The sequence below is a fragment of the Oncorhynchus masou genome, chromosome 27 (assembly GCF_036934945.1).
Source record: "Oncorhynchus masou masou isolate Uvic2021 chromosome 27, UVic_Omas_1.1, whole genome shotgun sequence".
In the NCBI taxonomy this organism is placed as follows: domain Eukaryota; kingdom Metazoa; phylum Chordata; class Actinopteri; order Salmoniformes; family Salmonidae; genus Oncorhynchus; species Oncorhynchus masou.
This window is the reverse complement of record NC_088238.1, coordinates 40,010,488-40,145,693: the sequence shown is the minus strand read 5'-3', so window position 1 is coordinate 40,145,693 and position 135,206 is coordinate 40,010,488. Positions and strand designations below refer to the sequence as shown.

The 135,206-nt window shown below is 42.0% G+C and overlaps 5 protein-coding genes and 2 non-coding genes across 12 annotated transcripts; 6 read left to right on the top strand and 1 right to left on the bottom strand.

Moving 5' to 3' along the window:
- Window positions 1–2,501: 2,501 nt before the first annotated feature.
- On the top strand, window positions 2,502–15,335 carry LOC135516136 (serine protease HTRA3-like). 3 transcript variants are annotated; one of them, XM_064940203.1, is made up of 9 exons: window positions 2,502–3,617; window positions 10,370–10,469; window positions 10,736–10,958; window positions 12,298–12,492; window positions 12,662–12,694; window positions 12,942–13,137; window positions 13,402–13,459; window positions 13,555–13,650; window positions 13,898–15,335. In XM_064940203.1, exons 1-9 carry the CDS (start codon window positions 3,197–3,199, stop codon window positions 14,064–14,066), a joined length of 1,491 nt encoding a protein of 496 aa, XP_064796275.1. In that variant the 5' UTR covers window positions 2,502–3,196; the 3' UTR covers window positions 14,067–15,335. The 3 variants fall into 3 exon arrangements, with proteins under 3 accessions (XP_064796275.1, XP_064796277.1, XP_064796276.1); XM_064940204.1 differs by having other exon boundaries at window positions 2,505–3,617; window positions 13,023–13,137; XM_064940205.1 differs by lacking the exon at window positions 12,662–12,694 and having other exon boundaries at window positions 2,504–3,617; window positions 13,023–13,137.
- Window positions 15,336–42,816: 27,481 nt separating this feature from the next.
- acox3 (acyl-CoA oxidase 3, pristanoyl) lies at window positions 42,817–75,604 on the bottom strand. Of its 4 annotated transcripts, none has more exons than XM_064940197.1 (18): window positions 75,371–75,604; window positions 74,723–74,885; window positions 74,316–74,549; window positions 73,574–73,648; window positions 73,140–73,229; window positions 72,737–72,880; window positions 72,473–72,561; window positions 71,961–72,057; window positions 68,930–69,112; window positions 68,213–68,335; window positions 67,974–68,094; window positions 67,579–67,701; window positions 67,160–67,273; window positions 60,566–60,681; window positions 53,100–53,274; window positions 52,759–52,826; window positions 52,234–52,320; window positions 42,817–43,755 (listed from the first exon to the last, which is right to left on the bottom strand). In XM_064940197.1, the coding sequence occupies exons 1-18, from the start codon at window positions 75,463–75,465 to the stop codon at window positions 43,636–43,638; spliced, it is 2,217 nt and encodes a 738-aa protein (XP_064796269.1). In that variant the 5' UTR covers window positions 75,466–75,604; the 3' UTR covers window positions 42,817–43,635. The 4 variants fall into 4 exon arrangements, with proteins under 4 accessions (XP_064796269.1, XP_064796270.1, XP_064796272.1 ...); XM_064940198.1 differs by having other exon boundaries at window positions 74,723–74,876; window positions 75,371–75,603; XM_064940200.1 differs by lacking the exon at window positions 75,371–75,604 and adding an exon at window positions 75,230–75,314 and having other exon boundaries at window positions 74,723–74,906.
- Window positions 75,605–75,634: 30 nt separating this feature from the next.
- On the top strand, window positions 75,635–90,030 carry LOC135516135 (sentrin-specific protease 3-like). Its single transcript, XM_064940202.1, has 11 exons — window positions 75,635–75,842; window positions 76,635–77,375; window positions 77,672–77,830; window positions 78,479–78,590; window positions 79,480–79,627; window positions 84,432–84,479; window positions 86,255–86,332; window positions 86,587–86,724; window positions 88,420–88,503; window positions 88,628–88,678; window positions 88,963–90,030. The coding sequence occupies exons 2-11, from the start codon at window positions 76,673–76,675 to the stop codon at window positions 89,071–89,073; spliced, it is 1,632 nt and encodes a 543-aa protein (XP_064796274.1). The 5' UTR covers window positions 75,635–75,842; window positions 76,635–76,672; the 3' UTR covers window positions 89,074–90,030.
- Window positions 90,031–91,238: 1,208 nt separating this feature from the next.
- On the top strand, window positions 91,239–102,184 carry LOC135516133 (eukaryotic initiation factor 4A-I). Its single transcript, XM_064940196.1, has 11 exons — window positions 91,239–91,307; window positions 92,665–92,716; window positions 92,888–93,020; window positions 93,583–93,722; window positions 94,263–94,431; window positions 94,920–95,029; window positions 95,645–95,788; window positions 96,704–96,841; window positions 99,173–99,262; window positions 99,827–99,906; window positions 100,450–102,184. The coding sequence occupies exons 1-11, from the start codon at window positions 91,285–91,287 to the stop codon at window positions 100,592–100,594; spliced, it is 1,224 nt and encodes a 407-aa protein (XP_064796268.1). The 5' UTR covers window positions 91,239–91,284; the 3' UTR covers window positions 100,595–102,184.
- Window positions 94,607–94,749, top strand: LOC135516626 (small nucleolar RNA SNORD10). Its single transcript, XR_010451972.1, has one exon. It is a non-coding gene; the product is annotated as a small nucleolar RNA SNORD10 (small nucleolar RNA).
- Window positions 100,051–100,193, top strand: LOC135516625 (small nucleolar RNA SNORD10). Its single transcript, XR_010451971.1, has one exon. It is a non-coding gene; the product is annotated as a small nucleolar RNA SNORD10 (small nucleolar RNA).
- Window positions 102,185–126,430: 24,246 nt separating the features above from the next.
- LOC135516132 (transcription factor Sox-19b-like) lies at window positions 126,431–132,259 on the top strand. The gene is made up of 2 exons (XM_064940195.1): window positions 126,431–127,542; window positions 129,588–132,259. Exons 1-2 carry the CDS (start codon window positions 126,920–126,922, stop codon window positions 129,832–129,834), a joined length of 870 nt encoding a protein of 289 aa, XP_064796267.1. The 5' UTR covers window positions 126,431–126,919; the 3' UTR covers window positions 129,835–132,259.
- The last annotated feature ends 2,947 nt before the right edge of the window (window positions 132,260–135,206 follow it).

Here is a 135,206-nt window from a genome sequence, read left to right as displayed (position 1 = left end):
CCCCTTTCGGCGAAATTCGCCGTTTTGAATCCAAAATAGGTGACCTATCAGCGCGTCCCCTGGCCTGAAGGGTATCGAAGAGTTAGGTGAGAAACCTGACAATGGAGACCGGGGTGAGAAGGTGATGAAGCATACTTCATGAGCAGTAACCGAAAAACAACTGGCATTTGGAAAGTTTGAGGTGAGGGAGAAAGTGTGGTGGAACAAGTATTGTTAGAATTGTTAAGTATCATGCTAGCGTTAGCTGGATCGAATGATCCTTTAGCAAGCCAGAGAAATGTTGAGCAACATTAGCCAATTTAACTGATCAAATAATTGATTTTATGGTGTGAAAATTAGCTGGCTAATAAAGTCAGACAACGTTACATCAGATGAGCTAACGTTAGTAACCTAACCAATTCGCTATAGTATGAACTGGTAACGTGATACGACTCCTTGCCGATCCCCAAGTTATCTTTGAGTTAGTTGCTTACTGGACCCTGGCAATCTGTGTGAAATGTTAACTAGATTACAAACTAACTACTATATGTGAACTAATGTTTTCCCTCTACAGTATGTGGTTAATTTTCAGAATGAGAGAATTGGGTGAAAATGAGGCGTTGCTTGTTAAACAGTTAAATGGGTCTGCAGCTGGGGCCTGGCTTAAACTGGATGCCACTATATAGAGGTGAAGGGAACACCACACACACTACCTCGTTCTCACTTGTTCAATACAGATACAAAGGGGGTATGCCAGGTGTACTCTCTGCCTGAAAGAGATCAATTATGCCAACAAATTGGATCATTCTCTGCTGACCCTCTGCTGGCACATTGCAGAACAGATGTCCTCAGGCAGAAAGTGTACAATGTAATAATGTGCAGTGTAGCCCAAAGATATTCCTTTTGTTGTGTTGAACTTGACAGTATCACTTGTGTGTGGGTGAGGGGGGATTATTCAATGTTTGACTCTGTGAATGTTCTTTTTGCACACCTGTAGCCTTGTGCACTTGATCTATGTCTACTCTGATTCAGAGGGGTTGGGTTAAATGCAGAAGACACATTTCAGTTGAATGCATTGAGTTGTACAACTGACTATTTATCCCCCTTTCCCTACTATAGTGGCCACTATAATAGAGCAAAAATTGAATGCCTGTTTGTTTCATTCTATTTCTACTTAAGCTAGCTCCCGAGTGGTGCAGCGGTCTAAGGCACTGCATTTCAGTGCTAGAGTCACTACAGACACCCTAGTTCAACTCCAGGCGTGTTTATCACAACCAGCCGTGTTTGGGTGGCGCACAATTAGCCCAGTGTCGTCCAAGGTTTGGCCGGTGTAGGTTGCCATTGTAAATAAGAATTTGTTCTGAGCACACTTGCCTAGTTAAATAAAAAATTATGTTTTTTTCCCCAAGTGTAATATTTAGATATGTGTGGTCACAAGCGTTCTATTATAAAGGCTGTCGTGGCTAACTGCAATATTAGTGTATTGTTTTTTTCTCAAGACTTGGGTGTCATTTGCAGGAAAGTCTAGGTAACAAATAACATCGGATTGCTTTCTTTACATTTTTTAGCTGTGAGTTGGGTTCACATTAACCACTTTTTATTTTACACACAGAGACTGATCATGTAGATCATATTATTTGTTGTTTAATTATTTAAAACCTGCATTTTACCCTGCAGGGATTTTTTTGCATGTTTCAGTGCAAAACAAAAGTGTCACCTTTTTGGGACCTCACCAGTTTGCATCCCTGCCCGTTAACGGCCAGCACAATGGATACATGTGACTGGAACAAGGGGTCCAGTGTTTCCGAAAAGTGCCAGGAGTGATTGACATTGAGTTTTTAAATAAACATACCCACTATAGGACGTGGTATAAAGTAGTGCACTATACAGGGGATAGGGTGCTATTTGGGATGCGTCCCATATGACTTGGTGGACACCCTCACTTATATACTATGACAAACATTTATTAGCTCTAACCATGTTATGCCCATTCCCCTTAGAGAGAGAACAAGAGAGAGAGAGGGAGAAAGAAAGAAGTATGTGCTAAAAACAGAACCACATCTGCCATTATGCCGGTTACTGGCTGGTCATTATAAATTGTCCTTAAAAGGGGTACTTATAAAAACATGGTACTATACAGCATGTGTCCTAAATGGCACATAGGGCCCATAAGGCTCAAAAGTAGTCTGCTATATGGGGAATAGGGTGCCATTTGGGACGCACTCATGCACCCATTCACATCCAGACTGAGGAATGGATTACTTAATGTTTTGAAAGGGGAAAAAATAGAATGTGTCAGATTAGTCACTAGCTGCATGGATGCCCATGTTGTTTGACAGAGACCCAATAATTTACATCAATATTTCGACACTTTTTTTGGGCCCCCATGTATAATATTGTCCAGGTTGTGTTGCTACTGACAACAACGTTAATTTCGAAGTCATGCCTCTCAAGGTATGATGACAACGTTCATGCTAGATATGATAAAGAGTAGACCGAAGAGTTATGCGTGGTCAAGAGGGTCCAACGCTCTGCCTCCTGGGGTCGCGTTTTTATTGTCAACGACCTCCTGCTTTGCGGGGCTACTTTGGCTTCGTTTATTAATTCGACGATTTTAAAAACAAGCACACATAAAACTTGAAAAATACAAATAAAACCATCGAAGATAACACACAATAAAGTCTGGGATTTATTTCCATTGTTGTCCTCTTGTGACATGGTGGTTGGTCAAGATCACTTGCGCTTTGGAGGGGCAGAGCCAGACCAGACGCAACGAACGATATTAGATCTTTAAAAAACTGAAAAAACAAAAGGCACCGCACTGCTGGGCTGAGACTCATTGGTGTTCATTGCAAATATAGCGCCAGCCAGTGCATCGGTTAGACGCATAATATCGGCATATTTGGGATCAGTTTCCACTCCTTTGGGATAATGTTTCCCATTTAATCTGGATCAACCACGGGCGGCTGCATATGAGTTGAGAACTTTTCAGTTTTAAGAAAATCCCGGATGTCTGCCCTGCAAGCGTAATTTTATCTCGACAGTCTTGTGAAAGAGATGCGTAAAAGTGTGGAGTGTTGCTCGTTGTTCAATCTTCCCAAATTACCGGAGACCGTTTTACAACGAACATGACCGTGTAAATACTTAGCCTAACATTATTTGTTATTATTTTATCGTTTTTATTTTCTCATATCTCCACTGCACTTGATCGCAAACGATGCAGGTCCTACTGTTTGCTACGGTTCTTTACTATATCGTGAACTTCGTCGGGGCTGAGCCCAAACCAAAATGCTCGGAGCGGTGCGACGTGAGCACTTGCCCCAGCCCTAGCTGCGCGATGGGGTACGTTCCAGACCGATGCAACTGCTGCCTGGTTTGCGCCCAGGGAGAAAGCGACCCATGCGGGCGCAAAGATGACCTACCCTGCGGTGATGGACTCGAATGCAAGCACCCGGCCGGAAAGCGGCTAGCCAAGGGCTTTTGTCAGTGCAAATTGGGTCACAAAGTTTGCGGCAGTGACGGCGTTACCTATGGGAACGTGTGTCAGCTGAAGGCGCAGAGTAGGAAGGCTCTGCAGCAGGGGCTGCCTGCCATCACCTCGGTCCAGAAGGGACCATGCGAAATCAACAATAACAAAGGTAAGTCATTTGTGTCTAAAAAGAAAACAACAACAATAACATCTGCAACATATAGGCATACTGTAGCTCAACATTAATCAGTAACAGCAGAAATGTATAGGCTGCAAACACAGTGACACGTCATACAATAGACATGGATGGATAATTGAATAGATGTTTACATATAGTGCACTACTTTTTGGGGGCTCAATGCACTATATAGGGAATAGGGTGCCCATTTGAGACATAAATATAGACTAGGCTGGAGGAATATAATTAGCAACCCCTAAACACCTCCTTTGTCAAAAGGGGAAGACAGCAGACTGTCTGGGTCATTAAAGTTAAACCCTACAACTTTGCCCCTAGACACTGACCTGAGGCCAGGTTTGTGTTTCTCCAAATAATTTAGTTTAAGATTGGGCGAGCGAAACTGATCACCGTAATTATTCTCAGCCAGACTCCCTATAGATTACAGTCTCACACGATGAAACTAATGACCAGCCACTGAATGACTGAGTTCACTTGTCAGAATGTAATGTTTGTTTTCCTGTCTATTTTTTTTATCAGCCTTTCCTGTGTTATTTTTTCCCAGCAAAAACAAACGCGTTTAGTGTGAAAAAACTGAAAAAATAACAACATTATTATTGTTATCGTATGTGCCTTGTAGTGGCCATTAGGTAAAATAAACATGACAGTAAATGGGGACAGTAGACAAAAAACATAGTTGGCACATCCTGATGTCCACTACAGAGGACATTTATTATTGTTATTTAGCTCTTACTGTTATTTAGCTTCTATATAATGTTAAAATTACAGCTAGCACATTTGGTTCCTTAGAAGTGGCTTCAATGTAAGTTTTTGGTTTCCCGTTGGTTCTGGGAACAAAGCCTGATTGGTAAAATGTAAAAAAAAAATGGAATGTTCTGAGAAGTGGAAATGTATCTCGCTCTGGGCATGTTAATTTTAGGTTGCAGGGAGGTTCTGAGAACGTTTTACTATGGTTCCCTGAATGTTTTCCTGGGAGGTTTTATTAACATTCTGAGAACTACAATTATGTTATTTGAATGTAATTAAATAACATTTTAAATGTAAAGGTTATTTGGAGGTTTTTGAATAACTTCCTTAAAACTTTCACTGAATGTTTCAATAAGACTTTTAATAAGACTGCTAGCTTAGGTTAACTGTTTTGAACTTCAAGCACAGATAGGACACATGGAAATTAATTTGCATTAATCATGCAAACACATTTATTTTTTTATTGTGGCATGGCATCAGTGAGATTCAAACACTATTATATTCTGTTCTCTATCCATGGAATTAGTCTACTGCACAACCAGGATGGAGCTAGCATGCCATGGTTTATTTTAAATTTATACAAAGCTTTTCATTTTAGTCTTTTCAAACAGAACCCATTTCAAAGGAAACGTTAAGATCAGGTGCGGCTAGTTAGTGGGTGTGGCCAACATACCTGAACACACTTAACAAGATAAGAGGTTAGAGAGAATTTTGTTGACGCTGAGAACGGAATGTATATGTTTTTAAATAACATTCTTAGAACGTTTTTTGAATGTTGCTAATGTTTTCTTGTGTTTTTTTTAATGGAAAGTTTTCTTAAATGTTCAGAGAACACGACTTTAAATATAACATTAAGGAAACCTGCAGAAAACGCTATGCTGAAGTACTGATATTCCCACAGAAGAACGTTGTTTCTTAATGTTCTCGGAAAAATTTGAGAATGTTGCTTTAAATAGAACCAAAAGGAAACCTGTAGGAAACGTTATGCTGAAGTATTGAAATTCACACAGAAGAACGTTGTTTCTTAACGTTCTCTGAACTATTTGAGAACATACCCAATGTCAAAGCAGTTTTGAAGACGTTCCTAGAACATTACCAAAAAATGTATATAATGTAACTATTTTTGAACTGAAATGAAGTGTTCCGTTAAAGTAATAAAATATCAAGAAAATAACGTTATTTTGTCAAGTTAAGAGACCATTCCCAGAATGACCATTCCCAGAATGTTGGGGGAAGTTTGAATGCAATTCAACGATAGGACAACAACGCTCTCACCAAGCCCTAAGAAACACATGGTTGTCAGAACGTTATGTGCTAGCTGGGACTGCTCAGTAACCTCACCAAACTATTCCTGAGATAGTTAAGTATAGAAAAAATCTGAATATCAAACTCACAAATAGGATAATTACACAATTACACACACTTACCATAAAATTGCTGGGTCTCAGGAGGTTATAGGCATTTCCTGGCCAAAGGTGGCAGTTGCCTTGGTTTCTATTCAGAACGTTTTCATAATGCCACTTCATAATGCCCAAGAAGCCAGTGTTTGGAGGATATATTGGCACGGATGTTGCAAACCGTATATGATATGATACACACTACTGTTCAAAAGTTTGGGCTCACTTAGAAATGTCCTTGTTTTTGAAAGAAACTCCGGGATGCTGGCCTTCTAGGCAAAGTTCCTTTGTCCAGTGTCTGTGTTCATTTTGCCCATCTTAATCTTTTATTTTTATTGGCCAGTCTGAGATATGGCTTTTTCTTTGCAACTCTGCCAAGAAGACCAGCATTCCGGAGTTGCCTCTTCACTGTTGACGTTGAAACTGGTGTTTTACCGGTACTATTTAATGAAGCTGCCAGTTGAGGACTTGTGAGGTGTCTGTTTCTCAAACTAGACACTCTAATGTACTTCTCTCTGTACTCTAATGTTCTCTTGCTCAGTTGTGCACCGGGGCTTCCCACTCCTCTTTCTATTCTGATTAGAGCCAGTTTGCGCTGTTCTGTGAAGAGAGTAGTACACAGCGTTGCATGAGATCTTCAGTTTCTTGACCATTTCTCGCATGGAATAGCCTTAATTTCTCAGAACAGGAATAGACTGACGAGTTTCAGAAGAAAGGTCTTTGTTTCTAGCCATTTTGAGCCTGTAACCGAACTCACTAATGCTGATGCTCCAGATACTCAACTAGTTTAAGAAAGCCAATTTTTATTTCTTCTTTAATCAGAACAACAGTTGTCAGCTGTGCTAACATAATTGCAAAAGGGTTTTCTAATGATCAATTAGCCTTTTAAAAGGATAAACTTGGATTAGCTAACACAACGTGCCATTGGAACCGAGAAGTGATGGATGCCGATAATGGGCCTTTTTACGCCTATGTAAATATTCCATAAAAAATCTGCCGTTTCCATCTACAATAGTCATTTTCAACATTAACAATGTCTACACCCAATTTCTAATCAATTTGATGTTATTTTAATGTGCTTTTCTTTCAACAACAAGGACATTTCTAAGTGACCCCAAACTTTTGAACAGTAGTGAATATGTGTATGACATTAGCATATGATGATATGGTATTATTCAGTCTAATAGTATACCAACATATGAACCCATTTAACTTACAACGTGTATTTGCACACAAGGCATTGAGTTATTCCAGCTGAAATGCAATTTTAACTCATCGGCATTCAGGATTAGACCCACCCTTTGTTTAAAAGAATGTACCAACATAGAGATTCTATTAAATTACTAGAGGGGATATGTCATCAACTCAAAGTTCCATAATGGGGCAAAAAATGGCAGCCATCTCGGTCAGAGAGAAATCCAAAACCAGTTTAATTGAAATTAATGGCAGTAGAGGCATACGTAATGCATTCCTTGCTTTTACTTTTGCAGGAAAATAAAAGTTAGGCATGTGATGTCTTAGAAATTGTGTAATGGAATTATAGTCAACCTAAAATATTGTCATATCATTATAAATAGAGTTTATACAGGTTGTATACCAATTTTCTGTATAAATAGCCTCAAAATATATATGTATTTGTAGGATGAAAATAATAAGATATAGTTTCTCGTACACCGAATTCATTGAAAGATAGGCCTTTCAAATTGGGCAATTATTTGACCTGACCCAAATAATACTTTCTCACTAATGAGGGAAACAGAATTGGATTGTAATGTGTGGCATAGACATCACTGTTTACCTAAGGATACTTTACAGGAAGCAGGAAGGCCTATGAAAAATTATGGCATATCCGATTTGTCTTGACTTTGATCACAAGAGGGCTTAATGGTGTGTGGTACTTTTAAAGCATGTAGCAGACTTGGGTTCAACTACTATTTGAAATCATTTTGACTGTGCAATTGGGATTGATTGAGCTTACCTGGTGCAATGGAACCAATAGATGTGTTTGAAAAATTGAAAGAGCCATGACCCAAGATTGAAAGACCAATGTCTGCTCATATGACTGAGTACATGGAGTTTGTAAGAAGAGGGATAAGGATGACTGACTGATGAGATTTCTGCACCTAATCTGATCTGCTCATTGGTCGAAATCATCCATGAGCCAATTAGAATGAAGGGCTTTGTAGAGAACTCACATAAAGATTTGTGATTGGTGGCATTTTATCTGAATTTCTCCAATAATTGGCCAATTACTTAAGTTTCCTTTAACTAAACGGATCATTGCCAGTGCTGCATTACAGTGTGGGATTGTTGAGTTAGGAGTAGAGATATCTATAAGTAGTACTAGGAGAGGAGTACTGTTTACATGTTGTTTTTACTTCTCAGATCTCACATACCTTTCACTTGCCTCTCATGTCTCGGTCTATATGGCTATGTTTAAACAGGCTGGCCAATTCTGATCTTTTTCCACTAATGGATCTTTTGATCAGCCATAATAATTGGGCAAAAGAATTACTCACTCTTACTTCAGTCAAATACTATATCATCATATGAACCCATTCAACGTACAACATGTATTTAAACACAAGTCATCCTTGAGTTATTTCAGATAGGCCTACTACCACTTTAGACTAAACCTAAAATTATCTTGTCATTATCATTAGGATGAGCTGGCCTTCAGGCTAATGACATGTTTAGTATCTTCAAACTGTTCTTCGATCAAAAAACACATTTTCCAGAGTCATCTCAAAGCTTTTTGGCCACCACTCAGGATAATAGTAGCCTGTAGTCCCACATTTGTTTGTAATGTTTTGCTACTCTCATATGGTTATTGTTGACAAAACAGCACAAACAAATCTGGGATCAGGCTAGAATAATGGCCGAGTTGAGTTTTTCCATGGTTACTGTCAATATTGTGCCATCCACTGGTTTGGTTTTCTAATGCTTGGTTAGCCAACTAAAGAGGGCCGATTTGTAGCCTAGTGCTGAAATATGCTCTTCTGAGATTCCCCTTTGCTTGCATGTTTAATTCTACACTCCCTTACCCAACAATTTACAATTGGTTAGGAGGATGACCATAGCCAAATATTTGATTAGCAAATGGATAGGATGTGTTGGGAATAGTCCTAAAATGTAGAGCCAGATGTAGAGCCATGTGGTCTAAAATGTAGAGCCATGTAGAGTCTAAAATGTAGAGCCATGTAGAGTCTAAAATGTAGAGCCAGATGTAGAGCCATGTAGAGTCTAAAATGTAGAGCCATGTAGAGTCTAAAATGTAGAGCCAGATGTAGAGCCATGTAGAGTCTAAAATGTAGAGCCATGTAGAGTCTAAAATGTAGAGCCATGTAGAGCCAGATGTAGAGCCATGTAGAGTCTAAAATGTAGAGACAGGAGTTTTTCCCTGACCATGTGTCCTGACTAAGAAAAACTCTGGACCGTAGTTATAGAAAGTTTTTCCTGAGCAGGTCATCTGTGCAGGAAAAACTCCTGGCCCTGCTAACACTGCATGAGATGAATAGGAGTAACTGAATGGACATCATGCTTTTAATATTTAGGTCACTAGTACACCGCCAGCTAGTTCCAGGACAGGGTGTGTTGTTTGTCTGCTCTCTAAAATCAGCTGTGTAACCTGATTGTTTATACGAGCCAAGGCGATCACACACACATACGCACGCACACATATACACACACACACACACACACACACACACACACACACACACACACACACACAAACACACATACGCACGCATGCATGCACATACACGCACACACACATAGCCAAGGCTGTCGAGTCACAGGAAACCACGGTCAGCTGAGGAGAACGAACACCAGCCAGCGGAGCAGACCGCCATGTGCTGGAAATAACCGACCGTAATTAACATTAGTTTACTGCAGCACGCCACACACACAAGCACACACACTCACGCACAGGCCACTAAGGCTTTTTCATGGCCCTGAAGGAGCGCAGCCCGGCGAAACTACCCAGCTGTTTTTATACCAAATTACTGAGGTTTCATGTAGGGAAGGGTGGAGTATAGAAAACAAATATTGAAGGGTATTGCAAAGGAAGTTCACCTAAGAACCTGTACTCGTCGGACTAAAAAAAAAAAGTGTTATTGCTATTTTAATGTTGTTGTTGTTGCTGTTCTTGTGGCTATTTTTAAAGTCAAGTTTTTACTGACCACTTGATCAAACCTGAAAACACTCCTGTACAAAGTCTGTCATTCTGCCCTTGAACAGGCAGTTAACCCACTGTTCCTAGACCGTCATTGAAAATAAGAATTTGTTCTTAACTGACTGGTAAAATAAAGGTAAAATAAAATACTTTGTGACCACTTTTAAGCAGTGCATTTAATAAAAGCGTTACGCAACATTATGAAGGCTCATACATGCTTATAACAAGTTATACATCATTATATGTGGATGGTTTAAGTAAAGCGTTTCCAATATATTCTTTTCCTGCACTTAAGGTGGCAGGTAACATGTTAAGAAGCGAACGTACGATTGCTGGAGAGGTGAGAGTGTAGAGGAGTGAATGTGTTATATTATTAACATGAGTAATTCTTCCCGCTAGTATAGGTACTTCACACCCCACCAGTCCCAGGTACAAGTTTAACTTCATAGCTGACGTGGTTGAGAAGATTGCACCGGCTGTTGTCCACATTGAACTTTTCCTCAGGTAAAGTGTGTTTGTGTAGGCAGCCTCAGATACAATCTTATGTTGTACAACAGTGTGTGTTGTGTCTGTAAAGTATGCGTAATGATGGTTGAACCAAAATAATCATTTTTATCACATATAACTTACTGGTAGTAACTTCACAACAGTGTAGATCTTATGTAATCTCTCATCATAAGCAATAAACACAAAACACATCACAGTAAACTCTTGTCTTGTTGTTCTATCTTGACCTCTTTTGAGCTCTATATTGACCTCTTGACCCCCAGGCACCCTCTGTTCGGCCGGAATGTCCCTCTGTCCAGTGGGTCAGGCTTTGTGATGTCAGACACAGGTTTGATAGTGACCAACGCCCATGTAGTCTCCAGCACCAGGCCTGTGTCGGGCCGTCAGCAGCTCAAGGTCCAGATGCACAATGGTGACGTCTACGAAGCGACCATCAAGGACATCGATAAGAAGTCAGACATCGCCACCATCAAAGTCAACCCACTGGTGAGAGGAGTGTGTCTCAGGATTGGGGTCAATTTCGTTTCAATTCCAGTCAATTCAGGAAGTACACAGAAATTCCTAATCCAGTTGGAATTGAAAGGTTGTTTACTTTCTGAATTAGATATTGCGTAAGAGTCCGACAAAAGACATGCTGCCTTTTTGTTTTAGGCATGTTCTTATGCATGGGCCTATTGTCAGATCTCTAGACCTATTGTTCATTGTAATGAGACATATGCAACAACAATGTTTGAGGTTAGAGGAAGACTGACACTGAATTATTTCAAATGGAACCGTCCAAATACCATGTTCTGGTTCACATAATAGCTGTATTGTATTCTACAATAAGAAGGTCTTACTGTTAAAAACAGGGGGAATAGGAACAAAGAAACAACAAAGAAAAGAGAAAACCCAGGGCAAATTCCTGTATGTTAATGAGATGAATAGCTATTTGATGGATGTCATGAATGTCTGAGGTCACAAATAGTTATGACTGATGTCATATCCTGTTTGTGATAGGATTAATCAGGCGTGGTGAAACACAGTTCAATTCAATTCACCCCTGGGTGTAGCTGAATGTTTTAGGCCCAGGTGCATAGATTATGACACGGACCCTACCACTTTAGGGATAATAAGTAGGGGGATTTTAAGATGGGCCAGTCAACCATATTACGTAGGTGTTCAATCAACGAAAGCCCCTAAAGTCTCCAAAACAATGGATCTGCCTACAGAGAGAAAGACAGGGAAACGAGTGAGCAGTGAGAAAGACCTCAAAGAATTCCTACACAGCCCGGTCACTCTCTCTTTTACTCTATTTCTGAATCTCACATCACGATATGAGTCAGAAACATGTATTCTCGTGTCAAAATGTACTGCAAAGTTTAAAAAGGATAATTAATATACAAATATTGAAAGCATTTAATGAGACAACTAAAAGATGTGCAACATAAAAATATTGTCTCAATTCCGTTGTGAAGTTTATTGACCGTCCCTAACTAGCCCCAGAGATAGGCTATCCATCCAATGTCAAACCAACTTTGCCAAGTTTGCACACCAGCCAGCTGAAGCCAATTGGCGAAAGAAGTTAGATAGCCTAGGCGACTTCAAGACACATATTATCTGGAAGGGTTAGTGACTGTAACTGTGTACTGAATGTACAAACGCTTACCACATGCAATCACACACACAAGAGGCACCCAATTTAACCCCCCCCCCCCCCCCCCAGTTATGGCCGCTGCTTTTCTTAATGGCCAGGCAGAGAAATTAGTAAAAATCAGGAAATTCAGCCCCCCTTTAATGCTTCTCTCAGTCACCCCTTTCTTTCTATCCCCTTCCTCCCTCTCAGAAAAAGCTCCCGGTGCTGTTGCTAGGCCACTCGGCCGACCTTAGACCTGGTGAGTTTGTGGTTGCCATTGGCAGCCCCTTCGCTCTCCAGAACACGGTTACCACAGGGATCGTGAGCACTGCACAGAGAGACGGGAAGGAGCTGGGCATCAGAGACTCTGACATGGACTATATACAGACAGACGCCATCATCAACGTGAGACAATCAATTCTATTCAATTTAACTTAACTCTATTTAAAGGGCAATTATAGCAGACTTCACTTATAACCAACTCAAAAGGCTGTCTAGCTGTCAGACAACTACATACACATCCCATTTATTGACTGAATAATTGATTGATTTATTGTTTTTGATATTTTCTCAGTATGGAAATTCAGGTGGACCTCTAGTTAACTTGGTAAGTGTTATGTCGGGCCCCCAACACTTTTTCACGATCTTCACTGTGATTGATATTGAGTAGAGGCAGTAGTGAGACAGCCATAGAGCTTTTTTAAATACACCAGTATGAAAGTATCCCAAGATGGCCATCTTTTTGGTCACGTTACCAGGATATTAATGTCTATTGTAGTGTTCTATTTAATTCAATGGAGCCAGCCCTGTTCTAAAACCCTAATAACCTGTCACCCTGTATTGTCTGCCATCAGGACGGGGAGGTGATCGGTATCAGTTGTGATCCAGTTCCTATTCGTAACACTCTGTTAAGTTGTTTGTCTGACTGCCACCAGGACGGGGAGGTGATTGGCATCAACACTCTGAAAGTGGCTGCTGGGATCTCCTTCGCCATCCCTTCTGATAGGATCACACGCTTTCTCAAGGAATCGTTGGACAAGCAGAGCAAAGGTAGGCCCGCACCTCCCCTCTGATAGGACAACACACTTCCTCAACGAATCAATGGACATGAAAAGTAAAGCCAGGCCCGCCCCTCGTATATGATAGGATAACACTCTTCCTCAACAAATCAATGGACAAGTTGAGCAAAGGTAACTATGTTTGAGATAGCCAGACAGCTATTAGCTACTGGTATGATCACATTATAATTCAACAAAGGCAAATAATGTATTATTATGTATGTTAAAGGCAAATTATAGTTTTTTTCTTTTAAAGAAGTGAGATCATTGAAGAAACGGTTCATTGGAATAAGGATGCTCACCATCAACCCAGCGTAAGTCTTATGCAAGAATGACACTGTGCAATACTACAGTTACCAATAATAGTGTGTTAAACCAAGACAGACGTTTCTAATTCGTCTTGGTGTAGGCTGGTTGAGGAGCTGAAGCAGCAGAACCCAGACTTCCCTGATGTCTCTAGTGGGATCTACGTCCATGAAGTGGTGCCTCACTCTCCTGCACAGAAGTAGGTGGCCTCAGTCAAAGCTACCATACACTGTGCAAATAGCATAGTTTCTCTGAGAAGGGTCAAGCTGACTTTGCGTGGAAATTTAGCATGGACTATTTCATTACATCTCTTGGTTTTCTTAAAGGAGTAATTTATCACTCTTTCATACTTTTAATATCTTTACCCACGTGTCTCTCTTTGCACTATAGCCTTCCTCATCTCAAAATAATGTTTTTTTTACCCTCATCCTCCTTTCTACACACAGAGGTGGTATCCGAGACGGTGACATCATTGTGAAGCTGAACGGCCGTCCTCTGCTGACCACAGTTGATCTACAAGGGGCGCTCACGGAGGAGACAGCCCTGCTGCTGGAGGTCAGGAGGGGCAACGACGACCTGCTCTTCAACATCCAGCCTGATGTCATTATGCAGTAACCCAGTAAACATGAAAACATTGACCAGGAATACTGTACTCAAGATATATTTCTATCGGACCATTCTGTAAACGTTAGAACGTCACTCATGAACATGCTCCCAGCTGTTCAACATCGAGCCAGATGACGTCTTTATGCAGTAGTCACAGCAACCGTGGTGTGGAACCCGTGAGACTGAAAAAGTATACTGACCAAACAAAAACAAAAACTCTGGTTGAGAGCCCTATACACTGATAAAGCTGCCCCTATAGTCACTGACGTAAGATCAGTTTGTATTTGTTTTGGGAGGGTAAAACTGATCCTAACTCGGTGCCTAAAGGGTGACTTTTAACTACTCCGAGCCAAGGGGAGAACGATCAACAAACAAGTCAAGAAACAGAAAACTGTGTTTGTTGGAACCTTGATCTGGAAACAACAGAGACTGACTGACCCTTGCTTGGTAAATCCAGCCAGAAAACTCTCTGGGGTCTGGATGCATTTAGGACTGAATGTTGGAACGCCCAGTGAAATGAAACACTTGATTTTTAGTGTTGTTGTATTTGTGTTTTGTATCATCTGTCTTTGTCAAAGCATACCAGCTGTTTTTTGAGACTCACTTACTCCCAATGCAACTGATCATTGGTAAGACAAGTTTAGCATGTAGTTTAATTCAAAGATTTGTCCATTGTTACACTGCTTTTATGGCTTTTTTAAAAATCTGTTGAACAGAACTTATTTCTGTACATGCGAGTACAGTAGCTATGTGTCCAATGCTTTCCGTTTGAACCAATTCTATAATCAACTGTGAATGTTGTTTTTTGGTCAGTTATACTTTGAAAGAAAGACCAGAATTTGGTCAGAAATGTTCAGTTAGAAGTTGAAAGAAAGACCACATTTTTATTCAACTGGTAAAATGTAAGCAAATGTCTGTTTGAATCTCTACTGTTACTGGATTCTTGATGTCTTCTACTATAACCGACCCATTGGGAACACTTTACATTAATGTCCTAAGGGTTTATAAATGGTTTGTAAAGTTGCTATAAGCAGTTTTATAAACACTTTACAACATTGACCTGTGCTTATAGCATGAATAAATAAATTCCCTTTACAGTCAGTTACTTATATTTTAATCATCATGACTTAAGAACAGATTGAATGTTTACAAATCTGGATTCCTTACCAACAGGCTATGTCAATGGGAGTGATTGTTTTAGTTTTTGCTACTTTTTATAATGTGTATAAAATCAAATAAATTGCTGTGTAGGATGTTCTTGCATTAGATCCAGTGAGACGTGTGTGTGTGCGTACATGCGTGTGTGGGTGGGATTCCTTTGACGACATTCTGCTGTACTTGGACATGGTTGACGAGGAAGTTAGGAATGTTTACTGCTGCAGGCTGTAAGGAGCTTAGCCTTGTTTAAGTACAATCAGGTTATTGTGGCTGCTATATATAATATATATATATATAGACAGACAGACAAGGGGGCATACTTTTCCATCCTCCACCAGCACAATCGGTCATGGGGTAAGGTGAAGATGTATTTATGTTAAGTTAAGGGTCCTAAAAATAGTCGTACACTTTTACTTGTCTTGTCACAGGTCATAAATGTATGTCTAATGTCCTAGGAGGATGTCTGGAAGGAAACTAGGAGAGTTTCATACACCATTCACTTCCATGGTCGACTTGAACCATATTCTATTCTGCCAGAGAGTCTGAGTATTGTTGGCTAATCTCCTTAACGTGACATGTTGCTATGACAGAAAGAAAGTTCAAACAAAGATTTAATTGCAACTCGTATCTAAGTGGGTGGTCGTGCTGGCTCCTTTTTTCCCCCCATTTCTGATATGATGGATCGTTCGCTCCAAGGACCCTTTGATTTATTTACCTTGAGTATGTTGGAAATCTTGCGACTAGCTCGGAAAGACAGTACCGTGCAGTATCGAAGAGTCCTCACTGCTGCTCGATCATCCTATTTTACCAACTTAATTGAGGGAAAAAGATCAATCCAAAATGTATTTTTGATACTGTCGCAATACTAACTAAAAAGCAGCACTCCCCAAGAGAGGATGGCTTTCACTTCAGCAGTGATAAATTCATCAATATCTTTGAGGAAAAGATCATGATCATTAGAAAGCAAATTACGGACTCCTATTTAAATCTGCATATTCCTCTAAAGCTCAGTTGTCCTCAGTCTGCACAACTCTGCCAGGACCTAGGATCAAGAGAGACACTCAAGTGTTTTAGTACTATATCTCTTGACATGATGATGTAAATAATCATGGCCTCTAAACCTTCAAGCTTCATACCTATCATACCCACCCTATTCCAACTAAACTACTGAAAGAGCTGCTTCCTGTGCTTGGCCCTCCTATGTTGAACATAATGAACGGCTCTCTATCCACCGGATGTGTACCAAACTCAATAAAAGTGGCAGTAATAAAGCCTCTCTTGAAAAAGCCAAACCTTGACCCAGAAAATGTAAAAAACTATCGGCCTATATCAAATGTCCCATTCCTCTCAAAAAAAAAATTAAAAGCTGTTGCACAGCAACTCACTACATACCTAAAGACAAACAATGTATGCGAAACGCTTCAGTCTGGTTTTAGACCCCATCATAGTACTGAGACTGCACTTGTGAAGGTGGTAAATGATCTTTTAATGGCGTCAGACTGAGGCTCTGCATCTGTCCTCGTGCTCCTAGACCTTAGTGCTGCTTTTGATACTATCGATCACATCATTATTTTGGAGAGATTGGAAACCCAAATTGAAAGAAAGATATCAGTTTGTCTCTGTGGATGGTTTGTCCTCTGACAAGTCAACTGTAAATGTCGGTGTTCCTCAAGGTTCAGTTTTAGGACCACTATTGTTTTCACAAAATATTTGACTTCTTGGTGATGTCATTCGGAAACATAATGTTAACTTTCACTGCTATGTGGATGACACACAGCTATACATTTCGATGAAACATGGTGAAGCCCAAAATTGCCCTAGCTAGAAGCCTGTGTTTCAGACATAAGGAAGTGGATGGCTGCAAATGTTCTACTTTTAAACTCAGACAAAACAGAGATGCTTGTTCTAGGTCCCAAAAAACAAAGACATTTCGATGAAACATGGTGAAGCCCAAAATTGCCCTAGCTAGAAGCCTGTGTTTCAGACATAAGGAAGTGGATGGCTGCAAATGTTCTACTTTTAAACTCAGACAAAACAGAGATGCTTGTTCTAGGTCCCAAGAAACAAAGAGATGTTCTGGTTGTTCAGTCGTCTCAAATAAAACTGTGAAGGACCTCGGCATTACTCTGGACCCTGATCTCTCTTTTGACGAACATATCAAGACTGTTTCAAGGCCAAAGCTTTTTTCCATCTAAGTAACATTGCAAAAATCAGAAACTTTCTGTCCAAAAATGATGCAGAAAAATTCATCCATGCTTTTGTCACTTCTAGGTTAGACCACTGCAATGCTCTACTTTCCAGCTACATGGATAAAGGACTAAATAAACTTCAGTTAGTGCTAAACATGGCTGCTAGAATCTTGACGAGAACCAAAAAAATTGATCATATTACTCCAGTGCTAGCCTCTCTACACTGGCTTCCTGTTAAGGCAAGGGCTGATTTCAAGGTTTTACTGCTAACATACAAAGCATTACATGGGCTTGCTCATACCTATATTTCCGATTTGTTCCTGCCACACATACCTACACGTACGCTACGGTCACAAGACGCAGGCCTCCCAACTGTCCCAGGAATTTCTCCCCTATAAGCTCCTGGAATTACAGGATGCAGCTCAGTTTCAACCTTTAAGTCTTTATTGAAGACTCATCTCTTCAGTAGGTCCTATGATTGAGTGTGGTATGGCCCTATTACAAGGCCCTTGCTGCTGGCCTCTAACCCTATTACAGGGGCTGAGTCACTGGCTTACTGGTGCTCTTCCATGCCGTCCCTAGGAGGGGTGTGTTACTTGAGTGGGTTGAGTCACTGACGTGATCTTCCTGTCTGGGTTTTGCCCGCCCCCCTAAGGTTGTGCCGTGGCGGAGATCTTTGTGGGATATACTCGGCCTTGTCTCAGGATGGTAAGTTGGTGGATGAAGATATCCCTCTAGTGATGTGGGGGCTGTGCTTTGGCAAAGCGGGTGGGGTTATATCCTGCCTGTTTGGCCTTGTCCGGGGGTATCGTCGAGATGGGGCCACAGTGTCTCCCAACACCTCCCGTCTCAGCCTCCAGTATTTATGCTGCAGTAGTTTATGTGTCGGGGGGCTAGGGTCAGTATGTTACATCTGGAGTATTTCTCCTGTCTTATCCAGTGTCCAGTGTGAATTTAAGTATGTATCTCTCTCTCTCTCTCTCTCTCTCTCTCTCTCTCTCTCTCTCTCTCTCTCTCTCTCTCTCTCTCTCTCTCTCTCTCTCTCTCTCTCTCTCTCTCTCTCTCTCTCTCTCTCTCTCTCTCTCTCTCTCTCTCTCTCTCTCTCTCTCTCTCTCTCTCTCTCTCTCTCTCTCTCTCTCTCTCTCTCTCTCTCTCTCTCTCTCTCTCTCTCTCTCTCTCTCTCTCTCTCTCTCTCTCTCTCTCTCTCTCTCTCTCTCTCTCTCTCTCTCTCTCTCTGGGGTTTTTCCTAGCCACCGTGCTTCTACACCTGCATTGCTTGCTGTTTGGGGTTTTAGGCTGGGTTTCTGTACAGCACTTTGTGATATCAGCTGATGTAAGAAGGGCTTTATAAATAAATACATTTGATTTGATTCTCTCCCTGTACCCGGTGAATAGGGCTATACATGTAACTGCAGATCTATTGTTTATGAAGTATAACAACCTTATTGGGTGTGCCTCGACTAATAGTCTTGCCAGCGTGAAATCTCTCTTGGATCACATAAAACAATAAAATTATTTTAGACTGGGTTCAGTTTTCCCCATCAATATTGACTATATGACTTAGGTCATGGTTTATCCATCTTGCTCAAGCATAACCCCCCCGAAACACTTTATGAATATTATCATCACAATAGGGTGTTGACTTTCCCCTCAACTTCACTCTTAACCCAATGAGTAACCAATCACCATTTGGAACTTGGAACAGATCCCCCAAGGAGTAAGGAACAGCCAAGGAACACATTTGGTTTAAAGCTTTGTGATTCCAGAAACGATTTCTAGGTAAAAGGTATTAAAAAGAAACTCAATCTATTCTCCATCCTGCTTTAGTTTGAGTCAATCAAACAAAGAGAAGAAACCAGGGGCCATATGTATCAAGCGTCTCAGAGTAGAGTAGCTAATATGGGATTAGTTCCCTCCTTTCCAAATAATCTAATTTATTAGGACCTAAAATGCAAAACTGATGCTACATTAGCACTCCTATGCTTTCTCAATACAGGTCCTTATTCCAGAGGTTGAAACATTGAAGAAAGTCTAGATAGAAATACATCATGTTGAACAGATAATATTCTTTGTCAGAGAGCATAATCCCATCATGTCTGCTCTATAAATTACATTTCTATCTGCAACACTAACGTTTCAGCCTTGTGAAAATGCACATTTCGGTTTAGCTGAGTGTGTACATTGGAAGATTTACTCAGACATACAGGAGATTTGTTGGTGGTTAAGACAACGAGATATGGGTGATTCTACAGAAGTGGTGCAAATTACAGTCCCTCCCCAAAAAACTATGGAAAAAAACAAACAGTTATGTCTCCAATCTTAAGACATTCACTTACATCATGACATGTTCTAATTCAGTCCAAGGTAATAACAAACATCTTGTTAAATTAATACAGTACGGGGCCTCCCGGGTGGCGCAGTGGGTTCTGGGTTCGCGCCCAGGCTCTGTCATAACCGGCCGCGACCGGGAGGTCTTTGGGGCGACGCACAATTGGCCTAGCGTCGTCCGGGATAGGGAGGGTTTGACCGGTAAGGGAAATCCTTGTCTCATCACGCACCAGCGACTCCTGTGGTGGGCCGGGCGCAGTGCGCGCTAACCAAGGTTGCCAGGTGCACGGTGTTTCCTCCAATACATAGGTGCGGCTGGCTTCCGGCGCTGTGATGGCACTGTGTTAAGAAACAATGCGGCTTGGTTGGGTTGTGTATCGGAGGATGCATGACCTTTAACCTTCGTCTCTCCCGAGCCCGTACGGGAGTTGTAGCGATGAGACAAGATAGTAGCTACTAAAACAATTAGATACCACAAAATTGGAGAGAAAAAGGGGTAAAATTCAAACAAAAAAAATAAAATAAAAATGAATACAGTACAAAGTCATTGTTTGTACAGTTATTTCTATTGAGAGGTGGCTGTCCCAAACCCTGACTCCTAAACTTCATGTTTGAAAATAAAGCAATTCATGATTTGTCATTTTTTAACACAATTGTAACATCTTGAGTCGTACTATTATTACATTATTATGTTTTTTTATTTATTTAACCTTCATTTAACTAGGCAAGTCAATTTACAATGACTGCCTACCGGGGAACAGTGGGTTAACTGCTTTGTTCAGGGGCAGAACGACACATGTTTTACCTTGTCAGCTCAGGGATTCAATCCAGCAACCTTTCGGTTTCTTGCCCAAAGCTCTAACCACTAGGCTACCTGCTGCTCCTACATAGAAAAATACTGATCTAATAAGTAGTTTTGTAAACATTTTTATATCTTTCTCTTAAAAATGCTGCCCCACCTTTTTATGTCACTACCGAAACACACACTTTAAAAGACTGTAGAATTAATGTGCCTTAACCTCTCTGGTACAAGTGGGACGCTAGCGTCCCATCTCGACAACAGCCAGTGAAATTGCAGGGCGCCAAATTCAAAACAACAGAAATCCCATAATTAAAATTCCTCAAACATAGAAGTATTATACACCATTTTAAAGACAAATTTCTTGTAAGTCCAACCACAGTGTCCGATTTCAAAAAGGCTTTACTGCGAAAGCACACCAAACGATTATGTTAGGTCAGCGCCTCGTCACAGAAAACCATACAGCCATTTTCCAGCCAAGGAGAGGGCTCACAAAAGTCAGAAATAGCGATTAAATTAATCACTAACCTGACGATCTTCATTAGATGGCACTCATAGGACTTCATGTTACACAATACATGTATGTTTTGTTCGATAAAGATCATATTTATATCCAAAAATCTCAGTTTACATTGCAGCGTTATGTTCAGAAATGCATTGTCTCAAACAAACATCCGGTGAAAGTGCAGAGAGCCACATCAAATTACAGAAATACTCATCATAAACATTGATCTAAGATACAAGTGTTTAACATACATTTAAAGATAAACGTCTCCTTAATGCAACCGCTGTGTCAGATTTCAAAAAGGCTTTACGGCGAAAGCACACTTTGCGATTATGTTAGGTCAGCACCTAGCCACAGAAAACCATACAGCCATTTTTCTACCAAGGAGAGGTGTTACAAAAGTCAGAAATAGAGTTCAAATTAATCACTTACCTTTGATGATCTTCATCTGATGGCACTCCCAGGTCTCCATGTTAGACATCAAATGTTTGTTTTGTTCGATAAAGTCCATCATTTATGTCCAAATACCTCCTTTTTGTTCGCGCGTTTAGCCCAGTAATCCAAAATGCACACGGCGCAAGCACAAAGACAAAAAGTCAAAAAAGTTCTATTACAGTTTCTAGAAACATGTCAAACGATGTATAGAATCAATCTTTAGGATGTTTTTATAATAAATCTTTAATAATATTCCAACCGGACAATTCCTTTATCTTTAGAAATGAAAAGGAACGGAGCTTGTGCTCACGTCCGTGCACGTGACAAAACTAAAGGCTTTCAACCAGACCACTGGTTCAAACAGCTCTTATTCGCTTCCCTTTCATAGTAGAAGCCTGAAACAACATTATAAAGACTGTTGACATCTAGCATCTAGTGGAATCCTTAGGAAGTGCAATCTGACCGCATAGACACTGTATATTCGATAGGCAATTACTTAAAAACTATAAACCTCAGATTTCCCACTTTCTGGTTGGATTTGTCTCAGGTTTCCACCTGCCATAAGAGTTCTGTTATACTCACAGACATCATTCAAACAGTTTTAGAAACTTCATAGTGTTTTCTATCCATATCTACTAATGATATGCATATCCTAGCCTCTGGGCCTGAGTAGTAGGTAGTTTACTCTGGGCATGCTTTTCATCCGGACGTGAAAATACTGCCCCCTACACCAGTGTGGTTAAGCTACAACCCTACAAATACCACCAGGTTGTAACGGTTTTCATGCGGTGAAAGAGAGTCGGACCAAAATGCAGCGTGTAGATTGAGATCCATGTTTAATGAACAAAACGTAACACGAATATAAATACAAACACAACAAAACAAAGAACGTAACGAAAACCGAAACAGCCTATACTAGTGTAAACAGAGACGGAAACAAGGACAATCACCCAAGAAACACACAAAGAATATGGCTGCCTAAATATGGTTCCCAATCAGAGACAACGATAATCACCTGACTCTGATTGAGAACCGCCTCAGGCAGCCATAGACTAACGCTAGACATCCCACAAAACCCCAAGACAAAAACACACCACAATAACCCATGTCACACCCTGGCCTGACCAAATAAATGAAGAATAAACATAATATATTTCGACCAGGGCGTGACAGAACCCCCCTAAGGTGCGGACTCCCGGACGCACATCAAAACAATAGGGAGGGTCCGGGTGGGCGTCTGTCCATGGTGGCGGCTTCGGCTCCGGCGCGGGACGTGGAACCCACTCTATAAATGTCTTAGTCCCCCCTCCTCGCGTCCTAGGATAGTCCACCTTCGCCGCCGACCATGGCCTAGTAGTCCTCACCCAGAACCCCACTGGACTGAGGGTCAGCTCGGGACTGAGGGGCAGCTCGGGACAGAGGGGCAGCTCGGGACAGAGGGGCAGCTCGGGACAGGGGCAGCTCAGCACTGAGGGGCAGCTCAGCACTGAGGGGAAGCTCGGGACTGAGAGGAAGCCCAGCACTGAGAGGAAGCCCAGCACTGAGAGAAAGCCCAGCACTGAGAGGAAGCCCAGCACTGAGAGGAAGCTCAGCCAGGTAGTTGGATCCGGCAGATCCTGGCTGGTTGACGGTTCTGGCAGATCCTGGCTGACTGGCAGATCTGGAAGAGTCTGGTTGACTGGCGGATCTGGAAGAGGCTGGCTGACTGGCGGATCTTGAAGAGTCTGGCTGACTGGCAGATCTTGAAGAGTCTGGCTGACTGGCGGATCTGGAAGAGTCTGGCTGACTGGCGGATCTGGAAGAGTCTGGCTGACTGGCGGATCTGGAAGAGTCTGGCTGACTGGCGGATCTGGAAGAGTCTGGCTGACTGGCGGATCTGGAAGAGTCTGGCTGACTGGCGGATCTGGCTGCTCCATGCTGACTGGCGGCTCTGGCTGCTCCATGTAGACTGACAGCTCTGGCGGCTTCTTGCAGACTGACAGCTCTGGCTGCTCCATGCAGACTGGCAGCTCCATGCAGACTGACAGCTCCTTGCAGACTGACAGCTCCTTACAGACTGACAGCTCCTTGCAGACTGACAGCTCCTTGCAGACTGACAGATCCTTGTAGACTGGCATCTCCGGCTGCTCCATGCAGACTGACAGCTCTGGCTGTTCCATGAAGACTGACAGCTCTGGCTGCTCCATGTAGACGGACAGCTCTGGCTGCTCCATGTAGACGGACAGCTCTGGCTGCTCCATGCAGACTGACAGCTCTGGCTGCTCCATGCAGACTGACAGCTCCTTGCAGACTGACAGCTCCGGCTGCGCTAAACAGGCGGGAGACTCCATCAGCGCTGGAGAGGAGAAAGGCTCCGATAGCGCTGAACAGGCGGGAGGCTCCGGGAGCGCAGGAGAGGAGGAAGGCTCTGGCTGCGCTAAACAGACGGGAGACTCCAGCAGCGCAGGAGAGGAGGAAGGCTCTGGTTGCGCTGAACAGGCGAGGCGCACAGTAGGTCTGATGCGTGGTGCTGGCACTGGTGGTACTGGGCCGAGGACACGCACAGGAAGCCTGGTGCGGGGAGCTGCCACCGGAGGGCTGGGTGTGGAGGTGGTACTGGGTAGACCGGACCGTGCAGGCGCACTGGAGCTCTTGAGCACCGAGCCTGCCCAACCTTACCTGGCTCGATGCCCACTCTAGCCCGGCCGATACGAGGAGCTGGAATATACCGCACCGGGCTATGCACCCGCACTGGGGACACCGTGCGCACCACTGCATAACACGGTGCCTGCCCAGTCTCTCTAGCCCCCAGTAAGCACAGGGAGTTTGCACAGGTCTCCTACCTGGCGTAGCCCTACTCCCTGTGAGCCCCCCCCAATAAATTTTTGGAGCTGACTCTCGGGCTTCCTTGCCAACCGTGTTCCCTCATATCACCGGCTCCTCTCTCCGGCTGCCTCTGCTCTCCTAAGTGCCTCCACCTGTTCCCATGGGAGGCGATCTCTTCCAGCCAGTATCTCCTCCCAAGTGTAACAACCTTTGCCATCCAAAACGTCTTCCCATATCCATTCCTCCTTTCGCTGCACCTGCCTGTTAACACGCTGCTTGGTCCGTTTGTGGTGGGTGATTCTGTAACGGTTTTCATGCGGTGAAAGAGAGTCGGACCAAAATGCAGCGTGTAGATTGCGATCCATGTTTAATGAACAAAATGAAACACGAATCTAAATACAAACACTACAAAACAAAGAACGTAACGAAAACTGAAACAGCCTATACTAGTGTAAACAGAGACAGGATCAAGGACACTAAGGACAATCACCCACGAAACACACAAAGAATATGGCTGCCTAAATATGGTTCCCAATCAGAGACAACGATAATCACCTGACTCTGATTGAGAACCGCCTCAGGCAGCCATAGACTAACGCTAGACATCCCACAATACCCCAAGACAAAAACACACCACAATAACCCATGTCACACCCTGGCCTGACCGAATAAATGAAGAATAAACATAATATATTTCGACCAGGGCGTGACACAGGTGATGGGATTGCACCCCTCTCCAGCATGGCCACATGATGAGTGGTCTGTCTGAAATCATTTTGGAGAAAATTAGGGAGCAAGTTGATAAATCTTCATCTTTTTCAGAAGTATCACTACTGACCGAACATATAATATATCAAGAAATATTGTAAAGTATGGTTTTGGGGGGGAAAAAGAAAGAAAAAAATAAAATAAAATTTGTTGTCCATTAAAATAACATCAATTGATCAGAAATACAGGGTAGACATTGTTAATGTTGTAAATTACTATTGTAGCTGGAAATTGAAGATTTTTTATGGAATATCTACATAGGCGTACAGAGGCCCATTATCAGCAACCATCACTCCTGTGTTCCAATGGCACGTTGTGTTAGCTAATCCAAGTTTATCATTTTAAAAAGCTAATTGATCATTTGAAAACCCTTTTGCAATTATGTTAGCACAGCTGAAAACTGTTGTCCTGATTAAAGAAGCAATAAAACTGTCCTTCTTTAGACTAGTTGAGTGTCTGGAGCATCAATCATTTGTGGGTTTGATTACAGGCTCGAAATGGCCAGAAACAAAGATCTTTCTTCTGAAACTCGTCAGTCTATTCTTGTTGTGAGAAATGAGGGCTATTCCATGCGAGAAATTGCCAATAAACTGAAGACCTCGTACAACCCTGTGTACTACTTCCTTCACAGAACAGCGCAAACAGGCTCTAAACAGAATAGAAAGAGGAGTGGGCTTTTCTTTCAAAAACAAGGACATTTCTAAATGACCCCAAACTTTTGAACGGTAGTATTTGCTGGGATGTACATGGCTATGGAGATCATTTAAAGTTAAAAATATGTCAAAATTGTACAAACCGAAATGGTCACAACCGGAGCAATTGACACAGTAGAGATATAGAGATCCATTTAAAAGTCACATGCTCCATGCTCTACTAACAGAGCTACAGAGGACCACCATATACAGTTGAAGTCGGAAGTTTACATACACCTTCGCCAAATACATTTAAACTCTGTTTTTCACAATTCCTGACAATTAATCATAGTAAAAATGCCCTGTCTTAGGTCAGATAGGATCACCAGTTTATTTTAAGAATGTGAAATGTCAGAATAAGACGAAAGAGAATGATTTATTTCAGATTTTATTTCATTCATCACATTCCCAGTGGGTCAGAGGTTTACATACACTCAATTACTATTTGGCATTGCCTTTAAATTGTTTAACTTGGTTCAAACGTTTCGGGTAGCCTTTCACAAGCTTCCCACAATAAGTTTGCCCATTCCTCCTGACAGAGCTGGTTTAACAGAGTCAGGTTTGTAGGCCTCCTTGCTCGCACAAGCTTTTTCAGTTCTGCCCACAAATTTCCGATAGGATTGAGGTCAGGGCTTTGTGATGGTCACTCCAATACCTTGACTTTGTTGTCCTAAGCCATTTTGCCACAACTTTGGAAGTATGCTTGGGGTGATTGTCCATTTGGAAGACCCATTTGCGACCAAGTTTTATTTGGGACCAATGTCCTGGTATAAATCTTGATCTTGGCTCCTGGATATTTCCTTAGTCTTTGGTTTACAAACCATAGACAACCCAATTTGAAGAAGACAATGCTCTCTGATCATTGGCTGATCACTCCCAACCCATAGGAATCCCCATCCAGTTGACTACTTTTAAATGGTGGAAGCCCTCAATTGCTATGTCCATGCTAAAACATGCTAAAATATCCATGATGAGTCCTCCATTTATCTCTTATTTTGCCTAAATAAAGATTAGTTAAGTGATCATCTAACAACATCATTCATTAAATGCATAAGTAATTCAATCAATCAGATTCATACAGCCAACATTAAACATTTTACAGAGAACAATAGAGATTATATTTCTCTAAATTCAATGTAACGGTTTTGAAAATCAGGTTAAAAATCATGTTTTTGCTATTTTGTTCATTTGGTATGCAAATATATATTTGTTAATGAATCTGTAGTAGAAGGTTAATCAAAATTATAACTACTGTGAATGGTTCTCTCTTTACTGCAACTCATTGATCAATTACATTAATTAAATTACATAAATTACAGTGGGGTGGTATGTAATCTGGTATGCAAATACAAACAAAGTGTGTGAGTAGTATATATATATCTACCTGACATATCCTGAAAGTTTGGGAAAAATAGGATACCCCCAACTTGCCCCACTTCTGTAAAATTACCCATATAGGCCATGGTAATACTAGCCTTTCAGCCCAGTTCCTATAAGTCTTGGCACAGAGCGAGGCCGCCGGACTCCAGTTTCCCAGCCCCAACCTCAAACCCCAGTCTGTGTGGGTAACTGATGAATGTTGGAGCGTTGGAGCCATGTGATTTAGTGTATTGCTCCATCATGGATATATAATAAAGTATTACAGAAGCATTCCTAAACCCCAGATATTAGATTTCCAGACTGTGTCGAAGGAAAGCTAGTTTTCAGATGGTTCGATCATGGTTTTTGCAACATCGACTTTGTATGTTTGAGTCTCGCATGGGAGTACCTTTCATGAACTTGAACTTAGTATAACTTATGGGCAATGCCAAGATAAGGAGGATGGTGTTATAACTTTATAGCATCAATGATTATATATACTGAATCTATGAACTTAGATACAATATACATAAACTACAACTTGAACCTAATATGAGTAACTACCATAATAGGAGTTTGACAGATTATTAAACACTGTTTTTCTCCATCCTGAGAATCTCCACGATGACAGAAACAAAATATAATCAGATAACAACCATACTGTTGACTTTGGCTCACCGAACCACAGATATATCTAATAAATGTATCACTTCGCCTCTCATTTCACAGTCCGCCCAATGAATGATAATCCTCTGCATTCTAAACTGCCATCTTTTATGACTCAGAAGGAAAATTGGCAGAAAACTTCATTTACATTTTAGTTAAAATGCAAGCTAGCTAATATGGGGTGGGAAAGTCAGTGAAGTCAGTGGAAAATGTCCAAAGGGGATCATAGAGCATGCATTTGGGAGAGGAGAGTTGAGGCCAAAGATCCTTCCCACATAAGAAGGCTTGCATCTCCTGTGCAATTGGTCTTGGTTTGGCTCTCTTTCTTGTAACCCTAAGTGTGTGTGTGTGTGTGTGTGCTTGCGTGCGTGCGTGTGTCTCATGGTCCTAACGCTAGAGATACAGATTGACTAATGTTTAGATTTCTCCTTAAACTGACCTATGAAAGTGTGAGTGTTTTGCAATTGTGGTTAAAGGGAAAATAGATATAAAAGTAATGTCAAAATCTAACTTAAATGCAACAGAGTTGAGAAACCAACATGCAAGGGGTGAAACTAACCGACAACAAACTCTCACTTCTCCTGCATATGTGATGAATATGTGCAACAGAGTGGCGCAGCGGTCTAAGGCACTGCATTGGAGTGCTAGAGGCGTTACTACAGACCCGGGTTCATTTCCGGGCTGTGCCACAACCGGGCGTGGCCGGGAGTCCCATAGGACGGCGCACAATTGGGCCTTAATTGGGCCTTACAATTGGGCTTTAATTGGCTCATCGCGCCCTAGCGACTCCTTCTGGCGGGCCGGGTGCCTGCAGGCTGACCCCGGTCGCTAGTTGAACTGTGTTTCCTCCGACACATTGGTGCGGCTGGCTTCCAGGTTAAGCTGGCGGGTGTTAAGGAGCGCGGTTAGGCAGGTCATGTTTCGGAGGACGCATGACTCCACCTTCGCCGAGCCTGTTGGGGAGTTGCAGTGATGAGACAAGATTGTAATTGAAATTGGGAGAAAGAAAAAAGGGGGTAAAAATGTTATAAAATATAAGAAATAGACGTGTCTTAATCTCAGGTCAATACAAACAGACATTGGCAGTTCATTGATCCAAGAGAGTTAAACAGGAACAGGAAATTGTGGGTGGAATGAGAGGAAGTATAACTTCTGTGATGCTGGAAGAGGTTCAAGACTTCAAGTGCTTTCAAGACAACTGGGAACTTGGGGGAAAAAGTAAGCCAAATCATGGTGTCATTGATCTTTAGGTCGGAAAGTCAGAACTTTAGAATGATGCCAGAGTTTTCGACTTGGAATTACAAACTTCTTTCCCCAGTCAGAGCCTGTATTTTTCCCCGTGTTCCCAGTTATTTTGAACACGGCAAACGTGGAGGTATGAGGCCACAAGGCCAGAAGATGATTGGAGATCTTCTGAGGGTGGTAGATGGTTGTTTATGTGTGTCTAGCTAGACAAAAGTGAATGGGGAAGGAGTCAAGCCTTTCCTGTTTGCATGCCAATTCAGTACTCAATTTGAGTAGTACACACACAGACGTCACCATAAAATGTATTCCCAAGTTCATATCCAAGACTTTCTTTAGTTCTATGGCTGTGTTTAGACAGGCAGCGCAAAGAGTTTTTCTTTTGACCAATCACATTAGATTTAGTCCACATCAGATCTTTTTTTCAGAGCTGATCTGATTGGTCAAAAGACATAGCTGAACGTAGCTCAAGTAGCCTCAATCAAGCTTTTCCGTTCAGATTGAATGTGAGATTGTGGATTTTGGCAATGCACGATGCTCTAAGTAATGTAAGTGGATGTATCATCAAGTAATGTAAGATACTTTCTGGCATACAAATATGGTTCAGTAGGACATGCATAAGAAATAAGGCCTTTTATGGGTAATGTCTAGTTCTCCGAAGTTGGATGACAGTTTTGTGTGGATCCCATGCAGTGAGTATCCTTTGTCTTCAGTCTCTCTCTCTTTCTCCCTCTCTCTAGACACAGCTGGTGCCTCCATTCCATCTCTGTTTCAGACCACGTGTTTGAAAAGGAGTGTCTCAAACCCAAACCACTGGTGCAGTCTCACAACAATATATAGCTCTACCTCAAAATTCACCTCTGCTCAGCACACCCCCTTTATTCTGACTAGAATTCACCTTTAGCTTTTGTAGCAATGAGCTTCAAACCCTGTGAAACAGTTCATAATGTTAGCTATAAGAAAATACATTCATATCTAGGCTAATGTATGCTCAGTATGCTCTAAGTTGAGTTGAAGCTTTAAATATTGCTGACAATACAGTAATAGACACAGCGAGACAGTTTGGATTGATGTAAGTCTTCTGTTCTAAATTAATTGCAATGAACTTGTCCTTCCAGAAAACAAACAGCTAGAATTTGACCTCCTAGAATCTCCTGGGGTTCTAGAATGAATGTCTGGAATGTAACGCATAGAGGCGCAGTCAGTGAACCTAGAGAAAGTTTGGGACAGAGAGGGAAGAAGAGAAAGATGGAGTGAAGGAAGAGCAGACATTGAAGGAAAGGGAGAGAGAGTGTAGGAGAGATGGTACAGATATAGAAAATGAGTGAGTAAAAGAGACAAATAAGAAAGGAGAGGAAAAGAAAGAGTGATGGCAGAACAGACAGACATTTAAGGGAGGGAGGGTGGGAGGGAGGAAAGGAGGGAGTTAAGGAAAGAATGAGCAAATGTACAGACAGAAAGGAGGGAGACAGGAGAAAAAACATAGCTGTCCTAGACAACCCAACCACATGTATCGCTGAAGATCTAATGCTGTGGTCAAGCCTGGAGAATTGTAGCAACAAGAACCCATCCAAACACACATTCACTATATATACAAAAGTATGTGGACACCCCTTCAAATTAGTGGATTCGACTATTTCAGGTCTGGGCGAGGCCCTTATTTCCAGTGAAGGGAAATTTTAACTCTACAGCATACAATGACAATCTAGGCAATTCTGTGCTTCCAACTTTGTGCCAAAATTTTGGGGAAAACCCTTTCCTGTTTCAGCATCACAATGCCCCCGTGCACAAAGCGAGGTCCATACAGAAATGGTTTGTGGAAGGACTTGACTGGCCTGCACAGAGTCCTGACCTTAACCCCATTGAACACCTTTGGGATGTATTGGAATGCCGACTGCGAGCCAAGCCTAATCGCCCAACATCAGTGCCCGACCTCACTAATGCTCTTGTGGCTGAATGGAAGCAAGTCCCCACAACAATGTACCTACGTCTAGCGGAAAGCCTTCCCAGAAGAGCTGCAAAGGGGGGGAGTCAACCCATATTAATGCCCATGATTTTAGAATGAAATGCTCAACGAGTACATACTTTGGTCATATAGTGTATTTAGGTGCCAATGGTCATCTACAGGGAAGACAAGTGTCTACACTGTTTGCACTGCCAATAACTTGAATTCATTGGTCCTGTCCATCCTTAAACAGGAAATAATGAATTTCAACAAGTCATCTATCTTGGATTCATCAGTTGTTGTTTGCAGGTCAGAAGTAGTTCAATTGGTCTCCAAGAAATGAATTACATAAGTCTACGTGCAATTCATGATGTTGACATTTTACTTTCGACATGAACAAGCTGCTCGCTAACATTGGGTGCAATCGTAAATTCACTCTGGCGATTTACTCCGATTTCAGTGTGCCAGAGTGCAGAACAACTGCTGAATTGATACTGAACAAAAATATGAACGCAACATGTTAAGCTTTGGTCCCATGTTTCATGAGCTGAAATAAAAGATCCCAGAAATGTTCCATAAGCACAAAAAGCGTATTTCTCTAACATTTTGGGCAGAAATTTGTTTACATCCCGTTGACCATTTCTATTTTGCCAAGATAATCCACCCATCTGACAGGTGTGGCATATCAAGAAGCTGATTAAACATCATGATCATTACACAGGTACACCTTGTACTGGGGACAATAAAAATGATCAAAGACTCCAGCCACCCTAGTCATAGACTGTTCTCTCTGCAACCACACGGCAAGCGGTACCGGAGCTCCAAGTCTAGGTCCAAGAGGCTTCTAAACAGCTTCTAACTCCAAGCCATAAGACTTCTGAACATCTAGTCAACTGGCTACCCAGACTATTTGTATTGCCCCCTCATCCCCTCTTTACACCACTGCTACACAGTGTTGTCATCTATGCATAGTCACTTTAATAACTCTACGTACATGTACAGTGCCTTGCGAAAGTATTCGGCCCCCTTGAACTTTGCGACCTTTTGCCACATTTCAGGCTTCAAACATAAAGATATAAAACTGTATTTTTTTGTGAAGAATCAACAACAAAGTGGGACACAATCATGAAGTGGAACGACATTTATTGGATATTTCAAACCTTTTTAACAAATCAAACTGAAAAATTGGGCGTGCAAAATTATTCAGCCCCTTTACTTTCAGTGCAGCAAACTCTCTCCAGAAGTTCAGTGAGGATCTCTGAATGATCCAATGTTGACCTAAATGACTAATGATGATAAATACAATCCACCTGTGTGTAATCAAGTCTCCGTATAAATGCACCTGCACTGTGATAGTCTCAGAGGTCAGTTAAAAGCGCAGAGAGCATCATGAAGAACAAGGAACACACCAGGCAGGTCCGAGATACTGTTGTGAAGAAGTTTAAAGCTGGATTTGGATACAAAAATATTTCCCAAGCTTTAAACATCCCAAGGAGCACTGTGCAAGCGGTAATATTGAAATGGAAGGAGTATCAGACCACTGCAAAACTACCAAGACCTGGCCGTCCCTCTAAACTTTCAGCTCATACAAGGAGAAGACTGATCAGAGATGCAGCCAAGAGGCCTATGATCACTCTGGATGAACTGCAGAGATCTACAGCTGAGGTGGGACACTCTGTCCATAGGACAACAATCAGTCATATATTGCACAAATCTGGCCTTTATGGAAGAGTGGCAAGAAGAAAGCCATTTCTTAAAGATATCCATAAAAAGTGTCATTTAAAGTTTGCCACAAGCCACCTAGGAGACACACCAAACATGTGGAAGAAGGTGCTCTGGTCAGATGAAACCAAAATGGAACTTTTTGGCAACAATACAAAACGTTATGTTTGGCGTAAAAGCAACACAGCTCATCACCCTGAACACACCATACCCACTGTCAAACATGGTGGTGGCAGCATCATGGTTTGGGCCTGCTTTTCTTCAGCAGGGACAGGGAAGATGGTTAAAATTGATGGGAAGATGGATGGAGCCAAATACAGGACCATTCTGGAAGAAAACCTGAAATATCCAATAAATGTTGTTCCACTTCATGATTGTGTCCCACTTGTTGTTGATTCTTCACAAAAAAATACAGTTTTATATCTTTATGTTTGAAGCCTGAAATGTGGCAAAAGGTCGCAAAGTTCAAGGGGGCCGAATACTTTCGCAAGGCACTGTACATACTGCCCTCGCACATTGACTCTGTATTGGTACCCCCCTGTATATACAGTGGCTTGCGAAAGTATTCACCCCTCTTGGATTTTTTTCTATTTTGTTGCCTTACATACCTTAAGGGAACATTTCGACATTTTCTGTATGGTTAGTGAGAAAGTCCATATTGCAAATGTACCGTCCCTTACTAGACGTCCAAAAACATTTGTAAAATTCGGGGACGGCGTCTGGCCGAGCGGCAGGGCCAGACCTACCGGGAAGTCATCAAATGAACTTTGTCGGACATTCGGTTTTCGTTTTATAAAATAATAAAATTTTGGTCATTTTTCCACTATCCCGGAAAATCCCACAAGAGGGCATAAGCAATCATACTGCAATTTGACAAAACATCACGAATCACGACGGGGCCTTATCTCGAAAACTGAAAATATTTCGAAGCCGAAACTTGGTGAGCATAGGTTTGGCATAATGGGCAGTTGGCCCCGAACAAGATGGCGTCTAGGCCTCAACGGTTTTTGAGTTATGGCCATTTTTCTGGGATTAAAGGTCCAAAATGAAAATAAAGAAATTATTTTTTCACTTCAAAGTCAAAGTCAAGGAGCCTCCGGTGTCAATAAAAAAAAATCAACCATTTATCTATCGTCAATTAAGAGAAATCGTACAATGACAGATTGGTGATGTTCAAATATAGGTGTTTTTTTTCAACAGTTACAGATCCAGTTGCAGGGTGTTCATACGAATATTTTTAAAGTGTGCTGCGGAGCTCTGCGAGATTTCTGTGATTTTCTATGATTTTCTGAAATAACACACACTCACTAAACCCTCCGTAAATGACTCAGTTCTTAACGTAAAGACTCAGGATTCTGTAAAGGCACACCCCAATCAGGATATGGGTTTATTTATAGCTTCCTGTGCCAACAGGAAGTGCCTTAAATGGTGTCATAGTGGCTGTTTCCAAGGGTTAAAAAGGTCAGATCTTTTCAAAACTTCATATGTGTGATTAGGCAACCCTCCTGTACTGTAAAATCAGTCATTTCTCCTAACAGATGTCAAAGAAAAGCTCTCACACACACACACAGCAAGGATGGAGTGACAAAGCGCGGTGCTTAAAGTCACAGAGAGCAGGCAATGGCATAAATATAATCACAAGGCCGTGCCGAGTTCAACGAGATATCCCACTTGACCGTAGCTCGCTCGGTCTAAGCGCAGCGACCATTAGAAAAGTAGGCCCAAAATGAAGCCTGCACCACAATGTCATTTGCTTTTGGGTGACAGTGAGAGAACCGTTAGGGTGAGAAACACAATTCGACCTCAGGTACGTCCCTAAGGTCCCCCCGATCCGTGCAAGCCTAACCTTGACCGTGTGGCATTAACCCTTCACAGTTAAAATAAGGTGTTTACATCAAACAGTTTGCATTGACTTCTCTCCCCATATGAATACATTGCCTGCTCCTCTAAATTCAACCTGAGGCCTATGTGGGTTATGAATGCCTTATGAACCTGTCTTTGATGACAGTCCATCAGGACACTATGAGGTCTACCTGTGTCGATTCTAAGCTTCCTGGACCAACCGGAAGTGCTTAAAATCACCCTAAAAGTGTATATCCATACCCTGCCTGCAATTTGATAGACATAGTGCATTGAACCCTGTGTAAATCAGTCAAATCTTAACGTAAAGACTTAAACTCATGATTCTGTAAAAGCATAGCCCAATGAGGATATGTGTTGGCTTATAGCTTCCTGTGTCAACCGGAAGTGCCATAATTGGTGTCTCAGGGGCTGTTTGGAAGGGTTAAAAAAATCAGATCTGTCCAAAACTTCATATGTGTGATTAGGCAACCACCATGAACTGTCAATCAGTCATTTTTCCCATAAAAATTCAAAGGAAAACTAAATCACACAGATACACAACTTGGAAGGAGGGACGTATTGGGGTGCGTAGAGACTGATAGTGCCTCCAATAGTTAGCTTTGTTCGAGCTAAAAAAGAACCGTCAGACCTAGAGTTCCGAAACTTTAGAAACTTGTTCTAGACCTCAGGTCGATAGTGCGTGGTGAGTTAGGTGGCTCTAGAAGGTTCTCGGACCGAGAAACAGCCTCGTACATTTGCAATGACTTCAATTCATTTTGACCATTATGAAAATGTCGACATTTAGAAATGTCCCAGAGTCACAAGACTAGGTGCATTGTGACCGTCTCGGCCCATAGAGACAGAACCCAACGTTTCTGTCCGATAGCTCATTCAAGGACCCCGTAGCAAGTAATTGAAAAAAGTGGATTTTCAGCACCAATTAGGGTTTTACTCGGACACCAAATCACCTATCGAGCCGAAACTTGGGATTCGGGGTCGCCTCAGCTAGGCCTACACATAACACAAGAAATGGACCCGCAGCTAGAACGTACCTACGTGTTTTATGTTTTTTTTTATGGTTTGAACCGAAGGCGTTGTGAATTTTGGGCCAGCTCTGAAGTATGTGATAGTTGGCTACTAAACGAGTTAGGAAAAGTGGGTTTGGTGTCAGTTTGTATCAGTTTGGTGTCAGAATGATATCAAATTGACTGATGGACGGTGACTTGCTGGTGACTCTTGTCCATTTGCAATATGTTTAAACAGTGAGGTACCATCACCAAAAGTGACATTCTGAAATCAACCCTAACGAGCGATGGAGAGGTACCAGAATCACTGCCCAGCCATCCCGAGTTCATCGGGCCAGTCAATTTGGCATTCCTGCACGATTTTTATAGCATGACAAATTTGTGATGGTGAATGCCCAGTTAACCATATTGCAAATGCACAGTGACTTTGCAAGAGTGGGAAAACATAAACAAATGGACATTCTGAAATCAACCCTAACGAGCGATGGAGAGGTACCAGAATCACTGCCCAGCCATCCTGAGTTCATCGGGCCAGTCAATTTTGCATTCCTGCACGATTTTTATAGCATGACAAATTCGTGATGGTGAATGTCCATTGAACCATATTGCAAATGCACAGTGACTTTGCAAAAGTCAGAAAATATTTGCAATATGTTTTAACAGTGAGGTACCATCACCAAAAGTGACATTCTGAAATCAACCCTAACGAGCGATGGAGAGGTACCAGAATCACTGCCCAGCCATCCCGAGTTCATCGGGCCAGTCAATTTTGCATTCCTGCACGATTTTTATAGCATGATAAATTCATGATGGTGAATGCCCATTGAACCATATTGCAAATGCACAGTGACTTTGCAAAAGTGAGAAAACATTTGCAATATGTTTTAACAGTGAGGTACCATCACCAAAAGTGACATTCTGAAATCAACCCTAACGAGCGATGGAGAGGTACCAGAATCACTGCCCAGCCATCCCGAGTTCATCGGGCCAGTCAATTTGGCATTCCTGCACGATTTTTATAGCATGACAAATTCGTGATGGTGAATGCCCAGTTAACCATATTGCAAATGCACAGTGACTTTGCAAGAGTGAGAAAACATAAACAAATGGACATTCTGAAATCAACCCTAACGAGCGATGGAGAGGTACCAGAATCACTGCCCAGCCATCCCGAGTTCATCGGGCCAGTCAATTTTGCATTCCTGCACGATTTTTATAGCATGACAAATTCGTGATGGTGAATGCCCATTGAACCATATTGCAAATGCACAGTGACTTTGCAAAAGTGAGAAAACATTTGCAATATGTTTTAACAGTGAGGTACCATCACCAAAAGTGACATTCTGAAATCAACCCTAACGAGCGATGGAGACGTACCAGAATCACTGCCCAGCCATCCCGAGTTCATCGGGCCAGTCAATTTGGCATTCCTGCACGATTTTTATAGCATGACAAATTCGTGATGGTGAATGCCCAGTTAACCATATTGCAAATGCACAGTGACTTTGCAAGAGTGAGAAAACATAAACAAATGGACATTCTGAAATCAACCCTAACGAGCGATGGAGTGGTACCAGAATCACTGCCCAGCCACCCCTAGTTCATCGGGCCAGTCAATTTGGCATTCCTGCACGATTTTTATAGCATGACAAATTCGTGATGGTGAATGCCCATTGAACCATATTGCAAATGCACAGTGACTTTGCAAAAGTGAGAAAACATAAACAAATGGACATGATGAAATCAACACCACGAGTGATGGAAAGGAACAACAATCACTGGCCGGCCATCCCGAGTTCATCAGGCCAGTCAATTTTGCATTTCTGCAGGATTTTTGAGCATGTCAAATTTCTTATGACATTTGGCCCCCACAAAACATATGACTTATGCACAAGTAAAAAAAAAATATGATAATAAAATATGACTAAAGTATGTTGATACAGTTCTTATATGTGTGTAATTGACATAAAATTCGAAAGAATTTCGAAAAACGGTCCAGAAAGCACTTTTTAAGGGTGTGTGAAGTTTTTTATAAAATGTAGCTATTTTTGACTTTTGACTTCCTATGAAATCATATTACAAATGGAGAAAACATATGCCTAATGTACAAGTAAAATAAAAATAAAAATTACGATAATAAAATATGACTAAAGTATGTTGATACAGTTCTTATACGTGTGTAATTGACACAAAATTCGAAACAATTTCGAAAAACGGTCCAGAAAGCACTTTTTTAGGGGTGTGTGAAGTTTTTTATGAAATTTTGCAATCTTTGACTTTTGACTTTTGACTTCCTATGAAATCATATTGCAAATGGACAAAACATGTGCCTTATGCGCAAGTAATAAAAAAAAAATATGATAATAAAATTGGACAAAAGTATATTCATACAGTTCTTACACATGTGTAATTGACAAAAAAAGCGAAAGAATTTCGAAAAACGGTCCAGAAAGCACTTTTTTAAGGGGTGATAAGTTTTTGACAAAAAATTCATTTTTTCTAAATTTGGCTTTTGGATGTTGACTTGGGGTCCATTTCCTATATGAAAAACCACGGTGGAGCGCACACGCCACCTGTTGGATTTTTGAAGTGTTACAACTGGCAATTGCCATATGGCATTTGCAAAACATTTTGCATGAATCAACGCCGATTTGGGTGGTATTGTCCATCGTGTACATGGTTTGTCCTATGCCAATGTTTTCCCATTCATTTTTGTCCATTTCAGGGGGGTATTCCCTTACAACCTGGAATTAAAATAGATTTTTTTTGGAGGTTTGTATCATTTGATTTACACAACATGCCTACCACTTTGATTTTTTTATTGTGAAATAAGCCACCTTTTGCAGCAATTACAGCTGCAAGTCTATTGGGTTATGTCTCTATAAGCTTGGCACAGCTAGCCACTGGGAATTTTGCCCATTCATCAAGGCAAAACTGCTCCAGCCCTTTCAAGTTGGATGGGTTCCGCTTCGGTACAGCAATCTTTTAGTCATAGCACAGATTCTCAAATGGATTGAGTTCTGGGCTTTGACAAGGCTATTCCAAGACATTTAAATATTTCCCCACCACTTGAGTGTTGCTTTAGCAGCATGCTCAGGGTCATTGTCCTGCTGTAAGGTGTCCGTCCCAGTCTCAAATCTCTGGAAGATTGAAACAGGTATCCCTCAAGAATTTCCCTGTATTTAGCGCTCATCCATTGTTCCTTCAATTCTGACCAGTTTCCCAGTCCCTGACGATTAAAAACATCCCACAGCATGATGCTGCCACCACCATGCTTCACTGTGTGGATGGTATTCTCGGGGTGATGGAGGTGTTGGGTTTGAGCCAGACATAGCGTTTTCCTTGATGGCTAAAAAGCTCAATTTTAGTCTCATCTGACCAGAGTACCTTCTTCCATATTTTTGGGGAGTCTCGCATAGGCCTTTTGGCGAACACCAAAATGTTTGCTTATTTTTTTCTTTAAGCAATGGCGTTTTTCTGGCCACTCTTCCGTAAAGCCCAGCTCTGTGGAGTGTACGGCTTAAAGTGGTCCTATGGACAGATACTCCAATCTCCACTGTGGAACATTGCAGCTCCTTCAGGGTTATCTTTGGTCTCTTTGTTGCCTCTCTGATTAATGCCCCCCTTGCCTTGGTCCCTGAGTTTTGGTTGGTGGCCCTCTCTTGGCAGGTTTGTTGTGCTGCCATATACTTTCAATGTTATAATAATGGATTTTAATGGTGCTCCGTGGGGTGTTCAAAGTTTCTGATGTTTTTTTAGAAGCCAACCCTGATCTGTACTTCTCCACACCTTTGTCTCTGACCTGTTTGGAGAGCTCCTTGATCTTCATGGTGCCACTTGCTTGGTGGTGCTCGAATCCCCGAGCTGACAAGATAAAAATCTGTAGTTTTGCCCCTGAACAAGGCAGTTAACCCACTGTTCCTAGGCCATCATTGAAAATAAGAATTTGTTCTTAACTGACTTGCCTAGTTAAATAAAGGTTAAAAAAGGTGACTATTTTGTGTATCTCCATTACATGAAATCCAAATATAAATCCATTAAAATTACATGTTGTAATGCAACAAAATAGGAAAAACACCAAGGGGGATCAATAAATTTGCAAGGCACTGTGACATGAAAACGTCCTAATCAGCTCTGCTGGGTTGAGTAAAATGGTCATAGTAAGGTGGTTTCTCATTTCTTTGGGAATTATCTAGCAAACTAGCCAACTTTAGCCAGTTAGCTTGGGTGCTTGACTCCCATTGTGAGTTCAGAACGCTTGGATCAACCGTACTCCTCGGCCAGAGCTTCCAGGGTGAGCTCTGAACACGCCAAGATCGAACATCAGATCAGCACATCTGACAACTATCTGAATTTCCGAACGCCCAGGGCGCACTCTGGCACTCCAGAATGAATTTACGAACACAACACACGCTAAGTAAGTAAGTAGGCTTGAGACGGAATGGCTCATAGGAGCAGAAGCCTATCTCCTCTTTCTTTAGCTTGAGGCAGCTTGATGTACAAGTACACCCCCTGGACAGGATGCTAGTACCTTACCCCAAGTCTATATTCCTTAATGCTGAGTGCCAAGCAGATGCATCTGGTACCATTTTTTGGTATTGGTATGACTGTTGCCGGTGACCTCTGGCAGTCTCTATGGGGGTGCCACAGGGTTCAATTCTCGGGCCGACTATTTTCTCTGTATACATCAATGATGTCGCTCTTGCTTCTGGTGTTTTTCTGATCCACCTCTACGCAGACGACACCATTCCGTATACTTCTGGCCCTTCTTTGGACACTGTTAACAAACCTCCAGACGAACTTCAATGCCATACAACTCTCCTTCCGTGGCCTCCAACTGTTCTGAAATGCAAGTAAAACTAAACGCATGCTCTTCAACCGATTGCTGCCCGCACCTGCCACCCGTCTAGCATCACTACTCTGGACGGTTCTGACTTAGAATATGTGGACAACTACAAATACCTAGGTGCCTGGTTAGACTGTAAACTCTCCTTCCAGACTCACATTAAGCATCTCCAATCCAAAGTTAAATCTAGAATCGGCTTCCTATTTTGCAACAAAGCATCCTTCACTCATGCTGCCAAACATACCCTCTATCCTACCGATCCTTGACTTCAGCGATGTCATTTACAAAATATCCTCCAACACTCTACTCAGCAAATTGGATGCAGTCTATCACAGTGCCATCCGTTTTGTCACCAAAGCCCCATATACTACCCACCACTGCAACCTGTATGCTCTCGTTGGCTGGCCCTCGCTTCATATTCGTCGCCAAACCCAATGGCTCCAGGTCATCTATAACTCTTTGCTAGGTAAAGTCCTGTCTTATCTCAATTCACTGGGCACCATAGCAGCTCCAGCAGGTATACTTCACTGGTCACCCCCAAAGCCAATTCCTTACACAAAAATATAAAAATGTGTTCGTTTTCTTCCAGACCTAAAAGAAAAGGGTCTCCTGATGTGATTTAAGCATGGACTCAGAACATTCAATTTTGATGTTTCTCTATAAACAATTACAAAACAAAATTACAAAACAAAAAAAATCCAAAACCAACTAAAATAAAACTGAGAAAACAATCTGGGGAAAAATCAACAAAACTGACATTATAGGGCCCCCTTAGAGTTGTTTATTAACAATTACTTTACCAAGGATTTTGACAGAAAACAGTGCACTACTCTTGTACACTAAGGACCTGGTGGAAGAGTTGCAGGGGAGAGGAGAAGAGAAGAATTAGCCTATTAGAAAGTTAGAAAAAAATGAGTAGCTCACAACATCACACTCATGCTAGAAAAGGTTGGAGACTGACTAACCCTTTTCTCAATGGTGCTCTGGTATTATATACATACTTACACGGCAATCTCCTAAACACACTATAACTTCATAAATACCCCTTATCTGATTTGAAAGTTTGAAATACACTAAGAAACAGCAACATAAACATGTAGGATCAATTCTTTCCCAGATTAAGTGAATGTTACACACACTGACACACACTGTAACATCTGGGACAAAATATGTCCTCCACATCCTTATGTAAACTTAATTTGAAGGGCTAGAGGTCGGAGGACAAGGGTTATAGTGTGGAATAATGAACATTTATTTCCCAGACGACGTACATGCGTGTGTACGCTTGCGTGTGTTGTGTGCATGTGTCGCCAGGCTAACTACACTAACAACACAAAACTGGGGAAATCTTTGATGTTTTCAAACTTTGTTCAGACCCATAGATGGATGAACTAAACATTGGTCGCCCTTCTTAAGAGGACAGAGCCAAATGTAGAATTCTGTGTGCCCCGTAACTATTCATGACAAGAGTGCCTCCATATCAGGACATTTTTAGCTTAGATAGTGTGTTGATAACTGATCTTTGGGGTTTTCAAACTTGGTTCGGACCCATAGATGGATGAACCTCGACCGGTCCCCCCTTAAGAATACATAGCTAATTTTAGAAGCCAGCGGTGCCCCTAGCTATTTTTAAAACCATGTCTATTTATATGACCAAAACCCCTGCTTAAAGAAACAATATCTGGATATTTTGGGAGGTTAGTGAGTTTATAAGGATGTAATCTGATTTTGATTGGAATGAATGTTGGAGCTCAACTGATAGGTATGAGAAAATACGAGAATATAAAAGCACTAACAATATTAAATGTTATGTGATCGTAAAAAACTACTAATGTGACCCACTAGAGTTCAAATTAGATCCCTGCATGGGCATGAATTTTAAGCTCGAGACCTACCAATGCCCGCGACCTTCAGGCCCTACCCTACCCAGGCCCGACTAATTCTGACAAATTGAAGGCTCGGCCATTCCCGAAAGAACAGAAATAACTTCCTCCGTTAGTAAAGGCCATTAGCTGCTCATCTCTGTCTCGCTCTGCTCATGTCGGGTCTGGGTCTGTGAGTATCCATAGCAATGGCTCTGCTTGGGCTGCGCTGCTCAATGACGAGACATGAGAGAGCAGTTAGCTAGCTACTTTTCATCACTTTAAACTCCAGCAACTCAAGGAGCATTATTATTTTTTGTGAAAAAAATCTCTCCTGTCTAACCCGATGTAGGCCCCATCGGGCTCGGATAGCAGAGCTCTAGTTCAAATACGAGTGTTAGCCAGCTGAGCTAAAACCTTTTAGCTTGGGGAGCAAAAAATCTTTGGGAGCTAACAAGTCAGCAGGTCTCATACAAGGCTACAACTTATCAAGCATGCATGGTTACTTGAGCTGAGAATATCAAATGAGTTTTTGATTCACTGAAATAATAATCCATCAATGCAATTCATGTATATGTATTAGTAGAAATATTTTATTTATTTTACAAACCCTTTATTTAGTCATTATTTTACAAAATGTGCACAATTTATTACATTTATATATTACCACATCATTATATGTGTGGTAAGTATATATGTGGACTCATTGCATCATTTGGCAATCAAAATAAGCTCTATTTCACAAATATCACATTACATGAATTTATAGTTACATTTTTTTTTTTACCTTTATTTTACTAGGCAAGTCAGTTAAGAACAAATTCTTATTTTCAATGACGGCCTAGGAACAGTGGGTTAACTGCCTGTTCAGGGGCAGAACGACAGATTTTGTACCTTGTCTGCTTGGGGATTTGAACTTGCAACCTTTCGGTTACTAGTCCAATGCTCTTACCACTAGGCTACACTGCCACCCCTACATTAATTATACAGTTACATTAATTATACAAAATAGACAACCTTATATAGTGTTAGACACATAATCATATCAAGAAGCTGGAATCAAATCTATTGAAACGTGTTAAATGTACTTGAACATAATCTCTTCTCTTTAGAGTGCTTCCTGTCATAGGCACTGATTCCAACAATTACCACAAACATAGTTGATTATCATTCTTTACCGTATTCAGAGGACAGTGGTTTATAATTGCATTGTCTCTACACTCTTAAAATATGTCATTCATTTCATATCTGATAATACAAAGTTCATATTTCAAAGTGAGGAGAAAGGAGATCCATCTAATCTGAAGGCTTCTTCTTGTTGTCTTCTGGGCTGATGAAACTGGGTGGTGTAACTGGGGAACAGAGGACTCTAGAACCGTGATCTACAAACCTACAGTTTGGGTCGGAGGGAACCCACCACAGGCTTGTCTGAGGTGAACTCTGCCCACCAGGACGGGCGCTCTAGAACCTTGTTCCCCTGCATCACCGTAGACCACAGGTTCTTATAGAGCTGGAACACAGGAAAACAACAAGAATTGATAGGACAAAGTGTTTTGTGTGACTATGACTACATTTCAAACTGTTTGGATTGATGATTTGTCTTTTTATGCTGGAATCCTAGTGGCGGTTTGCTGTGTGTAATTGGGGCAAGTAACTTGAAGAACTGTTGGCATTACAAGCAAAATTATGAAAGGTTAAAGTCAACTAATCTTAAATCATGCATTGCTTACAATATTATTATTTTGACCTTTATTTAACTAGTATGTATGGGCAAAGAATGTCTTTCAAAGGGAAGTTACAAAAAATGCCAAAGCCTATTGCTAATCCCCTCGCGTCTATCCAGTATTGATCACTAACAAACCGGACATACTTAATGTCACAACAACCACCTTTCACATACAGAAACAGTACAAAGCATTATGTTTATAGCTGTGTTAAACTAGGTTTGTTATGTTATGAACTGAGATGTTTCTGAGAAGAGCTGGTTGAGTAACGCTGACTAGAGACAATATTTATAAAACACTGAGGTTTATGATTGAGATGTTACACACACACACACACGTTTCCAATGTGGTGATTTGAAATAGGTGACTGTATACAGTATCTCGATAAGACAGTCACAGCTGGGCTAGTATGTCCATGTCCCAAATGACACCCTATTCCCTACACTGGAGGGCACCCCTGGTCAAATGTGGTGCACTATAAAAGGGAATAGGGTACGATTTGGGTCACAACATAGGAGTTACATTATACTGGAAAAGAAATGCAACATGCAACAATTGCAAAGATTTTACTGACTTACAATTCATTTAAGGAACTCAGTCCATTCAAATAAATTAGGCCCTAATCTGTGGATTTCACATGACTGGAAATACAGATATGCATTGGTTGGTCAGATACCTTTAAAAAAAAATAGGTAGGGGCGTGGATCAGAAAACCAGTCAATATCTGGTATGACCACCATTTGCCTCGTGCAGTGCGACACATCTCCTTCACAAAGAGGTGATCAGGCTGTTGATTATAGCCTTTGGAGCGTTGTCCCACTCCTCTTCAATGGCTGTGCGAAGTTGCTGTTGATTATAGCCTTTGGAGCGTTGTCCCACTCCTCTTCAATGGCTGTGCGAAGTTGCTGGATATTGGCGGGAACTGGAATACACTGTAGTACACGTTGATCCAGAGCAACCCAAACATGCTCAACGGGTGACATGTCTGGTGAGTATGCAGGCCATGGAAGAACTGGGACATTTTCAGTTTCAAGGAATTGTGTACAGATCCTCATGACATGGGGCTGTGCATTATCATGCTGAAACATGAGGTGATGGTGGCAGATGAATGGCACAATGATGGGCCTCAGGATCTCGTCATGGTATCTCTGTGCATTCAAATTGCCAAAGATAAAATGCAATTGTGTTCGTTGTCTGTAGCTTATGCCTTCACATACCATAACTCCACCGGCACTCTGTTCAAAGTTTGTGTGTGTGGTTGTGAGGCCGGTTGGACATACTGCCAAATTCTCTAAAACAACGTTGGAGGCGGCTTACTGTAGAGAAATCTACATACAATTATTTGGAAACAGCTCTGGTGGACATTCCTGCAGTCCGCATGCCAATTACACACTCCCTCAAAACTTGAGACATCTGTGGCATTATGTTGTGTGACAATACTGCACATTTTAGAGTTGCCTTTTATTGTCCCCAGCACAAGGCGCACCTGTGTAATGATCATCCAGTTCAAACAGCTTCTTGATATGCCACACCCATCAGTGAGATGGATTATCTTGGCAAAGGAGAAATACTCCCTAACAGGGATGTAAACAAATTTGTGCACACAAATTGAGAGAAATAAGCTTTTTGTGCATATGGAACATTTCGTGGATCATTTTTCAGCCCATGAAACATGGGACCAACACTTTACATGTTGCTTTTATATTTATGTTTAGTGTTTTCAACACAGGAGTGAGAAGAAGCATGAAGTCTTATTTGATCTCTATGATTTACTGACCTCAACAGGGGGTTAGAAACAGACCACACTAATGATTACAATGTTATGTTAATAATTAATATTGTTATAAGGCCTTTATGACAAGTCAAGTATCCAGACACTAATATTGTATGTGCTCAGGGTATTGTCATCACAAAGCATTATGGTCCATTTGTTCAGTATATTTAAGGTACATTTGACCCCTATCTTCTAGCTATAGATATACATATAGTACTGTATATCATTGTATATTCCCCTCAATGCATCCAACCCCATTCTATAAGAATTTCTAGGAAGTTCTAGAAATCCCCTGTGCTTCTGGGCTCAACCTCCAGCACTGTGTTTCCCTGGCAACACCTCAAGCAGGGTGTTGATTGGACAATGCATTTAAATGGTCCAGTCACTCACACAATGTTTGCAGGGTGATGGCACCCTATTCCCTCTATAGTGCACTGGGCCCTGGAAAAAATATTGCACTATAAAAAGAGAATAGAGTTCCATTTGTGACACAGGCACGAAATCACTGACCTCACCGGTATAGTATTAGTTAGTACTTCTTGGCCCACACTTGATATGGGTTTGGGTGGGTGTTGTCGTGGTGATCTACCTTGCTCCACATTTGTTATGAGTCTCTGGATCGTGTTAAGCTAAATGTCAATGTAATTAAAAAATAATGTGTTTCTACCTAATATACAGTCAACCAAATACCACATCAGTGGTTCCCAATCTTTTTATAGTCCAGTACCTCTTCAAACATTCAACCACCAGCTGCGTACGCCCTATAGCACCAGGGTCAGCGCACTCTCAAATGTTTCTTTTCTTCCATCATTGTAAGCCTGCCACAAACACACACTATACAGCACATTTATTAAACATAATAATGAGTGTGGGTTTTGTCACAATTGGCTCGTGGGAAGTGACAGAGAGCTCTTATAGGACAAGGGCACAAATAATAATATAATAATTTCGCTCTTTATTTATTTAGCCATCTTACATATAAAACCTTATTTGTTCATCAAAAATGGTGACCAACTCACCACAGGTTAATGAGAAGGTTGTGCTTGAAATGATGCACATAACTCTGCAATGTTGGCTTGTATTGGAGAGTCTCAGTCTTAAATCATTTTCCACACACAGTCTGTGCCTGTATTAAGTTTTCATGCTAGTGAGGGCCGAGAATCCACTCTCACATAGGTACGTGGTTGCAAAGGGTGTCAGTGTCTTAACAGCTTGATTTGCCAAGACAAGAAACTGAGTGCAGCCCTATCCAAAAATCTGGCAGTGGCTTCTGATTAAATAAAATTCTCTCAGAAACGCTTGTTGCAATTTTGATGAGGCTCTCTTGTTCAGATATCGGTATGTGGACTGGAGGCAGGGCATGAAAGGGATAACGAATCCAGTTGTTCGTGTCGTCCGTTTAGGGAAAGTACATGTGTAATTGCTCACTCAGGTGCTTCGCTGTATCACATTTGACATTGTCCGTAAGCTTGAGTTCATTTGCACACAAAAAAAAAATAATCATACAATGCTGGAAAGCCTGTGTGTTGTCCTTGTTAATGCTGACAGAAAAGAGCTCCAACTTCTTAATCATAGCCTCAATTTTGTCCAGCATATTGAATATGTTGAGGACAGTCCCTGTAATCCTAGATTCAGATCATTCAGGTGAGAAAAAAATCAACACCCAGTCATGTGAGAAACGTCATCATGCAAGCGGTCAGACAAGTGAAAATTATGGTCAGTAAAGAAAAGCTTCAAGCTTCAAGTTGTCTCTCAATTTTAAAAAAAAACATGTCAATACTTTGCCCCTTGATAACCAGCATGTATGTTGTAAAAGCGTTACATGGTCGCTGAGCCATATCATTGCATAATGCAGAAAAAAACATGAGAGCTCAGGGGCCTTGCTTTAACAAAGTTAACCATGTTCACTGTAGTGTCAGTCTCCTCTTTCAGGCATTCCCTTGGCAGCAAAATCAAGTCAAATTTTATTGGTCACATACTCGTGGTTAGCAGATGTTATTGCGGGTGTAGTGAAATGCTTATGCTTCTAGATCCGACAGTGCAGCAGTAATAGGTAATATCAAGCAATTCCACAACAAAATCTAAAACACAATCTAGTAAAGGAATGGGATGAGAATATAATGGGTATATAACAAAGTATTGAGATAAACTTTTGTTATTGACCAAATACTTATTTTCCACCATTTGCAAATAAATTCATTAAAAATCCTACAATATGATTTTCTGGATTTGTTTTTCTCATTTTGTCTGTCATAGTTGAAGTGTACCTATGATGAAAATTACAGGCCTCATCTTTTTAAGTGTGAGAACTTGCACAATTGGTGGCTGACTAAATACTTTTTTGCCCCACTGTATAAGTCTAAAATATAGGGATGAGCAGTGACAGAGCTGGAAAGATGCAATAGATAGTGAAGGATACAGTATATACATATGAGATGAGTAATGCGAGATATGTAAATTTTCTTTAAGTGGCATTATTTAAGTGATGAGTGTTCATTTATTAAAGTCGCCAATGATATCAAGTCTATATATAGGTAGCTGCCTCTCTGTGCTACTGGTGGCTGTTTAACAATCTGATGGCCTTGAGATAGAAGCTGTTTTTCAATCTATCTGTCCCAGCTTTGGTACACCTGTACTGATCTCACTTCTGGATGGAAGCGGGGTGAACAGGTAGTGGCTCGGGTGGTTATTGTACTTGATGATCTTTTTTGCCTTCCTGTGACATCGGGTGTTGTAGGAGTCCTGGAGGGCAGGTAGTTTGCCCCCGGTGATGCGTTGTGCAGACCGCACCACCCTCTGGAGAGCCAAGCGGTTGTGGGCAGTGCAGTTGCCGTACCAGGTGGTGATACAGCCCGACAGGGTGCTCTCAATTGTGCACCTGTAAAGGTTAGTGAGGGTTTTCGGTGACAAGTCACATTTTTTTCAGACTCCTGAGGTTGAAGAGGCGCTGTTGCTGGATGAGTCAACAGAACCTCTCGGTAGATGCTGCAGTGTACCAAGCGGCGTAGGGAGCAACTAATTACATGTGCGTTACCACTCCACTATGTCTCCCTGTCGTGGCTTTTGCTCCATCAGTACAGAAACCAACATATTGACCACCAAAGTCCATTTGATATCACAAAGCTGTCCAGTACTTAAAAAATATCCTCTCATGTTGTCCTGGTTTCCAGAAGAGGATGTCTTCCTTAATTGACCCTCCATAAAAGTAACAGACATATACCAGCTGTGCCAGGCACGCCACATCTGTTGACTCATCCAGCTGTAACGCATATAATTCACTGGCTTGTATTTGAAGCAGTAATTATTTCAAAACATCTCCTGCCATGTCACTGATGCGTCGCAAAACAATGTTGTTTGAAGACCTTGTCTGTACAGTTTTTTTGGCCTTTTCCCCCAGCATTGTCCCAGCCATATCTGTGGCAGCAGGAAGAATTAAGTCCTCCACAATAGTATGGGGCTTGCCTGTCCTAGCCACTCGGTAGCTCACAATACGCTTCTAGACGCTTGTTATTAATGGTATCTGTTGCTTTTATAATTGTCTTACTACTCAAAAGTCGTCTTTATTCACGCTCAAAAAACTCCCGTGGCTTATTTTTCAAATTGTCATGTTTAGTTTCTAAATGTCTGTGTGAAGGTTTCCCGCGAGAAAGTAACAGTTAATGTGATTGGATGTTCATTATTTGACTAGGCTACCTGTATTTGACATTGTGCTGTAATTTCGCTGAACACTAGACGGTTTCATTTTATTTTTGGCAGTGAAACGAGGCTACTCAGGGTGAGAAAAAAAACCTCACCCAAGTGTTTAGCCCCATTGGAAAATATAAAATGTACGGTTTAAAAATGCGAATAAAAATAAATAAGTGAATCACGTTTTTATTTGGTGTACCGTCGACGGCATTGCGTACCCCAGTTTGGGAATACCTGCACTACATGACCAAAAGTATGTGGACACCTGCTCATTTCAAAATCATGGGCATTATTATGGAGTTGGTCCCCCCTTGCTGCTACAACAGCCTCCATTCATCTGGGAATGCTTTCCACTAGATGTTGGAACATTGCTGCAGGAACTTGCTTCCACTCAGCCACTGATGTTGGGCGATTAGGCCTGGCTCGCAGTCGGCATTCCAATTAACCCCAAAGGTGTTCGATGGGGTTGAGTTCAGGGCTCTGTGCAGGCCAGTCAAGTTCTTCCACACCGATCTCAACAAACCATTTCTGTATGGACCTCACTTTGTGGACGAGGGCATTGTCATGCTGAAGCAGGAAAGGGCCTTCTCCAAACTGTTGCCACAAAGTTGGAAGCACAGAATCGTCTAGAATGTCATTGTATGTTGTAGCATTTAGATTTCCTTTCACTGAAACTAAGGGGCCTAGCCCGAACCATGAAAAATAGCCTCAGACCATTATTCCTCCTCCACAGTTGGAACTATGGACTGGGGCAGGTAGCGTTCTGTTGGCATCATCCAAACCCAGATTCTTCCGTCGGACTGCCAGATGGTGAAGCGTGATTTGTCGCTCCAGAGAACGCAATTCCACTGCTCCAGAATCCAATGGCGGTGAGCTTTACACCACTCCAGCCGATGCTTGGCATTGCACATGGTGATCTTAGGCTTGTGTGCGGCTGCTTGACCATGGAAGCTCCGGACGAAAAGTTATTGTGCCGACGTTGCTTCCAGAGGAAGTTTGGAACTCGGTAGTGAGTGTTGCAACCGAGGACAGATGATTTTTACGCGCTGCGCACTTCAGCACCTGGAGGTCCCGTTCTGTGAGCTTGTGTGGCCTACCACTTTGCGGCTGAGCCATTGTTGCTCCTAGCCATTTCCCCTTCACAGTAACAGCACTTACAGTTGACTGGGGCAGCTCTGGCAGGGCAGAAATTTGACAAACTGACTTGATGGAAAAGTGGCATCCTATGACAGTGCCACGTTGAAAGTCACTGAGCTCTTCAGTAAGGACATTCTACTGCCAATGTTTCTCTATGGAGATTGCATGGCTGGGTGCTCAAATTTATACACCTGTCAGCAACGGGTGTGGCTGAAATAGCCAACTCCACTAATCTGAAGGGGTGTCCACACACTTTTGCATATATAGTGTGTGTCTCAAACACACTAAAGCTAAATGTCAAAAATCTAAATGTTTCTTATACAGCACACAGCCAGGGAGCAGAGAGGGTCAGACTCACACCATTGCATGAGGTTGGAAGGAAATGCCATTGCTTCAACGACACCATAAAACAACCCTAATTCAGTTAAACGTCTGCTCTGAAACTTGCACCTGTGACCATGCATTAATAGCAACACCAACAACATTTTATAGCAATGCTTCTAGCAACAGCAGGTAAGATAAACACTATTCTTGCTACTACCAGTACTAATACTACCACCAGCACTACTACCACAGAACTCCATCTCATGATTCTGTGACTGTTCTATTGTTCTACTATTAGTGTCACTATTAAATAACAATGATGATAAATATATTGATTAATGATCTATTTAGATTTGCTTACAATTGTACAGATTTATTGTACTACTCAGCTCAGCTAGGAAGGCATGTTTATCCCACTCTCTCCAGGTCCAGTATTGTGTGTGTGTGTGTACTGTCTGCCAACGAAAGCAGCTGTGAGTCTTCACAGAGTGAAAACAAAGCATCCATTTTCTGAGCCCAGAAAGACAAGGGGAGCATTTGAAAGCCAGACTCCTAACAAAACAGATGACACACACAGTTAAAGGTCATACACACACACTGCGACATCGTACCTCCTTAGTAATGCATTATCCTGGCGGACACACCCACACACACACACACACCGTCCCTCCCCAAACTCACTCCTGGCTGACACACTTGGGCCTGTATGTTTATAGGTTTGGGTCAGTGTGTTTACTGGAAGATGACAGCAGCCTCTGGAACGCTCCTCTTGCTCTATTCCAGTAAAAAAGTGTTCCATCCTTTAAGAGTAGGTTAATAGCAGAACACTCTGTATTGTTTTATTGAGACCTTTTGTTGTTTGGACCATTGTGATGGTCTACGTGGAAACTCAGTGTCTCAAACATTGTTGTTGTGTCTCCGCAGACTCTTCAAAACACAAGAGCACTGTCTGAGTGCATGGATGAATAGGTTACGAGTATTACTCAAACAGACATGATTTAATCAATGGATGAGTATTAAGCCTAGTGTTATTTATTATCCAAACAGCCATTAAACTAGGGTAAGTGAGTAAGACCAGACAAGTGTGTGTGTGTGTGTGTGTGTGTGTGTGTGTGTGTGTGTGTGTGTGTGTGTGTGTGTAATGCTTTGTTCCTGCAAGTTAAGCAGCCATAGGTCCACAATCTCATTTGGCTCCTCTGTTTCTATTCTAACCTTTCATATTTCCATTTTTGTTTCTGTATAGTGAGTTGTGACCGTGTCTAAAATGTACTTTAAAATGCACCGGATCAGGATTAGATATGACTCTGGCGCTGACACATTTCACACGTCTGTGTTGTCTTACCTCCCCGTCCGCATTGCCAATGGGTGAGTTGAGGATGAAGTCGGGAGGGGCAACGGCATCCACCAAAGCTATGGCCTCGTCCTTCAGCTGTTAGAGGGAGAGAAGGAGAGAGGGACTAATGGGAAGAATGGAGGGAGAGACAGAAAGAGTATACACACAGACAAACACAGTGATGGTTCTCTAAAGAGAGCACACTGCAAGCCAATAAACACCTATGAGGTCATCCCCCTCAGTCCTCCAAACATATTAATAAAATCATCACTTTAACTCAAGACCACATGACATTTAATGGGTTATTTAGGCCAATCTCATTTGTTTATGCATGTTAGGCTTGGGCAATATTCTGTTTATACCGTAAACACTGGGTTATATCTAGATACCAACAGTATGATTTTCAATAGAGTTTAAATTAAAATATATTTTTAACTGTATTAAACATACATGCCCAAGTGTATACCTAGGTATGGTACAGAAACGGTATGAAAATCTGGATACCGCCCAACCCTAGTTTATATGAGAACTGACCTGAGAGCAGAGGGTGAGGATGGCCTGCTGGATCCAATCAGCTGGCTCCCAACCAGAGAAATAACCCCCTGGAGGAACACAACAACAACACACAGAATATAATACATAATCAGGCGTGCTTAACTCTCACAAGGATACAGTCTTTGGGAGATGTTGACCAGGGGCCGTATGAATCAAGTGTCTCCGGGTAGGAGTGTTGATCTAGGATCAGGCCTATCTGGTCCATGTTATCTTATTCATTATTATGTAAAAGGTTAAACTGATCCTAGATCAGACCCTATATGAATATGGGGAAGTCAAACTTGAATGAGAAAGACGGCCAGCACTCAAATGAACCTGACCCTGGTACAGCGTGGCCATGTGGTTGCTGAGGGTCCACAGGCTGTAGAGGGCACAGAGCTGTTTAAGAACTGGTCTGAGACCAGCCGGTGTGTCCTCATCATGGGTCTGGTCGTGGAACCTCTGCACCACGGTGTGCTCTATGTACACGATGGACAAGGAACGGCAGTAGAACACCTGGATATGCACAGACACACACGTACGCAAACACAGAGAGCGCAACGTTTGGAAATGTAAAAAGCTACTTGTACTAACACTGTAGGAATGACAAAAAGTGACAAGTTATACTAGTTAAACGTACATACGCATAGAGAGAGAGCAAGAGAAAAAACAGTATTACTAGATTCCAATTTCCAAACACTGCAGGTTTGAGAGTGAACCAAACGCACACAAACCCCAATCCACTACCCCCCCACAAGTTATCATAACCCCCATTCTCAGTCCTGGTATTAAATTGTGTGTCTGTGCCTCTCCCCCTGTTTGGCCTTGACTGGTCGATGCCCACCCTTCCTGTTCCATGTCGGCAGAGAGAGCACAGATCCTCTCCCACGCCTCTGAACTCCCCTAACACTCTGCCAAGGTCGCTGTGTTCCCCGCCTAGTCCCCTGGTCTGGGTACGAGAGAACTCTGGATCTGCCTCCTCTCTGCATGTCATTTCACACAAGACCTGGGTTCAAATAGTATTTGCTTAATTTCCAATACTTTTAGCTGAGCTTGATGAGCATGATTGAGCTTGCCTGCGCAGCAGAACCAAAGGAACTGACGGAAAAGTCCCAAAAGTGCAAACTCCAACCCATCTGGCACTCTCAAACCAGGCTCAAGCAAAGGCTCAACTATTTGAACCCAGGTGTGGGTATGAGATCTCTCTGGCTGTACCTCCTCTGTGGACTCTCTGGCCCCCCTTCCTTCCATTAGGTCAGTCAGTCCATATGTCCCTCTATTGCAATGGGTGAAGTAATCATCAGTAATGGGACAAATATTTTAGAAAAATACTAAAAACACTGACACTTAATAGACCGAATATGAAAACAATCTTCCTTTGGTCATAATGTGGCACCATAGTGGAGTTCAAACTTGTTTTGGTCATATACTCTAGAAAAAAAGGGTTCTTGAGAATTTCTTTGAAGTGCACAATGGTTCTATGTAACACTATTTCTACCCCAATAACCTTTTTCTTGGAGAGGGTTCTTCGCTGTCTGAATGGTTGCAAAGGAACCTTTTTCTAGCCGCAGTGGGTTCGGTTCCTATGGGGGGGTTTTCATTGCAGGCAATCATGAATTAGCCTACCATATTGGTATGAAGTAGTCTTATCAGACATTAACCATGCAATAACTGGAGCCAGCCAGCAACATATGAAATATGTCAAAACACATTCTGATAGATCTGATAAACGCATTTGTTATTAGGCAAGTGTGAGTTGACACTAAAGCCGTCTTTAGCTAATCCTTGTTCTAAGCCAACCTTGATACAGGGTTCGGGTTAGGACAACACCACAGCCATACACGCTGAGCCAACTGGCCTAGGGAAGCTGCCAAAGCAAACGCTCACTCTTCACACACTAGAGCTGGGCGATATGGACAAAAATCCATATCAAGATAATTCAGTCAATTTATCACGATAACAATACATTTAAAGATTTAATTTGCAGCAGTTTATTTTTTTTGTATTACCCTTACAACTATTTTTCATTTTGTAGCTATCAATTGTCACAATAACAAAAAATAACAAAACAAATCACCCATATTAGCAAGCTTACTTAATTTCAAACTTCACATTTCTCTAGTAGGGCCCTATAGGCTATTTTATAGTAATTAACAATAACATCAAAATGTCCATGATAAGTGGTTGGTGTCGATAATTGTCGGTTTATCGTCCCAGCTCTAAAGAGCACACGCACGCGCATCCTTTAAAGAAGAGCGAAGATAAGAGACAGAGAAGAGACATGATAAGTTAGAAAATACTCTGGTCTTCTTTCTTTCTCTCGCTCTCCCCCTCCTCACTCTCTCAGAGTGTCAGTGGTAACAGATGTCTTCCTGACTTCAGCACATTCCTAATGTTGGTTCCATAAGAAACTCCAGCAGTCTCATCAGTGTTCTGTTCCATCAATCTCATCTACTCCAAACTTCCTCAACTACAGTCACACCTGGAGTATCAAAGACTTTCCAGAGGATAAAAAGGACTGCACTCGGTCATCTTTTTGGGATAGTTTCCCAAATTGAAAACCTGTGTGCATGAAACCCAATTTCCGTGTATATTTCCCATTGACATGAGCACGTGATTGAAAACCGAAGTCTGAGTTAGGCACAGATATATCCCTTGACAACAGCCCTGATATATACAGTGCCTTGCGAAAGTATTCGGCCCCCTTGAACTTTGCGACCTTTTGCCACATTTCAGGCTTCAAACATAAAGATACAAAACTGTATTTTTTTGTGAGGAATCAACAACAAGTGGGACACAATCATGAAGTGGAACGACATTTATTGGATATTTCAAACTTTTTTAACAAATCAAAAACTGAAAAATTGGGCGCGCAAAATTATTCAGCCCCCTTAAGTTAATACTTTGTAGTGCCACCTTTTGCTGCGATTACAGCTGTAAGTCGCTTGGGGTATGTCTCTATCAGTTTTGCACATCGAGAGACTGACATTTTTTCCCATTCCTCCTTGCAAAACAGCTCGAGCTCAGTGAGGTTGGATGGAGAGCATTTGTGAACAGCAGTTTTCAGTTCTTTCCACAGATTCTCGATTGGATTCAGGTCTGGACTTTGACTTGGCCATTCTAACACCTGGATATGTTTATTTTTGAACCATTCCATTGTAGATTTTGCTTTATGTTTTGGATCATTGTCTTGTTGGAAGACAAATCTCCGTCCCAGTCTCTGGTCTTTTGCAGACTCCATCAGGTTTTCTTCCAGAATGGTCCTGTATTTGGCTCCATCCATCTTCCCATCAATTTTAACCATCTTCCCTGTCCCTGCTGAAGAAAAGCAGGCCCAAACCATGATGCTGCCACCACCATGTTTGACAGTTCAGGGTGATGAGCTGTGTTGCTTTTACACCAAACATAACATTTTGCATTGTTGCCAAAAAGTTCAATTTTGGTTCCATCTGACCAGAGCACCTTCTTCCACATGTTTGGTGTGTCTCCCAGGTGGCTTGTGGCAAACTTTAAACAACACTTTTTATGGATATCTTTAAGAAAGGGCTTTCTTCTTGCCACTCTTCCATAAAGGCCATATTTGTGCAATATACGACTGATTGTTGTCCTATGGACAGAGTCTCCCACCTCAGCTGTAGATCTCTGCAGTTCATCCAGAGTGATCATGGGCCTCTTGGCTGCATCTCTGATCAGTCTTCTCCTTGTATGAGCTGAAAGTTTAGAGGGACGACCAGGTCTTGGTAGATTTGCAGTGGTCTGATACTCCTTCCATTTCAATATTATCGCTTGCACAGTGCTCCTTGGGATGTTTAAAGCTTGGGAAATCTTTTGTATCCAAATCCGGCGTTAAACTTCTTCACAACAGTATCTCGGACCTGCCTGGTGTGTTACTTATTCTTCGTGATGCTCTCTGCGCTTTTAACGGACCTCTGAGACTATCACAGTGCAGGTGCATTTATACGGAGACTTGATTACACACTGGTGGATTGTATTTATCATCATTAGTCATTTAGGTCAACATTGGATCATTCAGAGATCCTCACTGAACTTCTGGATAGAGTTTGTTGCGCTGAAAGTAAAGGGGCTGAATAATTTTGCACGCCCAATTTTTCAGTTTTTGATTTGTTAAAAAAGTTTGAAATATCCAATAAATGTCGTTCCACTTCATGATTGTGTCCCACTTGTTGTTGATTCGTCACAAAAAAATACAGTTTTATATCTTTATGTTTGAAGCCTGAAATGTGGCAAAAGGTCGCAAAGTTCAAGGGGGCCGAATACTTTCGCAAGGCACTGTATATATAAGATTGTGTGTTTGAATCCCAAGTTAGGATTTTGGGCCTATAAACGGATACTGAATACAGCTCAACTGACTTTGCATTGTACGAAACAAGCACATGCACACGCAAAAGACCCTCGATTCGTAACGACACGCACTCAATGGAAGGCTAAACCTGTCGAACTCCGTAAGGATGCATGCTCGACTGAAGATGTGTTTATATTTACATTATTACACACTCCCGTAGCTGCATCTTTACAGTCTTAACATTGCTCGAAACCATCTGTTTTGTGTTATTATATCATAGAACCATTAGATAATTCAGAGTGCAGTGCTGTGGGGTCATGTTGTGATGGGGTGTGTTCTTCTCGGACATCCTGTATTGTGACTGCAACAGTATCTACTGGAATGTGGGAGCCTTGCCTTCATGGACTATGTGGGGAGGAGAGAGTTGATGGAGCTGAAATATATTCACCAAGCCGTCACGTTAAATATTATAAAGCACTAAAAATACCCAAATGATCAGGAGAGATCATTGGACTAAGCCTTATTATAGTTGATACGTGACTGTATAATGTCAAGAACCAGGTTTCCATCCAACGCTTTTATGCAAGTGGAGTACATTTCATGACATGTTGATGGAAACAGCAAATTTGTAGGTAAACTTTCCAAATGTTGGCAAAACAATACGCTAGACAGGGTGGGATCTTTTTGTGTTTGTACAATTATTTATGCGAGAAATGGTGGTGGAAATGGCTTTATGTGCAAATATTGATATAATAACCATCATATCGAAATTTGGAGTCACGCGATTACACATTGTGTGGTCGTCCCACTACAACTCGAGAAAGAATGCAGTTTATAAGGCTACAGATGAAATAAGTTACGATGATCTTCAAAGGGTGGTGAAATTGCACGGTGATGAGCTTGACGCTCCTTTCCAATAAATATCGAGGGTCTTATTCTGGTGAAGTGATGATTGATGCCTGGCTTATCTCGCTCTTGTCCATAACAATCTCATGTAGGCTAGCCAACCTGCACTGTATCTGCAAGCTGTTAGCTAGAGCGGGGGTTTTCAAACTTTTCTTGCCCAGGGACCACCACCCAGGCACCCCGGTGACCCAAAATGTTGCCGTTATAAAAGGTAATTTTTTACAATAAAAAAAATATCGATATGTATTGATCTGAGATAAAATGTTGCAGTTTTGTAGGTAATTTCCAGCAATTCTACACAGTTTGGCATAGAGTTTAGACATTTATTTTTATTTTAAAAGGTAATGTCCTGCAATTCAATGCATTTTTCCATGGCTAATGCTGTATTACTCTGCTCAAACATTATAACAAAATCAATGGCCATGTGGCCTGAATGCCTGGTTTTGGGGATTTTCAATTGTTCCTGACTAACTTTTATTTGATTGTTAGTTCTCACACACACACACCTTTATTTAACCAGGTAGGCGAGTTGAGAACAAGTTCTCATTTACAACTGTGACCTGGCCAAGATATAGCAAAGCAGTACAACACAAACAACAACACAGAGTTACACATGGAATAAACAAAATGTACAGTCAATAACACAATAGAAATAAATCTATATACAGTGTGTGCAAATGTAAGATTAGTGTTAGGCCGTAGTGGCGAAGTAATTACAATTTTGCAATTAAACACTGGAGTGATTGATGAGGTAGTTGGGTGGGCTAATTACAGATGGGCTATGTACAGGTGAAATGATCTGTAAGCTACTCTGACAGCTGATGCTTAAAGTTAGTGAGGGAGATATGGGTCCCCAGCTTCAGTGATTTTTGCAATTCGTTCCAGTCATTGGCAGCAGAGAACTGGAAGGAAAGGCGGCCAAAGGAGGAGTTGGCTTTGGGGGTGACCAGTGAAATATACCTGCTGGAGTGCGTGCTATGGGTGGGTGCTGCTATGGTGACCAGTGAGCTGAGATAAGGCAGGGCTTTACCTGGCAAAGACCTATAGATGACCTGGAGCCAGTGGGTTTGGCGACAAATGAAGCGAGGGCCAGCCAACGAGAGCATACAGGTCACAGTGGTGGGTAGTATATGGGGCTTTGGTGACAAAACGGATGGCACTGTGATAGACTGCATCCAATTTGTTGAGTAGAGTGTTGGAGGCTATTTTGTAGATGACGTCACCGAAGTCGAGGATCGGTAGGATAGTCCGTTTTACGAGGGTATGTTTGGCAGCATGAGTGAAGGATGCTTTGTTGCAAAATAGGAAGCCGATTCTAGATTTAATTTGGGAATGGAGATGCTTAATATGAGTCTGGAAGGAGAGTTTAGTCTAACCAGACACCTAGGTATTTGTAGTTCTCCACATATTCTAAGTCAGAACCGTACAGAGTAGTGATGCTAGACGGTCAGATCAGAGAATCACCAGCAGCAAGAGCGACATCATTGATGTATACACAGAAAAGAGTCAGCCCGAGAATTGAACCCTGTGGCACCCCCATCGAGACTGCCAGAGGTCCGGACAACAGGCCCTCCGATTAGTTGGTGAACCAGGCGAGGCGGTCATAAATATATATATTAGTTCAATATATTTTCTGAATACGTTCTGTTTTTTTGTCATTTAAGTTGACACAAACTGTTTTTCCATCCTAAAAATAACCCCAGCGTGCCTAAGAATTTTCTATACAGAAAAAACCCTGTAATTAGCTCAGATTACTGTAATTTCCTCTATATTAAAGCGATAGTTCGATATTTTGGCATTGAAGCCCTTTATCTACTTCCCAGAGTCGGATGAACAGGAAAAGCTAGCATGCTGTTCCTGTAGACTTCCAGTCACTGCGCTATTGCTCGTTAGCATTAGCTCGTGAAACTACCTATAACTTCTTTCAAAACGGATACAGAGACATAAAAATGGTATACACGATAGTATTCTGTTACAGCTAGCGATATTCATAAAATAATTTGTCCCCCAAAAATACTATAATAACTTTGTGGATCCCCTGCAGTACCGCCACAGACCCCTTGTGGGGTGTGGACTACAGTTTGAAAACCCCTGGGCTACAGCGCATGTGCCAAGACCAAACTGGGCACATTTGCTATATATCGCAACAGTTTTTGTGACAAAACCATGGGTAGAGTTGTATTCAGTACATGGGAATTTAACCGCAAAAGTTATTTTTATGTGCACTACGTCATGACACAGCCTTTCATCCGCAACAAGTCAATTTGATGGAAACTTCTCTGGTGGGAAAATGCGCATATTGTTTTAGAATATTTACATGAAAATCTTTCACCAATTGGATGGAAACCTAGCTAATGACTGTTCTAGAAGCACTTGGTTGGTACACGTGCCTGTAGAGAAGCAGATAGCCCAGAACTACAGTATCTTATGAGGACCTTTCAGCTTCTGAAATGCAATGACAATGTAAAAACAGCTGTATAAATGTTAAAATAAAATCATGAAAGTGATGATGGAGATGAAAGTGGAGGACCAGTAGTTTAGTGTGTTATCTGAACTTACTCAGTCCCCTCTTGTTGTGTGTCTGTGTGTACTATTTACCTGGCTGTTGTTGCGGGCCTCAAAGTCAGCCTTGCCAGAAGCCTTTTCCTTAGCCACTCTCCTCTCGCTCTCTCTCAGTAGGAAACACACCAGCCATTTATATGCTGCCAACGGCACTGAGGTGGAAAGAAAGACAAGGAAATATGTTAGGCTTCAGATAATAAAAACACAGATGTCAACCGCTAATAATATTTAATCCGTTATTTTATATACAATATTAAATAATGGAAGACATGAGTAAGCTTTCTAGTGTTAAAAACACAGATTTCATCAGGGAATATTTACAATATGAGCATATTAAAAAGGAAACGAGTTTGACTTCAGAGATTATCAGGTAATATTTCAAATATGAACTTATGGAAGAGTATCAAGAAAGATTTCCAATGCATAGGGTATCAATTCAACTTTTTGTTCTCTATCATAATACACTTAATCTTCTAGCAAGTCATGGAACAGCTCTTGGACAACCCTGTTAGAAATCAAAAAGTCAGATCACATAGAAGAAGTAGTGAGGGACTAACCTGAATCCTTCTGACCATGATAACACTGTTTTATTGGGCTAGCTTTATAAGGAGTGTAGGTTGAGCGAGTGCAGGTGTGTGTGTGTGACAGTTGTTTTTACAGCTTCTAGGGCCAAGGAATGCAGAGGAGTGTGTAACATGATGATGAATAACAACAAACATATGATCCTGGAATGATTATTAGGAGGATATGAGAAGCTTTATGGTTGTAAGGTTTGGAGACGCAGGAACACACACACTAACCAGAGACATTGAGAACATTGAAGGGTCAGAGAAGGAAATAATTATAACAGGAGAATATTGGGGATAGGGCTGTCCCAGAAAAAAAAACAAATCTTTGTCGACCAATCGATGAAACCTGTATTCACTGAGCTTGTCTGATGCTTTAAGCACACGGTTTGATTAAATAATTAAGACACACAAATGACTAGAGGGAGTCCGACCAGCAATTTGATTTGATCGTGCCTGCCGGGCTCAGACTTGCTGAGCTGTGTTATTTTTTATTTTATTTTTTAAACAGACAGCAGAGTGACTGTGCTTAGCACCGGTCGCTCTCTCCTCCCTGCTGCAGCGACCACCACAGAATATCCACAGCGTTTATCGTGCTGTCCGTGTTGCTGAAGCTGCAATATAATTCCAGCTACTTCGGACTGAAAAGTTCTATTACCGAAATCCCTCATTTGTATAGAAAAAACATTCCCTATTCCTTGCACTCATTAGGTGACACGTATGTATCGCATGTATGTGCCCAAAGACCTATTCGCACGGGACTAGTATTACTAGAGAACGTTGGTTGTCATTTTTACTCCAGAATGTCCATTATTCCAGGACAATTCAGACGGGCTAAATTGTTTTTCTTCAAACTGTCCCCTCTAATTCTTTGTCCAATTAGATTGACAGTTATGACAGAAGCCTGGTGGTTTTTATTCTAGGTGTTGAAATACTGTATCTTCACATCTCCAGGTGATTGGGCCACACTGATAGCCCGAGTTGGAATTCCGAGTTGAATAACCGTTCAGAACGATTTACCAGTGGGATCTAGTCTCCCACCCCAAAGTTCCCAGTTGTCTTGAACGCACTGAAGTCTGAGATTTCCCAGTTGTTTTGAACACGGCATTACATTGTAACTATGGTACCTCAGGATCGCCAGGCCAGACCGCCCTTTCCAGGGGGTTTATTTTTATTCAGCATATAAACTTCTCCTGTGTTTGCCCCCCATGTATTGATAAATCCCCCATCATAGTAATATTTCCTGCATCATATCCCCCCACGATAACTTCCCCCATTTCTACCCCCCATGGACTTGAAACCCCCTCACAAATGAAATTATCCCCCAAAAAACGGTAAACGACTTGTCAAGTCATGTGCTCCGGTTCTTGTATACACTGTAACTCGTATATCGAAGAGTTGTAATATGCCGAAAATTGGCAAAACTAAGTTAATATTTCAGGCAATGGACGCAGCCATCTTTGACTTTGTTTATTTGCGTCTTATAGTGAATGGCATTCTGGGATTAAGGAGTTTTTGCTTGTCTTACATAAACGAACATGCCTGACACCATAAAGAATTTAGCTGCTGTTAGCTTAGTTGATACGTCTCTCTTTTCTAAACAATTTTACATTTCTCCCCAGTGCTCACCAGAGATGGGGTACAATGTAAACAGTCTAGCTGTTTGTTCACTAACTTATGTTTTTTGTTGTTGTTTGTTATTTAGACAGGTTTGTGGAATGAGTGTAGCCTACCATGCCCATCCATGTGGTAGGCCCACCGTTGGTAAAACAGGCCATTGCATTGGCTTTATTAGTCCTGATTCCTGTGACATATCAATTTTTGCTATTTACACTTTGAATATCAGCTGGCCAACATTATCAGGAGTTATCGCGAGACTATTTGCAATGTGTTTACACAGCGGGAAATGCTTAAGTATTTTATTTTTCACTATGATCATCTTGTCAATAAATCGGTGGACAAACTTGAAACCAATGATCATGACAATGGGTTGAAACTCCTGGACAACAATTGTGATTGTCCATTCCATATTGTCCAGACTACTTACACCTGTCTGTCCTGTTTTAGGATATGTTGCTTTGATAACACGACAGCTCATTTTTTATTTGATTGAGCGCCATTTAGGTTAGGCTATTTGATCGGAGAAACCTGCATGATGTAAAAAGTGTCCGGTCTCATTACATTGTCACACATTTTATCTCCAGCCTGTAGGTTACAGAAAGACCACATACGCTATCTGCTACATGATTTATAGGAGTTGGGTTTTTTTTGGACTGAACAATCGGTGGAGCGCTGCAGAGTTGCTTTTGTCGAACAGCACCCTGGAGAGATGCGCTGAGAATGGACTAGAAAAATATTTTTGGCCCCTGCTTATCAAAGGGCGACATCAGCGCTCCACTAAGAAACCCATATGCCCCGGGATGAGAGAAATTGCCATTGGTTTTTGGGCAGAATTATGTGAGGTTTTGTGTGTTGTTGTTGGTGCGTGCGTTTTGGTAAGTTTAGGTCAGAAAATGCCGTCCTAATTAATTTTCTGCCATAGGCGGCCGCCTAATCCTGCCTAAAGAGTGGGCAGACCGTGCCTATAGTATATCATGATCACATCAATAAACTGGTTATAACAAACTCTGAACACCATAACACATGTGACAGCAAAATGGAGGACGTGACAAATACACTCGAAAGGGGGAATATTTACAGGTTGCTCATGAGGTAAAAAATAAAGTCAGATGTGTGGAATAAATGTGACTAGTTGTGGAAAAAACTGGAGATCAAGAAAAATAAGGTAAGGAGCAAGCACTGTGTGCATATTATGTATGCCAAACTGGTGCTGTATAGATTACAATATAATTTCTCTGACCATTTGGAACAATGTAAACAACACAAAACAAAGTATAAGCACACCAGAGAGTCTGTTGTAATGGTATTTTTTTGTTAACCCTTGATTACAGCAAAGGCTAAAAACAGTTAATTTCATTCTTGAATGCAATTTCCTGAAATGCAACGGTTTATTTATTGTTTAAGCCAATTATTCAAGGCTCACTTTATTTTAAAACTAAAAATGCCTGACTGCATTTCAAATCATGAGTGACTCCTGTGCTGTGTGATGACATGAACGAATGAATGATTGATTGATACAGTAGCCTATAGAAGTATTGAAATATAGGCCTAACTAAATTACGGTATGAAGACGAAACAGGATGTGCTCTAAGGCCTATAGCTCAATGGTGGTTATACAAGGCTGCTATACTAAGCCTACTAATGATAATGACATGACCTATTATTATAAAGACGATCATAATAATTGTAATAATAACAAGGGAGATCGAGAAAAAGTGTAACCATTTGGAACAGTGTAAGCACTAAATAAATTCTAAATTACCAGAGAGGCTGTTATTATTATAAATTACTTTTTAAAAGGGCACAGACTACAGCAAAGCACAGGTTGAAAACAGCCGAATGTGTTAAAGGGTTTACTAGACATGTCGTTGCATGAGGTTTGGTGCTAACGGGATCACTAGGCTAATGAACAAACACTCAAAAACAGGCAACAGAAGCAGAATCTGCCTTATTTCTGTAGATGTATATGGATGATTTATAAAGCCAGGCACATTAAACAGTTAGGCTGTTGATTATAGACCTAATTAAGTTTCCTCTCTCGTCACTTTTCTAAGACAATAAAGCAAGGGCTGTTTTCACACCTCATTCTGCTTCTGCATTGTTCTCAACACCAATTTGCTGGTTAATTTTGCTTTTATGCACATAGCAACATGGTCTAGAAAAAGACGGCAATTCAACAGCGCAGTGTTTCAGAACCGTGGACAGCGACCACTACCCAAGGAGGGAGAAAGCACATTTGTTTTAAATATTATTTTTATTAGAGTTGCACCATTGTATTACATTAATATTATATTACATAAGAACAATTTCAGTGGCACGTCATAGATTGATGGACTGCCATCCCCACGCCCTCCACAATGGATCAGTCCACTCAGCACGAATCAGACAGGTGTCATCTTGTACACCATATTACATTTTTCTTTGTCACTGCTCGACTACAGAAATTTTGGTTAACCAACAGCCTACAATCAACCAGTTGACTAAATGGGGTCAGCCCTAATTGGGGAGCTTTAGAGTTTAAGATTTAGTGTTCAGATGATGTTAGTTTACAGGAAACTTCATTTTTCAAGTTTAACAATTCACTTTTGAAGGAGTAAAAATATCAAAAAGGTGGCGAGAAAACAAGAACAAAAGTTGGTCATCAACGTGATGAGAATGAGATACTCCTTTAGGGAGCACTGTGGTGGTGCCGTTGACGGGCGACTGCATTCGAACGGCACATCCCATCATAACAGGACGAGATGACCATCTCTATAACAATGACAGTAAGTCACCAGCATGTGTTAACAACCAACTCAGTTAACACAGTGTTGGACGCAACTGAAGCACGTGTCTTGAACGTTACTCCACCTACTCCTTCTTATGAGACAGACGCATTTGCTTGGCCTTCACTGTGGCAACACAAACAGTACGATGGTGACAGACAGCGAACCGACCCGGCACACAAAATGCCCGTGTGACGTAGAAGTCCGTCACTGGCCGCGGGCAGCATTTGGTTCTTTAACGCACACACATATTCATCACTCCTCCCTGCGCCATTATAAGATAAGTTAACAATGTGGGTCGACACACAAATTAACTTCTGTCTTGGTGCATGCATTTCACACTTGTCAATGTTCATATTTGAGAGATACAATAATTATTATACTTATCAATGTTGTGGATGAGCGCATTGTTTGTTTGTTCTGTTCCTCTCTCTCCTTCTCTGTAGCTTCCGGGTATGCTGGAAAAGGACCCGAGCTAAGGGAATTGGGTTGGCTTTATAGTGCCTGTCCCAAATGGCTCATAAATGCATATGGGCATATTGAAAGATATTGTCAGTAGTGATGTAATGTTGTAAATGTTATGTTGTGATATTGTTTAAAACTGTGTTGCAATGTATATCCTTTAGTATGTTTAGTTCATTGAAAATGTAGGTTTCTATTGTTAATTAATTAGGGTTAATTGTTCTGAGGGGAGGGGCTAGCCCTACAAAAGGAGCCTCTCTTTCAGTCATGGAGAGGCAGTTTGGATTGAGCTGTGGATGGGGCAGCATTGTTTTTAAGCTGTCCCATAAGGTAGACGTTGATGGCAGTACTGTTGTTTTTTGTTCCGGAATCACTTGTAAATAAACACCTTTGCACAGAAGAACTTTTGCGGTTCCGCCATCTTTTTATTTTGATAGAGGTTAGGTTATCCAGTTTAGCCTTCTGGCCTACTCTACGTGACAGCCCGCCTTTATTTTCCCCCTTTCTCGTTCCAATTCAGCCAATTAGCTGGCAGAGTAGACCTCGGTCGCTTGTAGACCAGCGGCACCCTCTGTGGTATATGTGAATAAATGGACCAGATGTTTTGCAGATGTTTGTGTATATATGTATATGTGTGCCATATAAGGAAAGAGGCTTTAACCAAGGTTCACATTATCTGTTCCCCCTCTTAGATTGAGGCTGTCTGGACGGCTTTCACCTCTGAAGGGCATTCATTCAGTCACACAGCAGCATGCAAAACACAGCTGAAGCCGGTGTGTGTGTGCACGTATCTGTGTTTGATTCAACACGTTCTATTTGCGTTGGTTTAGATTGCTTTTTTGAATTTAGATAATTTTGTTCCAGCCCTCTATAATTAAAGCTATGGTTGAGCTATATTACAATAGAAAAGATGGGGATTTTGTGATGGCTTCAAACAGGCAATACCAGGGGCAGCTTGCCCTGGCGGGGGAATGGGGGTCCTTCAGAGGGTCAGTATGGCTTCGCTTGCCTTCTACCAGATGTGACAACTGGAAAGTGGGTGTTATCTCTGGCATCATGACAAATAGCTTTCCAGTACAGAGCTTTCCAGTAGTATAACAACACTGGGCATCTTACATAATTGACTGGCCATGGGCAATTTCTGCACGGAGCAGAGTAGTGACTAGAGAGAGTTGTGTGTGTGTTGTAGCTGTAGAGACAAGTGTGTGTGTTGTTACCTGCAGAGTCCATGCACTCCTCCACCGACGTTGCCGTGAACCTGGTCTCCAGAATGCTGTCAAAGTCTTCCAGGAAGTTGACAGACTCTAGTGGAGACTCAATCCTCACTCCATCTACAACGAACAAATAATAGTTTAAAAGACATTTATAAGCAGCTTATGGCGACACAATCCTTACTCCATCTACAAAAACAGCAACAAAACAAGCACATAAAACAGTGAGACAAACAGTTAACATTACAATCTCATGCGTAAAATCGAAATATTTCAATGGCACACAAATAATGTGCCCAGTGTCTTTAGGATTTTACAGTTCAGAGGAAACTGATATGTAATGATATACAAAGCAGTTCCATAATGGTTTATAAAGCATTTAGAAGCAGACCATGAAACAAAGTGTTCCTGGTGTTAATACTAACCTTGTTGTTTGGCGTGTAGTTGGCTGAGGAGGTAGTTGCTGGTCTGCTGCAGGAGCACGTTGTTGTCTCCCTCATATGTACAGTTAGGGTCGTTGTCATCCCTGATGCTCCCCAGACGATTCACTACAAGGGAGTCAACATCCAGCATCATTATTAGGAGACAGATTTGATGTGGATTAGGGTTAGGGTTGTGGTTGAGGCAAGTGTTGAATTGGGATGTGGACATGAAGTTAAGGTTAGGGTTTAGGCTGGGGTTAGGGTTGAACTAGGATGTGGACATGAAGTTAGGGTTAGGGTTGAGGCTGGGTTTAGGGTTGAACTAGGATGTGGACATGAAGATAGGGTTAGGGTTGGAGCTAGGGTTTTATTATTATATTATTATGTGTGAGACTTACTGGCCAGGTATCCGTGTCCTCCGCAGGCCTCACGGCACTCTTGGATACCCCTCTGAGCCGTCCAGGACCCCAGGGGCTTACTGGAGCAGGAGATGGCATGGATCTCTCTGCCCAGCTCCGCCTAGTTAAAACACATACCGCACAGAACTAACTATGGGTGTTTGTGTCTTTTTCGCTCTCCCCATTTCTTCTTTTGTCTCTCTCGCCATCTCGGTCCCCCCCCTCCTTCCCTTCCTTACCTGTCTGTCACTATTGTCCTTCATCATCATACCGATCTGGAACTCCACAAAGTTCCCGAAGATGGATTTAGAGAAGTAGTCCAGAGCGTACACGGCCGCCAGGTAAGGGATCAGACGCCATTGCTGCAACCAGACAAAGGGATACCGAGTCAGTTGCACAATTGAATACATTCAAGCCGAAATGTGCCTTCCGCATTCAACCCAACACATCTGAATAAGAGAGGTGTGGAGTGCTGCCTTAATCAACGTCATTGGCGCCCAGGGAGCAGTTATTGTTGGGTGTTAATTGCTTTGCTCAAGAACGGCAGATTTTTCCACCTTGTTGACTGGAGGATTCGAACCAGCGACCTTTCCGTTACTGGCCCAATGCTCTTAACCACAAGGCTAACTGCCTAAAACAGGGTACCTTTAAAAAACTAAATAACTTTAGATTTTCGGATTTATTAAGAAAGCTAAACGCATGTATTTTTAGTTGTTGAGTAAATCTTTCTAAAAAAAGTTATTTCTGGATATTTAGGCAAATTAGCTGACTAACTCATTGATCCTGCTTTGTAGCATACCCCACTGGGGTCCACAGAAAACGTATTTAACCTTCAATGGAATGATTATTAGGGACACATATCCTCAGGAATGTCTCTGGAAAAATGGGGGGAAACTCCTGGCGTATACCTATGTCCACTAACCTAACCAACTGAAAGGTCCATAACTGTACATTACCTGGAGCTGGTACTCTATGACAGGAATCTCCTGGTCGTCTTTAGGTCCAAACTGGTGTCGGGTGGCAGAAAAACGGATAGCTACAGTCATGGCTAGCTTCAGGTTGACCACAGCCATTCTGGAGATGGAGACTCTGCCCCCCGACAGAGCACCCAGGGAAGCCCCGAAACGCTTGTTAGGGTCCTGGGGGCCAGAGAGAGGAGGGAGGGAGGGATTAACGTTGAGTTTTAGAAAATTAACATTCAGTTTTTCTATAGTTTCATAGTTTATTTCTGGGAGCCCTTAAATAAACTTTGAAAAATAGGGCTTATGCAAGAGTGTAAAACTCAAAGTAAGTATTCACTTAAAATCTGATTCAAGAGGGAAATCCCACTCAAAGACTAAATTAAATGATTAACTCCCCTTACATTTTTCATGTGTACAGAAGCATTTTCCAACCCTTCCCTCACCCTTTCTTTCTCACGCCTTCCTTTCAGCTCATAATTACCAATTAAACCAGCAGTAAAAAGGTACCAATATTGACCAGCATGCAGGGCCTTGCTGGGGATCCAATCCTAACTCCTGTATTATGTAAATGCTTATTCTACACTACTGAGCCGTTTACTTTAAGTTTGTATTCTTATCTTTTATTATGTGTTATTGTTGTTGCATTGTCGAGAAGGAACATGCAAGTAAGCATTCCGTTGAACAATGTGAACCATGCGTATCCCATAGACATGACTAATAAAACTGGAAACTTCAACGAACCACAGAACAATTAAGGCCTACCTCCTCCCCCAGTCATTATTTGTTTCCTCAGACCAAGTTGTGTCGACAGAAGCCTCCTCAGACCAAGTTGTGTCCTCAGAAGCCTCCTCAGACCAAGTTGTGTCCTCAGAAGCCTCCTCAGACCAAGTTGTGTCCTCAGAAGCCTCCTCAGACCAAAAGCCTCCTCAGACCAAGTTCCCATCATTCAAGAGAACCCAGAGAGCCCTGGCATTTTCTTTTGACATGTTTGTCTAACCCATCCATGTTTGTGTGTGTGCGTTCACATGTGTTGCGTCAAACCCATCCATGTTTGTTTGGAACAAAAACAGATTAAAGAGTCTTACTGTGAGATCAGGCGTGGCTGTGTGAAGACTACGAACCAGAATGTTTGTATATACGTTTTAATTTGACATCCCATCACTGTCACGACTGAGTAGAGTCTAGCCAAGTTATTTAGAAGGTTGGAGTTGGAATCCGGACTAGAACTTTACAACGCCAAACTATTTTTCTCTGAGCCAGAGAAGAACAGAATATATACAGTGCCTTGCGAAAGTATTTGGCCCCCTTGGCCTTTGCGACCTTTTGCCACATTTCAGGCTTCAATCATAAAGATATAAAACTGTATTTTTTTGTGAAGAATCAACAACAAGTGGGACACAATCATGAAGTGGAACGACATTTATTGGATATTTCAAACTTTTTTAACAAATCAAAAACTGAAAAATTGGGCGTGCAAAATTATTCAGCCCCTTTAAGTTAATACTTTGTAGCACCACCTTAAAGCTGCGATTACAGCTGTAAGTCGCTTGGGGTATGTCTCTATCAGTTTTGCACATCGAGAGACTGAAATGTTTTCCCATTCCTCCTTGCAAAACAGCTCGAGCTCAGTGAGGTTGGATGGAGAGCATTTGAGAACAGCAGTTTTCAGTTCTTTCCACAGATTCTCGATTGGATTCAGGTCTGGACTTTGACTTGGCCATTAACACCTGGATATGTTTATTTTTGAACCATTCCATTGTAGATTTTGCTTTATGTTTTGGATCATTGTCTTGTTGGAAGACAAATCTCCATCCCAGTCTCAGGTCTTTTGCAGACTCCATCAGGTTTTCTTCCAGAATGGTCCTGTATTTGGCTCCATCCATCTTCCCATCAATTTTAACCATCTTCCCCGTCCCTGCTGAAGAAAAGCAGGCCCAAACCATGATGCTGCCACCACCATGTTTGACAGTGGGGATGGTGTGTTCAGGTTGATGAGCTGTGTTGCTTTTACGCCAAACATAACGTTTTGCATTGTTGCCAAAAAGTTCAATTTTGATTTCATCTGACCAGAGCACCTTCTTCCACATGTTTGGTGTGTCTCCCAGGTGGCTTGTGGCAAACTTTAAATGACACTTTTTACGGATATCTTTAAGAAATGGCTTTCTTCTTGCCACTCTTCCATAAAGGCCAGATTTGTGCAATATATGACTGATTGTTGTCCTATGGACAGAGTGTCCCACCTCAGCTGTAGATCTCTGCAGTTCATCCAGAGTGATCATGGGCCTCTTGGCTGCATCTCTGATCAGTCTTCTCCTTGTATGAGCTGAAAGTTTAGAGGGACGGCCAGGTCTTGGTAGATTTGCAGTGGTCTGATACTCCTTCCATTTCAATATTACCGCTTGCACAGTGCTCCTTGGGATGTTTAAAGCTTGGGAAATCTTTTTGTATCCAAATCCAGCTTTAAACTTCTTCACAACAGTATCTCGGACCTGCCTGGTGTTACTTGTTCTTCATGATGCTCTCTGCGCTTTTAACGGACCTCTGAGACTATCACAGTGCAGGTGCATTTATACGGAGACTTGATTACACACAGGTGGATTGTATTTATCATCATTAGTCATTTAGGTCAACATTGGATCATTCAGAGATCCTCACTGAACTTCTGGAGAGAGTTTGCTGCACTGAAAGTAAAGGGGCTGAATAATTTTGCACGCCCAATTTTTCAGTTTTTGATTTGTTAAAAAGGTTTGAAATATCCAATAAATGTCATTCCACTTCATGATTGTGTCCCACTTTCTTGTTGATTCTTCACAAAAAAATACAGTTTTATATCTTTATGTTTGAAGCCTGAAATGAGGCAAAAGGTCGCAAAGTTCAAGGGGGCCGAATACTTTCGCAAGGCACTGTATATTTGATCATAGTCGTACTCGTAGTTTGTTGTAAAAATGTGATTTCTACTTCCTTCCTTATATATTTTTTCCCAGAGAGGAACAAAAGCTATTCATGCGTGTGTGTGTTTCCTCACCTTAAAAGGTGTGACGTAGTGTCCTTCAGGGGTGACATCACCGGTCTTATTCAGCATATTCTCCCGAGGGATTCGGACATTGTGAAACACCGCAAACCTGGTACGGGAAACAAAAGGCTCAGACTTTTGTGCAGGTCTATCTTAGGAATACATTTCAAATCATAGTTAGTGCGGTGATGTATACAGTACAGCCCAGTTCTAAGCACTGGTACTGTAGAAATCCTGCACACCCTGGAAGAGAATATTAAAACATTCAGTAAAAAGAACATTCTCATGGTTGAATAGTCTGTTCCACAGGACATTGTGGAAGCTCTAGGGTAATTTAAAGTAGGATTCAACTGCCCTCTGGTGGTCTTGCGAAGTGTCACCACCAAAGTTCACAATGAATATTACTCTCTCTTTGGTAATATTATTACTGGTGCTCATTTTGACTGAATGCCATAGAATGCAGTGGTGTGATGAGGAGAAATGCATTGTTTAATTCGCAATAAAACATATGGTATTGAACTTACCCATTGTCCAGTCCGTTCTGGCCGAGCTTCTTGCCCATATCTCCAACAATTACTCCTGGCATTGCCAGCAGAGTCTTGGGATCTCTGACCTGTCAAACATTCTTTTAGGTTACAATATCACAGTTTCACCAGCAAAGATAGTAGAAGCATGTTTTAGTTTTAAAATGTAAGATTTGTTTTTGGAAAATCATAAAGGATTGCTAACTCTGAGGACACAAAGTAGTACATGTATGCAAAAGGTTCATTTAAATAAGCTCACTGTACCTGAACTATGAAGGAGTGCAGGCCGTGACAGGCTCCGTCGGGGGTGTAGAGCTGGGCGAACACCACAGCGTGTGTAGCCGTCTTCCCCAGGTTCCCCACCCAGAACTTGGCAGCCTCAAAATCAGGGGAATGGATCACAAACTCCTGAAAGAGAGAGTTCACTTGAGTATAGTGTATTCTTAGTACAGACTAACGATCATAAAATATATATATATATATATTGTTTTTTTGATCGTGTTTACATACACAGCTAAAAGCTGAATTGCAAGATACAAACAAAAGGCATCAAAATAAAAAAGGAGACTGACACATTCAAAATCTACAGATGAAATAATTAAATATTCCGTATAGAATACGGTTCTAATGGAGTCAGAGGCCTTGCGGTGAACTGTGCCCCACCCACCTGTGTGCTGGGATCATACTTGGCTGTGGTCCTCATAGCTCTGGTATTGCTGCCATGGCTCAGCTCTGTCAATGCAAAGCATCCAAACGTCTGTGGACAGTCAAACAACAACAGGTGCAGCATAGGACATTGTATTTCAAAAGCTTTGTGTGACTGGGATACATTTTTTTTAAATAGAGAAATTGTCTGTTGTATAATTAAAAAATGCTATTAAATAACCATTTGTGTAAGAAGTAGTATTTTAGTTACAGCATTCTAGTGAGAGTCTATGCATAGCTAGCAGCATAGAGGTCAAAGAGCTTATTTACATAACACACTGAAAGGCTGCCACTATAAAGAACAATGAAATCACTTTTAAGATGTGTTTACATTGAATCCAATACATTTGAAAGGGAGATATCAATTCATGTGAATGCTGATGATTGTTTGTTTACCATCATGTCCTCTGTATCCTGCACAAACTGGCTGTGTCTCTGGGATCCGGAGTTGGCCACAGTCGCACCAAACATCTGAAACAGAGCATGAATGTGATTATACTGTAACCTTTCATATCATTACTCTTGAGAAGATACATGCATAATGTCATACTTTACAGAGGTTCAACAACATGCATATGACTAAAGGTCAAGGCTTAGAGGCAATAGATAGACTTGTATGGGAGGTCATCAAAGTGAGTGGGTTAACTCACTTTCACAGTCCCCAAATCCAGTACAAATTCAGTATGATATTATACAGAGCCACTAATGCATGGAACTCCACTCCATATTGCTCAAATGAACAGCAAACCTGTTTGTTTTTTTAAAACAGGTAAAGCAACACCTCACGGCGCAACGTCTCTCCCCTATTTGACCTAGATAGTTTGTGTGTATTGATATGTAGGCTACGTGTGCCTTAAAAAAAATTATGTAGTTCTGTCCTTGAGCTGTTCTTGACATAATACAGAACATTAATAGACATGTTTTATGTTTTGTGTGGACCCCAGGAAGAGTAGCTGCTGCTTTTGCAGCAGCTAATGGGGGATCCTAATAAAACACCAAAACTTAGGGTCATAACTACTGACAACCCTCACCCCTTTGTTGAGGGAGAACTTAACCCCCAGTGACCAGTTGTACATGTCCAGACAGTTCTTGAGCACTATCTATCTAACTCTCTCTCCATCCATCCATCTAAACTCACCCCTTTGTTGAGGAAGTACTTGGCGCCCAATGACCAATCGTACATGCCCAGACAGTCATTGAGCACTACTGTCCTCCACGGGTTCGCCATGATGTCATCACGTGTCAAGAAGTCATACCGGAACAGCTGTTTACACCGTCTGAAAGTGACCTCACGCATCCTCTCCGTTGACATGTCCTCGCCGGACTGTCGGGCGAAGATAGGGTCATTCTCCAACATCCGGAACACGTGTTGCTGTGGAATTGTGGGAGAAAATATTATAAAGTGACTTGTGTAAGATATTCCTCTAAGAATAGGTCTAACAGTCGGTTTCCTTTGTCAGATTTTCTTTACATAGCCCAGAGCTTTCTATTTGCAAATAGAAGGCTCTGACATGGCCTACTCTTAATGCTCATTACAAAGCCTACCTTAAATGCTAGCATGTCCTCTCCCTCAAGGAACATGACCATCTCTTTCCAGTTGAAGGATGCTTTCTTCCTGTAGATGTCCAGAGGTCCACTAGGGAAGTCAGGCAGACCCATCTCCATCTTGTCACTCCGGTCGTACTTAGCCTTGGTGTAGCTGTGGACACTCAATATATTATGTAAGGCACTTTAATAAAAAGAACAAGATGCTTAGCTAGCTGGATAACATTATTAAGAACCTGCAGAGAGAGAGAACGCAATGGCAGTGGAGGACACGTGTTGTGTAGTTCAAAAGTCCCTTCCAGACAATCAGCTATGTAGAGCAAGGGTCAATTTCTGACAAAACCATGCATGACATCACGTAGACTTGCTCTACCAGCAAATAGCTGTCACCCTCATAATATTAATTGTCACAATCCCCTAGACGACATCAACGTGCCATTTTGTTGACACCAACAGGCAAATAAACAAAAAACTTTCATAATAGAACACAGCTCACTGAGAACTCACCGCGTGTCATAATTTCACGGCTTCCACTGCGTATAATGTCTATTTTCTATTATGCAGCACATCCATAGCTTATATAACACATTTTTTCTAACCTCATGAGAAGCAAAATCTTAGAAAATGCCGAAAATGTGCTACTCTTACCTGCACCTTACCCTGCACCGCTTAAGATAGGTCATAAATGACGCGATGCAGTGCGACGGGTTTCGTGTGTTGTCAGTCGAGAGGGTTTTTAGCATAAATTCGCTTTGCCTCACTGTTTCTTCCTTTGCATCTCTTATAGACTATCAAACATTTATTTCAATAGTTGTATTTGAATGTGAAATGAAAATAATTTAAAATTAAATTTAAAAATAAACAAATAAATATGTATTTACTGCCATCCCTTTCTGTTAAAAGCGATGTTATTTTCTTGAAACCGGAAGTCCGGAAAGGGATCAATGTTAGCTGTGGGGGGAGTGGTGGTGACGATTGCTTTACTACACCAGTGTCTGCTTCATTGAATGAGGTTTAACAGAAAAGTCGCGTCTGTTTTTCTCCCAAAAATCATTTAAAACACTACGCAAACGTTTAACTGTATATAAGAAACACATTTGCACCAAACTGCAGTTTAACGGTGAGTGCGGGGTTGCATTTTACTTGAGACAAAAAAACGATAGGCGACCGGCAGTTTATGTTGCTATTGAGCTAATGTTAGCTTGCGAAGTAGCTAGCTCGCTATATCCTTGCTAAGTAGCTAGCATCGTTTTTCGCTTAATTGGTTACTAATGCATTGATTATACAATGTGCATACGAAACAACATGCCAAACTGTAAAATAGTTTTGACAGTGAAACTTCGCTCCTGTCGAAGCAAGCGAAACATGTTTCATCGCTATCCCATTAACGTTAGCTAGTTGTCAGCTGCTAACGTTAGCTGCAAACGACAGCTATCAACTGCATAGTTAACTAGCAACCTTGCCAGCGCCTGTGAGCAACATTGAATACATTATAACATATAATTCACTTTTCTGCATCGTGAATAATTATCTTTTGTTTCCAGTTCACAGGTTTCATATATAAAGTGCATCCTGCTAGCTCGCAGCAGAATGTTACAATTAAATGACTACCACAATTAATGGCGTTCGCAAGGCACAGGAAGTAGCGTGCATTGATGCATTTATGTTGAAATTTAGAAGCGTTGAGTTGCTTACAATAATTGGGCTAACCGGAAAGTAATGTACTAGTTTAATGCCCTAATGAGTTGCAGAAACCAACGTGGTTACAGTCATGCTTGCAGAATTCTATGCACTTGCTTTGCATGTTGTATATTTGCTTATTATTGTAGTGTCCCTACCTACTGAAAAAAAAACATTGGAGGTGCATCATGTGACATTTGTCTCTAATTTCTCCACCTTACTCGTTCCCCAGGCGACGAGCTGGCGCAGGTCGTGGGGTGCCCGTGGACCATGAGGGACAGTGGTAGCAGCCTAGCACAGAACCATTGGCAGGGGCAGCTGGACCTAGCTGTGGGCCAGGAGGACAGTGGGGATGGAGGTGGTGGTATAGCAATCTCCGGGGGTCACCTGGAGATGGACCCCACCTCAACCCTCCAGATTCCCAGCCCCATGCCCCTAAAGCTGGGCCAGAAAGAAAGGGTGTCCTGGGAGGCTGAGGAGATGGAGGGGGAAAACGATGAGGAAGATTTTGAAGATGAGGGCTGGGATGATGAGGTGGAAGGACAGATTGCTGAGGAGGAAGGAGAGGAGGCTGAGGTTGTATGGGAGGTCCCACACATGGTCCCCACCACATCCCTACAAGAGCAGAATCATCACCAGCTGCAATCACCACTGGATGACCATGACAACAACCAGGCCGAACCTGAAGCCAGGGACTTTCCCAGTGTCCCTATCCAGTCCAGGCTCAACGGGCTCCGGCAGCGCAGGCTGAGGCGCTGGAGGAAGCTCCACTCTCATGAAGGTCTACGGCTCCGTCTCACCCAGCATTGGAAGACCTGGCGTCACCGGGCACAGTGGGTGGGCACCCTGGGGCACAGGAGGGTGAGAAGTTGGCGTCGGTATAGTTTGTATTCCAACCGCCAGAGGACGGGAGTGGACCCGGGTCTGAGCAGCCCACTGTCAGATGACGAGCGGCTCGGTGGGTCTGAAAGAGGTGAGATGATCCCATGGAAGGTGTATCTGACAAACTGAAGACTCGGTGTTCTAAAGGGCTGTTGATATGATCAAAACAACTGAGAGGGTACACTCAAGTCCCTATTTTTTTGCTGGAAAACATAATTCTTATGTAATATACCCACTGTTGGTAAAATTGGAACGCTTGTGTTGGCACTGGGCTAATATGCTTCAATAACTGACTATGCATCTCAAAAGGTATCAAATTTTTTTTTAATAAACTTTACTATAATTATCTCACAATATTCACTTACTAGACCTTTGTCGTCCCTGCAGACAACCGGTTGAATGGTTACTCAGGAGACTACCAGTCCAGTCAGATGGGTGGTCGGGTGGAGTGTGGAAGAAGGGAACCAGAGGCCTCATCATACTCCATCGTCAGAGAGAAACCTGTGGAGGTCACTCTCACTGAGGAACACATGAGCTGTGTGCATGGTAAACTGAAACATACAATTTTGCTTCGGAAAAATACCTTTTCTAGTTTACATTATGTAATTAAGTAACTCAGGGATTTCCTGCTATTGAAATAATTGGGCAGGGGGCCTCCCGAGTGGTGTAAGGCAGTGCTAGAGGCGTCACTACAGACCTGGGTTTGATCTCGGGCTGTCACAACCGTCCGTGATCGGGAGACTCATAGGGCGGCTCACAATTGGCCCAAGGTTGTTAGAGTAGGGTTTGGCCGGGGGGGGGCTTTACATGGCTCATCGTGCTTTAGCGACTCCTTGTTCCGGGTGCCTTCGCCTCCCGAGCCCGTTGGGAAGTTGCAGCGATGCGACAACATTGAAATTGTATAGAATTGAACTCAATGGGTCTAATGATGAACTTAGCCTTAAGATGCTTTTGGGAAACGGGGCCCAGTTCAAGTAAGAAATTAAGCTTGTTCTTTTCTCAAATCATTGTGATGGGGTATGAAGTAGTTGAGGTAATATGTACATGTTGGTATGGTTTAGCTTTACACATCTGCGACCAACAGGATATGAATATAGGACCGACCTTGTCTGCTCAAGGTCACAGAATCTTCTACAGTCAGTGTGATTCCATATTACTCTCCCAACATTCTGTATTGTTTTCCCGTTGTCTCAGGGATCCTAGATGACTCCCTCCAGAAGTACGGCAGTCTGATCCCCATCCACGCTGACGACGTGGTGGAGAAATTAAAAGACATCTTCAATGACAACTTCTCACAGCCTCACAGGTCTGAGACGTGTACACACACACATAGTATACACGTTCACACACAGGCAGATGTGCGAAGACGCACAGACATGCAAAGCAATACATGCTCAGGTGCACATTCTCACACAATGCCCACACATACAGTACAAACACAGATTAATCATAATGTCTTGTAGGGAGCAACACCAACACAGCCTAATATTTATACAATCTGATATCCCTGATGTCTGCCTAATGTGAGGTTCCTTTTAAATGTTGGCCATAAAAAGCCTGGTGCTCTTTGCCAAGGCCAGGTGGAATGTAAACCAAGTCCATCTGTCCTGGAGAGTAGTTCCTTCTAGCTTCTATGCAGCACTCTAATTTCAGAGATAGAATTAGAATCATTCTAATTCTATGATTTTTAGACCGCCAAATGAGTTGTTTTTAACACTCCCAACACAATCTGCCGGAGTGAATTGGAACAGGGGGAATGGAAACCACCCACATGATGCAACCACTCACATGTTATTAGTATCTCCCAGGTTCTGAGTATGTTCATGGAAATTAGTCTTTGTGTTATGACAAGACACAAATGTTACAAATTGAAGATCGTGATGTAAACCATCTGTGATGGAACCCCCTGTTCATCACCAGGGCTTGGGAACTAAAGGGAAGAAAACTGAATGAAACTGGTACGGACAAGTTGGACTCTCCAATAAGAAACGCTTGTTTTCGCTATGTTGTGCACTAATGAATATGACCCGGCTGTTGCCCCGTGTAAAGTTTTAACGAGAAACAAATATTTATGGTTCAAGTAATCCTTGACTAATAGTTCCATCTGATATTTCCCAAAAATACAAGGTGGTATAATGCAGAAAAGCTTTTGTAAAAGTTCCATAAAGCTCATCTCATGTTTCTATTTCCAACAGGAAAGTAGTGGTCCAACACCTAATCCAGTCCTACCAGAGGTCGTCCGGCACGGCCATGGTGCGAGGGTTCCGTGTCAACTACAAGCGTCATGTCCTCACCATGGATGACTTAAGCACGTTGTATGGACAGAATTGGCTCAATGACCAAGTGGGTGGGACCATTTACTAACACTTTTGTAGTTTGTCAAATGAACGTCTATGTAAGCGTGTATTTTTTTTTATGGGCTTGTGATGTTACAATTGTACATCTTTATATACCATGTCAGCCTTGTTTTTAACTCCATTCATATGACTCCCCTCACTCATAGGCGCAGTGTATTCTAGAAATTACCTAAATATTGTTTAATCAGCACTCTCAGTGAGCGATGAACTCTAGTGGCACCAACTGATAAACAAACCTGAAAGTGTTTTTTTTTTATATACACTAAGTTGACTGTGCCTTTAAACTGCTTGGAAAATTCCAGAAAATAATGTCATGGCTTTAGAAGCTTCTGATAAGCTAATTGACATCATTTGAGTCAATTGGAGGTGTACCTGTGGATGTATTTCAAGGCCTACCTTCAAACTCGATGCCTCTTTGCTTGACATCCATGGGAAAATCAAAAGAAATCAGCTAAGACTTCAGAAAATAAGTTGTGGAACTCCACAAGTCTGGTTCATCCTTGGGAGCAATTTCCAAACTCCTGAAGCTACCATATTTATCTGTACAAACAATAGTATGCAAGTATAAACACCATGGGACCAGGCAGCCGTCATACCGCTCAAGAAGGAGACATATTCTGTCTCCTAGAGATGAACGTACTTTGGTGCGAAAAGTGCAAATCAATCCCAGAACAGCAACAAAGGACCTTGTGAAGATGCTGGAGGAAACGGGTACAAAAGTATTTATATCCACAGTAGAATGAGTCCTATATAGACATAACGTCAAATGCTGCTCAGCCACTGCTCCAAAACCGCCATAAAAAGCCAGACTACAGTTTGAAACTGGACATGGACTGTGTGTGTGTAAGTATGTGGGTGCGGCAGGTAGCCTAGTGGTTAGAGCGTTGGACTAGTAACCAAAAGGATGCAAGATCGAATCCCCAAACTGACCAGGTAAAATTCTGTCGTTCTGCCCCTGAACAAGGCACTGTTCCTAGGCTGTCATTGAAGATAAGAATTTGTTCTTAACTGACTTGCCTGGTTAAATAAAGGTAAAATAATTCAACAATGAATGTTCTGACTTGAAAATGGCTGTCTCGCAATGATCAACAACCAACTTGACAGAGCTTTGAGAATTTAAAGAATAATTGGCAAATATCTATAAATAAAAAATACTATTCTTCCACTTTGACATCACTTTTATGTAGATTACAAAAAGTTAAATCCATTTGAATCCCAGTTTGTAGCAACAAACGGTTGAGGTATAATTACTTTCTGAAGGCACTGTAAAATGCCTGTGCCAAAGCCTGCCACCTATCCTCCAATGAAGGTGTTTCTATATGTGCCTAGATGTCCTTTTTATCTACTGTACTTTGTTTTCTGTTTATGCATGCATGCACGTTTATAGATGTAATGTATTATAGATGACGCCGAAGGAAATGTTTGACCATTTTGTAATCTGTATTATGTATAGTCAGTTATTGTATTATTGTGGAGCCACACTAATACATTTTTCACACACTGTAAGGCCACATACATGCTCGGGTCTTGGACTCTAACTTGATATTTGCTCATGTAAAATGGTGGCGGAGAAGAAGGCAGAGGTTTTATGTGCCCCATCCGATTGTTTTTGCATTTGCTTTGTTTGTAACTTATTTCTTTAGTTACTTTGTACATAATGTTGCCGCTACTGTCTCTTATGACCGAAAATAACTTCTGGACATCAGGAATGCGATTACTCACCACGGGCGTGCATAATCCTTTTTTTCCTTTTAAAGAGTCTGACGAGCCCGACGTGAACGATATACTGCTTTCTCGGGAATAGGCCCAGATTTGCGTGTAGTGGAGGCAGAGATAAAGGGGCCGGAAGGCGGGCTGCCTTCTGAGAATTTGTGGGTGATTGAATAAACCACCAATTCCTTCCATTCTGCTAGCAAACGTCCAATCTTTGGACAATAAAATAGATGATATACGCTGAAGATTAAACTAACGGGATGTTCAAAACTGTAATATTATGCTTCACGGAGTCATGGCTGAACGACGACACTCAACATACAGGTGGCTGGTTATACGTTGCAGCGTCGTCTGGTAAGACAAGGCAGCGAACTAACAGCTAGTGCACGATATCTAAGGAAGTCTCAAGCTATTGCTCGCCTGAGGTAGAGTATCCCATAAGTTTTAGACCACACCATCTACCTAAAGAGTTCTAATCTGTGTTTTTCATAGCTGTTTACATACCACAGTCAGAGGCTGGCACTAAGACAGCATTGAATGAGATCTATTACGCCATAAGAAAACGCTTGCGCAGAGTTGGCACTCCAAGTAGCCAGGGACTTTAATGCAGGGAAACTTAAATACGTTTTACCAAATTTCTACCAGCATTTTAAATGTGCAACCAGAGGGGGAAAAAAACTCTGGACCACCTTTACTCCACACACAGAGATGCATACAAAGCTTGCCCTCCATTTGGAAAATCTGACCATAATTCTATCCTCCTGATTCTTACTTACAAGCAAAAATGAAAGCAACTGCTCGGCCTCAGACCGAAGGGCACTATAGAGGGTAGTATGAATGGCCCAGTACATCACTGGGGCCAAGCTTCCTGCCATCCAGGTCCTCTATACCAGGCGGTGTCAGAGGAAGGCCCTAAAAATGGTCAAGGACTCCAGCCACCCAAGTCATAGACTGTTCTCTCTGCTACCGCACTGCAAGCGGTACCGGAGCGCCTTGTCTAGGTCCAAGAGGCTTCTAAACAGCTTCTACCACCAAGCCATAAGACTGCTGAATACCTAATCAAATGGCTACCCAGACTATTTGCATTGCCCCCTCTGCCTTTTTTACACTGCTATCTGTTATCATCTATGCATAGTCACTTTAATAACTCTACCTCCATGTACATTTTACTTCAACTAACCGGTACCACCCTGTACAATCGTGGGCAAAAGTTTTGAGAATGACACAAATATGAATTTCCACAAAGTCTGCTGCCTCAGTGTCTTTAGATATTTTTGTCAATGTTACTATGGAATACTGAAGTATAATTACAAGCATGTCATAAGTGTCAAAGTTACACGAAGTTGACGCGAAGAGTCAATATTTGCCTTGTTGACCCTTCTTTTTCAAGACCTTTGCAATCCGCCCTGGCATGCTGTCAATTAACTTCTGGGCCACATCCTGACTATGGCAGCCCATTCTTGCATAATCAATGCTTGGAGCTTATCAGAATTTGTGTGTTTTTGTTTGTCCACCTGCCTCTTGAGGATTGACCACAAGTTCTCAATGGGATTAAGGTCTGGGGAGTTTCCTGGCCATGGACCCAAAATATCGATGTTTTGTTCCCCAAGCCCCTTATCATTTTTGCCTTATGGCAAGTTGCCACATTATCCTTCAATAGGCATTGTTCGTCAAACTGTTCCTGGATTGTTGGGAGAAGTTGCTCTCAGAGGATGTGTTTGTACCATTCTTTATTCGTGGCTGTGTTCTTTGGCAAAATTGTGAGTGAGCCCACACCCTTGGCTGAGAAGCAACCCCATGCATTAATGGTCTCGGGATGCTTTACTGTTGGCATGACACAGGACTGATGGTAGCGCTCACCTTGTCTTCTCCGGACAAGCTTTTTTCCTGATGTCCCAAACAATCGAAAAGGGAATTCATCAGAGAAAGCCTTTACCCCAGTCCTCAGCAGTCTAATCACTGTACCTTCTGCAGAATATCAGTCTGTCCCTGATGGTTTTCCTGGAGAGAAGTGGCTTCTTTTCTGCCCTTCTTGACACCAGGCCATCCTCCAAAAGTATTCGCCTCACTGTGCGTGCAGATCCACTCACACCTGCCTGCTGCCATTCCTGAGCAAGCTCTGTACTGGTGGTGCCCCGATCCAGCAGCTGAATCAACTTTAGGAGATGGTCCTGGCGCTTGCTGGACTTTCTTGGGCGCCCTGAAGCCGCCTTCACAACAATTGAACCGCTCTCCTTGAAGTTCTTGATGATCTGATAAATGGTTGATTTAGGTGCAATCTTACTGGCAGCAATATCCTTGCCTGTGAAGCACTTTTTGTGCAAAGCAATGATGACTGCACATATTTCCTTGCAGGAAACCATGGTTGACAGAGGAAGAACAATGATTCCAAGCACCACCCTTCTTTTGAAGCTTCCAGTCTGTTATTCGAACTCAATCAGCATGACAGAGTGATCTCCAGCCTTGTCCTCGTCAACACTCACACCTGTGTTAACGAGAGAATCACTGAAATGTCAGCTGGTCCTTTTTGTGGCAGGGCTGAAATGCAGTGGAAATGTTTTTGGGGGGATTCAGTTGATTTGCATGGCAAAGAGAGACTTTGCAATTAATTGCTATTCATCTGATCACTCTTCATAACATTCTGGAGTATATGCAAATTGCCATCATACAAACTGAGGCAGCAGACTTTGAAAATGTATATTTGTGTCATTCTCAACTTTTAGCCACGACTGTATATAGTCTCGCTAATGTTATTTTACTGCTGCTCTAATTACTTTTATTTCTTATTCTGATCTGTATTTTTTTTCAACTGCATTGTTGATTCGGGGCTCATAAGTAAGCGTTTCACTGTAAGGTCTACACCTGTTGTATTCGGCGCATGTGACTAAGATTTGATTTGTAACCAGAATTTCTGCATACATTTAGCATTTTCTGCATTGAAATATTGCATGACTTATGCAACATTGTATTTGTGGGTATGTCTAGTTAAGATTGAGCCCTGTATGCAAATATCTGTTACTTTTGAACAGATTAAAAGCAGGGCATTGTGCATTGTTTATTCAATGTCTCTTCTTTAGGTCATGAACATGTATGGTGACCTTGTGATGGACTCGGTGTCTGAGAAGGTAGGAATAATTTTAAATGTATAATACAACATACTTCCACGATATACTACTTCAACAAAATCCATAATATTTGTCCTGAATACAGTAGTGGCAAGAAAAAGTATGAACCCTTTGGAATTACCTGTGTTTCTGCAGAAATTTCTCATATAACTTGATCTGATCTTCATCTAAGTCACAACAATAGACAGTCTACTTAACATAATTGTTTGTGTTATTAGTTTTTCATGTCTTTATTGAACACCGTGTAAACATTCAAAAAAAAGTATGTGAACCCTTAGATTTAATAACTTTTTCACCCTTTTTGGCAGCAGTAACCTCAACCAAATGTTTTCTGTAGTTGCCGATCAGACCTGCACAATGGTCATGAGGAATTTTGGACCATTCCTTTGAACAAAACTGTTCCAGTTCAGCAATTGTCTTGGGATGTCTGTTGAGAACTGCCCTCTTGAGGTCATGCCACAGCATCTCAATCGGGTTGAGGTCAGACTCTGACTGGGCCACTCCAGAAGGCATATTTTCTTCTGTTGAAGCCATTCTGTTGTACATTTACATTACATTTAAGTCATTTAGCAGCCGCTCTTATCCAGAGCGACTTACAAATCGGTTGTAGATTTACTTCTGTGTTTTGGGTCGTTGTCCTTTTGCATCACCCAACTTCTGTTGAGCTTCAATTGGCAGATAGCCTAACATTCCCCTGCAAAATGTCTTGATAAACTTGGGAATTTGTTTTTCTGTCGATGATAGCAAGCTGTCCAGGCCCTGAGGCAGCAAAGCAGCCCCAATTCATGACGCTCCCTCCACCATGCTTTATAGTTGGGATGGGGTTTTGATGTTGGTGTGCTATGTTTTTTTTCTCCACACACAGTGTTGTGTGTTCCTTCCAAACAACTCAACTGTAGTTTCATCTGTCCACAGAATATTTTGCCAGTAGCACTGTGGAACATCCAGGTGCTCTTTTACAGACTTCAGACGTGCAGCAATGTTTTTTTTTTGACAGCAGTGGCTTCTTCCGTGGTGTCCTCCCATGAAAACCATTCTTGTTTTTAATGTTTTACGTATCGTAGACTCGTCAGAGATGTTGGCATGTTCCAGATATTTCTGTAAGTCTTTAGCTGACACTTGGATTCTACTTAACCTCATTGAGCATTCTGCGCTGTTGCAGTCATCTTTGCAGGACGGCCACTCCTAGTGAGAGTAGCAACAGTGCTGAACTTTCTCAATTTATTTACCATTTGCCTTAACCTTGATGTTCATCAATTCACAGTTTGAGATACTTTTGTAACCCTTTACAGCTTTATGCAAGTCAACAAGTGGTAATCTTAGGTCTTCTGAGATCTTTTGATCAAAACATGATTCACATCTGGCAATGCTTCTTGTGAATAGCAAACTCAAATTGTGTGAGTTTTTTTTTTTATAGGGCAGGGCAGCTCAAACCAACATCTCCAATCTCGTCTCATTGATTGAACTCCAGGTTAGCTGACTCCTGGCTCCAATTAGCTTTTGGTGAAGTCATTAGCCTAGGGTTTCACATACCTTTTCTAACCTACACTGTGAATGTTTTAAATTATGTATTCAATATGCAAATATTCAATTTGTATGTTGTTAGTTTAAGCACACTGTGTTTGTCTATTGTTGTGACTAAGATGATCAAATGTTATGACCAATTTATGTGTAATTCCAGATAATTCCAAAGGGTTCACATACTTTTTCTTACCACTGTATATTCAGTGAAGGAGAATATCTGTGGCATCTGTCTTTTTTTCCTTCTCTCTCAGGTTCACTTCTTCAACAGTTTCTTCTACGACAAGTTGAGGACGAAAGGCTACGATGGAGTCAAACGATGGACAAAGAATGTAAGCAACCATAAAGATATTTATCTAATAGTTTTTTGTTGTTGCGTTGTCCTCAATATACCCGCTTTGCATTATCCTTTCTCAATCAAGCAATCATGTTTATTTGCATTCTAACTAAATATGCAACAAATTGTGAACAAATTGACATTTGTGCACCTGTCACGAATACAATGAGGGGGGGAAATCTGTTACGCATAGAGACCCGGGCCTTAAACCACCAACGCCTGAACATGTTCCTACCTCTTCCCTCCCAGGTGGACATCTTCAAGAAGGATCTCCTCCTGATCCCTATCCACCTGGAGGTCCACTGGTCCCTGGTCAGCGTAGACATCCCCCGTAGGGCAATCACCTACTTCGACTCCCAACGCACTCTCAACCGACGCTGCCCAAAGGTGAGACGGCCATCTTTCAAATGCATATTTAACCTTAATTTAACCCGGTAGTCCAGTTACGGTCAGAACACCTCTTTCCCAAGTGAGACCTGACCATGGGTCACAGAGAAATTTTGCTTGCTAAAATCTGAGTGAACGTTCTGTTTTATGCCATACCTTTTTTCTTCTCTGACATGGAACCTCTGTAAAAAAAAAAGAAAAAAAAAGAAACGTCCCTTTCTCAGGACCCTGTCTTTCAAAGATAATTTGTAAAAATCTAAATAACTTGACAGCTCTTCATTGTAAAGGGTTTAAACACGGTTTCCCATGCTTGTTCAATGAACTATAAACGGTTAATGAACATGCACCTGTGGAACGGTGGTTAAGACACTAACAGCTTACAGACCGTAGGCAATTATGGTCACAGTTATGAGAACTTAGGACACTAAAGAGGCCTTTCTACTGAAAAAAACAAAAGATAGATGCCCAGGGTCCCTGCGCATCTGCGTGAATGTGCCTTAGGCATGCTGCAAGGAGGCATGAGGACTACAGATGTGGCCAGGGCAATAAATTGCGATGTCCGTACTGTGAGACACCTAAGACAGCGAGACAGGATGGACAGCTGATCGTCGTCGCAGTGGCAGACCACGTGTAACAACACCTGCGCAAGATCAGTACATCCAAACATCACACCTGCGGGACAGGTACAGGATGGCAACTACACCAGGAATGCACAATCCCTCCATCAGTGCTCAGACTGTCCGCAATAGGCTGAGAGAGGCTGGACTGAGGGCTTGTAGGCCTGTTGTAAGGCAGGTCCTCACTAGACATCACCGGCAAGAACGTCGCCTATGTGCACAAACACACCGTCGCTGGACCAGACAGGACTGGCAAAAAGTGCTCTTCACTGACGTTGCAGTTTTGTCTCACCGGGGGTGATGGTCTGATTCGCATTTATCGTCAACGGAATGAGCGTTACATCGAGGCCTGTACTCTGGAGCGCGATCGATTTGGAGGTGGAGGGTCCGTCATGGTGTGGGGCGGTGTGTCACAGCATCATTGGACTGAGCATGACAATGCCACCACGCACATAACGAGCAATATGGTTGATTTCCTGCAAGACAGGAATGTCAGTGTTCTGCCATGGCCGGCGAAGAGCCCGGATCTCAATCCCATTGAGCACATCTGGGACCTGTTTGATCAGGGAGAGAGGGCCCCCCCCCCACACACACACACAGAAATGTTCGGGAAATTGCAGGTGCCTTGGTGGAAGAGTTGGGTAACATCTCACAGCAAGAACTGGCACATCTGCTGCTGTCCATAAGGAGGAGATGCACTGCAGTACTTAATGCAGCTGGTGGCCACACCAGATACTGACTGTTACTTTAATTTTGACCCCCCCCCCTTTTGTTCAGGGACATGCTATTCCATTTCTGTTAGTCACATGTCTGTGGAACTTGTTCAGTGTGTCTCGGTTGTTGAATCTTGTTATATTCATACAAGTATTTACACATGTTAAGTTTGCTGAAAATAAATGCAATTGACAGTGAGGATGTTTATTTTTTTGCTGAGTTTATTTAGGATGTTGTGGCATCTTGATTTCTATTTGTTACAGCACCTGATTTGTTTCACCTTGCTCAGAGTGGTCTGTTTGGGTGTTTATTTGGTCGTCTTTGAAATTAAGAGAAATTCGCTCTTTGTTTTCCACCTCCTCAGCATATTGCAAAGTATCTGCAGGCGGAGGCTGTCAAGAAAGACCAGAGAGATTTCCTTACAGGGTGGAAAGGCTATTTCAAAATGGTGAGTCGGTTCGTCTTCAGTTCTGATTCGTAGTGTAACAACAATTGTTTTACATGAATTAACAACCGATGTTTGTTTGACATTGGTGATGGTATTTTCTGAGTGCATTTACTGTTTGTTTCAGAATGTGGGCCGTCAGAACAATGACAGTGACTGTGGGGCGTTTGTTCTTCAGGTAGGTCCAAGTCCTGATTTAGAATCAGAGCCATGGTCCATAGCTTTTCTTGTACTACACACTTGTGTGCTGAATTCTAAATCAAGCCAAGTCCCTACTCCTAAGACCTTGTCACTCGTTTAGATTTAGGATTGGATAGCTTTAATATTGTAACTGCTTAACATTGCCCTCTGAATGGGGATGTAGGGCAATTTGGTGCTAGAGGGCCTGGATGTTGCTTTCGGGGCCTTTGTGTCCAACACTAGGGGTAAGCATGATTTCTAACCTGTTGGTGTTCCTTCCAGTACTGCAAGACTCTAGCCCTGGGTCAGCCGTTCAGCTTCGGCCAGCAGGACATGCCCAAACTGAGGAGACTCATGTACAAAGAACTCTGTCACTGCAAGCTCTCGCTGTGACACCACGCCCTTTGAGGATTTTTAACAATGAAGTGGGGGATTCTGAGGAAGCTAGGGATGGTTATAATGACCTATTCTAAACTAGCTAGTGACTGAAAGGAAACAACTTTTCAAAGGAAACATTTTTTTCCTCTTGACGACATTGATATCCAGAGACTTTACAACTACAAGTGGACCTTTTTATCTTTTCGACCCCGTTATCTGTCCCCTCTTATTTTTTTCCCCTTCTCCCATGACCCTAGTTTTTATTTAATTTTGATGTTTGTTACCTTGTGATTGACAGAGGCCAAGTCTTCGATTATATCCCAAAAGGCACACTATTTCCATATGTTGTGCACTACATTTGATCATGGGCCCTGGACAAATGCAGTACACTATATAGGTAATAGGGTTCTATTTCGGATGCAAACCAAGTCTACTATACTCTGGTGGTGAAATGGACTTATCACCTTACTGGTGCAGGAACCCCCCCAAATGGACAAGAGAGAATAACAACCAATCTTCACTTATGTTCTGTTTAAAAAAATCTTTGTCAGTAAAAAACATGTTGCTATGCTTATTGTACATGGTGTTTTTTGGAGGGCAGTGATGTTTTTTATTTTGATTTAAAATAAAAACAAAATCTTACTATGTCCTGTTGGAGTCATTGGTTGGACCATGTTGGCTATAAACAACCGTGATTCCCAAATGGCATTCTATGCCCTTTTATAGTACACTACTTTGACCATAAAGTTCTGGTCAAAAATAGTGCACTATATAAGGAATGGGGTGACATTTGGCATGCATTTATGGTATTACATTTTCCCCTCTAACTAAAAGAGACATTGTTGATGGGTATGTTTTGTTTTTATATTGTTTTTTGAGCAGACGTTTGATGGAACATAATTGATTGTTTTTATACCTTTTTTTAAAAAGCATTTTATGGTTGATCAGAATAAACAAGTACATGGCAAGGAACAGAAATGAAAGTTGAATTTCTTTCATGCTTTGTATAATGTATTTATTAGCTAGTGTGAATAGAGAAAGAGGATGGTTTCTCTAGTACTGTGGTGTGGCATCTAGATGTTCTGGGTTGTGTGCGGGTTTGTTTGTCTGGGTGATCCTATCTAAAAAGACAAAGCTATTCATGCATACCTAAATGACACTAAATATATTTCAAGATTTTGCTGGAGCAATGTAATAGCAGCAAAAGCTTTTAGTGGCCAAGTGCTAGCTTCTAGTAGTTACACATGGATGTGGAAGGTAGATTGCTCATACTGACATCTATAGTTCCAGTCATTATAATTCTAACACAGTGTGGTTTTCTTTTTGAACCAATATTAGAGGGTACGGTAGAGTGGAGGTTGTCCGTCGCATCTGTTTTATGGCGTGAGTTACCAAAGCAGGCAATGTTAGTCATTAAGATAAGTTTTATCTCCATTACTAAAAATAGAGGGTAGTCTAGGTAGGTGGTGATGCTGTAAATTACTCATGTTCTTCCAAAAACGTTCAGGGTTCAAGTACAACGTGTTCATTGCAACACAGCAGGAGACATGTCATCTAATTATTACTGTAATTTGCGAAATTTCTATTTTTAATATGTTTATCTAACTAGGTATGACTGTTAAGAACAAATTCTTATTTACAATAATGGCCTACCGCAGCCAAACCCAGATGAAGCTGGGCCAATTGTGCCCTGCCCTATGGGACACAGCCTGGATTCTAACCAGGGACTGTAGTAATGCCTCTTCCACTGAGATGCAGTGCCTTGACCGCTGCGCCAATCAAGAGCCCAATGGAGTGACGTATAGACTTGCAGGGGATGGCTCTGGTGATATGTGGTCCTAAATTAACTGTTCCTGCATCGGTTTCAGAAATCTCATTCTAGAAAGTTGAAGGTTTTAACATGATCGGAAACGCTGATCTAAGATCAGTGTTCGAGCGCGTTCAACGTTGCAAAGGAAATACCCAATGAAAACTGACTTCAAGCGTGCTTCTGCCCAATAGTTACATGCGACGGGAGGGTTATGTATTATATCCCGCCTACTTTAGTGTAAATAAACGCGATTAAGCTGCCAATCACTTTAAAATGACGTATGAGTTAGCCAATGATATATCAAAACGGGTGGAGTCAGAGTTGATTGATAGGGCACTGCTGCAATGAAATCGCTAGTTTGCTCAACACGTAGACGTATATATAAGGTTTCTGCCACATTCTCTTCCTTTGTGATAATGTCGGCGGAATATGAAGACAGGTACAGTAATAACGCACATTTTTGGAACCGTATTGCGTAAAATTCATCAAATTGTAATTTCAAAGAAAAAATATGTATTATCGTAACGCATACTATTTGAAAATGTATACGACGTTTAAAGCGTTAATGTTGAACCTATTTGACTTGTTAGATATCTGGCTAGCCTGTATGCTAACGTTATATGTAGTTAACGTAACTTATGTGTTAAGGTCCGTCAACTCGGCCTTTTAGGTAACGAGTTACTCGTAATATATAACCAACATCGATCGACAGCTTTTTAATTTCTGTTGTGAAAGCGTACGAATTAAGCTTTTATTTATGTTTGGAAAACCGCTGCCGGAACGTTAGCCAATTTTCAGTAAGATATGCTGCGGTGCCGGCTTCTCGGCAAGCACGTGAGTGACGAACTTGATTTGAGCCTGGTTTAGCCTAGGCCTTTCCGGAATAGGCGTACCTGTTGTGGCTTTTCTGTGTTTGTAAAGTGACTTTAGTGAGCCTCACTTTTGAAAATACGTCGATATATTTATTAATCGAAAGATCTTGGACAGGTCCATCAGGATGGCTCGAGCAAAGGGCGGGGAGTGGAAATGTCACGCACATGGTCGTAGTTACCGGCGTGACAATGGCAGGCCTTATTGTCCTGCTATTGCTAGTTTTGTTTGACGTATTTATCACATCCCAAGTGGGTAGGTATTGTGTTTAAAAAATGTTCGCGATTTGTTGACTAAATATTGATCTGGTTGCCAAATCACTCGGAGTGATCGACATTGGGCCTAGTTTGCTATCTAGCAGGCCAATGCTTAACATGTAGATTACCAGCGCATGTAAACCAGAATTATTTTCAAAGATTACTTTCAATTGTAATATTACGTTAAGACCGTTTTTGAACATCTAATTAATTTAAACAACTATTTTACACGTTCAATCGTCGTTTACGCATGCTGCTAGCCGTCACTGGAATTCGGGCCTGGGTAAACGACCATCTTGAAATATCTGAAAAAGAAATGGCCGCCTTTCGACCGACCATGGGCGTTTTTCCGGGAAATGCCTCCCGCCCACTACGTGTTTCACTCTACACAATCTCCATTGTGCAATTCGTCTGTTCAGCAATACTTACGAAACGGTTTACTGACTTTATTGTAATCCTTTTCTAGTAAAATTACGTCTCCACCAGAAACAACTTCTCACATGAACAGTATCGCCTGTCCAGTGTAGCCTATAAGTAAAGATATTTGTCTTCACGCTTCAAGGCAGCTTTAAGCTTTACATTTTAAAATGTGTAGGGTTGTTTGCTGTTGTCCCTTGTGGAATTTGCTAATGTCATATTTAAAAAAATATATATATATATATTTTTCAGACCTCCCAGAGATAATGGCCCTGAGGGCATGGAGCCAGATGGGATCATTGAGGTGAGTAATGCTTCATTGTTACAGCTGCTAAATTGGATGAAAAAGAAAAGCGACTCGAGAGCGCCATTTCCAACTTGATGTGTTTTATCAGCTTAATTCGATGCTAAAACAGTAGGTTGTCAAGTCGCACTGGATAAGTGTATGGTCATGTTTATATTCTACTTTCTACAGAGCAACTGGAATGAGATCGTGGACAGTTTTGATGAGATGAACTTGGGCGAGAAGCTGCTCAGAGGAATCTATGCCTATGGTTTTGAAAAACCCTCTGCTATCCAGCAGAGGGCTATCCTCCCTTGTATCAAGGGTGAGTATTCAACCACACTCACACTTCAGATGGTTGGGTCTAAATGTTATGTTATTATGAGGTAGTTCAACTCTTAAGAAAGCATGAACTTGTCACCTTAAAGACCTCTAACATTCACTTAAGCCAAGGGAACTCAAGTCACTACTTCTGCTTTACTTAAAGCCCCCTGTCAACTGGGCAAGGCGGTGTCCTCTAATGGCACTGAGTCTTATATCTGCCAGGGGAAGAGCGAATGAGACCATATTCATCCCAGTCAACTCTGTTCAGTGGGGAATAGGCTGGTTCATGCTATGGGCACAGATGTAACTGCCAGTCAAATGTAGTGAATTTTTACATTAATTTACAGAGAATTTAACTCAAACTGGTAGTGGGTGGTTCGTTATACTTAAATGTGTATGCTTGTTAGCTGACGTGCTAGTAAAAAGCATGTGTTCCAAGTCATCGCAAAATAGCTGTGGCGTTAATGGTATAGTAAATGCAAACCGGTGGGGTTGTGTGTGTGTGTATATATATATATATATATGGGCTGACATTGATAATCTCCCATCCTGCCTGTTCCCAGGTTATGATGTGATTGCACAGGCTCAGTCTGGTACTGGGAAGACTGCCACCTTCGCCATTTCCATTCTGCAGCAGATTGACATGGAGCTGAAGGGCACCCAAGCCCTGGTCCTGGCCCCCACCAGAGAGCTGGCTCAGCAGGTATGTTTGTCCTGGGGGAGAATGGGCACGTTACTTGACAGAAATGTAACTAGATTACACCATAAGTAATGTCACACTATTCTTAACTCTGTGCCTCCTGTGTGTGGTAACCTAATGTTCCCTGTCAACTGGGCAAGGCGGTGTTCTCTAGTGGCACTGAGTCTTATATCTGCCAGGGGAAGAAAGAATGAGTCCATATTCATCCCAGTCAACTCTGTTCAGTGAGGAATAGGCTGGTTCATGCTATGGGCACAGATCTGTGAAACCTCTACATTATAACAGTTTGTATAGCGTATAACAGAAATGTACTGGCCGGCCCTGACATGTACAAGTCAACCAGGCGGAAGATTTTTCCCTGTAATGGGCTTCACAATACTCCGATGCCAGATGATTTGGGAATTAAATAACCTTGTCACTGACATTCTTTCAAACCAATACCAACTCGGTTATTCTAGTTGCACCTCTGACACAAACACCGATCAGAACTCAAAACGATACCCCTTTATCTAATACTTCCTTTTTTCTCTCCTTCCTCAATAGATCCAGAAGGTGATCCTGGCCCTGGGTGACTACATGGGAGCCTCCTGCCATGCCTGTATAGGAGGGACCAATGTCCGTAACGAGGTTACCAAGCTCCAGGCTGAGGCCCCTCACATAGTGGTGGGGACCCCTGGCCGCGTGTTCGACATGTTGAACCGCAAATACCTGGGTATGTGCTTGGCTAGTGGTTGACCAAACGTTTAATTGACAATCAATGGTTGAAGTTACACTTGGAGTGAGACTTTACAATATTTTATTTTGCGTGTGCTCAATTTTCAGATGTAGCTTGTACAGTTTGAATAGGTGTTTTATACATTTGAGTGACCGGGTGTGGTTATAGAGCTGTATAGTGATGAAATCCATGCGTGTCAACTGACTCTGGAACCCCCTGAGTGTTCTAGTTCCGCCTGTCAGCGTTCTGTTGGCTGGCGTGTTCTAAACCCCAGGGCTCTGGAACTCGTGATCAGATTCCACACTGGCTGAATACAGCACTCAATGACTCGGCACTTTCTGTTGTGAAGTAGTAGGAAAATATCGATTTGGGATTTCATCTGTCTAAAATTGCTAGTGGTGATATTACCAGTAAAGATGGAATTAAATTATTTGTATATGCATGTTTAATTAGTTATTGCATCGCTACGCCTTCCCTACATCCAGCCTCCAAGAACATCAAGATGTTTGTGCTGGACGAGGCAGATGAGATGTTGAGTCGAGGGTTCAAGGACCAGATCTACGAGATCTTCCAGAAGCTCCCCACCAGCACGCAGGTACATCAATCTGAGTAGTACTGACTTTAGCTTGAGACTTTGACAGATGTGTCTGTCGTTGCCATTACTAGAAACATTTGTCATGGTTAATTGCTTAAGGGAACTATGAACTTGATGCAGTGGCGTTACACTGAAACTGTCCCACGCCTTATAGTATGGGGGTCCAGAGATAACTCTCCTCCCAGCTTGTGTGCTGTGTCTGGAATGAAGGTCTTTGGTAGAGAATCTAGAATCTGCTCTCCACAGTGACTGGGCTCTCTGTCCCTCCTCACGACTTAATAGCAGTTTACAACTTATTCACTTGCTTCACAGCTGTCAGTTTACAACAAGTCACCACACTCACCCATAACTGTCACTCATGTGATTGAGGTTGGCATTGCCTCTTCCCTGAGGTTGAACTGTTGTAGACTGTTTGTGGTAATGTTGATTGACTTCATGCCTAACCTCCATGTGGTTGACCATTGCTGTCTAAAATGGCACCCTATTCCCTCTAGTGACTAAAGTGAGTGCTCAATTTGGGGAATTGGGTGCTACCAGGTAATAGCTAGTGGATGTAAATAATATAACATCTGTCGTTAATTCTAACTAATGGCCTTTAACCTCTAACCCCTCCAGGTGGTGCTGCTGTCTGCTACCATGCCCCAGGATGTGCTTGAGGTCACCAAGAAGTTCATGCGTGAACCCATTCGCATCCTAGTCAAGAAGGAGGAGCTCACCCTGGAGGGTATCCGCCAGTTCTACATCAACGTTGAGAAAGAGGTGAGGGTTGCCCTTAGGCACAGATCTAGGATCAGTTGAAGGTGGGATTTTAGATGTAGACCTTAGGCAAGTTTAGAGTAAGGCTTGGTTTGACTGTACCTACAGTCATTTGCGTCTCATTTTAATGATTGTGTTTACATGGTAACCGCATCTTCTGACAGATGGTATGTGAACATTTGGTTTAACTTAATTGAAGTGAACTCCCTTTTTTTTTTGCCTTCTATTTAACTAGGCAAGTCAGTTGATAACAAATATTTATTTTCAATGACGGCCTAGTAACAATGGGTTAACTGCGTTCAGGAGTAGGACACATTTTTACCTTGTCGGCTCTGGGATTCTGTCTTGTAACCTTTCGGTTACTTTTACTGAACCAAGGGTACAAAAGCCCCACCAAGTAGCATGTCATCTTAGCTCATCACAGAACCATAGGCATGGTGTAAACCCCCACAATCAACATTAAGACTTATCTTGCCAGTAAGGTAAAGACTGTTTTATTAAACTTGTGCTTGTCAACTGATCCCAGACTTCGCTGTGGCCTGGGTTGGCCTTCTGTCAGCTGGTTGTTACTGGGGCTCTGGGGGCATGATCTGACTGTCGCCCTGAAAACACACCCCTCTATTGGACAAATCCCCTACAATGGTTATTGGCTCTTGGGCATTAGTTTTGATGATTTATAACTTCTCATGAGACTTGTAGTGATTAAAGGCTAAGTTGAGTTGGCTTGCAGACTAAGGTAAAAGAAAGTTGAGATGTGTAAATTGAAAGTGAGAACTTTGGAGAGGGTTCACTCATAATGACCCAGCACATCTTCCTAACTCCATATTGTGCATGAATATGGGTTTGCCTTACTTGTGCAACAATGCTATATTCCATTGCTTTGTCATCCCCCTGAACTGTTCCTGTCTCACCTGTTAGGAGTGGAAGCTGGACACCCTGTGTGACCTTTATGAAACCCTGACCATTACCCAGGCTGTGATCTTCATAAACACCAGGAGGAAGGTGGACTGGCTCACTGAGAAGATGCATGCCAGGGACTTCACGGTCTCTGCTCTGGTAAGAGATGGTAAACTTCCATGTTTGTGGCCTTAAAACTTGTTAAACCTACGGGTTCTCCTACGGGAACTACCCCCCCCCCCCTTCAGCTGAAACGGTGGTGCCGTGAATGCAAGAATATTCCTAAATATTTAACTTCCACACATTAACAAGTCCAATGTCTCAAATGAAACAAACACCTTGTTCATCTACCCAGCGTGTCAGATTTTTTAAATGTTTTACGGCGAAAACACAGCATATATTTGTTAGACCACAACCAAAACAAAGAAAAAAACGTAGCCATTTTTTACCACAAAAGATTAAATGGCCAAAGCAGGATAAAAAAAAATCATTCAATAACCTCTTAAAAATCTTCATCAGGTGACAGTCATGTCATTTTACACAGCACATTTGTTTTGTTCGATAATATGCATTTATATCCATAAATCTCGGTTTACGTTGACGCCATGTTCAGAAAATTCTCAAATGTCCGGAGGAATTATAGAAAGCTACGCCAGAACAGAATCACTAATCATAAACTTTGACTAAAGATACATGTTCTACATATAATTAAAGGTGCAGTGGTTGCATTAAGAACCAGTGTCTCTTTTTTTTAACGTTTAAGTAAAAAGCCTAACATTGTTATAATCTGAGACGGCGCTTGGCCGTAACAATATTTCTCCGCTATGTTGGCATCAACAAATACAAAATTACAACAATATTCCCTTACCTTTGATCAGAATGTAGTGTAAGGAGTCCTAGTTCAACAACAAATCGTTTTGTTTCATGTTCAATTCTGGTGTCCATATAGCAGCATTTGCTACCACTTTCAGCTCAAATGCCCACAAAATGACGTCTGGTCCAGGATAATTTTGCATCAACTTCCAAATTACATATTACCGGTCGTTGATTCTGCACTTAGTTTGACCAGTTTCAATCTTCAGGATGTTAAAATCATACAAATTGAATAGCATTCCAACCGGGCCATCCATGTTCATCTGGGGCTGATTGGAACAGACAAAGCACTCCAATGCATACGCGCCTTCAAGCACTTAAATCTTTTGCGACACTTTGGTACTTTCCTTCCCATTAGGTCAAAGTTAAAGAAAATGCTCCTTTCTACTGAATGAGGACATCTAGTGGAAGACAGGAAGTGTTTCCAGATCCATAACTTGTTGGGAAGGGAAGGGGCGACAACGTCAAAGTTGCCCCAACTTTCAGGATTTCAAAACTAGTTTGCAAGATTGCCTGCCCTGTGAGTTCTGTTATACTCACAGACATAATTCAAACGGTTTTAGAAACTTCAGTTTTCTATCCAAAATTAATTATAATATGCATATATTAGCAATTTAGGACAGATTTTGATGCAGTTCACTATGGGCACGCAATTCATCCAAAGGGGAAATACTGCCCCTATCTCTAACAGATTTTTAAACTGCTCTGGGTAAGAGGCTAATTAATTAGGCTTTAAAGAAGTTGGATCATTGCATGTATAAACACTTCTCTTGACGTGAACTTGGGCTACAGCCTTGGTTTGAGATTCATCTTGTCGGTCTGTATGTTCTTTCTAGACCTGGTGGTATTTTGGCTTTTATTTTTAATCATCCCTGTAACTGAACTAATGCGCTTGGTAGGTCATTGTAAATAATATTTAAATAAAAATGTCTTAACTGACTTGCCTAGTGAAATAAAGGGTGAGATTAAAGTGTAATCAAGTTGACTGCATGATGCTGTCATGAGTCATTTTAGACTCCCTAGGGCTTCGTGTCTTGTTCAGTGTCAAAATTCTAAGAATATTGTCCTAACAACTCTGTTCTGATTTTAAATAACATAGCTATGTCAATGTGAGGCTGTCTCATAGAAATTGCATAACTCCTTTTTGTACATCTATGCTCTGCCCACATCTCCCCTGTCAACTGGGCAAGGCAGTGTCCTCTAATGGCACTGAGTCTTATATCTGCCAGGGGAAGAGAGAATGAGTCCATATTCATCCCAGTCAACTCTGTTCAGTGAGGAATAGGCTGGTTCATGCTATGGGCACAGTATTTGCATGTTGTGTGGTTGTTTGACGTTACCTCAAGTCCAACTCCTGTAATCATGGAGTAATATTTTCTTCAATGTCGAAGTCTAGAATCTCATAGCCATAATTGGTGTGGTTTGTGGATTCATATCACTTGTATCTACCTGAAGTCTTTCAGCGAAACATAGTAATAGCTTACCATTCACCCTAAACTCCACTTTACTTTTATATTTGTTAGATATAACTATGCTGTATGAGCTAGGAACACAAGCATTTAGCTACATCCACATAACCTATGCCTAATAAGATGTGTATATTATGTCCTCTTCTAGCATGGAGACATGGACCAGAAGGAGAGAGACCTGATCATGAGGGAGTTCCGCTCAGGCTCCAGTAGAGTTCTTATCACCACTGACCTGCTGGTAAGTCACTTCCTGCAATGACGTCGAGCTCAAGTTTCCCTGTTCCATGCAATGGTGTCTCACTAATGGTTCACCACCCACTTCCTGTTAATTTAAGTCCAGTGATAACTCTCCTCCCAGCTTGTGTGCTGTGTCTGGAATGAAGGTCTCTGGTAGACAATCTAGAATCTGCTCTCCACAGTGACTGGGCTCACAGTCCCTGCTCACAACTTATTAGCAGTTTACAACCTTGTGCTAATGTAACTTTCTTTCCTTGCTATTGACTGACTCAAAATAGCAAGTATTGCACAATAAATGTTTCCAGTGCTACCTATCCCTCTAGTCTAGATGGTATTGCTCAACAGTTTAATTAGTTGGCATGATCCTCCATTTCTTCAATGTCTATAAATTAGTATTTTACAGCGCTTGATTTTCAACCTTTGTACATCAGTATTATTGACTGTTCTGTCATTGGCCACCTGGGCCTTTTTGTACTGTGACCTGTGTCCCAAATGACATCAGCCTGTCTTTAGTCACCTTTTAACCTGGGACTGACTGTCCCCCATCTCTCTCCTTGTCCCCCAGGCCAGAGGTATTGATGTCCAGCAGGTGTCATTGGTCATCAACTATGACCTGCCCACCAACCGGGAGAACTACATCCACAGGTGAGACTAATACTATGACTCCCAGCATAAAGAGTTAGACTTTATTATCCTTTGTGGAAATATGTCTGACTTCACGTGGTTGATATAAAAGCAAATGTCATTGATACCAGGTCAGCCATGTGTTTGACATGCTGAACTATGGCTGTATAATGATGAAATCCATGCGTGTCAACTGACTCTGGAACCCCCTGAGTGTTCTAGTTCCGCCTGTCAGCGTTCTGTTGGCTGGTGTGTTCTTAACCTCAGGGCTCTGGAACTCATGATCAGATTCCACACTGGCTGAATACAGCGTTATGTAGTTTGATACTAGTTGGTTGAAATTGCTAATCCTTTCGGTGTTCCGTCGGGTTTCATTCAATGGCTTCACAAGATTTAAGTAACGAATTTGGGGGGGGGGGGTGTTGAACCTATAGCTCTTTTCCAGTGGTGCAAAGCACTTAACATTCAATGAAGGGTCCTATCGACCTACCACAGTTGCATTTGAACTACATGTCACCTTAGATGGAACCTAATGTCCAACCTAACCTCTGCTTCCTCTGTCAGGATTGGCCGAGGTGGACGTTTCGGCCGTAAGGGCGTTGCCATCAACATGGTGACTGAGGAGGACAAGCGTACGCTGCGGGACATCGAGACGTTCTACAACACCACCGTCGAGGAGATGCCAATGAACGTGGCTGACCTCATCTAGTTTCTACATTCTAGAGGATTTCGTTCAGCCCCAGGTCCCCCATCTCCGTCCCAACCTCCCACTTCATCAAACACTGAACAAAAACGTCCCCCTGCCCCTTTAAATGAGGTTCCTTGGTCCCTACCACCTTTACCTGGGATACAATTAGATCCTTCTAGATACCTCCCCTGCAATCTGATCCTGTTTCACCATGATTCTGATCCTTGACCTTGTATTCTAACCCAACTCAATTTCTCTTAACTGTGGGGGCGGCCTTTATGGCCCATTCCTTTAGTCTGCAGTTAAGCTTATTTGAGTCCTACCTAATCCCTCCCATTGTCTTTCCAAAGTCAAATGTGTTCTGTTTTGATGGGTTCGTTCGTTTGTTTTTAAGCTCAACTCCCTGACATGATGGGGGCAATCGCGCTACTCAGACTGAAGTTTAGAATTGATAATGGTTGTTAAAGAAGAACCCATATAGTTAGAGGCCACATCATTCATTACTATAATGGCTTCTGTGCCCCCTCCCAACTCAACCCTGTCCTGACTATCCAAGTTATGGTTATGATATATCCACTCTATCCCCAATGGTGCAATTTAGTGGCATTTGTGTATGTCGGCGGGGGGGTGTGCGACTTGCTTTTATTCTGGCTGTCTTGATTCTGCACCATACATACCCTATAATGCACAGTAGGCAATAGGGTGCCATTTTGGATGCACCGTTCTTACGATTGTAAAGTGTATCATTGATCTACAGTCAGTGGGTGTTTTGAGTTCTTCAGTAAGTGTGCAACAAAACTATACCATGGACTTTTTGGTCTTGGAGATGTGTTATTACATTACCATTTGCCAGAATACAGATTCTAAAGATTACCATGTATACTGAAATTGGTATCCAACCCTATTCTCTCAGTGGGTATTTAAAGGTTCGTTTAAGGGGCTTCAACAAATAAAAAAAAATGTATAGAAAAAAGCTGAAAAAAAACATGCAATCATGAATGAGTATGAAATGTTTTCCTCTTGATGTCTGAGCTCTCTGCTGTGCTATTCTCTTGTTTATATTTCTGCTTTATCCTGTATAGTCCCAAGTTGTGAGGTAGCATTATTTTTTGTTTGAAACCTGTTGCTTATTGGTGGGGCTGCATGGGAACTGACTGCTCACTGCAGAATAGGTTATGGAGGGGATTTACAATCCATACCCTGTTTCGAACTGTCACAAGAACCCTGCTGTGGGAGTTTCGAAGGACAGGTTTTTTTGTTTTTTTTTCAAGAGATTTGAAAGGGTGGTGTCACTTTTGTAACCTACCTCACCAAACTGTTGGGGGGGTCTTTACACGTAAAGGACCAAACTACAAATGATTGAGTATATAGAGATTAATATTATAAAATGTTTCTTTTTTTTTAACAGCTAAAAAAATATGGGCTGTCATTGGTTGGGTTGTCAGGGATGTGGGGATTTATTGATTTGTCAGTGCTATTTTTAAAATGTGATTATGAAAATTAACCTTTTTTGAGACAGAGGCCATGTATCAACTTTTCTACATTGGGTTCTGTATAGTATTTATTTTAATGGTCTTAAATAAAAGGTGTTTCTCCTTTTTAACAAGTTAACCATGGTTCAAGTTGCATTCATATCCACTTCCTCACGTTGAGGTCATATACCAAACAGCCTTAATTTATCAGAAAAGTTACTTTAAAGTGGTGATGGTGGGTTACAATGTGCATTCATATCTAATTTCAGACATTTAGGTTAACCTTAGTATTTGCTTTGGATATTGAGACCCTATATCAACTTCTCCCAGATTAATTAGTGGAAACCATTTTTTTTCTGTCCAGTATGAAGCTAGTTTGTGAGCCAGTGCTAATGCTCAACTCCTGACTTTGTACTGGACGCATGTCAACTCGTTAATCCTACTCAAAGTAGATCAAGGGCCTCATTGTCAATCTATTTAATTGCTAGGCTTTTTGAGTGACCGGTTACAAAAAGGTACTTTTTACATTTTCCACCATAAATTGCCATTGTGGTTCAAGTGCATTCATATCCACCTTCACATTGGGGCAGTTGAGTGATTTATGGACAAGTACACCTAATCAAAGTGAGACTTCCTAAAGAGTAAAGGTATGTAATTAGTGTATGCGAGATGGAAATTTTGTCTTGTGCTTTTATCCAAGCAACCTGCTTTACACACACTTGGTTGGACAGGCTGGCACAGAATAAGCAATTTTATAGGGGTAAAGTTCCGTGCTCAAGGGAATGGCAGTTTTTGGTGGGTTACAAAAACTGGTACTGTTTAAATTCGCCACCAGGGGGCAACACAACCTAGTCGGATTACCGAACTTTAAAACTACTTTGAACTAATGGTATCTCTGTCTTGTGAATAGACCACTGCGATTTTGCCTTAACTCTGGTGGTACTATCCTGTTCCGAAAGGTCAGACAAGGCTAACTACAAAATGACACTTTGAATTTAGTAAATACTTATGAGGAAGGTCAAACAAGGCTGACTAAAACATGGCAACTTTAAGTAGATCTTTTTCAAGTTGCTAGTCTAGTGATTTGATTTCATATTAACAGATCTAAACAGCATAAAGCATTCACTTTATTGCTACATTTCTGTGATACCTGCATGGTACTGGACCTTTGGTATTACTAGACCTATTGTCTTGAAGCAATTGGGCCCCCTGTGTAACACGTCTAAGTAATTTCCCTGTGATACGTGCATGGCACTTTAAGAGTTAGGTTGATTTGTTGCAAGTGTGTCTGGTGAAAATACATAGTAACAGATTGACATTAGGCATTAACTTTTTCTAGGCTTACGTTTCCAGTCACAGTTGGCCAGTTTGTATTGTGGGAAATAAAAGCATTGTAAAAATACTTTCAGAAATCAAACCTTTAAAGTCAAAGATGTTGTTTTTTTTCAGATTAAGTGATTTAATGAGATATATCAGTAGCTAAGTTGCTCCAAGGGTGCAGTACTACTATGGCTGACCTAGTAAAACAACACATTTCACTGCAGCTATCCCGTGTATGTGACAATTATACATTAAGAAAAAGGAGAAAGGACACATATTGGCTACGGACTCAGTCATTTTTTCACAGCCTGTCCAATATATGAAGTCTTGAGTTTAGAGGTGTAGTTTTGCTTGATGACCACAAGATGTCGTTTTGTTACATGTGAACAAGTCCAAGTTAGCAAAAGTTCATCAGAATGTGTAGCCTAGCTCTAGCTACACCAGTAAGACCCAATACGCCATATGTATGTGCTGCTGGGTCTGTGAGTGTTTCTTTTGGAGAGGGAATGACTCGGTCCATTCAGAGACATGTTGATACTCACCAGCCATCCTTAAATGATCTTGCCGTTTTAATTGTTGGTATTTTGCAAGCCTGTTGGTTAGTTAATCTACCATCATCTCTCTCAACGTCCCTATGTAACCTAAATTATAGCAGCAGCTACTCAAGCCCAAAGGCATCTTTATTCAAGATTCCTCAACACACCAGGACACACACACCATTTCCCTCCATCCCTTCACTCACTCCACCTCTTTCCCCTTCCCAAACAAACAGGTCTGAGTGCTCCACTTCCCAACTCCCCTATACATTTACATTTGGTTGACACCTCATCACATGTTATGTTTCTGTATGTTATTATACGTATACACTCAGTCACAGTGTAGGTGGCCCAATGATTAACCCAAACCACTTTCACTGCTCTGGGTCTATCTGTCTGCAACCCCCAACTGCCACCTCCCTCTCCCCCCTGCTCGATTATGCAAGTGGGAGGTTCGTAAAGGGCCTGCCAAGGTCTTTCTGGGCTGTGACGGATGGCTGGGAGACTGAAGGCAATATTAGCATGAGAAGAGAGGGCCATTCAATGGGCCTGTCAGAGATGACTGAGGAACAACCCCCCTCCTTTCCATCCCTCCTTTCCTCCCTCTATGTCCTTCTCCATCAGCACCAAAAACACACCACCCTTCTCTTCTTCAGCCAGCTCCCTCTCCCCTCTGTCCTTTTTTTCTCCTTTTCCTCCTCCACTCCTTCAACTTTCTCCCTCCATTCTTATTCTCTCCTTTCTTTCTGTCGTGTTTTCTTTCTCTGACCCTCTAATCTATCTTTCTTTCTTTTTTAACCCCATTTCTTAGTTGATTTCATCCCACTTAATTTCTGTTCGTTCTCATTTCCCCTCCTTTCCATCAAACCAGTGTTATTGGGTGTGATTTCCATAGCATTTGATCCTCATTATTTGGTTTGGCGCAAATTAATTTGATAATAAAACCTCAGATAGGGTTTAGATATACCCTGCCCTGAGTGGGACTCAATGTCTATGATGCCATGCTACGCTTCTTAAATGCACATTGAGTGACTGACATCCACTCTGGTAAAGGGTGTCAGGGGGAAATATTATTTGATGACTGTAGGGGGTTAATATAAATAAATCATAAAGAGAAATGTAACTTTCGAGAATTACATATAGTGCCTTAAGAAATTATTCACAACCCTTGACTTATTCCACATTTTCTTGTGTTGTTACAGCCTGAATTCAAAATAGATTCAATATTTTTTTCCCCTCTGGGTAAGTCTCTAGGAGCTTTACACACTGGGACTGTAAAATATTTGCACATTATTATTTTGAAAATTCCTCTTAGCTCTGCCAAGTTGGTTTTTGATAATTGCTAGACAGCCATTTTCAAGTTTTATCATTGATTTTCAAGCCGATTTAAGTCAAACCTGTAACTAGGTCAAGGAATATTCAATGTCATCTTGTTAAGCAACTCCAATGTATATTTGATATTGTGTTTTAGATTATTGTCCTGCTGAAAAGTGAATTTGTCTCCCAGTGTGTGTTGGCAGGCAGACTGAACCTCGTTTTCCTCTAGGATTTTGCCGGTGCTTAGCTCTATTCCGTTTATTTGTATCCTTAAAAATGTCCTAGTCCTTGCCGATGACAAGTATACCCATAACATGATGCAACCACCACCATGCTTGAAAATATGAAGAGTGGTACTAGGTGATGTGTTGTGTTGAATTTGTCTCATATATAACGCTATGTATTCAGGATTTAAAGTTAATTTCTTTGCCACATTTTTTGCAGTTTGACTTTAGTGCCTTATTGCAAACAGAATGCATGTTTTGCAATATTTGTATTATGTATAGGCTTACTTCTTTTCACTCTGTCATTTAGGTTAGTATTGTGGAGTAACTACATTGTTGTTGATCCATCTCCAGTTTTCTCCTATCACAGCCATTAAACTCTGTAACTGTTTTAATGTCACCACTGGCATCATGGTGAAATTCCTGAACTGTTTCCTTCCTCTCCGGCAACTGAGTTAGGAAGGACAACTGTATCTTTGTAGTGACTGGGTGTATTAATACACCATCCAAAGTGCAATTAATAACTTCACCATGCTCAAAGGGATATTTAATGTCTGCTTTATTACCCAGCTACCAATAGGTGCCCTTCTTTATGAGGCATTGAAAAACCTCCCTGGCCTTTGTGATTGAATCTGTGTTTGAAATGCACTGCTTGACTGAAGGATCCTTACAGATAATTGTATGTGTGAGGTACAGAGATGAGGTAGTTATTCAAAAATCATGTTAAACACTATTATTGCACACAGAGTCCATGCAACTTATTATGTGACTTGTTAAGCACATTTTTACTCCCGAAGTTATTTGAGCTTGCCATAACAAAGGGAGAGAATACTTATTGACCCAACACATTTCAGATGTTCATTTTTAATTCATTTGTCAAAAATTTCGAAAAACATCATTCCAATTTGACATTATGGGGTATTGTGTGTAGGCCAGTGACACGAATTCAGGCTGTAACACAATAACTGGAAAAAGTCAAGGGATGTCAATGCTTTCTGAAGGCGCTGTATATCCCAAAACACTTGTGAGAATGACTCACTTTTAATAAAGTACTATAATAAATGTTTTGATATCCATGGTAAAAAGAAATATTTCTGGCCTGTTGATACGTGATTATCAGCCTCTTATCGCAGTGTGGTAAAGCCATATTGATTTATTTTAATCCCCAACAAATCACCAAATTGCCCCTGATCGCCCGAATCGCGCATTATCCGAGGTGCGAAAACCTCTCACTATCCCCCCCTCGGGGTTAACATATTAGTAATGACGTGCTAGATTCGACACTCCACACTGGCTAAACGCGTTCCTTATTCTATTCACCGTTACCCTCCCGTCGCGCTGCGCATTGTCATGTATAAATGTGCTGCTAATTTGTCACCAATGCAAACGCGGCAACAGTAGTCGGGGAGCGCACAACAGTGCGGTAGATTACCGCTACGGTCTAGAATCATCAACAGTAGGCTTCGGCGGATATCAACGTCATGTATCGCCCATCAACACCTGCTTTGAGGGTGGATGATGCGTCTCAACACGCCCTGAGAGAGAGAAGCAGAGGTGTAAGGATAATTATATGTAATGACCCCGAAACTGTCACATGGACAAGAAAGGAGGAATGATTTATACAATAACACCAGACTAATCCCCCTACATTGTCTCTATTGACAAATTTGATATTATACATCCACTTTGGTTTTGTTATAGTTTGTTGTATGTTGTTTTTGAAAGTTCCTGAATAATTATCTACAAATAGGATAGGTTACAGGGTGTTGTTATATAGGCATGTAGGCTACTGCAAGTACCGACAGGAGTTTCAAGAGTGTTTAACATCATTAAAGGAAAGGTTAACCTATTTTATTTTATTTATTTCAACTTTATTTAACCAGGTAGGCTAGTTGAGAACAAGTTCTCATTTACAACTGCGACATGGCCAAGATAAAGCATAGCAGTATGAACAGACAACAACACAGAGTTACACATGGAGTAAACAATAAACAAGTCAATAACACAGTAGAAAAAAAGAGAGTCTATATACATTGTGTGCAAAAGGCATGAGGAGGTAGGCAAATAATTACAATTTTGCAGATTAACACTGGAGTGATAAATTATCAGATTACCTAAATAAATTACCTACTGTTGATGTGCAGGTAGAGATACTGGTGTGCAAAAGAGCAGAAAGGTAAATAAATAAAAACGGTATGGGGATGAGGTAGGTAAATTGGGTGGGCTATTTACCGATGGACTATGTACAGCTGCAGCGATCGGTTAGCTGCTCAGATAGCAGATGTTTAAAGTTGGTGAGGGAGATAAAAGTCTCCAACTTCAGCGATTTTTGCAATTCGTTCCAGTCACAGGCAGCAAAGAACTGGAAGGAAAGGAAAGGCGGCCAAATGAGGTGTTGGCTTTAGGGATGATCAGTGAGATTCACCTGCTGGAGCACGTGCTACAGGTGGGTGTTGCCATCGTGACCAGTGAACAGAGATAAGGCGGAGCTTTACCTAGCATGGACTTGTAGATGACCTGGAGCCAGTGGGTCTGGCGACGAATATGTAGCGAGGGCCAGCCGACTAGAGCATACAGGTCGCAGTGGTGGGTGGTATAAGGTGCTTTAGTAACAAAACGGATGGCACTGTGATAAACTGCATCCAGTTTGCTGAGTAGAGTATTGGAAGCTATTTTGTAGATGACATCGCCGAAGTCGAAGATCGGTAGGATAGTCAATTTTACTAGGGTAAGTTTGGCGGCGTGAGTGAAGGAGGCTTTGTTGCGGAACAGAAAGCCGACTCTAGATTTGATTTTAGATTGAAGATGTTTGATATGAGTCTGGAAGGAGAATTTACAGTCTAGCCAGACACCTAGGAACTTATAGATGTCCACATATTCTAGGTCGGAACCATCCAGGGTATTGATGCTAGTCGGGCGTGCGGGTGCAGGCATCGAACGGTTGAAAAGCATGCATTTGGTTTTACTGGCGTTTAAGAGCAGTTGGAGGCCACGGAAGGAGTGTTGTATGGCATTGAAGCTCGTTTGGAGGTTAGATAGCACAGTGTCCAAGGAAGGGCCAGAAGTATACAGAATGGTGTCATATTTTAGCCTTAGGCATATGTGAACATTAGTAGACTACAAATCCAAGTAACATTAAAGACTACAAACCACTAACACAGCGTTTCTTAAAACCTCTTAGAGATCGGGCTACTTTTTTCAACAGTCTGTTAAAAATCGCGCAACATTTCAACTTCCTGCTACTCATGCAAGGAATATAGTATATGCATATGATTAGTATGTGTGCATAGAAAACACTCTTAAGTTTCTAGAACTGGTTCAATGGTGTCTGTGACTATAACAGAACGAGTTCCGTGGTCAAAATCGCCAGAAAACCTGGTCAATAAATCGACAGAGAAAAAATCAATCCGCCAGTCCATGTATTGTCTATTGGAAGGAAAAATACTTAAGGCTGAGAATACAGATCCTATAGCTTCCACACGATGTCGCCTGTGTTGTGATTTCGATTCAACTAAATCGTTGGTCATCTGAGTAATAGCCACATCCGGTTGTCAAGTCCACAGCTGTAAACAATGGAACCGGAAAAGTTGACTACGTTTCCCAAACTTCTGCCTATTGAATACAGATCGCTCCGTGATCAATTTGATCGTTTATTAACGTTTAGTAATATCTAAAGTTGGATTACAGAAGTAGTTTGAAGTGTTTTGTCAAAGTTAATAGGCAACTTTTTTAATTTTAAAAAATAACTTCGCGTTTAAAAAATGTGTTTTTACTGTATCTGACGGTCTTCATAAATTGACATTCTGGGTACACAACGACCGATTTAATAAAAAAAAATACCCAATTGTGATGTTTATGGGACATATAGGAGTGCCAACAAAGAATCTCGTCAAAGGTAATGAATGTTTTATATTTTATTTCTGCGTTTTGTGTAGCGCCGGCTACGCTAATTCCTTTGTTTACATCCCCTTCTGGTATTTCGGCGTGTTGCCTGCTATCAGATAATAGCTACTCATGCTTTCGCCGAAAAGCATTTTACAAATCTGACTCGTTGGTTAGATTCACAACGAGTGTAGCTTGAATTGACTACCCTGCATGTGAATTTTAATGAACGTTTGAGTTTTAACGAGTGCTATTAGCATTTGGCGTAGCGCATTTGCATTTATTGTTGGCAGGGGGTGCGGTTGCGTCCCGGGTAGGCCAGACAGGTTAAAGTATGGGTCGCGACCCACCATGCAACGTAAATGTATAATTATTTCATTAATTGAATTAATTTGGCCAAGTGGAACTGGGCTCTCGGTTCAGTGCGCTCTCTGCTTATCAGCGGTCTCTGCTCAGTTTGGGGAAGAGGTTGTTGAGGGAGATGCCCATGTGCTTCGTGGGTTTACCGGATCTTTTTTATGCAGTGTTCTTGAAGATCACTCCACGACCCACACGCTGCAAGCGCTGTGGTTCAAACCACTGACTTGTTATTCCCACTCACCATCACTCAGCGCAGACATGAAATGGACTCCTGCTAGCCACAATTTCTGACTGAAACGCATATACAGTGATGACTTTTTGTCTCTTTCATACAAACTTTGAGAAATAACTAGCTGCACCCACAATGTTTTTTTTGTGTGGGGAAGTGCTTAATAATGAGTTTCTCAAAACAAACAAATTAATAAAGCGACACGTCCAGGCACAAACATCCAGATACAACATGACGGTAAACTCAGGGAGTTATTTCAGAACAGGGCAGAATGCTTCAGGAAACTGTGCTTCGAAAGTGGAAAAGTAAGTCAACTAACAAGGCATTGTTGTAATTTTATAACAGGTGATGATAAGCAGAAATAAGGGAGTACTATCTCTCATAGTAGTAGATGTGAGTGTATCTTTCAAACAATCCCCTGGCCTTGTAACGTTACACAGCTATTTGCTAACATTACCCAAAGCAAGCTAACTAGCTACTGATAAGACACAGTACAGATGAAAAATTCAGGTCTACTGTACATTTTACTGTAGAAAGTATATTTGAAAACAAGTCTAGGTTCGAACTGTTGCTGTTACAAGTAATAACTTTTATTCTGAACTGGAATAAACTGCAAGATGCTTTTTGAGACGAACACTCGCACAGTTCTGATTTGCTGATCTGCAGCAGGAAGCAGTCTCCTGCCTGACTGAGAGAGCAGTAAGATGTTCAGACCCAGTTTGGCACCTCATACCTATGCAGGTCAGGGTTCTCAAGTACAGAAACGGTGTCAATGCTGAGCATCACCTCAGTGTTGCACTGTCAAAAACTGAGCCCAGAATAGACATGCTTGTTGAAAACTTCAACCAGCCACACACCTCTGATTAGGACTGTGTGTATGTGTGTGTTTTCTGGTCTACATCTGTGTGATGTGATCAATCCGTTTATTCCAGTTCAGAATTAAATGTATTTATTGTATTTTAACAGCAACAGTTCTAACCTAGACAGGTATGTAAGAGTGTTTTTAATGGGGAAAAATAAACATGAAAACAATTCTGGATTATTTCATTGTTATTTGTTTTTGTCTGCCTTTCTTTTTTTTATGCCTAAGGGCAATGAAATATACCTATATTTACGTATAGTTGCATATTTTCCTATGCTTGGGACCCAGGAAAACACAGCATTTCTAATTTGGGTCCTAGGCTGAAAAAGTTTAAGAACCCCTGCACTAACACCATGAAAGAAATCTTATACCTATAGCAAAGAGATTATGTTTTAAGTAAAAAAAAAACAACGTATATTATGTAGCCCACATAAGGTAATGTTATGACTATAACTACTGTTCCCTGAAAGAGGGAAACGAGGTACAAGACAACTGGGTGATTCTCATGGAACCATGATGCATCTAAAATCAGCTATCATTCTGAGAAATAAGACTTCTAGTTTTTGGCCGTGTCTTTTTAAAAATAGATTTTTGCTGAAAAGTTGTGCATTTCACCCCAAATTCACATATCCGAAATGCGTTCGGATTAAATTCTTGGGTAATTTTATAAAATGTAACTTTAGAAAACATATTTGAATAAAAAACAAAATATTGTAACGACCCAGGGTTTATCGACAAGAGCATGCTTTTGGGGCACAGTCAATAGTGCGCCGGACCTCGGGCTCGAAGGTTGAGGGTTCGAGACCTGCTCTCTGCTGTTTCATTACAATATGTTTCTGTAGTTTGTATATAAATTATACAAATTGTATACTAGTTGAAGTTTACGTGAAACTATAATAGGTATTACTTACAAACACAGTATACGTGGACATGTGTCTCATTACCGTAAAACTCCAATCAGTTTGTAAATAAAGTTTATATGCCTTCGGAATGAGATTCTTATTCTCAAACAACCCCATTACCTCACATGGCCTTATCATTACTGAAATAACTAAAAAGCTAAAACTGAGAAAAAGTCTGATTTCATTTTATTATAATTGTATACTTTCATTTAAAATATTTGTATTTTCAGTGTTACGTTTAAGTCAAGGCCTTTTCATTTGGGGAGCAATGGGAAAAAATATTAGAAATTCATTTGCTTATTACATTTTTTGTCAGTTACGGTAATCAGAATTTTGTGGATATAGTGGTAAAATGCATATCTGATTTGAAAACAATAATAATTATTATTATGAAATGGATAAGTTAATCTCAGTGATCCAAGAGGTAATTTTGGGAAAAATTACACTTGAGATTTTTTGGGGTCAAATGTCAGTTTCATAAAGATGACCCAACTATGGGGAGTTGCACTCTCGCAACTTTGATTGAAGAACTGAATTCACGCCTGACAAGGCCAATGAAATCTGAGCCTCGCTGGAAGCCCTGCTGTGGGAAGTAGGGGTGCTGAGAGGGCTGCAGCAATTATCTGAGTACAGAAAGGGTGGACGGATAACCCGTGGAGGTGCCAAATAAGTTTAGCCGAGGCTAAAAGCCATTAGCAGGGATATCTTGTAGGAGAGGATCTTCAGGTCCACTGACTCCTGAGGCTCAAAGGGGGGCGCAAACAGCGCCTCCAAAACCAGAGCCAAATTCTATGTTTGCGGAATAGGTTTAGAGGCGTCTCTGTCCCGAAGCAAGCACCATCTCCTGGCTAGCTGAAGAGGTCCATCAACCAGTCCTTGGGCTACAATGCATATTTTCCAATTGGCCTGGATCCTTTTTACTGCCCGACACGGAGCCCCACCGATTCCACCACGACTGGTCTACCCACGTAATCCGCCCGAGCGGTTTCAACAGGCTCCTCCGTTACGATGTCCCCTGAAGGCCCATCAGCTAGCCTCGGCCTACTAGCTGTCTAGAGCATATCAGACTGTTAGCTGAAGAGGATCATCAGCCAATTTTTTGGGCTACAATACCTATTTTGCCAATTGGCCTGGACCCTTTTACTGCCTACACGGAGCCCTGCCAATCCAACACGACTGGTGTCAACGTAACCGTTGAGGGGGCTACAACAGACTTCTTCTGTTGCGACGTCCCCCCTAAGGCCCTTCTGCTAGCCCCGACCCGCTAGCTGTCTGAATCGCCGTGTCTCCAGCTTGCCTAGCCTCCCACTGGTCCCTATGATCACTCAGCTTTGCATGCCTCTCCCTAATGTCAATATGTCTTGTCCCTTGCTGTTTTGGTTAGTGTTTATTGTCTTATTTCACTATAGAGACTCCAGCCCTGCTAAATATGCCTTAGGTAGCCCGTTTGTTTAACCTTCCACACATGCGGTGACCTCACCTGGTCTAAATGATGTCTCTAGAGACAAAACCTCTCTCATCGTCACTCAATGCCGAGGTTTACCTCCACTGTATTCACATCCTACAATACCCCCATCCTACCAGCACCTAGCTCCACTCCCATTCCCCAGGCGCTCTCATTTGTTGACTTCTGTAACTGTAAAAGCCTTGGTTTCATGCATGTTAACAGAAGCCTCCTCCCTAAGTTTGTTTTACTCACTGCTTTGGCACAATCTGCCAACCCGGATGTCCTAGCCGTGTCTGAATTCTGGCTTAGGAAGGCCACCAAAAACCCTGAAATTTCCATCCCTAATTATAACATTTTCCGACAAGATAGAACTGCCAAAGGGGGCGGAGTTGCAATCTACTGCAGAGACAGCCTGCAGAGCTCTGTCATACTATCCAGGTCTTTGACCAAACAATTCTTGCTTCTGCTTCTAAAAGTCCACCTTTCCAGAAACAAGTCTCTGACCGTTTTCGCTTGTTATAGACCACCTTCTGCCCCCAGCTGTGCCCTGGACACCATATGTGAATTGATTGCCCCCCATCTATCTTCAGAGCTTGTACTGTTAGGTGACCTAAACTGGGACAGTCTAACACCCCGGCCGTCCTGCAATCTAAGCTAGATACCCTCAATCTCACAGAAATTATCAATTAACCTACCAGGTACAATCCCAAATCTGTAAACATGGGCACCCACATAGACATCCTCCTGACTAACCTGCCCTCCAAATACACCTCTGCTGTCTTCAACCAGGATCTCAGCAATCACTGCCTGATTGCCTGCGTCCGTGATGGGTCTGCGGTCAAACGACCACCCCTCATCACTGTCAAACGCTCCCTAAAACACTTAAGCGAGCAGGCTTGGCTAATCGACCTGGCCCGGGTATCCTGGAAGGATATTGACCTCATTCTGTCAGTAGAGGATGCCTGGTTGTCTTTAAAAGTGCTTTCCCCACCATTCCTCACTTAAATAAGCATGCCCCATTCAAAAAAAATGTAGAACCAGGAACAAATATAGCCCTTGGTTCACTCCAGACCTGACTGCCCTCGATCAGCACAAAAACATCCTGTGGCGTACTGCGTTAGCATTGAATAGCCCCCGTGATGTGCAACTTTTCAGGGAAGTTAGGAACCAATATACACAGGCAGTTAGGAAAGCAAAGGCTAGCTTTTTCAAACAGAAATGTGCATCCTGTAGCATAAAATTCAACAGCCCTGCACCCCCCACAGCAACTTGCCCAAACCTCCCCCATTTCTCCTTCACCCAAATCCCATCTTCAAAGGGGGAGACACTCGAAACCCAAACTGTGACATACCTATATCTATCCTATGCTGCCTTTCTAAGGTCTTCGAAAGCCAAGTTAACAAACAGATCACCGACCATTTCGAATCCCACTATACCTTCTCCACTATGCAATCTGGTTTCCAAGCTGGTCATGGGCGCACCTCAGCCACGCTCAAGGTCCTAAATGATAACATAACCGCCATCGATAAAATACAATACTGTGCAGCCATATTCATCGACCTGGCCAAGGCTTTCGACTCTGTCAATCACCACTTCCTTATCGGCAGACTCAACAGCCTTGGTTTCTCAAATGACTGCCTCGCCTGGTTCACCAACTACTTCTCAGACAGAGTTCAGTGTGTCAAATCGGAGGGCCTGTTTTCCGGACCTCTGGCAGTCTCTTTGGGGGTGCCACAGGATTACATTTTCAAGCCGACTCATTTTTCTTGATACATTAATGATGTCGCTCTTGCTGCTGGTGTTACTCTGATCCACCTCTACGCAGACGACACCATTTTGTATACTTCTGACCCTTCTGTTAACTAACCTCCAGACGAGCTTCAATGCCATACAACTCTCCTTCCGTGGCATCCAATTTATTAATTTGTAATAATAACAATTACAACAATACTGAATGAACACTTATTTGAACTTAATATAACACATCAATAAAATCAATTTAGCCTCAAGTAAATAATGAAACATGTTCAATTTGGTTTAAATAATGCAAAAACAAAGTGTTGGAGAAGAAAGTAAAAGTGCAATATATGCTATGTAAGAAAGCTAACGTTTCAATTCCTTGCTCAGAACATGAGAACATATTAAAGCTGGTGGTTTAACATGAGTCTTCAATATTCCCAGGTAAGAAGTTTTAGGTTGTAGTTATTATAGGAATTATAGGACTATTTCCCTCTATACCATTAGTATTTCATTAACCTTTGACTATTGGATATTCTTAAAGGCACTTTAGTATTGCCAGTGTAACAGTATAGCTTCCGTCCCTCTCCTCGCTCCTCCCTGGGCTCGAACCAGCAACACAATAACAACAGCCACCATCGAAGCAGCGTTACCCATGCAGAGCAAGGGGAACAACTACTAGAAGGCTCAGAGCGAGTGATGTTTGAAACGCTATTAGCACGCGCTAACTAGCTAGCCATTTCACTTCGGCTACACCAGCCTCATCTCGGGAGTTGATAGGCTTGAAGTCATAAACAGTGCAATGCTTGATGCACAAAGAAGAGCTGCTGGCAAAACTCACGAAAGTGCTGTTTGAATTAATGTTTACACGCCTGCTTCTGCCTACCACCACTCAGTCAGATACTTAGATACTTGTATGCTTGTATGCTCAGTCAGATTATATGCAACACAGGACACGCTAGATAATATCTAGTATATCTGTTGTCAATTTCTCACATCCCTAGTATTAGTGGGACCCCCCGCCCAACAGGTAAATGATATCCGCGAACTAAGGCTGCCTGGGCCGATGTGGAGCCACAAGAATCAGTGATAAGACCTGTCAGCGCACCCTCTCCACAGTTGGCTGAATCAGTTCCACAGGGGGGAATGCGTAAAGGAGGGTCCGAGGTCACTGGTGCGCCAGAGCGTCCATTCCCAAAGGATCACTCAGAGGTCTCTCACAGTGAAAAACAGACAACACTGTATGTTTTCTTGCGATGTGTTAAGATCTCCGTCGGCCCTGCCAAACCTCTTCCATATCTGGGTAACCACCCAGGGGTGTAACCTCCACTCTTAAGGGAGAGGGCCTCCCCTGAATAGCAGATCCACACCTAAGCTGAGGTACCTGAAAACATGCATCACCTGAAGCAAGAGAAAGTGTGCACCGCTGCACAGCCACAGGGAGCACACTAATGTGAGGAGGGGGAGAGACCGTGCCCCCCCCCCCCCCTCTGCCTGTAGATGTAAGCCACCATGTAGGATGTAGTGTGGGATTAGCATTAGCCACAGCTGTGTTAGCCAACGGAGCTAGACCCATAGCATGAGGAGGTGGCTACGATGCAACTAAATCCTCCTCATCAACTGAGAAACACTCGGAGCCTGCAAGGGACACCATGTCCTCATCCAAACCTGGGCCCTGTGAGTCACCGTGGAAGACTGAGTCAGCCGGCTCACTATTGCCCTGCTGGGAGGCCAGTTCCATCTCCTCGGGACCACAGCCACAAATCCCTACATGTGTCCTGCAACTCGACCGAGGTACTGGCACCCAGAAAAGGAAGGTCGCCATTGGTAACCTCAAGCTTTCTCAAGAATACTGTCTATCCAAGGAGTTTGAATGCAGCCGTTGGCAATGTGAATATGGACTGGTTCAAGCAAGGGCCACCTGAGCTCGCTTCAAGGTGAAACAAAATAACCTCATGGGAGAAACAAAATAACCACATGACTGGGTACATGGTCGCAAAACCCGTACCCGGCTTAGCCTTTGTCGTCTAAAAGCATTTTTTTTGCCATCTTACTCTGTTTTCTTATCACAAACATTTTGTTATTCTTTAATTTGCTTGTGATTAGAAAACTATGAAAACAAAAACAAACGTCCAGGGGGTGAGCACGCTCTATCACAAATGGACAGTTAAGTTGGCGCCAAGTGAGATAGTCTCGTGTTCCAAAAATGTTTGTTTTTAGTAGCGTGAATCGTTCCTGCTCACATCGAGGTGAAGAGTGGAAGAATTTAAGGAAGGACTCCGAGCCTCATGCTTATCACCAGTGGAAGGCGGGGCTTCCAGCGAGTCATGAATTCCAATGGCCTTGTCAGGCGAGATTTTAGTTCTTCAATGGAAGTCACAAGAGTGCGCCTCCCCATAGTGTTGTACCGACAGTATTAACTGAAAGGGTACATTATAGGCTACAAACCAGTACAATTGTAACATAAATCACTGAGAAATGTGATCCAACTGATTTCAGATCAGTCCAAGTTCACAACAACAGCCAAAGTCACAGACAATATATAGACTGTGTAGTCTTTACTCACATCCTAAAGCACACTACCACTAGGATGGCGGTGCAGTGGATAGCTACTGTCTTACAGGCTATTTTGTGTATTTTTTTTACGTTGATCTTTGTAATGTTTCCCTCATCATTTTCTATCACGAAAAACTGCTTTTGGACATCAGAACAGCTATCACTAATCTCGATTAGGATGAAGATTTTTACTTCAACTCTGGATGTTCTGCTTAAACCGGACCAGGCCCTGTTCCCCGGGAATCGAAAGCAGAAGCAGCGGCGAAAGAGAGGCAAGCAAGGCTGCGTCTTGACTACATTGGTGAGCAAGTAGACAGCCATAGCCCTGGTTTGTTGGCAAATGTACAGTCACTGGAGAACAAACGAGATGATCTCCGTTTGAGACTATCCTATCAACGGACGTGGATATACAACTCCCTGCCTTTTCTAAGTATCGTCAAGAAAGTTCTACAGCTGCACCATTGACGGCATCTTGACTGGCTCCATCACCACTTGGTACGGCAACTGCAAGGCACTCGACCGCAAGGTGCTACAGTGGTTGGCCATCCAGGACCTATATACCAGGCCGTGTCAGAGGAAGGCCCAAGCCATAGACGGTTCTCTCTGCTAACGCACGACAAGCGGTACCAGTACACCAAGTCTGGAACCAACCGGACCCTGAACAGCTTCTACCCCCAAGCCATAGGAATACAAAAAGAGACTGCTAAGTAGTTAATCAAATGGCTACCCGGACGACCTGCATTGACCCTCTATTGCACTAACTCTCTTGCACTGACTCTATGCACACACAATGGACTCTACCCACACACTCACACTGACATCCTAACACACACACTACATATGCCCACACACACATAGCACGTGCACACATACATACTGACGCCACACACACACTCACACTGACACACACATTCAAACTCACCACATATTCTGCTGCTACTGTCTATTATTTATCTTGTGGCCTCGTCACTTTCCCCCTACCTATATGGACATAGCTACCTAAATGACCTCGTACCCCTGCACATCGACTTGGTACAGGTACTCCCTGTATATTGCCATGTTACTTTTACTCGTTATTGTTCAAGTTTAAAATGTAATGTTTTTAATGTCATATGCACAGTACAGGGAAATGCCTTTCTTGCAAGCTCCAAACCCAACAATGCAGTAATCAATATTAATGTAGCACTAAAAATAACATAAGGTATAACAAAAACACACAAGAAATAAGAAGAACACAAGAAAGTATGAAGATATATACAGTTGAAGTTGGAAGTTTACATACACCTTAGCCAAATACATTTAAACTCAGTTTTTCACAATTCCTGACATTTAATCCTAGTAAAAATTCCCTGTCTTAGGTCAGTTAGGATGACCACTATTTTACAAATGTGAAATGTCAGAATAATAGTAGGGAGAATGATTTATTTCAGCTTTTATTTCTTTCATCACATTCCCAGTGGGCCAGAAGTTTACATACACTCAATTAGTATTTGATAGCATTGCCTTTAAATTGTTTAACTTGGGTAAAACATTTTGGCTAGCCTTCCACAAGCTTCCCACAATAAGTTGGGTGAATTTTGCTCCATTCCCCCTGACAGAACTGGTGTAACTGAGTCAGGTTTGTAGGCCTCCTTGCACGCACACACTTTTTCAGTTCTGCTGAACTATATGATTGAGGTCAGGGCTTTGTGGTGGCCACTCCCATACCTTGACTTTGTTGTCCATAAGCCATTTTGCCACAACTTTGGAAGTATGCTTGGGGTCATTGTCCATTTGGGAGACCCATTTACGACCAACTTCCTGACTGATGTATTGAGATGTTTCTTCAATATATCCACATAATTTCCCTACCTCATGATGCCATCTATTTTATGAAGTGCACCAGTCCCTCCTGTAGCAAAGCACCCCCACATCATGATGCTGCCACCCTTGTGCTTCATAGTTGGGATGGTGTTATTCGGCTTGCAAGCCTCCCCCTTTTTCCTCCAAACATAACGATGGTCATTATGGCCAAACAGTTCTATTTTTGTTTCATCACACCAGAGGGTATTTCTCCAAAAAGTACGATCTTTGTCCCCATGTGCAGTTGCAAACTGTCGTCTGGCTTTTTTATGGCGGTCTTGGAGCAATGGCTTCTTCCTTGCTGGGCGGCCTTTCAGGTTATGACGATATAGGACTCGTTTTACTGTGGATATAGATACTTTTGTACCTGTTTCCTCCAGCATCTTCACAGGGTCCTTTGTTGTTGTTCTGGGATTGATTTGCACTTTTCGCACCAAAGTATGTTCATCTCTAGGAGACAGAACACGTCTCCTTCTTGAGCGGTATGACGGCTGCCTGGTCCCATGGTGTTTATACTTGCGTACTATTGTTTGTACAGATGAACGTGGTACCTTCAGGCATTTGGAAATTGATCCCAAGGATGAACCAGACTTGTGGAGGTCTACAATTTTTTTTATGAGGTCTTGGCTGATTTCTTTTGATTTTCCCATGATGTCAAGCAAAGAGGCACTGAGTTTGAAGGTAGGCCTTGAAATACATCCACAGGTACACCTCCAATTGACTCAAATTATGTAAAATCAGCTTATCAGAAGCTTCTAAAGCCATGACATTATTTTCTGGAATTTTCCAAGCTGTCAACGTAGTGTATGTAAACTTCTGACCCACTGGAATTGTGATACAGTGAATTATAAGTGAAATAATCTGTCTGTAAACAATTGTTGGAAAAATTGAAAAACGAGTTTTAATGACTTCAACCTAATTTTATGTAAACTTCCGACTTCAACTGTACAGGGTCAGTTCCAATACCATATTTACAATGTGCAAGGATACTGGAGTGATGGAGGTAGATATGTATAGGGGTAAGGTGACTAAGCATCAGGATATACGATAAACAGAGTAGCAGCAGCATAAATTATGATTGTATGTGAGTGTATGTGTGTGCGCGATTGTGTAGAGTCAGTATAAATGTGTGTGCATGTTATGTGTGTGATGGAGTGTAATTGTGTGTTTGAGTACGTAGAGTCCTTGAGTGTGCAGAGACCATGTAAAAATAAAATACAAGGGTCAACTCAGTCTGTGTAGCCATTCTGTGAGTTATTTAGCAATCTTATGGCTTGGGGATAGAAGCTGTTCACGAGCCTGTTTGTGTCATATTTGATGCACCGGTACCACTTGCCATGCAGAAGCAGAGAGAACAGTCTGTGGCGCTTGGGTGGCTGGAGTCTTTAACAATTTTCTGGGCCTTCCTTTCACACCGCCTGATATAAAGGTCTTGGATGGCAGGGAGCTAGGCCCCAGTGATGTACTAGGCTGTCCGCACCACCCTCTGTAGCGCCATGTGATCGAGGGCAGTGCCGTTGCCATACCGAGCAGTGATGCAGCCAGTCAAGATGCTCTCAATGGTGTAGGTGTTTGTTGTTATTCGTTACTCACTGTGTATTTATTCCTTGACACTATTTCTATTTCTATTTTTTTTTGTATCTTTATCTTAACTCTGCATTGTTGGAAAAAGACCTGTAAGTAAAGCATTTCACTATTAGTCTACACCTGTTGTTTACAAAGTATGTGACAAATAAAATATGATTTTATTTGATGTAACCTATGTTTAGAAATGCAAACTAACACCATATTTAAGTGATTAGTGAGCTCTAATAGTAAACATATAGTACAATAGCACAGGTGCTGCCGCACCAGTCGATTAGTATTGAGGCAAAGGCCCGGGACAATGGTGTGAGTGTTTGGACTTTTGTCAAGCAGTAGGAATGGAAAACCTTGTTGCAACTTGCTGCTGCAGATTTTAACTTTCAAGGACTTGAAAACAGGATTTTAACATTGACAAAGAGTGGCCTAGGCAAAGTGGTGGGTGGTGCATTTACAGTGTGTGTGTGTGTGTGTGTGTGTGTGTGTGTGTGTGTGTGTGTGTGTGTGTGTGTGTGTGTGTGTGTGTGTGTGTGTGTGTGTGTGTGTGTGTGTGTGTGTGTGTGTGTGTGTGTGTGTGACTGAGGCAGAGGTCCTGAGTTGGCGAGTTGTTTTTGTACAAAAAAAGGAGAAAGAAGAAGAAAGAAACAGAGAGAGAGAGAGAGAGAGAGAGAGAGAGAGAGAGAGAGAGAGAGAGAGAGAGAGAGAGTGGAAAAGAGGAGAGGAGAAAGGGAGGGAGTGTTGCAAAAGATTCCAAAGGGGTTGTCTTGGAAACGGAAACGGCAGAGTGGAGCCCCACAATCCCCGGTGTGATTGGCGTCTGGGCGTTTCTGTCAGTCACGAACAGAGAAGACCAACACCTGGCTTCACCATACAATACACTCACACACAGTCACACACACTCAATCACACACCTGGCTGCACCATACAGAACACACACACTATTTTCACACACACCACACCTGCAACCCAAAGGCCTAAAGCACACAAACACCACTCACCATACAAAACACACACACACTCTCTCACTCATTTACACACACTCCAAGGCTTGTAGGCCCCCACCAAGATGCACAATCATACACACCTGCGCTCCATAGGCCTATACAGAACACACACAAACACACACTCTTATGTAACATACTGTACACCTGCACCAAACACACTCTCTCCCTCTAACACACACACACACACACACACACACACACAAAACACTCTTCAACACACCTGCCATCAAGCACATGCACTTAAACTCTTGCAGACACATAAACTTCCGGCGCTGACAGAGATGGCCGCCTCGCTTCGCGTTCCTAGGAAACTATGCAGTTTTTTGTTTTTTTACGTGTTATTTCTTACATTAGTACCCCAGGTCATCTTAGGTTTCATTACATACAGTCGAGAAGAACTACTGAATATAAGAGCAGCGTCAACTCACCATCAGTACGACCAAGAATATGACTTTCGCGAAGCAGAGCCTGTGTTCTTCCTTTCACCCAGGACAACGGAATGGATTCCAGCCGGCGACCCAAAAAAACGACTCCGTAAAAGAGGGAAACGAGGCGGTCTTCTGGTCAGACTCTGGAGACGGGCACATCGTGCACCACTCCCTAGCATTCTTCTCGCCAATGTCTAGTCTCTTGACAACAAGGTTGATGAAATCCATGCAAGGGTAGCATTCCAGAGGGACATCAGAGACTGTAACGTTCTTTGCTTCACGGAAACATGGCTCACTGGAGAGACGCTATCGGAGTCGGTGCAGCCAGCGGGTTTCTCCACGTCATTGCGCCGACAGAAACAAACATCTTTCTGGTAAGAAGAGGGGCGGGGGCGTATGCCTTATGGCTAACGAGACGTGGTGTGATCACAGAAACATACAGGAACTCAAATCCTTCTGTTCACCTGATTTAGAATTCCTCACAATCAAATGTCGACCGCATTATCTACCAAGAGAATTCTCTTCGATTATAATCACAGCCGTATATATTCCCCCCCAAGCAGACACATCGATGGCTCTGAACGAACTTTATTTGACTCTTTGCAAACTGGAATCCATACATCCTGAGGCTGCATTCATTGTAGCTGGGGATTTTAACAAGGCTAATCTGAAAACAAGACTCCCTAAATTGTATCAGCATATCGATTGCGCAACCAGGGCTGGCAAAACCTTGGATCATTGTTATTCTAACTTCCGCGACGCATATAAGGCCCTGCCCCGCCCTCCTTTCGGGAAAAGCTGACCACGACTCCATTTTGTTGATCCCTGCCTACAGACAGAAACTAAAACAAGAAGCTCCCACGCTGAGGTCTGTCCAATGCTGGTCCGACCAAGCTGATTCCACACTCCAAGACTGCTTCTATCACGTGGACTGGGATATGTTTCGTATTGCGTCAGACAACAACATTGACGAATACGCTGATTCGGTGTGCGAGTTCATTAGAACGTGTGTTGAAGATGTCGTTCCCATAGCAACGATTAAAACATTCCCAAACCAGAAACCGTGGATTGATGGCAGCATTCACGTGAATCTGAAAGCGCGAACCACTGCTTTTAATCAGGGCAAGGTGACTGGAAATATGACCGAATACAAACAGTGCAGCTATTCCCTCCGCAAGGCTATCAAACAAGCTAAGCGTCAGTATAGAGACAAAGTAGAATCTCAATTCAACGGCTCAGACACAAGAGGTATGTGGCAGGGTCTACAGTCAATCACGGACTACAAAAAGAAAACCAGCCCAGTCACGGACCAGGATGTCTTGCTCCCAGGCAGACTAAATAACTTTTTTGCCCGCTTTGAGGACAATACAGTGCCACTGACACGGCCTGCAACGAAAACATGCGGACTCTCCTTCACTGCAGCCGAGGTGAGTAAAACATTTAAACGTGTTAACCCTCGCAAGGCTGCAGGCCCAGACGGCATCCCCAGCCGCGCCCTCAGAGCATGCGCAGACCAGCTGGCTGGTGTGTTTACGGACATATTCAATCAATCCCTATCTCAGTCTACTGTTCCCACATGCTTCAAGAGGGCCACCATTGTTCCTGTTCCCAAGAAAGCTAAGGTAACTGAGCTAAACAACTACCGCCCCGTAGCACTCACTTCCGTCATCATGAAGTGCTTTGAGAGACTAGTCAAGGACCATATCACCTCCACCTTACCTGACACCCTAGACCCACTCCAATTTGCTTACCGCCCAAATAGGTCCACAGACGATGCAATCTCAACCACACTGCACACTGCCCTAACCCATCTGGACAAGAGGAATACCTATGTGAGAATGGTGTTCATCAACTACAGCTCGGCATTTAACATCATAGTACCCTCCAAGCTCGTCATCAAGCTCGAGACCCTGGGTCTCGACCCAGCCCTGTGCAGCTGGGTACTGGACTTCCTGACGGGCCGCCCCCAGGTAGTGTGGGTAGGCAACAACATCTCCACCCCGCTGATCCTCAACACTTGGGCCCCACAAGGGTGCGTTCTGAGCCCTCTCCTGTACTCCCTGTTCACCCACGACTGCGTGGCCACGCACGCCTCCAACTCAATCATCAAGTTTGCGGACGACACAACAGTGGTAGGCTTCATTACCAACAACGACGAGACAGCCTACAGGGAGGAGGTGAGGGCCCTCGGAGTGTGGTGTCAGGAAAATAACTTCACACTCAACGTCAACAAAACTAAGGAGATGATTGTGGACTTCAGGAAACAGCAGAGGGAACACCCCCCTATCCACATCGATGGAACAGTAGTGGAGAGGGTAGTAAGTTTTAAGTTCCTCGGCATACACATCACAGACAAACTGAATTGGTCCACCCACACTGACAGCATCGTGAAGAAGTCGCAGCAGCGCCTCTTCAACCTCAGGAGGCTGAAGAAATTCGGCTTGTCACCAAAAGCACTCACAAACTTCTACAGATGCACAATCGAGAGTATCCTGGCGGGCTGTATCACCGCCTGGTACGGCAACTGCTCCGCCCACAACTGTAAGGCTCTCCAGAGGGTAGTGAGGTCTGCACAATGCATCACCGGGGGCAAACTACCTGCCCTCCAGGACACCTACACCAATATGTACATATTCTTTATCCCCTTACACTTGTGTATAAGACAGTAGTTTAGGAATTGTTAGTTGGATAACGTGTTGGTTATCACTGCATTGTCGGAACTAGAAGCACAAGCATTTCGCTACACTCGCATTAACATCTGCTAACCATGTGTATGTGACAAATAAAATTTGATTTGATTTGAGGTACCCAGAGAAAGAGAGAGAGACATTGAGGGTGAGAGCAATTTATAACGTTTGCCAGTCAGGTGTTGTCAGCCAGGTTACTCTCACAGAAACTGTCTCGCCTATTGGGGGAACACACATACACACACCAACAGGTTATAACATCTGGCAGCCAGGTGACTCACAGAAACTGTCTCACCTATTGCTCCTCTCTCACCTGAGCTCTTCCCATGGGTCACCTGGATCCTAGAAACCTCAGAGAGCAACTAAAGAATGTCAATAGATTCTAAACTTCACTGCAACCTGACAGCACCATGAGCTGTTTCAAAGTACAAAAAATCCCTTTAGAAGTGCATTGAATATATTGGTAAAATGAAAGCACCAATTTACTGTATACACTAGGTCTATATTATCCAAAGATAACCACTTTAGCGATTAATCCATGTATTACTTTTTGATGGAGCTTGGAGAGGAGCATAGACCTGTAGTTACAGGCTCGACATCACTTAAATGATGAAAGGTCTGTATCCTTTCCTTTCAACATAATGGTATGAAAGGAAGGATGATGTTGGGTACTGGGGTAAATGGAGAGACAGCATGCCCCTCGTAGGTTTGGGAAACATTAACAAAGACCTATTCCTTTGGAACTGCAGCATAAGAAAAGCTTCTATTTGGACGAACCAACAGACCTTTTCCTCGTTCTCGTGGAACCCCACCGTGATTCTGTGCGCCATTGTAAGCGTATCAATACCATGTATAGAAGTCATGGACGTCTTTATAGGCTAACAATCGTTTGAACGATGCCAGACGTCTAGAAAACGAGCAGACACGCTCACAGACACAACAAACTAATTTGGTAAACGTAATTTGTCATTGTGGCTGTTGTTGTGGACTGAATTAGGATTGTGTGAATTTTGTTCCAAGCGCAATAAAAGTATCCTTGTATAAAATAGCCTTTAAATGATTGTCTTAAAAATTATGATGAAAACAAAAGTAGATTAAATATGTTAAAATGTATTCATGTTTGATCATTTGTTTACATTTGATCCGTTTTGCTCCTAATCGTGGAAGCACAAAAAGTCAAACGATTTTATGAACATCCATTAATAATGCGCATGCTGGCTGTGTGCCAAACTGCAAAGGCCATGATTTTAAAATCTTTATTCAAAATAATTACAGCAGAAGTCACACTTTTAAATGAGTGTGTGCGGGATTATTACTTTTTCTCATTGAAAAGCACCCCGTCCCTCACACTTTCTATCGCTCATCAACAAGTGCTCCACTCCTCAGTGCCTCCAGCGCATGCAGCTCGCGCCCCCTCCTATAGTTAAGCAAATGAGCGCGCGCACGGGGAAGCCTATCGCGCTCGAGGATTGGTCCGGACCCTTCGAATACAATTATCTCCTGAAAAACCGCACGATTGAAATGGAATCACTTTTTTTGTCATCACGCAGGACTCTTCAGTTTACAGAATTGAGTCTCTACAGGTGGTTGTCTGCAATCCTGTGCAGAAAGAAATAGGCTTACAGACGGTTTTAAATTCTATTTTTTATTTTAAATGCGCAAACAATCCCTCAGGTTTTATCGTTGAGTTTTCTCTCGCTTGATTTATGTAGCCTAATGACCGCTTCACACATCGACTCGTGATTTATTCCCCGTTGTTTGAATCGGGTGTGTCTTCTAATTAGTTGATTTGGAACACTTTGTGCATTCGGTTTCCACTTGTCATTCTAGAACGGAAAACCACCCGGCCAAAAGCCGACAGCTAAGGTGACAACGGCTGTGACTGTTTACTTCGTTTTTTACAAATTTATTTTAACTTGATTTATTTTGAACTGAGACACTTTACAAGTTCCAGACAACTATGTATAACATGATGGAACACGAGTTGAAGCCTTCTGGGCAACAGCAGTCGCACCAAACCGCCATGTCTCCGGTCACCGGCAACTCTCACCCGGGGTCCAAATCCCTGTGTCCTCCGGGCGGGGACCCCATGGACAAGGTCAAACGACCCATGAACGCATTCATGGTCTGGTCTAGGGGCCAGCGCCGCAAGATGGCCCAGGAGAACCCCAAGATGCACAACTCTGAGATCAGCAAGCGGCTGGGCGCGGAGTGGAAGCTACTGACTGATGCTGAGAAGCGGCCATTCATTGACGAAGCAAAGCGCCTTAGGGCGGTGCACATGAAGGATTACCCCGATTACAAGTACAAACCACGCCGTAAATCCAAGCCCCTGCTCAAGAAGGACAACCAGATGGGAAAGTACCCCCTCTCTGCCGGGAACCTGCTGGCCGCCGCGCAGGGCCAAGGTGGGAGCCCCAGGATGGAGAGTTACGGGTGGGGCCCGGCGGGAGGTTACGCCGGGATGCAGAGCGAGGCCCTGGGCTACACTCAGCAGCTGCACCGCTACGACCTGTCCGCGCTCCAGTACCCCCAGGCCATGACCGCAGCACAGACGTATATGAATAGCGCCAACACTTACAGGTAGGATATGCTCCAGTTCTAAATTCCATTCCGCATGTTCTGATTCTAATGCCTAATTGAGAAGGACAATGTTTTATAGCTTTCATGTAAATCCAGTTTTGATAACGAGAGTTTAATGACAGTGCTCGCTCGCCAGTTGCCACCTTTGTAATCTGACACCTGCATTTGTTGCGTTTATTGCGTATTGTATGAAAAGGTCACCCCCAATATTTAACTTACCTCAACATTTGAAAGCATGTACCCTTTTATATAGCCTAGACAACGTTTCTTATCTGATTTGGAACCAATTATAAACTTGTCAGTGGCTCGGCAGCCTGAAGTTTGCCAATTTCCATCTTCTCGTTATTGTGATCAGATTTGAGCTATTCTGAAGACACCCACTTTCTCTGCTTTAAACCAGTGGTTGCTGCAGAATCAATGTTGCACTAAATCAGGATTTATTGTTAAATCACATTATTGCAAGAGCAGTTTATCACATAAAAAAGGGATATAGCCTGCTGTTTTTAATGGACCATAAATTATTAATCGCCCAACATGGAATAAATTATTTACATCTGCATTTTGATACATTTTATTAGTTAATGCAGTATACAATCAGTACAGGTCCAGCCAGCTTCATGCCTTGTCAGTGTATTTCAAAATGTGTGTCAGATAATGAGCATGATGGGTTTTGAATTGCCTGAGTTGCTCAAATTTAGTTAAACACTTGTTTGTTAAAACACTTCCAACATTCTGACTCACACACATTTGATAAATTTCTGTGAACATTTATAATCTGATTGGCAGCAAACACATGGGGCCTAGCTGGATTTGCCTGTTTAAAACCAAGATGAATTAGAACCCATGCCATGACTCACAACCCTCACCCATCCAGCACAGAGCCATAACGTTTGTTTTGTCTTTCTCCCAATTGTTGTTTTTCAGAAGATTACTGTGTATTTTTATTTTTCAGAAATGCTAAATATACTACACATTTCTAAGGATAAAATATATATTTAAAAGTTTGACCTGTCATTTAACCTATAATTTATTAAAACATTCTTCCTTATGTCTTTACAACTTGGGTTAATATTTTTTACACTTTTTTTTACCTTATTTTACCAGGCTAGTCTCATCGAGATTAAAAATCTCTAACAAGAAACCGGGCTAAAATAACAGCGCACCGTTTCACACTTGGAACATAACACAAAGCACTGCATTTTTTAAAAACATACAATTGGTTAAGTGTAGGTTGTTTACTTGTTTTCAGGCCTGTGGATTGTAGAGCATGTGTAGAGGCCCACTCTATGGGAAAGCTTTGTGTGTGGTCCTTTACCCACAATCATCTAGTCCGCATCAGTGCCTTCTCCCAGGGACACCAGTGATTCATTTAGTTTAATTTTTAAAAATGCATAATTAACACATTCACACCGCTTTTTCATGCTTCCAATGTAAAATAATTCCTCACCCTGATATCTTTAAGTGCCTTCAGTTGGTTTATGATTTCTTTAACTGAGAATATCTGCTGTTTGCTTCATGGTGCTGTAGTTGGTGGCCTAACTAGTTTGGACCTGTCCTGTCCCCAATCCCCATCCCATGCTGTTTGTAAACAGACAGGGTGGATTCCATGGGCTCTCCCTCACATCAGATCTATGTCTGTCTGCACCCAGTATAATCTATTGCATGCTCCTGTTCTGACTGTCATGCAGGAGTAATTATTTAGTTCAGATGGGTCTGTCTTGGAATCAATATGAACCGGCGCTCTTTATTTGACAAATCCACTCTAATATCCCAAAGAAAATATTGAACTTGTTGCAAATTTAAGATAACTGAAAAATTGGATACCTCATAATCGGTCTGTTCTTTACGACATGTTTCGGATTATAAATGATTTGTATTGAACTGAATAGACATGATTGTCTGTCATGTAGAATAGTCTAACCGGGTCTGCGCTATGTGTTTCGCGTGTACCTGAAATTTAGTGGCAAGGCCCGACATGGCATACTGTAGCATAACATTCATATAATTTAGTCAATAACAGCATCTCCCCCCCCTCTCCTCCTCAGCCCCATGTCTTACAGCAGCAGCCACCAGCAGCCCAACCCAGTCATGTCCATGGTGAAGCCAGAGCCAGTGTCACACTCCCCGACTGGTGGACCTAACCACCACCGCGGGCCTCTCCAGGGGGACCTGCGGGATATGATCAGTATGTATATCCCCGGAGGGGACACCACTGACCCGGTCTCCCAGAGAGGCGGCTACAGCGTCCAGCAACACTATCTCAGTGGGACTGTGCCTCTCACTCATATCTAGGGATTGGTGGGGATAGTGACTGGGACTCAATGTGAGTGTGCTGGCTTGGAGAGGCTAAAGGGCACCAGTTATGTCACACACGCTGGGCACAACATTGTCAGACCCACTCATTATGGTCCCGTGTTGCGTTTATTAAAAAAAAGTGACTTTATATAAAAAGGTTATTTTTCTACCTCTGCATTTTGACTACAATAATGAGCCCCCCCCCCGTCCATCCTGTCCTCTGTCCCAAGACTAGGTTGTTTCGTTCAGTTGCCAATCCACTTCTTGGACGGAGACCCTTCTCAATTAACTTCTCATTATGATGGACTGCTGTACTGTACATAGACATTATGTTGATTAAATGTTTGTTTGTGTACATATTTTTTTCCCCTCTTTGACAAAAACTGAGCTTGACATCAAAAGCTTCCATTCAAAAACACCCAGGCCCCTATGTATGTCACAAAGCACGTGACTGTAGTATGTTAACAATTGTTCCATTGCGTTTGGTCTCCTGTATTGTCCTACTGGCACAGTAGTGTCCGCCCCTCGAGTTGATCAGTAATCATCATGAACTAAAACCAACCGGGAGGGAGACACACGGGTGGTGTCCCAAATGGCACCCTATTCCCCATATAGTGGTCTACTTTTGACCTGGGCCCTGCATGGTCAAAAGTAGTGCACTATAAAGGGAATAGGGTGCCATTTGACATGCAGATATAGGGGGGCCCCACCACGGGAACGCAACACACTGGGAACCGGGTCAGTCAATCACTATTCTCCTAAGGCCAGTGACGTACAAATCACATGACCCACCACAAGGATCTGAGGATTGTGATTCTTTAACTGGTTTTGTTTGTGTGGCCCAATGGGGCCTCTCGGAACATCTCAAATCAACTAACTGCTTGCTAGTGCAGTGAAATGGGGAGACCAAGGGAGAAATGCACAGAGTATAACTTGAATGAAGTGACTTATTTTTTTAAATATACAAGTATGGCCACTTGGTGCCTTCTACTGCTTTGAGTAAACGCGCTTGTTTTTAAAGCCAATCCAATTTCCTAGGATGACATGGTATAGTCTGGACAATCTTATGAGTTCATTGGATCCAATGGAAACAAGTATGTGAGATGAACTGGTGTGTTTAGTAGTACTGTATGTCCAAACCCCATGCCAATACATTTTGGTTTGTCTTCAACCTTTATTTTTTAAGTTGAAGGAAAAATCAACTCATTCTTTTGCTATTTACTTTCTTCTTTTCATTAGTCCAATGTTGATACAGTACCCGAATGTTTTGCATGTCAGCGGTCAAGTTTTCAAGAAGAAAAGTGTCACTTGCCACGATGTTTTGTATCGTGTGGCAAGTGACACTCTGCCTCTAGAAAATCATATCTTGACAACTTGGGGACTGTATCAACATTGGACTAATAAACACAACTCTAATAATTTGCGCTGTCCTTTAACATAACGCCCTGCTGCTGCAATGAGTTTTACATTTGACAATGCAATTGTTTGCATTAGTTGTCCCAAGTTCATAATGTTTATTGTTCAGATACCCCTGTTGTATTCTGCAGGTTTTAACTGTGTTCATAGAATACAATTAACTGAATGACATTTTATACAAATGCTGCATTCTATTGAATTTTATTTTTTACAAAATACATTTGAATGATTTTTCTCTAGCTCGGCAACTGTTTGTATGGATTTCTACTTCTCCAACCACAGTTACTACATTCTGCCCGGGCAACTAATGGTAGAGAATAAAATCTATTAATTTTACAATAAGTGCCTCCATGTTCTCCAGCTTCTCAGTTTCATATTTGTTGCCTGCTGCTTAAGGTCTTCAGATAACACATTCCACTTTCCTTTTTATAATTCTACAAAATGACTGACAAAGGAGTTGGCATAAAGTTTTTTTCTCAAGTTTCCTGTTGTAACAAGACTAGAGGGTTAAATTTAATTTAGTCTTTGTTTGTTCTGACAACACCCTCTAACTAATTTATGAATAGTAAACCAGTGCTGCTAAAAGTTAGAATCAATTTTAGAATTATTTGCAGTCTTAAACTGCAAGTGGGTACATTTTTAGGCTGTGGAAGTGGTAGAACCACTTCAAATTACAACCATTCTGAAACTGTCATGTTCCAACAGTCCCTTTTTAGTATTGTAAAGTCCACTAAAGAACTTGCATTAAAAAAGGGAATAAATCAAATTATTTTTGGTTGGGTTTAAATACTATAATTTATATGAAAGGAATAATGAATGTTTTATTGCAATCCAAGTGTGTAAACAGAACTTTTTTGAATTTATTTTGTCTAATCCTTGTTTTGAGAGTCTTGCAACATTTGTGCATTGTGTATAAATAAACAATTTAAGGCCCCTATACTAAGGGTATTTTAACTCCATTTTCATATGTGGCATGGATGACAAGTATTAAAACGTTTTTAAATCCTCTGGTCTCCATATTTTCCTTGCATCTTTTCAGCAGTGTTTTTTTACATTAAGCAATTTTATTTTGTTCTCTAAACGTTTACATTTTAGAAGTGCACTCCATTGTAAAAAAAAAAATGTAAATCAGTATAGCATTTTCAGAATGATGACGCAGCATTTACAGGCTATTCTTTGGAAATTCCTGGCACAGGCTACAATTGTGCCAGTATGCATAATGCGTAGATTACACGTCAGATTGGTAGGTCGATTCATCCATAGGTGACGGTTTTTGATATGGGGCTCATTTGGAGCATATTTTGTCAGGCAAAGTTGAGAAATAAAAGCATTAAAAAAATGCAATTACTTAATCCAATATTTTAAAACCAGCAAAAGTGACTGTTTTACAACCCGTTATCAATTGTTCCTATTCAGTTTTGGCCACTCAGCTGTTTGAGTGACCTCATCTGTCCTCGATCATTACAGAAGATAACCATAGGCCTGACATCAGGCGCTCAATCAAAACGAGCCGGGTTTTACGTTTAAACAGTGGCACCACAGGTGGACACCATTATGCTTGGGGATGCTTAAAATAAAACTTCGGAAGGAGGCGGACAAAAAAAAACGTTTGGGGAGATGGGACAGGGGCGTCCGGGGTGTAGGAGAGGCGGGGGGAGTTAGAATGATTTAGGGTCGATCATTTACTTTTCTCCCCATCTTTTAAATTTCACTTCTCCCCCCCTCTTGCCCAACCCCTCCCCTTCTCCGGAGAGAAAGCGGGTGGCTGGCCCACTCATAATTGCCCGTTTCGGAGGCACATTGTCCCTAGCTTTTGAGCTCGCAGGTGCACATAGTAAAGCCGCGGAGTCTTCGGCGACTCCCCCGGAGAGCTTTGTTCCCTTTCTCTCGCTCCCCCGTCGAGCAGAAAATTAGCGTTGCATTCGGGGGCTTTATCGCCCCTTCTCTCCAGATCAGGCTTAACCCTTTCACCGACCGTCGCCATTCTCATGGAAATCGGAGAGCCTGCGCAGGCTAATCGCAGGGAAGAGGGGAGGGGAGGATGGGAGAGCTATGGGGAAGATATGAGTGGAGTGGGGCAAGGGAGGGGGGGTAAACCCACCATCTCTCCCTCTCTCAATATGACATTCAAGACCCAACTAACAACCAACACGGCCTGTCGTTTCCCTGGCAACTCTGAACTCAAGGCTGCGAAACCGGCCAAGAAAGTGCGTAAATTGGCCCACAAAACACTAGCCCCGGCCCATGACCGTGTGCACCCCTCGGAATATTAATTTGGGCCAAGCAGTTGGAGATTTGAACAATATGGTCTATTCCTAAATAAGGGTGCAATAATTGAAACACACTAATTGGGAAGTTGTGTATGGAGGGGGAGATAAGATAACATTTTGTTTGCGCCAAATGGTTAGCCAGATGGCATGAGTGGTGGAACTGTGTAGCAAGGACCCTTTTAAACTTAAAAGTGTAAGCTCATACTTTTGACAGCATTCATGTATATTGATCTGTATAAATTGACAAAGGTCCACTCGGGCTCCCTGCATCTCAACGCAAGAGGAGTCACTACAGTCCCTAGTTCGAATCCAGGCTGTATCACATCCGGCCATGATTGGGAGTCCAACAGGGCATCGCCCATTGGCCCAGCATCGACCGGGGTCGACCGTCATTGTAAATAAGAATTTGTTCTTAACTGACTTGCCTATTTAAATAAAGGTTTAAAAAAGTTTGTTGTCCCACTGCATGACGGAAGTTAGATGATGGCCAGCCTGTACGTTCCGAGGGTTGTTGAGTTTGGTGAGGGGACATGGGGGTAGGAGGATTTTCTGGTAGAATACATTCGATATCTTAGCAACAGGCAGTGAGGCTTCAACAAGTGGTTGCCATGGATTTGGTGAGCCAGGGCTAAACAAGTGCGTGCGAGATGCTGGCGGTGTGACTTTTAAATAATTATTAGAAGCTGTGGTAATCAGAACGTCTTCTCTATGACTCAGGTGGCAGGTTACAATACGCTCAGTTCTTTTTTATGTCGAAGTTGACATTTGCTTTTTCTGATGCTGAGACATTTCTTACTCATAAGCCTAAACTCATTTGCTGTGATATATCCTGCTTTAAATTAATGCACGCGCAACGTCTGGTAGGCCTAATTGGGTCTCTCTTATTTGATCAATGAGCAAGTTGACATTTGCCTTGTCTCATACTGTCTGAAACGTCTCTTACTCATAAACACATTTTGCCGCATAGGCCTATCCCACTGGGTACACCACGTCACTTCAACGTGGATAATTGAGCAATATTTGGTTGAGATGTTGATCAATGAGATTAAAACCTATATTCACCCATTCAAAATACTGCCAAATGTTAATTTAATTTCCAGTGTGTTATCACTATGCTGTCAACCGCCTAAAAGCACAATCAAATTCCAATGCAAAAACAATGTCTGACTTTTGTTTTAGTTGTCAACCAAATGTCTATTTACTGTATTACAAAATAAATATTGAATTGAGTTTGGTTGACAAGCCAACCAAATATCAACTTTTAAAATGAATGTATCTACTGCTTGGATAGATTCCATCTGAGCCACTGGCTTAATCCCATTCTTTAACTTTTATTTTTGGTTGAGTTGAAGATGTGAATCCAACATATAATTTATTAACTTGTTAATAGGCTATTTATTGTATTTTAAAATTGAAATTTAACTGTATGGTTGTTAACGCAACCAAATATTAAAATATTAAGGAGATGTATCTTCTGCTTGGAAGGTTCCATCTGTGCCACTGATTTAGTCTGGCTTTAATTCCAGTTTGTCTACAAATTAATAATTAATATGTTGGATTCACATCTCCATCTCAACCAAATATCTAAATAAAAGGACTAAATATAATAAAATCACACTTAAAATACCACTAGGCACACACTGGTTGAATCAACTGGCTTTTTACATAATTTCAACAGATTTC

What these genes read in the sequence shown, in the direction of transcription:
- LOC135516136 (XM_064940203.1), top strand. Translation starts at nt 3,197, where the DNA reads ATGCAGGTCCTACTGTTTGCTACGGTTCTTTACTATATCGTGAACTTC. An exon ending in ATGCTCACCATCAACCCAGC is followed by an intron (nt 13,460 to 13,554) that starts GTAAGTCTTATG and finishes GTCTTGGTGTAG; the next exon opens with GCTGGTTGAGGAGCTGAAGC. An exon ending in CCTCACTCTCCTGCACAGAA is followed by an intron (nt 13,651 to 13,897) that starts GTAGGTGGCCTC and finishes TTCTACACACAG; the next exon opens with AGGTGGTATCCGAGACGGTG.
- acox3 (XM_064940197.1), bottom strand. Translation starts at nt 75,465, where the DNA reads ATGCTAAAAACCCTCTCGACTGACAACACACGAAACCCGTCGCACTGC. An exon ending in GGAGTGCATGGACTCTGCAG is followed by an intron (nt 60,682 to 67,159) that starts GTAACAACACAC and finishes TTTCCACCTCAG; the next exon opens with TGCCGTTGGCAGCATATAAA. An exon ending in AGGCCCGCAACAACAGCCAG is followed by an intron (nt 53,275 to 60,565) that starts GTAAATAGTACA and finishes GTGCATATCCAG; the next exon opens with GTGTTCTACTGCCGTTCCTT.
- LOC135516135 (XM_064940202.1), top strand. Translation starts at nt 76,673, where the DNA reads ATGAGGGACAGTGGTAGCAGCCTAGCACAGAACCATTGGCAGGGGCAG. An exon ending in AACTTCTCACAGCCTCACAG is followed by an intron (nt 78,591 to 79,479) that starts GTCTGAGACGTG and finishes TATTTCCAACAG; the next exon opens with GAAAGTAGTGGTCCAACACC. An exon ending in TCAACCGACGCTGCCCAAAG is followed by an intron (nt 86,725 to 88,419) that starts GTGAGACGGCCA and finishes CCACCTCCTCAG; the next exon opens with CATATTGCAAAGTATCTGCA.
- LOC135516133 (XM_064940196.1), top strand. Translation starts at nt 91,285, where the DNA reads ATGTCGGCGGAATATGAAGACAG. An exon ending in TCGGCGGAATATGAAGACAG is followed by an intron (nt 91,308 to 92,664) that starts GTACAGTAATAA and finishes TATATTTTTCAG; the next exon opens with ACCTCCCAGAGATAATGGCC. An exon ending in ACATCAACGTTGAGAAAGAG is followed by an intron (nt 95,789 to 96,703) that starts GTGAGGGTTGCC and finishes CTCACCTGTTAG; the next exon opens with GAGTGGAAGCTGGACACCCT.
- LOC135516132 (XM_064940195.1), top strand. Translation starts at nt 126,920, where the DNA reads ATGTATAACATGATGGAACACGAGTTGAAGCCTTCTGGGCAACAGCAG. An exon ending in AATAGCGCCAACACTTACAG is followed by an intron (nt 127,543 to 129,587) that starts GTAGGATATGCT and finishes TCTCCTCCTCAG; the next exon opens with CCCCATGTCTTACAGCAGCA.